At 44.3% G+C, this 144,179-nt stretch overlaps 5 protein-coding genes and 1 long non-coding RNA gene across 7 annotated transcripts in view; 2 read left to right on the top strand and 4 right to left on the bottom strand.

Moving 5' to 3' along the window:
• Window positions 1-737, top strand: part of ndufab1b (NADH:ubiquinone oxidoreductase subunit AB1b) — a 3,142-nt gene extending 2,405 nt beyond the window's left edge. The window contains exons 3-5 of the mRNA NM_001310901.1: window positions 1-13; window positions 123-243; window positions 548-737. The exon at window positions 1-13 is cut by the window's left edge and continues 75 nt beyond it. Of these exons, the coding sequence (NP_001297830.1) occupies window positions 1-13; window positions 123-214 (105 nt within the window). The 3' untranslated portion in view covers window positions 215-243; window positions 548-737. The remainder of the gene's footprint in view (window positions 14-122; window positions 244-547) is intronic.
• Window positions 738-1,222: 485 nt separating this feature from the next.
• Window positions 1,223-27,151, bottom strand: LOC105030722 (trinucleotide repeat containing adaptor 6A). Its single transcript, XM_034295289.1, has 17 exons — window positions 25,801-27,151; window positions 22,072-22,284; window positions 18,385-18,593; window positions 15,924-15,998; window positions 15,118-15,294; window positions 14,125-14,256; window positions 13,741-13,875; window positions 13,386-13,466; window positions 13,101-13,287; window positions 12,848-12,985; window positions 12,119-12,295; window positions 11,417-11,554; window positions 9,678-9,785; window positions 8,890-9,099; window positions 8,482-8,558; window positions 7,886-8,025; window positions 1,223-7,047 (listed from the first exon to the last, which is right to left on the bottom strand). The coding sequence occupies exons 1-17, from the start codon at window positions 27,122-27,124 to the stop codon at window positions 6,687-6,689; spliced, it is 3,882 nt and encodes a 1,293-aa protein (XP_034151180.1). The 5' UTR covers window positions 27,125-27,151; the 3' UTR covers window positions 1,223-6,686.
• Window positions 27,152-27,703: 552 nt separating this feature from the next.
• LOC117595256 (trinucleotide repeat-containing gene 6A protein-like) lies at window positions 27,704-44,516 on the bottom strand. The gene is made up of 7 exons (XM_034295290.1): window positions 44,307-44,516; window positions 40,344-40,394; window positions 36,137-36,203; window positions 31,389-31,775; window positions 30,653-30,700; window positions 28,354-28,448; window positions 27,704-28,253 (listed from the first exon to the last, which is right to left on the bottom strand). Exons 5-7 carry the CDS (start codon window positions 30,696-30,698, stop codon window positions 27,729-27,731), a joined length of 666 nt encoding a protein of 221 aa, XP_034151181.1. The 5' UTR covers window positions 30,699-30,700; window positions 31,389-31,775; window positions 36,137-36,203; window positions 40,344-40,394; window positions 44,307-44,516; the 3' UTR covers window positions 27,704-27,728.
• A 13,610-nt stretch (window positions 44,517-58,126) lies between these two features.
• On the bottom strand, window positions 58,127-89,801 carry LOC105030724 (E3 ubiquitin-protein ligase RBBP6). The gene is given in 22 exon segments (XM_034295160.1): window positions 58,127-59,811; window positions 60,176-61,663; window positions 61,744-61,885; window positions 63,648-66,022; window positions 66,024-66,987; window positions 69,594-69,713; window positions 70,657-71,171; window positions 71,483-71,536; window positions 72,176-72,324; window positions 72,508-72,580; window positions 72,697-72,790; window positions 73,914-74,018; window positions 74,099-74,328; window positions 75,339-75,442; window positions 75,526-75,698; window positions 76,741-76,883; window positions 77,015-77,111; window positions 77,691-77,779; window positions 80,044-80,085; window positions 81,946-81,985; window positions 86,191-86,290; window positions 88,820-89,801. Coding segments are annotated over 22 exon segments (7,785 nt in total). The 5' UTR covers window positions 88,986-89,801; the 3' UTR covers window positions 58,127-59,289.
• Window positions 89,802-100,005: 10,204 nt separating this feature from the next.
• On the top strand, window positions 100,006-102,592 carry LOC114840325. The gene is made up of 2 exons (XR_003782522.2): window positions 100,006-100,080; window positions 102,049-102,592. It is a non-coding gene; the product is annotated as an uncharacterized LOC114840325 (long non-coding RNA).
• A 3,414-nt stretch (window positions 102,593-106,006) lies between these two features.
• Window positions 106,007-141,800, bottom strand: cacng3b (calcium channel, voltage-dependent, gamma subunit 3b). Of its 2 annotated transcripts, XM_029123348.2 has the most exons (5): window positions 140,704-141,800; window positions 139,721-140,301; window positions 118,641-118,724; window positions 114,944-115,084; window positions 106,007-113,710 (listed from the first exon to the last, which is right to left on the bottom strand). In XM_029123348.2, exons 2-5 carry the CDS (start codon window positions 139,935-139,937, stop codon window positions 113,211-113,213), a joined length of 942 nt encoding a protein of 313 aa, XP_028979181.1. In that variant the 5' UTR covers window positions 139,938-140,301; window positions 140,704-141,800; the 3' UTR covers window positions 106,007-113,210. The 2 variants fall into 2 exon arrangements, with proteins under 2 accessions (XP_028979181.1, XP_019906520.1); XM_020050961.3 differs by lacking the exon at window positions 140,704-141,800 and having other exon boundaries at window positions 139,721-140,478.
• Window positions 141,801-144,179: the final 2,379 nt, after the last annotated feature.

Here is a 144,179-nt window from a genome sequence, read left to right as displayed (position 1 = left end):
GAGGATGAGTTCGGTGAGTCTTGAGTCATTCAGTTTAAGTTTGTGAAGAACCATCCCTCCAGCAGTCTATATACACATGCGTCACACACAGCATGCGCCGTAACATCTGTCTCCTACCGTAGGGTTTGAGATCCCAGACGGGGAGGCGGAGAAGCTGATGTCTCCTCAGGAGATCGTCCACTACATCGCTGACAAGAACGACGTGTATGAATAGAAGCACAGCGGATGGCCAACGCGCTGACGGTGAGCGGCCACGCGGCCTGGGTCATTTGTAGCTGTAACAGACCTGAGAGTTTACGTCTGTGCGACAGCGGAAAGCAGTTCCTCACAAAGTTGCACAACTGTAGCAGGAACCGTTGGTCTGAGCACTTCACCATGTCAGCTTGGAATGAACCTCCAGTCCTGAAGGGCTTTAAGGGAAGGTCAATGAGGAAGGGCTGGGTCATCATGAGTATCAAATGTTTTATTGACAAAGACATGAGGAGACTCAAGAAATTAAAATGGTGTGGTTCCATAATTTTCTTCTCTTCCTGTTTCTGCTCCTCAGATAGGTGTGCCAGTGTGACCTCACAGGAAGTCCTGATGATGTCGGACTAGTTGGGCCACCGCCTCCTCAGTTCTACTCTTCCCTCCCCTCTGTTCCCTCTGTGGCATGGTGTCAGATCGCCTGTCTTTTGTTCCAATGTATTTAATAAAAATGTATTTTCTCTGAAGCTTGGCAATTAAAAAATGCCTGCTAACTTCGTTTGGACTTGTTTTACTGCTCCACCTTGTGGTGTGTATGTGTATTTACTGTTGTAGATCAGATTCTTACCTTTTGACAATCGTTTTGATAAACAGGATTTAACCTTTCAGAAGAAAAAAACTAATCATTCTTAGTACACCTGAAACCACACTTTCCTGTGATCTACAATAATTAGGAAATTGAATTCTAGCTTTTCTAGCCCCCGCTGTCTTCAGATATGAATTGTCTGACGAAAAAAAATAAACCATGAAGTTGAAATAACTCAACCTCATGATTGTGTCAAGGCATAGTTCTGGGCCATGTTAAAATAAAGTCCTAAAGCTCAACATTAACCTATCCAGTCCAAAACAGGAAGTATAAACCTGCTGATTCTACGTAACTACCTTAGATGAACAGCCGGTCAACTCCTGTTTCTCAAAGGATCAGGCAACCGCTCGCGTGACATCCACACAGTGAAGAGAAATAAGACAACCCGGACAGAGGTAAAGCACTGTTAGTTTTATTGAGGGTTGTACCCAAGTCATACAGCTTTGTGTTCCAGCCCAACGGCCAGAAGGTTACAAACAGTTATCAGTCTGTCTGGTTGGTAGGTCGGCTGGTTGGATGGCTCAGCTCTGAAGACTGTCTACCGTACCACCCACCAACCCAACAACTCTACACCTTAGTACACATTCTCATAAGAGCACTAAAATCAGAAAGGAAAATAAACAACAAAGAAAAAAAAAGAATAAAACAATGACAATGGAAAAGCATAATCGCTGTGGTGACAACAGGAGACATGTGAGTGGGAGGAGCTTCTACCTTTAATCACGTTACATCAGGCCTCATCGTAACCAAATAAGGGTTGTCCTTCAGAAAGTGCGCTTGCCCAAGAAGACAATACTAAGACCCTAAAACCTCCCCTGCCAGGAAGACGAGACAGCCGTTTAAAACACCTCCCTGTCCCTTTCAATTGGTAACTTAAAAAGATTTTATTATTAGCAATATTAAAGACATTGGTTGGTTCTCTATACATAGTTTCAACAGTGTCCCAAAGCAATGTGCACATGAGGTTTACAGGTCAGCGGACTAAACTAGTGAGTCTCAATGTTTGATAGACATTTTGAATTTCTCAGTGATAGAATCTCTGTTGAAGGAAGTGTAGATGAGTAGCTCCACCAATCCTGAGTCTGCTCAAAAGGAACTAGTGGAAACAACTTTGAGTCAAACCTCCCCTTGCTACAGCTGGAACGGTTGGTTTGCTACAAGTTATAAAGGTTTCAAGAATGGCACATTTTTTTTTTTTTAATACTGCAACCTTGGCAGCACTGTCGCCAGCCGAGGGCCAACTGTCACGCTAGGCCTCTGGCTAGCAGTAGGGCATTAAACAGGGATTGGGAGGAGGGACTGGATTGGGCTGTACAGAAACACCCCCAGGATGGACACAGGAAAGCCCGCTCTGCATAGTCCGAGCAACCCCCCCCAACCTAAACTACCCCGACCCCACCCTCCTCTGGTCTTTGTGCTGGTATAAACTAAAGCTTTTCAGGGTTTTGCGTGTGAGAATTAGCATCATAACAGTACGTTCTAGTCAATGTAAATAACAAGGAGAAAGCCGCACCACTCACAGTTTGGTAGAAAAGCCCCGGAGCCACGTATCAAACCAGGGCCAGATACAAGACTCCGCTCACAGGATCATAAGTCAAAGAAGAACGACAACATTTTAAATAGAAAAGTAGTATATATCTGGCTGGGGCCCCTCCCCTCCAGATCACGTGGTGTTTAACACTGCTAGGCAGCTAAGGGGATTGTACATTGCTCATGGTTTTAGTTTCTTTATAAGTTCCTCACAACATCCTTTTGCAAAAAGTTCCAGCTCAAACATTCGTCAAAGCTTTCGCAGCTGAAATAACCCGTCCCCTTTCCCTCTTCCTGGATTTGGCATGACGGTGAGTACACACAGCTTCCTGATTGGACAGCTCACAGCTAGACAGTAGTGCCTAAGAACTAACAACCAGGAGACAGCGAGAGAGAGATAGATAAGATAGGATGGAGGGGGAGATGGGGGAGTGAGGGAGGAGAGTGAGGACTGAAAAACAAACAGAAGTGAAGAGTAGAGCAGATGGATGCCGTCACCTCACAGCAGCCTTCCCTCCATCGATCATTATCCAAACAGCACAGTAGTAGATGAACTATTCATCATCATCCTCATCTAAACAACAGCACAGTAATATATGAACTATCAGTCAACATCCTCTAAACAACAGCACAGTAATATATGAACTACCAATCATCATCCTCTAAACAACATGGCTGATCTGAGGGCTTCTGGAAACAACACACTTCCAGTCTCTAGGTTATGTGGCCCTGCTCAGCCTAACACTGCTCTAAGGTCAGTTCTGTCATTTAACCCCTCCCTGATTAAGGGTTAGGATGCAAGGAGGGTGAGCTGATCCCAGAACTGCGTGAGGGCAGACTTGTTCCCAAAGCCTGTTTTTCCTGAACAGCCTGGAAGAACCAAACCCAACGATGTCAAACAGCTGTCCATCCTGGAAGAACCAATCCCAAACCTGTCAAACAGCTGTCCATCCTGGAAGAACCAATCCCAAACCTGTCAAACAGCTGTCCATCCTGGAAGAACCAATCATACACGCTTTACCATGTCAGAGCATAACACACAGTCATGCACACAAACACACTCTACCCTGTCAGAAAAACACACTAAGAAACATTGAAAAGCTAAATTACACCATACAGAAACAGACAGCCCACCTAGAGCATGTTATGTCAATCATTAAATACTCCATCCAGAGCCGGACAGTCCAACTAGACCCAGTCCTGACCAACTAGACCCAGTCCAATCCCACTTTACCCGGCCCTGTCCATCTTTAAATACTCCCAAGTGCAAAGCAAAGGTCCCTCAGTTCTGCTTGTCAGTAAAGTTTATATTATTCACACACACACACACACACACACACAAACTGGTTCCGATGTTCCACGCAACAATTAGTTAAATGAAAGTGAAATAAGCAAGATCTGGAATTAAGTAAACAAATCTTTCTGATTGAATTATATTTGGTAGAGCGGTTGTTAAATGGTTTGATACGGGCATGCCACATTTGCGGGTTCCAGCAGGATGACACTGAAGTCACTCAAAACACTGAACTCAAATTAAAAACACAACTAGCAACTTCTACATGTCAAATAAAACTACCGGTGGGGGGGGGGGGGGGGGGGGGGGTGCAGTTTTGAAAGACACTAGATAAATGAAAGTAAAGAAATGAAGGTCCATGGCTTTGCCTAATGCTGACATCTCCCCCCTCCGAAGCTTTCACACATTGTGCATTATTGTCGTTGTAACTAAACAATCAATATTGTAAATAGTCTGTAAATCTATGTACATTATTCAAATGCTGTTTTATTTTTTTATTTTTTTTTTATTTTTTTTACCTCCACTGATAGGTTACATTCACCCCTGACCACGCCCCCCACCCCCGTGCCATCTGAAGGTATGAAGCAGCCAACGTCCCGATTCCTCGGATCCGGCCCTTAAGATGGCTGCCTGCTCCCTACACACTACGCCCTAGTAGGCTCTGGCCTCTGTAGTGCCCTCAAGGGGAGCGTTCCGTTTTGGACGCGGCCCAGCGAGTAGGTTCAGTTAGACATTACAATCATGTTCCACTGTAAACACGCAGACAGTAAAAGACACTTGACTAGTTGTATTTCCTCTTCAGGACACAAGTAGAATCAAGGCAATGAAATGTGGACGACTTCTGCACTGTTAAAATATTCTCAAGCAAAATACAACTGAATTTTTTTTTTTTTTTTTTTTTTTTTTCTTCTTCAACACCATCTGTGGCAATGAGAGAGATTGAAACACGATAATTTTAATAACCATCATCGCATTATTAATTATATGGAAACATTTTAAAACATCTTAACTTTGTGACATGGACAGAACATGTCTGTCTGTAGACCGGACTGGCTACAATATGCATAGATACACTTCAACTACATGGTTCAGTCACACACAGTTCCAATGACCTCTCTCACACACACACACACACACACAAACACGCACGCACGCACGCACACACCACTTGGAGGACAAAGGATGCATACTCAGATTTTGCAGCCTCCCTACATCACTCCCTAGCTCTATCCCTCCATTTAAAGACAGCATATTGGAAAGCAGTTTACTGTGGAGCTACTCCAGCTTTAAGCAGGTATTTGGCAGAGAAAAACTTACTCACACAGCTTGAAGTAGTTTCAGTGCTAAAAGTTGGATGTTTCCTACAAGGGGAGTAGAGGACCTAGGGTGGAAAACAGACTTCCTGAGAACCATAGCTGGTTATTTAGCAGACGAGAGGGAATGGGTCCAATAACCAATACTACGGCCAGGCCACGCCCAAACACAGATCGACCAACCCCAGACTAAGCCAAAACACTGAGTGACCCACACCAAAACACAGGTCCACTCACGTCAGGCAATGCCAAAACACTGAGTGACCCACATCAAAACACAGGTCCACCCAAGTCAGGATATGCCAAAACACTTATTGACCCACGTCAGGCTATGCCAAAACACTTATTGACCCACACCAAAACACAGATCGACCAATTGACCCAGACTAAGCCAAAACACAGATCAACCCATGCCAGGCTACGCCAAAACACGGACTGACCCACACCAAAACAGATCGACCCATGCCAGGCTACGCCAAAACACAGATCAACCCATGCCAGGCCACGCCAAAGTACAGACCGACCCATGCCAGGCCAGGCCATGCCCAAACACTGATCGATCCACACTGCCCGGCCAAAACATTGTTCCCATGTTCCCAGAGTTTCAAAGCATCGTCTTAATCCTCTACAGACTTTTTTTTGTTCAATAATTTTTCTTACATTTTGTGTTTTTTTTTGGTACGTTTTTTTTAAATATTTTTTGTTTGTAAAATGAAGGAAGATGACCACTCAACCATCGCCCTCCTAAGGCCTGTAAACAAGAGTCTGTCTCCATAACAACTGGAGGCAGTCTCTATAACAACCGTAGGCCGTCTCCATAACAACATTGAAACCAGAAGGCTGCAAATAACAACATGCTCACCCTCTGCTGTCAGGGTGCTGTTCTGATCTGTCCGGCATAGAGACGTCTAGTGACAGCTGTGGGAGGCCACAGTCCTTCGCACTGCAGGCCTCACGTTCTTTAGTTTTAAAACACAACATTGGTGCAATACTTCTGTCTTTAATATCAAATAATCCTAAGTCAGCATTTATATATGTTGATCTGGTTCTCCACAATACCACCGTAAGGTACTTGTGCCAAGGCAGAGAGGAGAGCGCACACTCGCGCACGCACACATGCACACACGCACACACGCACACACTTACACACACTCCGTAAGAACCTCCTTGAGTAAACTGCTACAGCGGAACAGGCAGCTCCCTCTATATTGCAGATTATATACTGAGAAAAAACCACATTCAGTGCAAAGTTAAAAAAAGCTCATACTCCAACAATGTCAGCAAACAAATGCAAATAATAAAAATAAAATTAAAATAACTGGAATTCAAATAAACATCATGATGATTAGACAAAAATAAGCTCGGTCGAAGCTTCTTTTTTTTTTTCGGTCAAAAGAGCACTACCTGGTTTAGAATCCTTTCACATTATAGAATTGGCCTGCATGATTCAAGTATACCAACTGATATGTTTTTGGGCGAAAACAAAGTGGACATATGTGCAGAGAAGAACGTAAGGTATTTTCCACAGGGTGAAACCTTCGTCCTCTATCTGTAAGTGAGAAAGAGTCCAACTAGTGCCATTGCGTTTTCTACCTATTCATTATTATTTTTTTGGTCTTTTTCCTTTTCTTCTGCGTTTTTGAGACTGTGGTGATAATGATTCTAGAACTACACTGTCCGTCGCCACGGTCACCAGCGTTTCGCCTGACAGGCGGCTTTACATGGAGTCACCGCCCCCTGTCAGGTGATCCACGGGAAGGAAGGAGCTGATTGGAGAAGGACTGCTGATCCTCCCACCCTCGCCGGGGCTAGGATTCCCCCATAGGCTAGTGGAATAGTTGGGCCCGCCCCAAAGGGAAGAGCTGTGGAGATCACTGCCGTTCCATTGGCTGGGCTCGGGCGCACGGCTGGGGAAGGGGTGAGATCCCTCCATGGCTCCGCCCATTCGGCTCTGAGAGGAGCCAATGGCCTGCCAGCCTGGGGAGGCAGCAGCCAATGATTGACCTTGTGCAAAGAAACGGTTGATTTCTTCCTCACTGGCAAACTCAGCCAGAATAGTAGTGTTCCCTAGTACGCACCTGGAGAGATGGGGGTTCAGGGGAGAGAGGGGGAGGAGAGATGGGGGTTCAGGGGAGAGAGAGGGAGGAGAGATGGGGGTTCAGGGGAGAGAGAGATGGGGGTTCAGGAGGGAGAGAGGAAGACAGAGTCTCAGACATGCCAACTTTAAAATATTTTCTAGAGTAGCCCATCAGGACATACAAGCAGACCCACTGCTCACTTCTAATCTGTCCAAGTAATAATGACGGGCAAAAGGCCTCAGGAGGAACTAGCCGCTGTGGTTCAGATTGTCATGGCTCCTTGGTAAAGGTCTTCACCACAACTCACGTGAAAAAGGCTTTATGGTAAAATATGCCTATCCCTTGTTGTGAAAGCTAGACTTAAATCATGTCCCTATTCACACTATAATGGTTAGTCAGTTTAGCACAACGCTTAATGTTGACCAGCCAAATGTTCTAACTTGGCGGGATTTTAATGAGCAACAAAGTATGGCTATATAGTGAACTAGATCCATCCTCAATTCTTCCTTAAACATTTTCATTCATTCATGCATTTGTGTTGTTAGTGAACAGACTACTAGGCTATTACCACACTGTCAGAGCCCCCCAGGAGGAGAGCAAGTGAAGGCATTTCTGTGGGACTGTATCATGCGTCTGCAGCGTACATGCTTTTCGTATGTATGTAAATGAGATAAATGGTTAAAAGTCTGTTTTCTGTAGTATTACTGGAATCATTCTCTTGTCTCCATGGTGACCAACACACAGCAATCTGCTTTTGTTGTTGATATCAATGTCCCACACGAGACTGTGTGTACATAAACCCAGTGTGTGTTTGTATTAGAGTGTGTGTGTGTCTTACATGTGCAGACTCTTCTGTGCCTTGACGGCCTCATCCTTGGAGCTGTAGCAGACTACAGCGTTGCCATGTGGCAGGTTCAGGTGGAATGTGATCAGGGGGCCGTGCTGCATGCAGAGAGTCCTCAGAGTACAGCCGTCAATCTGGAGGAGAGGACACCGCTCAGTAACAGCCCTGAACCAGCCTGCCACACCCCCATAAACCGGCCTGCCGCGCCGCCCCCCAAAACACCCCCGCTCCTTCCCAAACCGGCCTGCAGTGCCCCAACTATGGACGGAACATTATTAAAACTTTCGTTTTTAATACAGTTTTTGCCAACTAGCTTACTGAAAGAACATTGCATTTAGTTTTAGGCTTTTAGTAGATTAGCTTTTCGTTTGTATGGCTGGCTTAGGTTAGACTACATGTAATGGACAAGTTTGTTTACATTATTACATGTCTAAAGCATCACTTTGGAACCTCAGTAAATTCAAAAGATAAATAATTTACTCAGTAAGGTCAATCTCAAGATTGCTGTGGGTTGCTGTGCTCACATGTGCTGTTCCCACTAGCCCGGGGGAGGAGTTACCTGATGTCAGGTACGCCGGGGGAGGAGTTACCTGAGGTGTGAGATTGTTGAGAACGAGCCAGTTGGTTCTCCCTGAGCTGCTGCTGCTGCTGTCGCCCCAACTAGAACCTGAGTAAAACAACAGACACCACCGCGTTAAATACAGCCAGAACAACAGACACCACATTTCCCATAGAACAGCATTCTCAGTTTTCCAGGGTTAGTCCCAGACGTCACCTCTGAGACCCCCCCCCCCCCCCGATTAATTCATAATCATAGTAATAATAATAGTTAATTAAAATAATGTTAATAATAATAATCTTCATAATATTCAGTCATGTGAGCAGGGCAATAACGAAATACGGAGTCACCTGGGTCCCCCAAAGAAGAGAAGAGGTTTAAGACCCACTGATGTACATGGCAGGGCCAACCCTAACACACAGTCAATGGGCTGTCTTACCAGGTGTGTATCTCGTGTCCGTCCCCCAGCCCCCCATGCGAAGCGGAGGGTCCCCCCAGGATGAGGAGGGTTTCTGGGGGTGGCTGGTAAGGCCGGGAGGGGGGCGAGAGGGAGCCGACAGACCTTTAGGAGCCAGAGGGACCTTCCACAGCTCATGGGCCAGAGAGGAGTTAGAGCCACCTGGAGACCATTTAGACTCACTAGACCTGGCTGGAAGGGGGAGATAGGGAGGCAGAGGGGAGTCAGAACGGGGGAGGTGTTGAGAGAAAGGTTGATATGATCAAGATGAAAAATGGATAATAAAACACAGGCGTGAACCTCAAGTGCTGGTTGCTGTGCTGTTGAGCGTCAGAGGTCATGCCTACCAGGAGAGCTTTGTATTGAGCTGGTAAGGATCAGAGGTCATGCCTACCAGGAGAGCTTTGTATTGAGCTGGTAAGGATCAGAGGTCATGCCTACCAGGAGAGCTTTGTATTGAGCTGGTAAGGATCAGAGGTCATGCCTACCAGGAGAGCTTTGTATTGAGCTGGTAAGGATCAGAGGTCATGCCTACCAGGAGAGCTTTGTATTGAGCTGGTAAGGATCAGAGGTCATGCCTACCAGGAGAGCTTTGTATTGAGCTGGTAAGGATCAGAGGTCATGCCTACCAGGAGAGCTTTGTATTGAGCTGGTAAGGATCAGAGGTCATGCCTACCAGGAGAGCTTTGTATTGAGCTGGTAAGGATCAGAGGTCATGCCTACAAGGAGAGCTTTGTATTGAGCTGGTAAGGATCAGAGGTCATGCCTACCTGAAGTGCTTTGTGCTGTACTGGTGAGAGAACCACTGTGGCTGGAGGCACGGATAGATGACCAGGCACTGTTAGAAGGCATCGTGGTGTTCAGTGATGAGGATGACCCTGGATGGAGGGGATCAGTTATAGTTAATTTACGCAGCATTCAGAATGCATGAGAAAGGACGTCATTCAACAGCACTTGTGCAAATTGTTGTACTTGGTTATCTTAAGGTTTTGGCTGTGAATCTAGTAGACTTACTCATCCTCCAGATAGTGGCTTTAAATAATCTGTTTGTTCTCATGTTAACACAGTGGACTCCAAAGGTAAATGCAAAGCCTAGAATCAAGACTAAACATGGACAGCTCTCTCACGCCTTGACACATGACATCTGGGAATGTCCCCAACTCTCCAGAAACACCGGTCAGGCCACTGTCCCAAAACGTTTGTAGTGTGAAACCAATATGTACACAAACAACCCTACAAAATATAACCTGGGAACCTACAGTGAGGGAAAGCAGTATTTGATCCCCTGCTGATTTTGTACATTCGCCCGCTGACAAACAAATTATCAGTCTACAATTTAGTTTATTTGAACAGTGAGAGGCAGAACAACAAAATCCAGAAAAACGCATGTCAGAAATGCTATACATTGAGTTGCATTTTAATGAGTGAAAATAAGTATTCAACCCCTTCTCTGAGTCATTAAGGTTTTGAGGCTGATGTTTGGCAACACGACCCTTCAACTCCCTCCACACATTTACTATGGGATTAAGGTCTGAAGACTGACTAGGCCACTCCAGGACCATTATTCGCTTCTTATTGAGCCACTCCTTTGTTGCCGTGTGTTTTGGGTCATTGTCTTGCTGGAAGACCCGTCCACGACCCGTTTTCAAAGCCCCGGCTGAGAGGAGGTTGTTCTCACCCAAGATTTGACAGTCCACGGCGTAGTGGGTTACCAACTGTTTTCTTGGTGACTGTGGTCCCAGCTGTCTTGAGATCATTGACAAGATCCTCCCGTGTAGTTCTGGGCCGATTCCTCACCGTTCTCATGATCATTGCAACTCCACGAGGTGAGATCTTGCATGGAGCCCCAGACTGAGGGAGACTGACAGGTCTTTTTTGTGTTTCTTCCATTTGCGAAGAAACGCACCAACTGTTGTCACATCCGCACCAAGCTGCTTGGCGGTGGTCTTGTAGTCCATTCCAGCCTTGTGTAGGTCTACAATCTTGTCCCTGACATCCTTGGACAGCTCTTTGGTCTTGGCCATGGTGGAGAGTTTGGAATCAGATTTATTGCTTCTGTGGACAGGTGTCTTTTATTCAGGTAACAAGCTGAGATTAGGAGCAATCCCTTTAAGAGTGTTACCAGGGAGAGAGTGTGCTCCTAATCTCAGCTCGTTACCTGTATAAATGACACCTGGGAGCCAGAAATCTCTCTGATTGAGAGGGGATCAAACGCTTACTTCACTAATTAAAATGCAAATCAATTTATAACATTGACATGCGCTTTTCTGTTTTTTTTTGTTGTTATTCTGTCTCTCACTTTTCAAATAAACCTACCATTAAAATTATAGACTGATCATTTCTTTGTCAGGAGGCAAACGTACAAATCAGCAGGGAATCAAACACTTCTCCCCTCACTGTACAGGCACACAATGTCTTGTACATGTATGTTTAGCGCGTCGTGTCTGTGTGTTTAGTGCGTATTCAGTGCGTACCGTGTGCATGTGTGCGTTCGGCGTGCGTGTTGTACCTGTGCGGTCCCTGAGGTGGTCGACATCGCGGACGGTGTTAATGGAGAGGTTGTTAATGACACTACCAGGGGTCACGAAGGGGTCAGTCTCAGGGTCGATGTTGGGGTAACCTTTCCACGGCTCTCCGGGCCGGAACTCTGCACGCGCACACACACACACACACACACACACACAGGGACGGACCAGGGTGAGTGTGCACGCTTGCATACGTGCTGGGTGTGTGTTCATACTATTACTGCTATCAAAGTGAGCACCAGTATGTGAGGACATTGGGGGAAAGTGCTGCCATCACATCACATCACACTGTTCAGTCTCGGGGTTAAAGACAGACTCTTAATCAGTTATGTCTGTTCGTTGTTTAATTATAAAAACCAGCGGAATGTGTTTGCGTCAGAGTTACACAGCGAGGTTATATTTGAAACACTGTTCTTGTGACAACAGCTACCTGTGAACCATATCTTGCTCCTAGTAAGCCAACCCTTCCTGGCTAGCTAGCTCGCTATATGACGCTAAGGATGTTACTGACAACACTAGCTATTGACGAGACTATCTACTTAGCAAGCCAACTTCACACTGAAAATATTTCCTGGATATCCAGCATGGTGAAGTCAAAAGCACAGAACACATCTGTATTTGAGTTCTATGGGTTCATATTCTTTATTTGATAAAATCCAAAGGGTTTGGGGCATGTCTGTGTTTACCTGGGGGCCAGGTTACATTGGTGTTTCCATGGGGGGATTTGGCACGAGGGGGCCAGCCGTCTCCCACCGAGCCCATTGATTGGCCGGGAGGGCTAAGGGGGGCGGAGCCAGCAGACAGGAAGTCATAGTGACTCCCAAAGGGAGAATCCTCCAGATGCAGCCCAGACGACATAGCACCTAGACACACACCGTTAAAAACGCACCTCATTACACACACACACACCGTTAAAAACGCACCTCATTACACACACACACCGTTAAAAACGCACCTCATTACACACACACCGTTAAAACGCACCTCATTACACACACACCGTTAAAAAACGCACCTCATTACATACAAACCGTTAAAAACGCACCTCATTACACACACACACCGTTAAAAACGCACCTCATTACACACACACACCGTTAAAAACGCACCTCATTACACACACACAGTTAAAAACGCACCTCATTACACACACACACACCATTAAAAACGCACCTCATTACACACACACACCGTTAAAAACGCACCTCATTACACACACACCGTTAAAAACGCACCTCATTACACACACACCGTTAAAAACGCACCTCATTACACACACACAGTTAAAAACGCACCTCATTACACACACACCGTTAAAAACGCACCTCATTACACACACCACAAGCCAGCCGACATAACGCCTGGAGACAGACACCAACGCACGCACGCACGCACGCACCCACACCCACACCCACCAGATTTGCTGGGGTTGTGCTCCAGAGGAGAGTTGACAGACATGTCCATAGCCGTCCACTTTTTCAGACGAGACTGGGGCTCCTTGTACCCCATACTGCCACCCATGTCCATGCTTACATTCAAGTTAGAGTTCAAGCCTAAAGGAGGGAGGGTGGGAGGGAGGGAGGGGCAAGAAAGTTTAGTATACCAGTTGAGGGGCAGCTAAGCTATAAGGGTCAGGATTATTTTCCATCAGGCATTGTAAAGGCCTACCTAAAGGGAAGTTAGTGAAAGTGCCCATGGAACTAGAGTCCTTCTGCAGCTCAGATGCATTCTGGGGCATGTAGTTGTCCAAATAGGACTTGAGGGGCTGGTGGGCGGAGTTCTGCTTTAACAGGGAGGGGTCAAGGTGACGCGGAGGCTGCATCATCGACTGGGATGATGAACCAATAGGACGGCCCTGCAGACAGAGAGGGGAGAGGTTAAATGACCGGACAGGTGGGGCGAAACAAGAGAGGCGGGTGATGACGACAGGAGAGGCGGGGGGGGACAGGTTACCTGCTGGTCTTGTTGCCGCCCGACAGGCATGGTTCTCTGACTCTGCAACTGAGCCTTCTGTTGTTGCTGGAGGAGGAGACGCTACACAGACAGACAGAATAAGAGACAGAGAGAATAAGAGAGAACGGGAGAGAGAGAGAATGGAAAAGAAAGAGATTAATGACAGTTAAGAGACAAGTCAGTGAGGTAACTGGAGAAGCTAAAACCCCAACCACCAACCATCAACCCCCAACAACCCCAACCTCAACAACCAACCTCCAACCCGTTACTGCCATGGTGACCCGGCTAGTCTTCCTGTCAGTGAACAGGATAACTGAATCACCTGGAGGGCTTCAGAGAAGGTATGTTATGTTACCTGTAACTGGTTGATCTGGTTTAACTGCGACAGCTGGTTGAGCTGCGACAGCTGGTTGAGAACGGCCACCTGCTGAGGGCCAAACAGGTTCATACCTCCATTACCAGGAGAATACTTCAACAGGGAGGGAGGGACCTGAGACACAGACGCACACACATTGAAAATCAAGGCTGTTATCCTCCTTCTCAGTTTTAAAATGTCAGTTTCATTGAAACTTGGGAAAACCCTGGAACTCCTGAAACATCTCAGACCTGGGATGGGTTCCTTAGAAGTCAGTACGAGTAGAGGACAGTGTTCCAGGATCATCAGGAAGTTCCTCTGGATGTCAATTTCATCCATTGCCATTTGTCACATGCATTAAAAAGTGTGTGTGTTTGTGCATACCTGAGAGGACATGATTGGTGGAGGCACTTGGTTGCGGAGACTGGACTGAGCAGAGTTCAGGGGTTGTGTTGGAGTCTGGGGGCCGTTGCGACCTTGTGCTAAACCGCTGGCCCCATACATGGAGGTTACATTCTGCAACACACAAATACCAGGAAGACTGTCACATATACACACACACGACATGTCAGGGAGAATATAACAAACACACACACATGACAGATACACACGGGAGACTGTCACACACACACACGGGAGACTGTCACACACACACACACACACACACGGGAGACTGTCACACACACACACACACACACACACACACACAGGACAGATACACACGGGAGACTGTCACACACACACACACACAGGACAGATATCAGGGAGTCCATCTCAAATACAACACTACTGCCACCAGAGGTTCTGTTGTAAAACAGACTGACTGAAGAAGGGGCGGAGCCTTGTCACTCACCTGCCTACCAGTGGGAGGGGCCTGCTCTAAGCAGAGAGAGAGGATAGGCTGAGCAGACAGGGAGGAGGATAAGCTCATGCTGTGATTGGAGGAGAGCTCATCAGAAGCAGAGCAATCATAAACAGACAGCTGCAGAGGCCAAGACATATGGACATAAAGGTGGACACAAGAATGGACAGAAGAAAGAGGGATATGGTGAGGACAGCACAGAAATGAGTAAATGAAAACAGAGGATGACAAGGGGAAGAAAGTGAAGGATGAAAGGAGGAAGAAAGAGAGGAGCCGTGTTAAAGAAAAGCGTCAGGAGAAAGACAGTTAAGCCATAAAGCAGACTAACAGACAAAAACAATACTCATGATAATACCCTCCAGTAACACCAGGAGGCAGTGGTCTATGATAATACCCTCCAGCAACACCAGGGGGCAGTGGTCTATGATAATTCCCTCCAGCAACACCAGGGGGCAGTGGCCTATGATAATACCCTCCAGCAACACCAGGGGTTGTGAGCAGCATCATCAACACACCTTGTCGTAGTACGGGCTTCTGTCCATGGGAGGTTCTTTGTGGATCTGGTGGCGGGAGCTGGAGCTTTTCCCCATCCCACTGTTGTACTCCATGTTCACATCCATACGCTTATCAGACATCATCCCCCCTCCCATCTCCATCTTGTTACTCTTTATTGAGTCTTCAGGAGTCTCTCTCTGTGGGATGAAAGGAAAGAACGAGACAGGAGAGAATTAGACAGAAGGAAATGGAGAGAGAGGTTACAGCGGGCCGTCAACGGCAAACTGTTACAGCGGGCCGTCAAAGCCAAACTGTTACAGCGGGCCGTCAAAGCCAAACTGTTACAGCGGGCCGTCAACGCCAAACTGTTACAGCGGGCCGTCAACGCCAAACTGTTACAGCGGGCCGTCAACGCCAAACTGTTACAGCGGGCCGTCAACGGCAAACTGTTACAGCGGGCCGTCAACGGCAAACTGTTACAGCGGGCCGTCAACGGCAAACTGTTACAGCGGGCCGTCAACGGCAAACTGTTACAGCGGGCCGTCAACGGCAAACTGTTACAGCGGGCCGTCAACGGCAAACTGTTACAGCGGGCCGTCAACGGCAAACTGTTACAGCGGGCCGTCAACGGCAAACTGTTACAGCGGGCCGTCAAAGCCAAACTGTAACAGCGGGCCGTCAAAGCCAAACTGTAACAGCGGGCCGTCAAAGCCAAACTGTTACAGCGGGCCGTCAAAGCCAAACTGTTACAGCGGGCCGTCAAAGCCAAACTGTTACAGCGGGCCGTCAAAGCCAAACTGTTACAGCGGATCGTGAATGTACTCACTGGGAAATTCATGTTGTTAAACTGCTTGACGAACTGGTTCATCCAAGGATCCTCCTGCTTCACTGGCTTGTTCATCTGAAGCACACAGAGAGACGTCAACAGAGACGCGGCGTAAACAACACGACAGACGGTTGACAACACACGTAAAAACAGACACTGGGCTGTAGTTTTGGGAATAATAAGACCAGTAGCAAGATAATGGGTTCATTATTTGGAAAAAGGCCAAGTAGCGTAATTCTTCACCTCCCAGAGTAAGAGGTCGCGAATGGAAACAACGTGAGCAAGGTGACCACAGAGCATTCCACTGACAAAACTAGATGGTTTTTTAATTATTTTTTGCAGGTTATGATGAGTCACTCCGTATAATGTCTTCCTTTCAAAATTCACCCCATGTCCATATACAGACAAACAAAATGTTACCTCCTAAGCCCTATTTTCGGACATCATTATGTAATGTACACTCACCTAAAGGATTATTAGGAACACCATACTAATACTGTGTTTGACCCCCTTTTGCCTTCAGAACTGCCTGAATTCTACATGGCATTGATTCAACAAGGTGCTGAAAGCATTCTTTAGAAATGTTGGCCCATATTGATAGGATAGCCTCTTGCAGTTGATGGAGATTTGTGGGATGCACATCCAGGGCACAAAGCTCGCGTTCCACCACATCCCAAAGATGCTCTATTGGGTTGAGATCTGGTGACTGTGGGGGCCATTTCAGTACAGTGAACTCATTGTCATGTTCAAGAAACCAATTTGAAATGATTCAAGCTTTGTGACATGGTGCATTATCCTGCTGGAAGTAGCCATCAGAGGATGGGTACATGGTGGTCATAAAGGGATGAACATGGTCAGAAACAATGCTCAGGTAGGCCGTGGCATTTAAACAATGCCCAATTGGCACTAAGGGGCCTAAAGTGTGCCAAGAAAACATCCCCCACACCATTACACCACCACCACCCTGCACAGTGGTAACAAGGCATGATGGATCCATGTTCTCATTCTGTTTACGCCAAATTCTGACTCTACCATCTGAATGTCTCAACAGAAATCGAGACTCATCAGACCAGGCAACATTCTTCCAGTCTTCAACTGTCCAATTTTGGTGAGCTCATGCAAATTGTAGTCTCTTTTTCCTATTTGTAGTGATGAGTGGTACCCGGTGGGGTCTTCTGCTGTTGTAGCCCATCCGCCTCAAGGTTGTGCGTGTTGTGGCTTCACAAATGCTTTGCTGCATACCTCGGTTGTAACGAGTGGTTATTTCAGTCAAAGTTGCTCTTCTATCAGCTTGAATCAGTCGGCCCATTCTCCTCTGACCTCTAGCTTCAACAAGGCATTTTCGCCCCCACAGGACTGCCGCATACTGCATGTTTTTCCCTTTTCACACCATTCTTTGTAAACCCTAGAAATGTTGTGCGTGAAAATCCCAGTAACTGAGCAGATTGTGAAATACTCAGACCGGCCCGTCTGGCACCAACAACCATGCCACGCTCAAAATTGCTTAAATCACCTTTCTTTCCCATTCTGACATTCAGTTTGGAGTTTAGGAGATTGTCTTGACCAGGACCACACCCCTAAATGCATTGAAGCAACTGTCATGTGATTGGTTGATTAGATAATTGCATTAATGAGAAATTGAACAGGTGTTCCTAATAAACCTTTAGGTGAGTGCATATCACCTGATCAAATTGACATATAATTTTTTTTAAATGAGCATATTTCAAACCTATGCTTGAAGTAATCTTATCTATTTATTTAGGTTCAAGTGAGTGTCTAAATAACTGTCTAAATGTAAATTATTTCATAGGACATAGTGTCATTTGGCTGTCGGGCTATCCTCAGAACATTGTGTTGTAAAAATAATGACAGAATTAAACGCTGAATCTGTATGCAATGATTGCAGGGCTATTGTTCTCAACTTCATGGGACATTTTGTAGAATTTCCGAAAATGTAGAATTAAGACATTTTAAATATTATGAATATTAAAAAAATATAACGATGTGGGATGAGGGGGACAACATCGCCTATTGCTATGCACCTAGCTACACCCCCTGACCCCCTGGACCACGCCCACCACCTAAGCCCCCTTTTGTTCTAGAAAAAACCCTGTTCAGAAGGGTCGGGGGACTAGGTCATGCGTTATGAAGTCTACATTAGAAGGGTCGGGGGGCTAGGTCATGCGTTATGAAGTCTACATTAGAAGGGTCGGGGGGCTAGGTCATGCGTTATGAAGTCTACATTAGAAGGGTCGGGGGGCTAGGTCATGCGTTATGAAGTCTACATTAGAAGGGTCAGGGCGCTAGGTCATGCGTTATGAAGTCTTCATTAGAAGGGTCGGGGGGCTAGGTCATGCGTTATGAAGTCTACATTAGAAGGGTCGGGGGACTAGGTCATGTGTTATGAAGTCTACTTTAAAAGGGTCAGGGATATGTCATGTGTTATTGGAGGGACAATTACCTTTGGAGGGACCTTCTTCATGTAGTTCCAGCTGTTGCATTGCTGCGATGGTTCATTGTTCCTGTGGTCCTGACCATCCCTCTCCCGGTTACTGGGAGTGTTGCTCCACATGCCAATTTCCACCTCCTCCTCGGCCTCCCAGCTGGGCTGGCTGGACACCTCCTCCCGACACCAGTTAGGGTTTTCCTGCTGCTGCACAGGCTTGGGACCTGGAGGGGAGATGGGGACGAGAAAGGGGGAGAGAAGAGTGAGTTATGTTGCGGTAGTGGCCAGGTGTGCACATCGTGTTGAGGAAGGTGTGTAAGACTTCTCTAGCCTTAATGAGGTCATGAAAACATCAACAGTGAAGAGGTAACTCTGGGATGTTGGACTTCTTGGCAGAGGTCTTCATGTGTCCAGTGCCGGTGTTATTTTGCCCATCTTAATGTTTTTTTTTTTTATTGGCCAGTCTGAGATAAGGCATCCTGGAGTCGCCCCTTCACTGTTCATGTTGAGACTGGTGTTTTGTGGGTACTATTTAATAAAGCTGCCAGTTGAGGACCTGTGGAGCGTCTGTTTCTCAAATCACTAATGTATTTGTCCTGTTGCTCAGTTGTGCACAGGGACCTCCCCTCTTTTATGGTAAGAGGCAGTTTGCGCTGTTCTTTGTATGGAGTGTTATACAGCACTGTACAAGACCTTCAGTTTCTAGGCAATTTCTTGCATGGAATAGCCTTAATTTCTTTAGAAGAACAGACTGATGAGATTCAGATCAAAGTTCTTTGTTTCGAGCCTGTAATCTAACCCACAAATGCCAAAGAAGATACAGAAATAGTCTACAGAAGGCCAGTTATACTGCTTCTTTAACCAGCACAACAGTTTTCAGCAGTGCTAACATAACTGCAAAAAGGTTTTTCTAAAGATCAATTAGCCTTTCAAAATGATAAACTTGGATGAGAAAACAACGGGCCATTGGAACACAGGACTGATTGTTGATGATAATGTGCCTCCGTATGCCTGTGTAGATATCAAGGATGTGCATTGGACCAGATTTTACTAGCTGAATAGTATGTGTTGTTATTCGAATAGTATTTGGTTAACCGAAACGTTTTTAAAAACGGCCGATACCACACGAGCGCTACTACATAATGTGCAAAGGACAGGGTGTTCTCATGTAACATCGGCTCAATGACTGTTCTTGTGACAAAAAAGCGACTGCGTGCAAGCCGTGTGGTTGGCACGCAAAAGTAATATTGTCTTCCAGTTCTGTAATCAACACACAACAGAGATTATTGGATGCAAGTCTAGAGAAGCTAGTTAACTAAGCTAGCCAGTTTTGTGCAGTTTGCTTAACTCACCATTTTCTGCACTCTCAACTGCATTTCGATCCCATGGCTGAACTTCACGTAGCGTTTTGTGGGCAAATATTTTTTCTGGAGGTAACATTAATTCAGTAAATATATTCCATATTCCCTTGAATTAGTTGACTTTCATCCTCTTTTAACAGTAGGCTAAACATGTAAACATTTTAGATTGGAAGTACAAACCAGATTCCAAAAAAGTTGTGACACTGTACAATTGTGAATAAATACAGAATGTAATGATGTGGAAGTTTCAAATTTCTATATTTTATTCAGAATACAACATAGATGACATATCAAATGTTTAAACTGATCAGACGGAGAAACTCCTTTCTGATGTTGCTCCACTATTTTTCGCCACAGCATTGGGGGAACTGGTGATCCTCTGCCCGTCTTGACTTCTGAGAGAAACTGCCACTCTTAGAGGCTCTTTTTATACCCAATCATGTTGCCAATTGACATAAGTTGCAAATTGGTCCTCCAGCTGTTCCTTATCTGTACATTTAGCTTTTCCTGCCGCTTATTGCTACCTGTCCCAACTTTTTTGGAATGTGTGGCTCTCATGAAATCCAAAATGAGCCAATATTTGGCATGACATTACAAAATGTCTCACTTTCAACATTCGATATGTTATCTATATTATATTGTGAATTAAATATAAGTTGTATTTGTAAATTATTCCATTCCTTTTTTTACTCACAATTTGTACAGTGTCCCAACTTATTTGGAATCGAGTTTGTATTTCGAAAAATAACAATCAAGTCTATTTATTTCAACCAAAAAAAGACATATGTAAAAAAAGGGGGGTTAATTGAATACACACCCAAGTATTTGAATACTAAATACATTTTCTAATATTTGACTAACCGTGGCCATCCCTAGTAGATATTACATTGAAAAACGTTAACGTCTGAGATTAATTATGAATACTTAATGCCGTAAAAAAAAAAATGTCACCGGCAACACATCATTTCTGAGCCTCAGAACCATCTATAGTTAGATTAACACTTTAGCAGGAGCTGATAGGATCACACTACTAGCACGCACTTTATTGGCGGTTGACTTGACCTGAGTGCTTCACAGGCCGGACCGCGTAAGCAGAGCCAGCCAAGAAGAGCGAATGTGACCGACCGACCATGCAGACCGTCAGTTTCGGGATCTGTTTAAGCAGCAACCAAAGGCACCCAAATGCGGTTCCAAGAGGTGTATTGTCTTCACTGACCTTAAATCTCACGTTTGAGAAGAGCCCACAAATTCTCAATAGATTTAAGTCAGGTGAGGAAGGGGGCCAGGTCATTATTCTGGCATCTTTGTGGCCCTTGCTTGCTAGCCAACAGTGGAGTACTTGGATGCATGTGATGGAGCAGTGTCCTGCTTAAAGAACACAGTCTTCTTGAATGCTGAGGACCTCTTCCGTTACCACAAGAAAGTATCTTCCAGAAACGGGCAGTAGTTATGGGAGTTGAGTTTCAGTCCATCTTCAACCTGTGAAAGGTCCAACTACCTCATCCTTAATGATAGCAGCCCATACCAGTACCCCTCCTCCAACTAGCGGGCGCTTGACTCAAAGTGGTGCCCTGTGTCCATTAGTGATCCACCCACGGGCCCATTAATCTGGTCCATCAAGAGTCACTCATTTCATCTGTCCATAAAACCTTTGAAAAGTCTGTCTTCAGGTCTTGCTCAGTCTATACAATACATTTCAAATCCTATTCAGTGGTGGTCATGTTTCAGCCTTCTTGACCTTGGCCATGTCTCTGAGAACTTGACACTTTGTACTTCTGGACACGCCAAGTAGGTTGTATTTGTGGAATATGGTGTCACTTGGAATAATGGGTTCCTTGTAGCTTCACGTTTAATTCTTCTTAAATCTTTTGCAAATAATTTGTCTCTCTTCTTCTCCATGCATTTTTTGCTCCCCAGTTGACTATTCACAACAAAACGTTTGATTGGTCGGTGGTCACGCCTCAATAGTTTAGCTATTTCAAGAGTGTTGCATCTGTCCGAAAGATATTTTACAATGAATGACTATTCAATGTAATTTAAATCTCTTTTTTGGCCCGTTTTTCCTGAGTTCATGAAGCTGCCTAATAATTATGCACACCTTGATATAAGGAGTTATTCACTGTTGCCACACCCTCCCTTAATACACAAATACATGTCACCTGAAAATGATTCAATCCAATGAGCATTCAAGTCTATATGGTTTGGAGTCACTCACTTGCCTAATAATTGTGCACAGTGCAGAGACAGATGGACAGACAGATGTGTGTCAGACTGAGTGAGTGTGTCAAAAGAGGGGCCCACAGTGACCCCGTACTTGACATTTGAATGCTGTGTGTCTCACCAGGCTTATGGTGGTTCTGAGATCCAGTCAATCCTCCCCAGCCTCCTCTGCCAGCAGGGGCCCTGGTGTCCCGCGGGTCTTCCCAGGTGGAGCTGGTGTCCATAGGTTTCCCCCAGGCGGACGTCCCGTTGTCCACGGAGACTGGGGGGCCCGCTGACTCGCCCCACGTTCCAGACTCCATCTTCTGGGGAGCCCCGTACTGATCACCCCAACCTGAAGACAGATGAGAGGGCCAGGAAGGGGGACGGGAGAGGGACAGAGTGGTGGACGGGAGAGGGACAGAGTGGGGGACGGGAGAGGGACAGAGTGGGGTGGTGTGTTAGACTGTGCCTCTATAAAGCCCAATGAAGAACAGATTCCTGACATTCCGCTGACAGTGGAACAACAACAACAACAACAACAACAAGTTAATCCAACAGAAACTTGTTTTAGATGCAACATGTTCCAACAAATTATATCGTATAGAGCTGCAACGAAATACTATTTTGATAATTGATTATTCTTTCGATTACGACTGATTAATCTGATAGAAAAATAATACATCAATTCCAGAATGAACTGCAAGTGTTTCATTTTGAGTGTTATTCTTGTCCTTTTACAATGCCTTCATTAAAGCCTGTTATCGAAAAACTATTTTTAAGACTGTTGGAAAAGCATTCCAGAGTATCTTGCAGCCGGTCCACAGACATGACTGAGACTGCAAAAGTTCATGGAAATTAAAACGCATTGAAATGAATGCTTAGCTAGCCAGGGCTGCGCAACTACACAAAAACTCAACATGCTCAAGTAGATCACCAGTTTGATGGTGAAAAACCTGATGTTAACATCAACTCAGCCACACATTCAAGATGAACAATTTCTCAATTGAAAACATAACTCCATGATTACAAATGACAATTAATGACGAATTTGTATTATATTAACTTGCCATGCTGAGCACTATTCTTCGGTTATATGCGACATATTTCCAGTATAGCCCCTCAGCCTCCACCATCTCCACCCCCTGCATCTCTTGCAGACCCAACTAACTGATAATGACATTCGTTACCAACAATTTTTATTACTGATGATATCAATTAGTCGTTGCAGCCCTAATATATTATGCAAGCAATGGGGCACTGGGGATGTGGTATATGGTCAATATACCAGGGCTAAGAGCTGTTCTTAGGTATGACGCATTGTGGAGTACCTGGAAACTCTACTTAGCCGTGGAATACTGACCATATAACACACCCCTCGTGCCATATCGCTTACACATGCCACATCTATAAGCCAATCGGCAATAAGGACTCAACCACCCAGTTTATAAATATATACTTAACCAGCCAAGTTTGGACACACCCACTCATTCAAAAGGCATTTCTTTAGTTTTACCATTTTCCACATTGGAGAATAGTAGTGAAGATATTAAATGTATGAAATAACAAGGAATTATGTAGTAACCAAAAGAAGTGTTGAACAGTTTCTTCAAAGTAGCCACCCTTTGCCTTGATGATATCTTTGCATACTAGAATACCTGGAGGGCATTTCAATTAACGGGTGAGGCTACTCAAAAGTTAATTTGTAGAATTTACTTCCATCTTAATGTGTTTGGGCCAATCAGTTGTGTTGTGAAATGGTAGGGTGGGTGTACAGAAGACCATGTCTGTACTGTAGCAGCCCATATTATGGTAAGAACAGGTTGAATAGGCAAAGACAACAGTCCAAAAATACTTTAAGACATCAGTCAATCAATCCGGAACATCAAGAACTTGACAAGTTTCATAAAGAAAACATCAAACGCAGTGATCGAAATGGTTCTCAAGAGAACTTAACCTCTGCTGCAGTAGTTAAGTTCATTAGAGTTACACGCCTCAGAAATCAGCCATTAACTGCACCTCAGATGACAGGCTAAATAAATGCTTCACAGAGTTCAAGTAGCAGAAACATCTCAACTCAACATCAGCTGTTCAGAGGAGATTGTGGGAATTGAATTTCTGCAAAGAAACAACTACTGAAGGACACCAATAACAAGAGACTCGGTCCAAAAACATGAGGAATGGACCGGTGGAAATTTGTCCTTTGGTCTGTTGAGTCCACATTTTTGGTACCAACTACCATGTCTTTTGAGACACCGTGGGTAGCAAGCAAGCACCGTGAAGCATAGAGGAGGTGTGACCGTGTGGGGGTGCTTTGCTGGTGACAAAGCGATTTATAAAGAATTCATAGCACATTCAACCAGCATGGCTACCACAGCATTCTGCAGAGATTAACAATCTGATACGATTGGTGCTTAGTGGGGCTATCATTTGATTTTCAACAATGCCCAAAACAGACATCCTATATTAAGAACTACTTCACCAAAGAATTAAAGTGATAGCGCTGCATCAGATGACCTGGCCTCTACAATCACCCAATCCTAACCCCAATGAGAGGTTTTAGGATGAGTGGGACTGCAAAGTGAAGGAAAAGCAGCCAACAAGTGCAGAGCATATATGGAAACTCCTTCAAGGCTGTTGCAAAAGCCTTCAAGGTGCCTACCTCCTATAGCTGGTTGAGAGAATGCCAAGAGTGCACAAAGCTGACATCAGGGCGAAGGTTGGCATCTTAGAAAACACTAAAATACGAACGTATTTTGGTTTTTTTGGTTACTACGTGAATCCATGTTTTGGTTTCATCCTTTTGATACCGTCACTATTATAAAATGTGAAAAATATACAAAATAAAGAAATACCCTTGAAAGAGCCAAAACTGTTTACTGGTACCAGTACTCAATTGCTTCCATGGGTTTTCATCAAAACGTCAGACCTAAACACAAGGCTGATGTCAGCTGGTCCCATTCCGATCTCACATTTCAGACCTGGTCCTAAAGCAACGGGTTTCCTAAATGATAGGTCATGTTCCTCAGCCAGTCCGCCCTGTAAAGCGCTGCTCTGTTCACAGATCCCTGCCCAGGCCCCAGAGGGATACTGTATCAACAAGCTTTGTGTACTCTACTGCCGACTCCCCACCCACCCTGGAGAACTCCTCAATATAAATAGAATGTGGATCGTTACTGCTCCACTGTCCCCATGTGACACACACACCAAGTTACTATTAAAGTGAGGACCGGCAATTTATTACCATTAAAAATAACTTGACCTTTACGCCTAAACTGAACGCTGATTCTAAACTGAACCCAAAGTCTAAATGTTTATTTTACCAAGTGAGGACTGGACAAATGTCCTTAATTTGATGATTTTCCAAGTTTTAGTGTGGACACACACACACACACACACACTGAGGTGGACTTCTGACCGGCTGAGGCCTGTGCTCTCCGCCACTCCCCCTTGTCCCTCAACCCTCCTCTCTCTCCCCCCTTCTCGCCCCCCCCCCCCCCCCGCCCATCCCTCCCCCCTCAGCCGTCGCTCAATCCTTCTCGCCCCCCCCCCCCCCCCCCCCCCCTTCAGCCCGTCCCTCCTCTCCCCCCCAGCCCCTGTTCCTCTCTCCCTTCCCCCTCCCGCCCATCCCTCCCCCTGCCACCACCCTCTTTCTCTGGAACTCTGGCGTTTCAGGCCAAACAAAGGTCTGTGCTTTCACTCAGCGCCTCACAGAGAAAATCAATGCCTAGAACATTCCGGAAGGATGACGCAACCTGATAGCACAGCCCGGAACACATGAGGAGAAAGAGGTGTGTGTGTGTGTGTGCGCGCGCTGCATCCATCTCTATGTGTGACTAGTTTTCAGGCCTGTTTGACTCCCTCTACTTACCCGGGCTGTTGTCCTTGCTGGTGGTGGTGTTCTGGGGTGGGGGGTGTGGCGGCGGCTGCATAGGCTGGGGGTGTGGCGGCTGGGGGGGCGCGGCCATGACCACAGCCTCCGGCTCTGATTGGTTGGTCTTGTTCCACATGTTGACTCCACTAGAGTTGTACTTGCTGGGGTCCCCCCAGGCCGCTGTCCCATCGTCAACCTCCATCCTCCGCCTCACAGACTCTGGGCTGGGCTCCTCCCATCCCGTGGCCTCCTCCGCCTTCTGGGAGGAGCCAGCGGGGACCGGCCCGCCCATCCACCCGCTTGGTTTGGGGCCCCCAGGGACTGACGGCGGAGGGCCTCTAGGACCGGAATTGGACTCGGGGCCATTCCCCCATCCGGAGGGGCCCGATTCTGCCCAGCTCTGCTGCTTCAGTGCAGGCTCGCCCCACCCTCCCTGGTGGCTCTGGGACCTGGACCTGGGGGGCTCGCCCCAGCCAGGGCTGTTGCTGTGGGCCGGGACTGGGGCGCTGGAGCCCCAGGTGTTGCTGCTGTTACTATTAGGGGCAGAGTTGGCATCGCCGCGAGCCGGTTCACCCCACCCCCCGGAACCAGAGCGGTCGCCATCACTTTCCCAACCCGCAGAACCGTTGGTCTTCTGGGGCTCGCCCCAGTGGTTGCTGCCCCCACTACCTCCACTCGGGGCACCCCAGCCCTGCTTCTGGGGCTTCGGGGCATTGGTCCAGGTGTTGGAGCGGTCCTCCTTCTGGCTGTGCCCCCAGGAAGAAGCAGAGGACGAGTGGTTGTTGTTGTTTTTGTTGTAGGCGTTCCCATCATCCCAGTTGCCAGTGCTGCTCGTGTCCCGATCACCCCAGCCGGACCCACCTGGCTCCGGGGCGGCACTGACCGGCCCGGCGCCCCATCCTCCAGAGCTGGAGGTGTGAGACGGGGCTGTGTGGCCCGACGACCCCCAGCCGGGGCCCCCGTTGCTGGGCTTCTTGTCATCTGGTCTCGGGGTGGGAGCGGTGACGTCCCAGGCAGTGTTCTGGCGTACAGGGGTCTGGCCCCAGCCTGTGTTGCAGAGGACACGGGGGTCCACGTCTGACCGGGAGAGGAGGACAGGAGTCGGCCCAGGGAGGGGGGCCGCGTCTCCGGGGACCATTCCTCTGGGCGTCCCTGTCTGAACTACGGCCTCCAGAGCTCTCCCCACTCCCCTCGCTGCCCCCGGACCGCGCCCAGCCCCCGCTTGGCGCTCCCTGCCCCCCTCCTCTTTCTCCTGCCATTCCGAGGGCGTCGTCTTCGAGGCTTTTCCAGCCATTGGCTCCGCCTCCTGGCTTCCTGCCATCGCTGGAATGCTGAGTGTTGTTGCCGGGCAACGAGCTCCACTCTCCGTTTGAGGGCTGCTTGTTGGAGGACGAGCCAGAGGAGGAGGAGGAGGAAGAGGAGGAGCTGCCCCATGGCCGGGGGATCCCGGCAGTACCCGCTCCGTTCCCGTGGACCGTCCCCGCCCCGCCCCAGGCCAGAGGGTGAGGGGGGGAGTCCCATCTCCCTCCAGGAGTCACCTTAGGATCATTACTCTGGTAAGCAGCAGGGGGCGGCTTGCCCAGCCCATTCACAGTGTCTCCAGGACCCGGGGCCCCCCAGGACAGACCCTCGCTGTGTGAGTGCTGGGAGGTAGCCAGGGCCCCGTTGGAGAGTTGACCACCAGGGTCTGACCCCGCCACCCCCAGGGCACGCACCCCTGGGCCGGGCTCGCCGGTTGGCACAGAGCCGGTGGAGTTTGGTAAACTAGAGGTGTTGGCGGTGTTGTTAGTAGTGTGGTTTGGTTCCGGTTTTCAGCCTTGCCAGCGGCGCTGTTCAGGAGGTCCAGTTTCTGTTCAACCAGGGCCTGAGGCAGGCTGTCTGGCTGCATCCCTCCCCAGCCCAGGGGGCCTCCCTGAAGGCTTGATTTACCGCCCCCGGACCCCTGGGGGGCTGACCAGGAGCTGTGGTTGCCGTTTGGGTGCAAAGTGCCAGGGGTCACCCCCCCCTCCATTGGTCGACGTCCAGGGACCCAGCTTAGTGCGCGGCTTCCATCGGACGGGGTGGCGTCGTTGGGGGGCGGAGCTGTGAGCCACACCCCCCCAGGGGCCCTTCATCGCCCGGTTACACGTCGTGACGTTACTGCTGCCGCCTTTACCGAGAGGGGCGTTGCCGTTCGACTGGCTCCCTCCTGGCTGCCGGTTCCCGTTATTGTCTCCGTTGACATTAGCGCCAGGTACCGAGGACGTCCCGGGGGCCGCCGCCATCACGGCGGAGGGCAGGTTCTTCTCGGAGCCCGAGCTAGAGTCCGCCTCCATGCATTCTGAAGTGAGCTCAGGGTCGCTGCCGGTGCTGGAGCTGCTGCCGGCTGCAGAGTTGGAGCTGGAGGAGGGCCAAGTCGAGGACGAGGCCAGGGGGGAAGGCTTGTCGCTGCAGACAGAGTCTACCAGCACCTAGGCAGACAAACAGGAAACCGGGTGGAACTTTAAAAAAAAAAAAAAAGATATATATACCACGCCGAAGAAAACAAGAAAGGCAGTTTTCTACACTTACCTTGCCCCAGTTACTGTTGCTGTCACTGCTGCATGGAGCGCCGGAGGACCAGGGAGAACTCTCATACTGTGAGTCCAGGCCAGGGTGGTCCAGACCTGGGGGAACAGAGGGAAGGTTACCTTACAATGGGATGGGAACACAGTTAGGCCCCAAAAACAGATTATCCATCTTTGGATGTCACCCGAAACCAGTAGAAACACATTGACTAGTCCTAGATATTTACTCCTTAACACTCTGAAGGAGGAACGTGTATCCTTCACATTTTGAAGGAGGAACGTGTAATCCAGTCAGGAAAGCAGAAAAGACATGGGACAAAAAACAGGGCTTTTTGCTAAGCCATCATTCCAAACAACAACAGGCTCTTCAAATGTTTATTTTCAGTTAAAAATGTAAACTGTTAAATCACACACTTAAATTAGGGCATCCCTTCTACCAGTCTCTCCAAACCCAGCGCAGCATGAGGTGAATGAACAGAAAATGTGTGTCTGTCTACGAAGGTGGCCCCAGATGCAGACGCCATTTTGGCCCCAGAAGCGGACGCCATTTTGGTTCAGCAGCCTGACGCTATAGCCCGCCAGGTGACCAGATTGTGGAAGGTATGGGAGGGAAAAGGGGAACGTCACTGGTAAATTCCTCACGGCTCCTTCCCAAAACCCACTGCAGAAGGTCAGAATGGAGAGACCCCTAGCTTTCTGGGCCAGTGGGTTTTGAAAAGACCAGTAAAGGAGGATGTAATTGAGCAGTTTCCTAAGAGGAGGCGGTGATGAGTTTTCCTGGCCAGCTTCCCAACATCATTTCCTTGTTAGACTCTCCCACAGTGCTAACACAGTCCTTTCATTCCTTCTGTTCATTCTCAGTGACCATCCTGCTCTTGATTTTAAATGTCAAACACTCTGTAGTTGCTACAGCTTCTTCCTGGATGTTGTCTTGTCTTCCTGCCAACAGTGATTGTTCCCTCCCTATGTTTCTCTCGTCATTTGGCCTGACCAATAGATTTCTGTCTCTCTCCCTCTTTCCCCACTGGCAGTATCTTGTACTAATTAGTTCTGTCTGGCTATAGGAAAGAAAACCATTGCATATATACTGACTGCCAGACAGATTACCTGGCAAACAGACCTACAGACAGCCTACCTCCGAGTCAAACAGACCTACAGACAGCCTACCTCCGAGTCAAACAGACCTACAGACAGACTACCTCCGAGTCAAACAGACCTACAGACAGACTACCTCCGAGTCAAACAGACCTACACCTCCGAGTCAAACAGACCTACACCTCCGAGTCAAACAGACCTACACCTCCGAGTCAAACAGACCTACACCTCCGAGTCAAACAGACCTACACCTCCGAGTCAAACAGACCTACACCTCCGAGTCAAACAGACCTACACCTCCGAGTCAAACAGACCTACACCTCCGAGTCAAACAGACCTACAGACAGACTACCTCCGAGTCAAACAGACTTACAGACAGACTACCTCCGAGTCAAACAGACCTACAGACAGACTACCTCCGAGTCAAACAGACCTACAGACAGACTACCTCCGAGTCAAACAGACCTACACCTCTGAGTCAAACAGGGGTCACCGGACCCCCCCGTCTCAGTTCCAAGGTGTTACGCTGCTATATTATTGTGCTGGGGGACATGAGGGATGTACTACTAATTTTTCTCAGTTTCCTCCAGTTTTACATTTTAGAAGGAGATGAGGTCCTGGTCCACACCTGCGGATTACCTGGTTTGGGGGGCCCGTTGCTGTCCCTGTCCTTGTCCACCTGGTCATACTTCTGACCTAGTCTAAAATCAAATAGACTCTGGATTTAGCCCAGAGAAATGTATTTATTATTCCAATTGGACTCTTAATATCTCACCCGGCACAGCCAGAAGAGGACTGGTCACCCCTCTGAGCCTGGGTCCTCTCTAGGTTTCTTCCTAAAATTCAACTGTAGGGAGTTTTTCCTAGCCACTGAAATTCAACACTACTGTTCTTTGCTCCTTGGGGTTTAAGGCCGGGTGTCTCTGTAAAGCACTTTGTGACAACTGCTGTTGTAAAAAGGGCTTTATAAATAAATTTGATTGATTTGATTGACCTACAGACAGACTACCTCCGAGTCAAACAGACCTACAGACAGACTACCTCCGAGTCAAACAGACAGACACACAACCTGGCAGACATCCTGACTGACTGGTATGGTGACAACATCAGACTGGCAGACTGCATTGTACGGGTAAGGCTGCAGTGCAGAGACAGATCCTGAAGCAGCGAAGGGTGGAATGGTTTAAGGTCAAGAGTTGTGTAGTCACCTGTTTGGTTAGGGGAGTGGCTGACCGAGTCCCGAATAGGAGCCATGCCTAGGAAACAAGAAGGGAAAGAATGAGAGACCGGGAGAGCAGAACACTAAGAGCAGGAGGAAGAAGCAAGATTTTAAAGGAATAAAGGGCTGGGGAGGACCTTACCATCTGTTTCAGCTGGTCCTAGTCTAGTTAACCTTACCATCTGTTTCAGCTGGTCCTAGTCTAGTTAACCTTACCATCTGTTTCAGCTGGTCCTAGTCTAGTTAACCTTACCATCTGTTTCAGCTGGTCCTAGTCCAGTTAACCTTACCATCTGTTTCAGCTGGTCCTAGTCCAGTTAACCTTACCATCTGTTTCAGCTGGTCCTAGTCCAGTTAACCTTACCATCTGATTCAGCTGGTCCTAGTCTAGTTAACCTTACCATCTGTTTCAGCTGAGAGGTTGTTGTTCAGATTGGCAGGCAAATCTGTTTCAGTTGGTCCTAGTCTAGCTAAATTTACCATCTGATTCAGCTGGTCCTTAACTAAAAAAAAAAAAACAGTGCGAAAAAACTCACTGCTGTGGAATTCAGCGTCCTGCTAAATGAGATGTAAAGGCCTCTACAAGACGCTACATGAACAGTAGGATATATTTCTAAACCCTGTGGGAAGTGAAGCCACAACAGAGAACTGGTGCAAAGCCTGGACTCGTGGTCCAAATGGCACCCTACACACTGAATGGGTACCGGCCAGGTGAAGGCGTGTACCTGTGAGTATTGCTGCCGGTCCGCTGGCAGTCAGGGTGAGGGCGCCCCCTGGCTGTGTGGAGGTCGTCTGCTCTGGATCTCCCAGAGTCACAGGGTCAGGTAGAGGTTAAAAGTCAGAGTTCAGGGCTGGGTGCGCAGGGGGAGGACGCAAGAGGGGCTAGCAGCTGGCTCAAACCCCGATGGCATTGCTGGAGACGTTTGGAGCAGAGAGAGAGAGAGAGAGAGAGAGAGGGGGGGGAGGGAGAGAGAGGGAGAGAGAGAGAGAGAGAGAGAGAGAGAGAGAGAGAGAGAGAGAGAGAGAGAGAGAGAGAGGGTGTGTGTGTGTAATGGAGAGGTTGTTGTTCAGATTGGCAGGCAAATGATCAGGACCCAGTCTGGACTTGATATCTGGGATTGGAGGGAAAGGGAGGGGAAGAATGAGAGAGGAGGAGGGACAAGGAAAAGAAACAGAGGTCAGATATTTGCATGTTAACTGTGACATCACCATTAGACAGTTCCTGTATTACTGATCATAACACGGGTAACCATGTCAATCTGTTCCTGATCATAACACGGGTAACCATGTCAATCTGTTCCTGATCATAACACGGGTAACCATGTCAATCTGTTCCTGTATTCCTGATCATAACACGGGTAACCATGTCAATCTGTTCCTGTATTACTGATCATAACACAGGTAACCATGTCAATCAGGTCCTATGACAATGTTACTGGTTTTGATCACGAAATGTATCATTAAAGGAATATACAAGAACAACTGCCTATGATATCAGAAAGCCCAGCATCCCAGTTTGTTCGTGGCACCCTTCCAGCATGATGAGCAAAAAAAATAAGACTGGAATAAGAAATGGAATCCAAGGAATTGAACCGCAGCGGCTCCCCTCTAGGCTGAAAACAGGAAACCCTGTTTTCATAACAACAGGCCTTCAGCAACACCTGCCTGTCCACGCCAACAAAATCCCTAGAGTCAAAGAATGTTTCACTACATTTGAACTTGACTAGCACCGCCTGGATCAGCAAACGAGCGCAGAGCGGTGAACGACAAACCGAATAACATGTCAAATGGTCAATTCTCCTACTTCCCTAGTTACAAGAGAGTCCACACCCCTCACGTCCACAAACATACAGTATATGTAGGTAGAATTTTAACCTGATGGAAGAAAAAGATTGTAGAAAAGAGTGAAAGCGGAATACACCATGCAAGCAAGTTTATTTTACACAGCGCAATTCATACATAGAAGCAATTTAATGTGCTTTACCAAGAAAACAAATTTAAAAATATATATATTTTTAAAAATACTAAAACACAAAATAGGCAATTAAATGGTCTTTATATAGAATAAAATAAACAGAAAAACCCTAAACTCAATAAAAATGTTTACTAAACTGGTAGATTCCATAGTAGATTCCATGAGGAAGCTAAGTAACTGTAAAAGCTATAAGGCTAAACGATGTGGTTAAGCGTTCAGTCAAAGGCACGTGAAAAGAAGTAACCAGGATTTGAAAACGGATACACCTGGTAGTTTATTCCAGTTGTGTGCAGCATAACTGCAGAATGCAGCCATGCCATGTTTAGTTTGGATTCTGGGCTCTACTAGCTGACCTGAGTTCATGCATCTAAGTGCCCTATTCTGTTTATAATTTTTAAACATATCAGAAATGTATTTGGGTCCTAAACCATTCAGAGATTTAAAAACTAAACGCACCACTTTGAAATCTATTCTGTAACTGACTGGAAGCCAATGCAAAGATTTAAGAACCGGAGTGATGTGCTCTGTTCTCTTGGTCCTGGTTAACATTCTAGCTGCAGCATTCTGCATGAGCTGCAGCTGTTTTACAGCCTTTTTTGGGGAACCCAGTTAAGAGGCCATTACAGTAGTCAACCCTACTAGAGATAAAAGCATGGATGAGATTCTCTTGGTCTTTTTGAGACACTAAGCCCTTGATTCTGGCTATAGAAAATATATTCTGGCTGTAGAAAATGATGGTTCATCCAGGTATTAATGTGCTCTATACAGTGACACAGAGTCCACTGAGCTGTTGTCATATGGTTCAAGAGCCATATATATTTGAGTATCATCTGCATAGTTGCATCTGTAGAATTTAGCCCATATAGAATGTAGCATATAGAGATTGCCGTACAACACACAATGAACCCCAGGCTTTGGTATATGGAGTTGTATTAAATGTAGCCACGGGTTTATTAACATCTTTGAACTGTGCTACAGTCCAGCCTCCCGGGTCATGTTGGGTTGTCACAAACAACTTTTAGTACAGACCCAAGAAAAATACTGTATCTTTATGACAAAGGCAATTTAATTATATAAATGACTGCCATTTGTGTCATATTTAAAACTTGTCTTTCAGCAATTGGCTTCGTTCAAGTTTGAACAAAGCCCATTTTGGAAGGAAGCCAAGTTTGGAATTACAGATAACCCTGAGAACTAACGCTTCTTTTGTACTTTTCTCTGGCTAATGTGGGAGATAAAGCTCTGGAAAAAATTAAGAGACCACTGCACCTTTTTCTTTCTTTTCCAAAAAAGTTGAAAAGGAAAGTTTTGAGTGAGGAACAGAAGTGTTCAATTTCCAGTGGTCTCTTAATTTTAACCCTTCTGTTCCTCACTGAAAACCTTACTTTTTTTGATAGTATAGAAAAAGGTGCAGTGGTCTCAATTCTTTCTGGAGCTGTATATTAGCAGCTTACTACCAATTTTAGGTAGCTACTTGTAGATTAAATAGCTCACCCATTATATGATAATTCTGTGTTTGTAAGGGGGACATATTCAAAATGGAAGTTCCATTACAATACCATAAATGTAATTATTTTTTAAAAAGGTACAGCAGGCAAATATTTCAATAATTTGTAAATACCTCATTACACTGAATCAAACAAACCCATGTAATTTATTACCGGCATCTGAAAACAGTACTGAAAAGAAGTTCATGAAAATACTTGTGCGCATGATGACCTTTGCATGAGCAGGTCATTGGTGTTAGCCGAGCTCCCTCAGTACAGACAAGCCTATTAATAGCCTCTCAATCCGTCTGAAGAGCAGAACTGAGAACAACAAGGCAACAGTATGCGTCATTCTCCACTAACGATGCGCCAAACGCAAACGGTACAGTCGGGTTGGACACAAGTAGTCCGAAGGAGTTCTGACGGTGGTTACAGGGCCTGACCGAAACCCTGCAGCCCGGTGACTCAGACTGGAGAGAGTTGGCAACTTGTCAATTGTTTCCGCGCCGGAAACGGACCATCCGTTTCATACGTGCAGAAGTACACACTCCTTCCCTAAAGAACGGGAAGCTAAATTTAAACTCCTCCAAGGAAGGAGGTGCTAGGCTCAGTGACCCAGTGCTAAAACAAACAGGCAATTACAAGACAGGAAATGAGATCGATACGTACATACTGTTTGGGTCTATTCTGAGTAGGGGCTTTAGTGCATGTGCATCAGCCTGACCGCCGCGGGCCGGCGGACCCAACGCCGCGGGGCGGCGGACGCTAAGGCCTCACTTCTCCATAACGTTAATAAGCCAATGCTTGAATACTATTATTACCAAGCAAGGAAATTCTTCCCAAATGTAAAAGCAATTGCTGACCGTACCCATTATAAAAAACTCAAAGTCACGGGCGGAATGGTCAAACGAGAAGTACCCTGGCAGCCACGCATTATTTATTAGCATATTTTGCTCAATAAGCAAAATATGCATATTTTGTTGTGAATTTGTGCCATTTCAGTTCCTAGGATTTTTAAACTGTAAAAAAGTGTGAGTGATTGAAGTAACAGCGGAACCGTCCTTATAAGTGCTCAGTAAAGAAGCAATAACCGTCCTTATAAACGCTCAGAGAAGGATCGATGACCGGCCCGATAAGCCCTCGGTGAAGGATCGATGACCGGCCCGATAAGCCCTCGGTGAAGGATCGATGACCGGCCCGATAAGCCCTCGGTGAAGGATCGATGACCGGCCCGATAAGCCCTCGGAGAAGGATCGATAAGCGGCCCGATAAGCCCTCGGAGAAGGATCGATAAGCGGCCCGATAAGCCCTCGGAGAAGGATCGATGACCGGCCCGATAAGCCCTCGGTGAAGGATCGATAAGCGGCCCGATAAGCCCTCGGTGAAGGATCGATGACCGGCCCGATAAGCCCTCGGTGAAGGATCGATGACCGGCCCGATAAGCCCTCGGTGAAGGATCGATGACCGGCCCGATAAGCCCTCGGTGAAGGATCGATGACCGGCCCGATAAGCCCTCGGTGAAGGATCGATGACCGGCCCGATAAGCCCTCGGTGAAGGATCGATGACCGGCCCGATAAGCCCTCGGTGAAGGATCGATGACCGGCCCGATAAGCCCTCAGTGAAGGATCGATGACCGGCCCGATAAGCCCTCGGTGAAGGATCGATGACCGGCCCGATAAGCCCTCGGTGAAGGATCGATGACCGGCCCGATAAGCCCTCGGTGAAGGATCGATGACCAGCCCGGTAAGCCCTCAGTGAAGGATCAATAACCGGCCCGGTAAGCCCTCAGTGAAGGATCAATAACCGGCCCGGTAAGCTCTCAGTGAAGGATCAGTAACACATTGGTAAGGTATTGGCTTTAGCAGAACTTGAAACATTTGAGGAAAACTTCCAGGTTTTCAGAATATATATCTGAATACTTGAACTGTGACAAACGGATACAATTATGGATACGAGTATGATAAGCGCTGCACTCTAGTAATATTGACATCATGCATCCCAGTTTCCTACCTGTGGAGGGTGTCTTACTCAATGTCTTGCTCATTCACTGCCCTTCCTCCTTCTGTGGGCAGTTTCCCTGTAGAGACAAAATACATTGCATTATGGAAGGTTTTGCTGCATTTTAACAAAATTAAAACAATTGATAAAAGAAATTCAGATGCATTTGGATAAACCTATTGACTTCAAAGGCCACCACTACCCATTTAAAATTGAGGATATATCCGTAACCTGGAGATGGTCCAAATCCCTACGGTGTCTAGCAGAGCTTTGCCCAGCCAAACCTCACAGATGGACTTTAGAGTTCAATGTTTATTCACAGAGGATAAAATTGGTGAAGTGCTTGTAAAGGTGAATGCAAACGTATTATCAACTATGGAATGGCGAAAAACTATCTAGTACAGAAGGTATGCAATAAAAACTATTAGTAAATATGAATAGATAAATTATTTTTCCGTTTGAATATGCATTTTTCTTGTATTTGACTATCATTCAAAATTACTGGACAGGTCTATCTTGACCGGCATGTCCATGGTAAATAAAAACATTTCGGGACGGATGTCCTTTACATGTCTGGCAGTTCCAAATGTCATTAACTTAATTATCGGGCATCCTACCTGTTGGACTGACATCCTACCACTATTATGTAGCAGGGATGGACAGGATAGTCGAATACCTGAAATGTATTTAGTATCGAATACTTGGGTGTGTATTCAATTAACCCACATTTTTTTTACGTGTCTTTTTTTGTTTGAAATAAATATACTTTAATGTTATTTTTCTAAATACTTCCAATCTAAAATCTTTACATAAGACGATATACCATGACATTTCAAAAAATGTATACCGTTTTAAGTCGTTTTTATAACATGTGCTCCTTGCACGTGTTTGTTGTTTACGTTCCTAGCAAGCGTGCCGCACAAGCCCTGAAAAGTGAAGCCAAAACGTCTCGATCGCCCCCTGGTGAGTGGTCCCAGTATAGGTCATAAACCCCGCCCTCCCCATGTTATTCAATGGGACGCGAGACCAACTAAACAATTAAATTACCCTTCAATTATCTTTTTTCCGAAGCTGGTTTCTGTCATTTACTGTAGTTTGTATCACGCTAATGTAAATTCAAGTTTGTTTTTAAAATAAGTTGGTTTTTAGTTAGTTATTTAATGCTCTAAAAACGGTGGTGTGACGTTGTGATTCACAGCTTTGATTGACAGCTATCTGAGCCAAGGAGCCACTGAAGCTCCATCCTCCTTCGGAGGACTGAGGAGATTGGAGCTTAACATTTAATCTCTAAATTTCTATAATTGCTATAATTTCACACGGATATAATGGGTTGTTCTGCAGTACATTGTGCTTACCGATCTGGCATTTCCAAGCGATCTTTGAATTTTTCGGTAAGTTAAAGTTATACGCTATTTAATTAGTAAATAAATGTAATGGGCTAGCTAACGTTAGCTAAAAGACAACAAGCCTCGTTAATAGCTAGCAGGTGATCGTTAGCTAGAAGTTACCAATTATTTTTGTATTAGGCCTATTCTAAATTAAGGTTAAACATGATGTAAGTTAGGCTATAACATATCGTCTAGGTTTAACAAGCAAAGGTTGTACTGTACTTGGACTTGCGATTGATTACGGTATGCGCATTCTGCGAGGGAGAGTGAGGGCGGGGCACAGGGGTGGGGCCGTTGATTTCGCGGCTTTACGGCTTTACTTCCTGCTCGCTACTGCGCAGAACTGGTCCCAAGATCGCTATCTGCGCAGACGCAAGTCCAAGATGTCAGCGCCGTATCGGGTCACTGGTGGCTTCAGTTTTCACCAATGGAAAAGAGCGAAAGGGCGTCGTCCATTTTTTTTACAGTCTATGGTTCCTAGTGTGGTCGGACCAGTCAGTCAGAATGAAGCAATATATACTTCTTAGCCTACTGTTAGAAGAGGATGAAAGTCAACTAATTCAAGGGAATATGGAATATATTTACTGAATTAATGTTACCTCCAGAAAAAATATATTTGCCCACAAGAGAAGCTAGTTAGAAGCTAGTTAACTAGCTTCTCTAGACTTGCATCCAATAATCTCTGTGTTGTGTGTTGATTAATATTGTCTTCCATTTCTGTACTTTTGCGTGCCAACCACACGGCTTGCACGCGGTTGCTTTTTTGTCACAAAAACGGTCATTGAGCCGATGTTACATGAGAACACCCTGTCCTTTGCGCGTTATGTAGTAGCGCTCATGTGGTATCGGTCATTTTTCAAAACATGTATTTCGGTTAACCGAATACTATTCGAGTAACAACACATACTATTCGGAGAGTAAAATATGATCCAATGCACATCCTATTACGTAGCTGTACTAGCTAGCTAAGCTACCGGAGCTAGTAAAAGTGAACTACTGGCATTGATAACCACAACAAAGTGTCCACGCCCACAAGCGGCTAGCAATGAGCATTTAGACTAACTCTCTGGCTAGCAACCAGGAACCCTAAGCTAATGTTAGCAAGGCTAAGAATAATATTGAACTCAGATTTAGCGCTATATTTTGGAACGTGTAATTATATTCCTCCGATTATTATTCTGAATTTCATTATCGGACTGGTGAGTAACTGCAAAATGCTGGTATAGTATTTTATTTTTTTAAACTAAATCCTACCTAGTGCATGCTTTAACTAGTGGCACTCGGCAAAGTTAATAACTTGATAATAAATTAAAAGAAATGTTCTGTTTTGCAAGTCTTTTTCCACTGTACCAAAATCATACCAAACTGTGACTTGACATTTTTGGTAAGTAGCAACCCCTGACTTTTGCGTACTGTTACACCCCAACTGACCACACATGCCTCTAATCCATTCACTGTGCACCCCGCTAATTGGAACAGGGCATCCCAATACCAAGTGATAAAAAAGCCGCAAATCTGAACGACATTACCGCTGTGCGGACAGTGACAAAAAAACGCTAGCTTTGTTTTAATTACAGAGTAGCATGAAACAGCCTCCTAGATGTAGTTTGGTATAAATAAACAGTAAAATTCATTAGCATTTTAGCTATAGTTTTTGGACACTCATGCATGATATAAGTTCACACACAAATGTTCAGCATGAACAAGGATTCATATACAGCTTATATTCACCGGCTCTTCATGGATGACAACAAACACGCCCCAACCACAAACAATCATAACCAGCCACGGGCAGAGGTAGTATCTTCCTAGCTGAGATAAGCTTATCTGATCAGCCTTAGAGTAATCACATGGATTTACCTGAATAGGGACACACATTCTATTCACAGGTAACAAGGACTTTCAAAGCCATTTGTCACCTGTTCATAAGCTGTATATTTAAAGAGTGAACTTGGGGAACAGTTTTCAGATGCATTATCTATAGTCCTTTAGCTTGAACCTGGAATTATCGTGGAGCTATGGAGGTAGAGTTGGGTATGATAGCGGCACGGCCGGATTCGGGGGTGGGACGTCGGCACGGCTGGAGTGGGGGGGGGTGGTGGGTGGCGGCACGGCCAGGGTGGAAACGGGGGTGGCTGGGAGGCCACAGGCCCTTTGTCCCTCTGTGTGCTGTGTGACTACAAAGAGCTACACAAACAGCTTTCAACAACAAAACTGACAGAAGTTTTCGTTTGGCCTTTTAAAAACGTCCCTGCTTACTCAGCATTGGGGGCCGGTGGGGTGGGAGGGGGTGCCCTGGGCTGGGCCAATCGCCCCAAAACGTTACAGCAGAGCTACATATGCTTAGACCAGCAGCAGTTGCTGTCAGTCGAAAAGCGTAGAGTGGAGCACACGCACATTAACAACTCTATGTACACACAAGCACACGCACATTAACAACTCTATGTACACACAAGCACACGCACATTAACAACTCTATGTACACACAAGCACACGCACATTAACAACTCTATGTACACACAAGCGCACGCACATTAACAACTCTATGTACACACAAGCACACGCACATTAACAACTCTATGTACACACAAGCACACGCACATTAACAACTCCATGTACACACAAGCGCACGCACATTAACAACTCTATGTACACACAAGCGCACGCACTGTGTTAGAAGAGTTCTACCCATTACAACATGCAAACACAAGCTGTACCATTTAACGCTAAAGAAACGCAAAAAATATTCGGGCGGCGTTTGGAAAGGCACTGGGCATTCTGCAAAACACCAAACTGCCAACAGGAGAGAGAGTGTATGTGTGGGGTCTCACCTGTTTGACTCTTCAGTTTCTTTGGTGGCAACAGCTTCCAATTCCAAATCTCTAAAACATGAATAAACAAATGACAGGTCAATTAATTTATTCCACACACTAATAAGTTGTCCATTCTGACAGACCACAGGTTTTAATGTTGAACATCATTTCTTGTTTGTTTTGAATTGGATCTACAGGTATTTCTACCTGAGCTCTTTCTAGCAGCTTTGTCCCAGATTTAGCTAGTACCAACTAATTCAAATTATACATTTACTATGAATTCACAATTTCTACCTGGGCAGTGGTTTAACTATAGAGCATGAATCAAACACCTGTGTAATTAACAGACGCCTCACAGGTCCTCAACTGGTAACTTCATTAAATAATACACGCAAAACACCAGTCTCAATGTTAACAGTGAAGAGGCAACTCTGCAGTGAGTCTTCTAGGCAGAGACAATAGAGACAGTAGAGCAGTGATAGTCTTCTAGGCAGAGACAGTAAAGACAGCAGAGACAGTAGAGCAGTGAGTCTTCTAGGCAGAGACAGTAAAGACAGCAGAGACAGTAGAGCAGTGAGTCTTCTAGGCAGAGACAGTAGAGACAGTAGAGCAGTGATAGTCTTCTAGGCAGAGACAGTAGAGACAGTAGAGCAGTGATAGTCATCTAGGCAGAGACAGTAAAGACAGCAGAGACAGTAGAGCAGTGAATCTTCTAGTCAGAGACAGTAGAGCAGTGATAGTCTTCTAGGCAGAGACAGTAGAGCAGTGATAGTCTTCTAGGCAGAGACAGTAGAGCAGTGATAGTCTTCTAGGCAGAGACAGTAAAGACAGCAGAGCAGTGAGTCTTCTAGTCAGAGACAGTAGAGCAGTGATAGTCTTCTAGGCAGAGACAGTAGAGCAGTGATAGTCTTCTAGGCAGAGACAGTAAAGACAGCAGAGACAGTAGAGCAGTGATAGTCTTCTAGGCAGAGACAGTAAAGACAGCAGAGACAGTAGAGCAGTGATAGTCTTCTAGGCAGAGACAGTAGAGACTGTAGAGACAGTAGAGACCGTAGAGTAGTACACATTGTTTTTTTTGCCCCATGTCATTATTGTGTGTGGATGGAAATTTTTTATCTATCCATCGTTTTTCCACTTGGTTACAACACCCAGTACAGAACTAGTAGTTTTGGCCAACCAGATCATCTATATTACCAAAGATCCAAACTAGTTGGAGACAGCTGGCGTAGCCTGTCAATAAGGTTTGTATGTTATGAGAAATGATTCCACTAATGTCTCGCAGCTTTATGAGACAAAATGTTTTATAAAAGGCCCATGTTTCCCTGTAGCCTGTTTATAACATGCCATTATCCTATAAGAAGCTCCTCTACATCAAACAGCATGCAATGATTGATAACACCCCACCTTGGAACACAGATGTAGCACACGACCCCCTCCCAATTCAACCACTGCCTGTAACTACGAATGTATTTATTCTTAAAGAATTAACAGTGCAATGTTCTCATTTGTTATGTTGATTTCATGGTGTAATTGGCCAGTAAAATAAATGTAAATTGGCTGATGAAACCACATTCACTCAACACAAATAAAAATGTAAACCTCAAAATTAATCTTGGCTTATACGCTGTACAATCAAATCGGTGTCAAAAAGGTCACCAGAAGCAACTGTCTGACAGCTGTTCCACACAAAAAAACATTTTCCCCCCCCAGACACTTTTTAGAACAACAAATTATCCTGCAACCAACACGAAATTCATAAGAAAACACACCATTCCACAATGCCATAACTTGGCCCATCCACTAACAGGGCTCCAGTGCATGGGTCCGCCGATTCCATTACCTCACATACAAACTCAATCCTACTCTGATAAACATTAATACCGAAAACACCTAAACTTCCTGATGACATCTTCCTGTCCATTGCTTTCTCACATAGGGTTCAATTGAATGTTTATAAACAATAGACTATTTTAATTAGTGTAATTTGCACAGTGCTAATTATTTACAAAAACCAACTGTTTCACATGGTTAGGTTATCCCAGCTTAAAATTCTTACGTTTATCGGCCATTAAAGTATCTTAAAATGGTAAAGCTAGAGAGATGAAACCAACTTTGTCCCCGATGTTTAGGCAATTCCAAATTATTCAATGTTTATGACTATGGTCATGTTAATTGGCATCGTTTTCTAAAACTCAGATAACTTAAACTGGTAATTTATCTTCTTTGATTGATTGATTATGATTGTTAGATACTGTTTTAGGGCCCATCATTGTTGATGAAGCCTAAAACAGTATCTCTTGAAAAGTTCAAACTAGAAATCATATTAACTTAATTTCACATTATATAGGCTGTTGCAACTAAACCAGTAAACATACATAGAATGGCTATATAAGCATAATTAGGGGTAACTAACCCTGAAACAGTATCTGGGTATTAAACCATCTAAGCTATAGAGACCAAAACAACCTTTCCCACACGTCTCCATTATACCAATCTAAAAATCGCAAACGTTTTTAAATTAAATATGATTTTTTGTCATTTGCATACATTACATACAATCTCTAATGGCACCCGTTGAAGAGTCAAGCTAGAGAATCTATGCATGTTTTTACTAAAATCCTGCAGGCAAATGCACCACATATATTTCTGTAAATGACTATTCTAGTTGAAGTTGGACAGTAAACTCAGTGCATAATATCGTAGAAAAGCCAATGTTATTAAAATGTTAGCTCAAAAGAATTACAAAACAAATGTGATACTATCCATAAGTGCCCAACTGAGCAGCAGTCGATTGAATCCCTGGACAGCTAATGTTTACAGCAGGGTTAATCACTATGAAGAAAGTGGTCTAAAAGGGAAAATGGAGGGTTAAAAGCTTGGTGTTGATCGGCCATTAGCTGTCTGGCTACTAACTAGACATGGCCATCAACTTGCTCGCCGGAGTTTATTCGAGCGGGGTAACTGCTAACGTTAGTTAAGTAGTAGCTACAAAATCTCCAATGCCTGAGATGGATGTTTTACATTTGAAAGCCATTGCTTTTGCACTCGGTATCGTGCAAATGCAACATACTAGCTATGCTACGACTATGCACAAAAGCCCGGTTGCTAGTTAGCAGATGACATATCGAAAAAATCAAATGCAAAAGCGGGACAGTCGTATTTAACTACTAGTTAGCAGAGTATCCTCAATTGACACCAAAAATGTAACAGTATTTATTATTTCGCTACCTAAACTGAGTGGTTAGCTACATTGAGGACGTCTTGCATTTTTTCAGATTCTGCGCCTGCGTACCAACGACAACTTGGTTGATCTATGCAAGCTTACTAGCAGTTAGCCCGACCAGTAAACTAATGTTCTCATCAAATAGGTAACTGATATTCGATCAAACAGAAATCGGAACATTTGTTAGTATCATTCATTAATGTATTGTAACTAATTTAGTTAACTAACTAGTTCCTAATTCAAACCCAGCGAATATGACGCCCTTGAATTTTACACCATCACCGCCTGCAGGACATTATTGCTAGTACAGTACAAGCAGACTTTGCAAAGTTGACTTCAACTAGCGTAAGCAACAACATTCAACTACTGTGGTCAGCTAGCTAGCATTAGTTAGCCAATATGACCAAGTTACTGACCGGTTAATACATACGTAATGAATTACAGTAACAACACAACTATGACATTGTGGCGATAGCCTTTCAATCTACATTTTGATGGTGTTTTAAGCTAGTAGTTTGGCCCTTTCTTTTAATGAGAACTCTGTTACGTAGCCAGCTAGCAAGCTAACATGCCAAACAAGTGAGCTCAACAGTAAAAATGTTAGCTAACATTAGCTATGTAGGTAGCTAGCTAGCACAACAGCGGACGAACTGAACTACGACAAGCTTTCCAAGCTGCCCGGTGAGCTGCGTAACGCAACATTCAAGACCAAACGCACGGTTCTCCAATCTAGAAAATACGCAAAAAAAGATCCTTACCTCATGAAATGTAAAGTGCAACAGAGTGGAAATGAAAGCCGGCTGTAAGGCTATAGAAATTCAACACATTTGCAGCTTCTACCAGGGGAGGCATTCGTCCTGCATGGCCGCCATTTTCTTAACTCGCCAACCTTCTTTGCTTTCCTTTCCGCTGCTCTCGCTGTGTGCATTCAGTTAGTGGGGGGACGGCTCTGCAGGAAACTAGCTAAGCTAGCTCACCACTTCCTCTCAGACAGACGCGCGCGCACACATACACATACATACACGTATATACACACACACACACACACTACTACACACTGACCCAAAATGGTCGCATTCGTTCTCTGGAATTACCACGGTTTTACTCGGTTTTACTCGCTAGGCTTATAATAATGAAAAGATGTAAGGTGTAGCATAATGTAGTAAATTGTTTGTTTGTAACCATATTAGTAAATGATTTGTTTGCAGTTCCAAGTATTTTACTGTAACATAACAAGTTACAATGATTAGGTTGCTAAGAGTTAATTTCTGAATAATGACAAGGAAAAGATAACACACTCGTTTGGTTTATTTTTATCTATTTCATATTTAGTTTCCTCTTTAGATAAACTATACATTCCAGATCACCTGGGGGGGGGAAGGGGGGGTCTACTTTGGTATGAGCCAATGCAGCAAAAATGTAGAACTGGCCAGTGGATCTGTGCCGGGTCTATACCCACACACGCACACACATATGAATGTCCACTCCATGTTCCAGTACTTCTACATTGAGTGCCCCTTTCGACAGGCCTTTGGATCATGCTTGTTCCATTATGGGAGAGCTCTAAACAAGTAGAACAGAGTGTAAACACTAACGCAGCGCATGAGCCCGGTGCCAGGAATCTGCAGCGTTCTCCCCCCAGGAACAAAGCAGCAGGGCCGACAGAGACCATTGACCTGCCTGCCATAAAATCCACACTTTACCGTGTCTCCCTGGCTCTCCACTACAGTGTGTGTCTATGTCAGAGCGAGAGAGTGACATACTGTTTTCTTAACAACTAACATTAAAGCCCAAATGAAATGTTTAAACTATACAATTGATCAATGCACTCCTAATATTTGTCATAGATTGTATAAGCTTATTATCCATAGCCATTTAGTAGCCTATGATCTCAGTGTGCCTAAGACTAGCAAGGACAGCTAGATAATCCTTTTGGAACCTTTCTGAGTGCCTCTGGTAGAACAGAAAATACCAGAAGACATGAGAGGGGTTTCTGTATGTGTTCGGGCAGGACAATGTACCCAGAACAGGGACTGTAACAGTTCAGTTACATATTCACAAACACACACACACACACACACACACACACTGCTCACACACTCACACAAACTCAGGACACACGTGTGCATGTTTACCGGTCATCCCAGTCTACTACTATTGATTGGAGGAGATGAGTTAGACATATTAGAGTATTAAAATTCATGATTGTCAGAAGCTACACATTCACCTCCCTCCCCCTAGGTTATAAGAGACCAAAGCAGTCAAGAACAGATCTGACCAGACCAGACCAGTTCAGACTAGACCCAGGCCAGAGCAGGTCCGCCTACACAAATGCATGTGTGTCGGTGTGCATATATATGTGTGTGTATAGTATAGTATATACACACATTTATATAATGTGTGTTTCCTGCAGCTGTTACTATGTAATAATTCACACACCTGGATTGTACTGTACATTTTCAATAATTTAACAAATCACAAAAATGTCGATTTACCGGTCAATCTACGTTCCTACTCTCACCTATGGTCATGAGCTTTGGGTCATGACCGAAAGGACAAGATCCCGGATAAAGGTGGCCAAAATGAGCTTTCTCTGCAGGGTGGCCGGGCGATCACTTAGAGATAGGGTGAGAAGCTCGGTCACCCGGGAGGAGCTCAGAGTAGAGCCGCTGCTCCTCCACATCGAGAGGGGTCAGCTGAGGTGGCTTGGGCATCTCTTTCGGATGCCTCCGGAACGCCTTCCTGGGAAGGTGTTCCGGTCCCGTCCCACCGGGAGGAGACCCCGGGGAAGACCTAGGACACGCTGGAGGGACTATGTCTCCCGGCTGGCCTGGGAACGCCTCGGTGTCCCCCGGGAAGAGCTAGAGGAAGTGTCTAGGGAGAGGGAAGTCTGGGCATCTCTGCTTAGACTGCTGCCCCCGCGACCCGGCCCCAGATAAGCGGAAGAAGATGAATGAATGAATGAAAATATCAACTGAATTGAAATGTGCAGTTTGTTGGCACCCCAACATACTACAGAATTTGAGACACATTATCATGACGGATAATCACTTAAAAACATCTAAATTTGCTGTTCTCTCGCATCTCCTAATTTTGCTGTTGTTCACAGCACACTATTTCATCGAGAAAGGCCTGAGGCACTCTCATTCTATTATATCACCAACATTTCTGAAAGAAAGCTGCCAACATAGACTACCGTTTAAATGTTTAGGGTCACTTAGAAATATGCTTGTTTTCCATGAAAACATACATGAAATCAGTGTGAATAGGAAATATAGAAAAATGAATAGGAAATATAGTCATTGACAAGGTTACAAATAATGATTTTTAATTGAAATAATAGCCTAGAAAGCCAGCATTCCAGAGTTGCCTCTTGACTGTTGACGTTGAGACTGGTGTTTTGTGGGTGCAATTTAATGAACCTGCCAGTTCAGGACCTGTGAGGTGTCTGTTTCTCAAACTAGACAATCTAATGTATTTGTCCTCTTGCTCAGTTGTGCACTGGGACCTCCCACTCATCTTTCTATTCTGGTTAGAGCTAGGTTGCGTTGTTCTGTGAAGGTATTAGTACACATTGTTGTACGATATTTTCAGTTTCTTGGCAATTTCTCGCATGGAATAGCCTTCATTTCTCAGAACAAGAATAAACTGATGTGTTTCAGAAGAATCTTCTTTGTTTCTGGACATTCCGAGCCTGTAATGGAACCTGATGCACCAGATACTGAACTAGTCTACAGAAGGCCAGTTTTATTTTATTTTAGTCAGCACAAAAGTTTTCAGCACTGCTAACATAATTGTATGCCTACGTAGATATTCCATTCCTAAGTTTCCAGCTACAATAGTCGTTTCCAACATTAACAATGTCTACACAGTATTTCTGATCAATTTGGTGTTATTTTAACGGACAAAAAAATTGGGAAAAAAATGTATGTTTCTATGTGACCCCAACCTTTTTAAATGGTAGTCTAGATCACATCACAACATTTCTTAAATAAAGGTGCTAGCAGCCTTTCTAAAACCTGGCCAAACGTTCTATATCTATAGCACAGACACGCACAGGCAGACAGACAGACACTGACAGCTCCAAGGGGTGTCTCTAAGAATTGTAATGCGTCTGCCATTATCTACACAAACTCACACTCACAGACTCCGACACCAACACTCAGACAAACACACACACGCACACACACAGTTGTCAGTGTGGTGTGAAGGGGCTGACCTCTCATTGTAATGGAGCCAGAGGTCTTTTGTGTTTGACTAGACTGTGAAGCAGTACAGGGCTTTGTCAAGGTTGTCCACTGCAGGGCTCCCACCCCTCACATGCTGTGTGTCTGTGCGTGGAGGGGTGTGTTTCTCTGTATGTGTGTGTGGAGGGGTGTGTGTCTGTGTGTGTGGGTGGGTGTGAATGACAAAGAGGAGGCCGACAGAGTGCCTGCAGAGAGAGTGAAATAGATGAGAGTGGGCATGAAATGGCTATTGGTGCTCTGAGCTGGTTGGTAAGCAGCAGAAAGGACTAGAAAATCATATCTTTAATAATTCTACTACTATTACCTCAACATGTCTAGTATAATACTACTACTATTACCTCAACATGTCTAGTATAATACTACTACTATTACCTCAACATGTCTAGTGTAATACTACTATTACCACAACATGTCTAGCATAATACTACTATAACCTCAACATGTCTAGCGTAATACTACTATAACCTAAAAATATCTAGTATAATACTACTATTACCTCAACATGTCTAGTGTAATACTACTATTACCTCAACATGTCTAGTGTAATACTACTATACCCTCAACATGTTTAATAAAATGCTACTATTACCTCAACATGTCTAGTATAATACTACGATAACCTCAACATGTCTAGTGTAATACTACTATAACCTCAAAATCTCTAGTATAATACTACTATTAACTCAACATGTCTAGTATAACACTACAACTATTACCTCAACATGTCTAGTATAATACTACGATAACCTCAACATGTCTAGTGTAATACTACTATAACCTCAACATGTTTAATAAAATACTACTATAACCTCAACATGTCTAGTATAATACTACTATTACATCAACATGTCTAGTATAATACTACTATTACATCAACATGTCTAGTATAATACTATTATTACTGCAACACAGAAGGAATAAACGCATTATTAAATAGAGCATTAGAGAACTGGAGCTTGGAGAGGCTTTGAGAGAGTAAAACAATCTGTCTAGAATCAACTAACAAAAGAACCTCCCCTTCCTGATCTATCTCACTCCTCGTCCTACTCCCCACACACTTCACCTGGAAGGGCTGGTCGTGGGGTTGGGGCGGTGCATGTGTGTGCAGTAAGGTTATTCTAGTGTAGGGGTGTATTGTTGTGTTTTTAGAGTACTTTGTAGAGACTGTCTTGGCATTCTGCCAATCCTTCATTGATGTGTGTGGTTGTGTTTTTGTGTGCATGTTTGTGTCTGTGTGTGTGTGTGTGTGCATGTGCGTAGCTACGTGCAGTGCAGCATGTCTGTGTGATGCGCGTTACCGTAGCAACGCTGGAGTATGTTCCAGATGCATCACATTTCTGGGAGAGATGTGGTAGTCAGGGATGTTGGTGTGTGTATGTCTGTTGGTGTGCGTATGTATGTTAGTGTGTGTATGTATGTTGGTGTGTGTATGTGTGTTAGTGTGTGTATGTCTGTTGGTGTGTGTATGTCTGTTAGTGTGTGTATGTCTGTTGGTGTGTGTATGTCTGTTAGTGTGTGTATGTCTGTTAGTGTGTGTATGTCTGTTGGTGTGTGTATGTCTGTTGGTGTGTGTATGTCTGTTAGTGTGTGTATGTCTGTTAGTGTGTGTATGTCTGTTGGTGTGTGTATGTCTGTTGGTGTGTGTATGTCTGTTGGTGTGTGTATGTCTGTTGGTGTGTGTATGTCTGTTAGTGTCTGTATGTCTGTTGGTGTGTGTATGTCTGTTGGTGTGTGTATGTCTGTTGGTGTGTGTATGTCTGTTAGTGTCTGTATGTCTGTTGGTGTGTGTATGTCTGTTGGTGTGTGTATGTCTGTTAGTGGGTGTATGTCTGTTAGTGTGTGTATGTCTGTTGGTGTGTGTTTGTCTGTTGGTGTGTGTATGTCTGTTAGTGTCTGTATGTCTGTTGGTGTGTGTATGTCTGTTGGTGTGTGTATGTGCCTGTTTGAAATAGATTGGTGTGAGAAACATGTTGCCCCCGCTTTCCCACTCCTCCCATATTTTCTCTCTTCTCTTAATATCATCTGCTAAATAACTAATATGTAAATGTTCATTGTGTTGCTTGTGCTCCACTGGTTTCCCATTCCTCATGACAATAGGTCACAAATATTGTAGGTGTGATTGCACATTGTAATATGTCACCTGACGGATGTATGTTTTTATCACTATTTGGTTATTTTTAAAATTGTTTAAGGGTCATAGGAATGTGTCTCTGATGAATGTGTAAATGTGTCTCCAATGTGTTTGCATGTGTGGCAGGAGAGTAAAAAGTACAGTTCTGTTTCCATTGCATTTGTGGGGTGCCAGTCATTGTAAATGTAGCAAAGATCAGTTCACTACCAGTGTAATGAGCTTCAGACAGCACGGCGTCAATTTCCACTGCTACACAAACAGAATACAGGTATACATTAAAACCACATCTGCTCCGACAACCCTGTCAACTGTCTGGATGAGGTCAAATGTTATGGGAAGAACAACCAAGTAAAAATTTTGACACACCTACTCATTCAAGGGTATTTCTTCAGTTTTAATGTTTTCCGCATTGTAGAATAAGAGTGAAGATATCAAAACTATGAAAGAACATAAATGGAATGATGTAATAACCAAAAACAACCAGCTTCATGAGGTAGTTACCCTGGAATGGATTTTAATTTACAGGTGTGCCTTGTTAAAAGTGAATTTGTGAGATTTCATTCCATCTTAACGCATTTAGGCTAATCAGTTGTTTGTGACAAGGTAAGGTTGGTGTAGAGAAGACCATCATTATGACTGTACAGTTGTATTCCATATTATTTCAAGAAAAGCTCAAATAAGCAAAGTGAAACAGCAGTCCATCATTACTAAGAAAAGGTCAGTCAACCCGGAACATTTCAAGAACTTTGAAAGTTTCTTTAAGAGCAGCCACAAAAAACATGATGAAACTGGCTCTAATGAGGACCGGCTCAGGAAAGGAAGACCCATAGTCTCCTCTGCACCAGAAGATAAGTTGTTCTGAGTTATCAGACTCAGACATTTGCAGTCTACTACTAAATAAATGCACATAGTCAAAGTAACAGGCACATCTCAACATCAACTGTTCAGAGGAGACTGTGTAAATCAGGCCTTTTTAGGGTCAAATTGCTGCAAAGAAACCGCTACTGAAGGACACCAATAATAAGAGATTTGCTTGGGCCAAGAAATACAAGTCCAAATCCAAATTACATCACTTTGCCTCCATAATCACTCGACCACATTTAGATGGTTTGGGATGAGTTGGACCGCAGAGTGAAGGAAAAGCAGCCAACAAGCACTCAGCATATGAACTCTTTCATGTTCCAGCTGACTGCCTTATGAAGCTGGTTTAGAGAATGCCAAGAGTGTGCAAAAATAGTCATCAAGACAGAAGGGTGGCTACTTTGAAGAATCTAAAATATCTATATATTTTGATTTGTTTAACACTTTTTGGTAACTACATGATTCCATGTGTTGTTTTTACACATTTTTATTTTACTATTACTATTTAAAAAACAATTTTAGCTGCAAGTCTCAGAAATCATGATAATCTAAATAATTATAGTGTAAAAACAACCTCAGGGTGGGGTGTCAAATGTAACATTAAAACAAATAGAGTACGGACAGAAAAACAGACCATATTTGGCTAAACTTCCAAAAAATTAACTTAAGCATTACCTCCATGGTTCTGACATAGGAACACAGACACAATGGAAACGTCTTTCTCAACCTTGAAAGAAAACAACTTCCTTGATAAGATTCTGTAGTTTCTTATGAAGATTTAATTAATTTCAAAACCGGCTGCATAATGTCCTTGTATTCCATGATAACAGTCAGAGAAGATCAATGTCCATTTGAGCTGAAAACAAAACAGTTTAAAGGTAGGATCCTGACTCTAATGTTTACAAGAAGGAATTATAAACAATTAAATGACTTGCTCCCTCCTCTCTTAAAGAATGAGACCAGAATAGTATTAACTAGATCCCGGGTGGTTTAGGGGGAATAGTATTAACTAGATCCAGGCTGGTTTAGGGGGAATAGTATTAACTAGATCCAGGGTGGTTTAGGGGGAATAGTATTAACTAGATCCAGGCTGGTTTAGGGGGAATAGTATTAACTAGATCCAGGGTGGTTTAGGGGGAATAGTATTAACTAGATCCAGGCTGGTTTAGGGGGAATAGTATTAACTAGATCCAGGGTGGTTTAGGGGGAATAGTATTAACTAGATCCAGGCTGGTTTAGGGGGAATAGTATTAACTAGATCCAGGGTGGTTTAGGGGGAATAGTATTAACTAGATCCAGGCTGGTTTAGTGGGGGGGAATATTATTAACTACATCAGAACAGAGGCACATTCATAAACTGTATGTCGAGCTTGATAAATCCTTGTGTTCTATTGCTATATGTTCATTGCATATATATATGACCCCCATTTATTACACCCATTTATGTAAGCCTTCATTACTGGCAACAGAAGCACCAAACTCTTAAAATGACTGATAACCTTCTTGGGCTGACATCCCACAGGATCACCTTAACACAGTGTTTTGATATGGACCCACATTTATAGCCTTCAAAGACATGAGAAGTCCATATAATTCCTTGCAATGATGTTGTGAAGAACTAGCACATAGCTGCTAATTTGAGTCTTTTGTGTAGGGGTTATAAAAATAACAATAGCCCCCCCATCCCTGGCTTTCATCTATTTAGTTTGGCTATTTGTAGATTGCTAGTTATAGCTATGCTAGTAGCAGGTTGTTGCTAGATGCAACAAGGCTAGCTATTAGCTAGCTGCCAAATGCTTCAGCAAAAATGTCAAACCAAAATCATTTTTGTAGTTCAGTTCTTCAAAGTAGACGAGGCATTCATTTCTGTAGTTTAGTTCTTGAAATGCGTTCATATGAATAGTTCAGTACTTCAAAGTTTCATTATTTCAATTCAAAATGTAGGCAATTGGTAGCTTGAAAAAAACGGTACAGTAATTCTGGTTTGATTTAAGTTACCTGGAGGATTTAGTATTTTGTTACAAATAGACCATGAAAGGGTATTTTAATTTGTAATAAATGTTCCACAGTTTTCTTTTCAACTTTTTGATTTCTTGCTAGAGACTGAAATGGAATATAACTAATTGACTTTACTCCATTCAAATAAGATTAATTAATATTATTACATGATCACAACACACACACACACACACACAGCCCCCCACTCCCCACATCCCACACACACACACACACACAGCCCCCACCCCCCCCCCCACACACACACACACACACACGCCCACACACACACACACCTCTGGTCCCACAGTCTGTCTATCTCCATATGAATGGTGTTAGGACAATCAGCCTCCCAGTTCACACGCTGAGATTATCTAAAGGCTGTAGCACTCCTCCTTATGCACTCACTCACTCTCTCTCTTTCCCTCTCTGACAATAAATACACACTATAACAGTCATTTCTTTCAGAGATTAACAAGAGATTATGACACTTCTTCACTCTAAATTTTCGATAAGAGTTTTATTGGTATGGACCAAGTGAAAAATAAAATAAATAAATACAATAATAGAAAACAAAGGTGATAGAAAACACAAAATATTTGAAAGGGTAATGCTGTCTTTATAATTAACTACAGGCTGTAGCGCTCCTTACTCTGTCTGTTGCTCATATCCCACAAATAATACTTTGTTGAAAACATGTTTTACATGGATTACAGTAGTAAATCTGTTTGAGGCGGTGGGGGGGGGGGCTGATAGTACACACAAACTTACATTGTGATTTTACCCTGCGTGCAGAAATGAAGACTTACAGCTCTGGAAGCTGTATATACAAATTTCCAGAGCTGTATACACAAGTCAATATCTGTAATTGGATCAAAAACCCAGGGGCCCAAAAACTCTGCTTTAAGCCCCGGAAGCCCACACATAAAGCTGCTACTGGACTGGACCACTGAAGATTTCCATTTTACAAGCCAGTATTTTGTTGCTTTGGCTTTATGCATTGGATCATTGTTGCATTGAAAGGTCAAATTCATTGTTAACTTCAGTTTTATGGTGGAGGGCAGCAAGATTGGTGCCAAAATATTTTGATACTTAGAGCCATTAATTGTCCCCTATATCCTGACCAGAGCGCCGGACCCTGATGAGGAGAACCAGCCTCTTAGCAAGATGCTGCTGCCACCATGCTTGACAGTACTGTGTTCTTTGGTGAAAGCATTTCAACCTTGGTCTTATTTGACCATAATACAATGTTTTTGTTACATTCAATGTGTCTTCTTGCTAAATGCATATTGGCCTGGAAGTTACTCTTTGTGAGAAATGTCTTCTGTCCCAACAGGAGAAGTGCAATGCTGGTAATATGAATGCCCAGTTACTTCCAGAAATTCTTGCTGATCAGCCTGTCTGACCTATTGTCTGTCTGACCAAATATCTGTTTGGCCAAACTTTCTGATCTACTGTCTGTGTACTACCACTATAAGTGTGTATGATCAGAGGATGAGATGGCACGCTGATTTGCATATACCCCCTTCTTGCATGCTAATGAGTTAGATGCACCAAGGCCACGCTAATAAAACAGCAGAACACCCAGAAACCCCAGTACCCTATCTGCTGATCTCAATAACTTGCTAAACTTAACCTAGCCCTAAAGTCTAGCACTCAGTCACTCTGAACCTGACCCGTAATGCATACATCTAAATGTAACCCCACATTCTAACATAATGCCGGACATTTGTTTTTCTGTATCTGTGAAGTATAATTGTTATGTATGATTTGTATGCTGTTAATCTGTCAGACACGCTCACTGAAATGTACACACTGTTTGTATTACGTTAACTGTGAGGACAAACATAATAATGAAAATAAATTCTCAACAACTAACCTTAAACCTTTACCCTGACCCCAGATACCCTCATCCCAACTATAAATCTAAACCTAACCCCTGATTAAGCAGCATGTTCCATAGTTAATATACTTCTGATAGCATAGTTTGATGTTTTTAATCAAGGTGGGAAAAATATCTTTATTTGACTTGAAAACCGACCAATTGGATCACTGATGACCTCGGTTACATTTAAATAGACTGGGGGCTCGCTGGAGCACTTGTGTTGGATTGTGGCTGTTCATTCACAAACAACCCATCACTAGCCACTGGCTTGCCTGATGTGATTCATGAGCCTTGGATTTTAAACCATGGTGTGAAAGATTATTTGAATTAATGTATAATATCTATTTACTGTATGTGTAGAAGGTGAATTTATTTAGCAAGTTTCAGGGTTGGGAATTATTAAGGGCTCTTTCACTAACAAACACACTCATAGGTGGGAATCCCTCATGTATGCTGGGATATATGCAAATAAGACTATACATATAAAACATGAAAGTGAATTGAATTAATGCAGGTTAAGCCAAATTGATCAATTTACTTTGATCAAACCTAAAAAAATTATGTTTGAAGCATTTAATTTAGTAAATTAAATAAATCATTACCAAAGAAAATGTAACATAAAAATTACAAAAACAGTTTCCACTAAGTAAAGTTATAAATGTCATTTATTTTAATAATTTTTCAATTGTGACCTAATTCAGTAACTTGCAACCAGTTGAAGTAATTTTTTCTGGTAATTGTTTTCATTGATGCCTTTAATTTAACCAGTGTGAGTAAACACCCATCCTCAGCCTCATGAGTTCAACTGCAACTAGGCTTGGCTGTGTGGGTTTCATCTAACAGTGAGTCTCCATCCCCAGATTGTTCTCAGGTCAAATGATCAAAGCCGCAGTACAGACAGCCTCATAGACTCCCAGACACGCAAACTGCGCAGAATGCTCATTGTTATTCTGCTCACAGATATGGTCACAGACAGGACCAGCAAGCAGAGAAATGCCACACACACGCGCACACATACACAAACACACACATGCACATTGTGTTTAGAAGTAGGGAGTAGTTCTATTCCAAAACAGTGACAATCCTCTGCACTACCTCTCTACCACCACCAGAGGCCTCGGTCTGCACTTCATCTCCACAGCCACCAGAGGCCTCTGTCTGCATTACCTCTCCATAGCCACCAGAGGCCTCGGTCTGCACTACCTCTCACAGCCACCAGAGGCCTCGGTCTGCACTGGCCCTCTACCACCACCAGAGGCCTCGGTCTGCACTACCTCTCCACAGCCACCAGAGGCCTCGGTCTGCACTACCTCTCCACAGCCACCAGAGGCCTCGGTCTGCACTACCTCTCACAGCCACCAGAGGCCTCGGTCTGCACTAGCCCTCTACCACCACCAGAGGACTCGGTCTGCACTACCTCTCCACAGCCACCAGAGGCCTCGGTCTGCACTACCTCTCCACAGCCACCAGAGGCCTCGGTCTGCACTACCTCTCCAGAGCCCTCGGTCTGCACTACCTCTCCACAGCCACCAGAGGCCTCTGTCTGCACTACCTCTCCAGAGCCACCAGAGGCCTCGGTCTGCACTACCTCTCCACAGCCACCAGAGGCCTCGGTCTGCACTACCTCTCCACAGCCATCAGAGGCCCTCAATAAGCTGTGTACCAAATAGTTCTCCCTTTATTCTCTGGCCTCTTGTAAAACACTTACACTTCGCATCCGTTCTCCTCTGAGAGAAGAGCAACGAGACAAGAAAGAACACAAGGAGTATGTATTTGAAAGTAGGTACATTGAAAGTAGGTACATCTCCATGCCTCTTTGGCACCTTGTGCCCTCTCCCCCGCCTCCTTGGAGTGGCACGATGAAGCGGAAGAACTCTCGAACCAAATCAAACAAGTGTTGACAGCTGCTACTGACCCAAACAAGCAAATGTGCATTTGAAAACACACAGTTTTGTTTCACACCTGGCACTAAGCCAGAAGGACACGCCGTGGCGCAGAGGGAAAGCAGAGGAATGACAGATAAATGCAAAGTCATACCGATTTTACAGACCTGCAGGCGCAGAGAGGTTTGAAAATTTCCCAAAGATACACTGCAAGATTTCCGTATGTCCGTTTGCTGTTTAGTGTGAGCAGAAGGCAGCATTCCAACTGGCTCGGACAGACTGGACCCGGCTTCAGGAGGAAGAAATGTCTGGGCTGAGATAATCTAATAGCCAGACACATGCTAGATGAGTGCCTGTAGTGGGTGAGGAGGACGAGGGAACCCCTGTCACAACAATGCATGATGTCTCTCAACCGTCAAACCTGCTGAAATCAATATACTATTAACACCTATAGGGAATGGAGGGAAGGAGAGAGCCAGTTATAAACAAAGTAGGAAAATATCAAATGTCAAAAACAAAGCTAAGATTATTTAGGCTTCGTTTATACTGAAAGTCTAATTCTGATACACATACAGTATCTCACAAAAGTGAGTACACCCCTCACATTTTTGTAAAAATTTGAGTATATCTTTTCATGTGACAACACTGAAGAAATGACACTTTGCTGCAATGTAAAGTAGTGAGTGTACAGCTTGTATAACAGTGTACATTTGCTGTCCCCTCAAAATAACACAACACACAGCCATGAATGTCTAAACTGCTGGCAACAAAAGTGGGCCCAATTAGACATTTTCCCTCCTCTGTGTCATGTGACTCTTTAGTGTTACCAGGTCTCAGGTGTGAATGGGGAGCAGGTGTGTTTAATTTGGTGTCATCGCTCTCACACTCCCTCATACTGGTCACTGGAAGTTACTGCCTGTTTCAGATCCTATCAATCAGAAATCTATCAGTTTTTATGTATGGAGGGTGTGGTCTAGGGTTCATGCGTTTCACTGGGAGGACTGCCCTGCAACCCAAACACCTCCCAGCTTCTACACCACCCTCCAGCAACAGGTCATGTGGCGGGGGACTAGGGTCAGTCAGGATTCTATGTTGAAGTATTATTTTGAATCCAAGGACTGCTCCCTCTAATTTCTCGGGTGTCCTGTTGAATTTGAGGACCTAATTTCTTGGACCACACACTATGACTAACAGGCTGGCCTGTCCAAAGTCCACCTGATCATCCCTTTCCTTGTCTGGCTGAACAGCTGATGTGGTTTCCACCTGAAGACTCCATAGATAGACTCTGTATGTATTGACCTGCTGGACAATTGAACATGCAAATTATTTTATATGGGGGTCAAACAACCTCTTAATCTTTACTTGGCACAGCCAGAGGGGGGACTGGCCAACCCTTTGTCTGGCTCCACCAGGTTTCTCCCCAACTGGGGTGTTTCTCATAACCACAGTTCACCAAATTCATGCCGTTGCTCGCTCTTAGCGGATTCTAGGCAGGATGTGTGTACAAGCTCTTAGTGATTTAAAAAGGGCTTCCTAAAAAGCATTTGATTTATATAAAAGGGAGAGACAGCTCCACATTTTGCTGAAATGTTTTTATTTTTTATTATTTTCAAAACAAGAGAAACAGTTCCCCTCTGGTATTTATTCAGCTGGTATCTAAATTAAACAGCGGTATATGCAAAACAAAAACAGAAAATGGTATAGATAGATGGACTTTCACAGTGCATAAGCATGTACCATTCAGACCAACAGACCCTACACTCTCCAGTGCGTCTCTACCAAGTCCAGCTCTAATAGCAACAATATTCACATATTGTCATAATTGTATAAATAAAATTAATTCAGGTGCTGTAAGATATGGGACACAAATTACAACTAGGGCTGCAAAACAATTTCTCAAAATTCCAAGGTTTTACAGAAATCCTGTTAGGAAGATTCAGTAAGGAAAAAAATGGAAATCTGGAAACTACCGACTGGGATTTCTGGGAAGTCTGTATTTTGGTAAAGGTACAATGATTTTGCAATCCTCCTGCCCACACTAGGGCCTTCAGTACCTTGGTCTGATCACAGCAGGGTGACATTCATTTGCATATCTCTGTAAAGTGCTCTACTTCTTCCTTACAGGTTTTCACTAAAGAATGCATATTATGATTTGGTATTTGGTACAAAGGTCTTTTATCAGTGTCCCAAATCGGCCCTGTTTCAGCCTTGGTGAACAAATCGGGAACACGGGAGCATTTGGGACACACACCTCAGGACTTTGTGGTGGAAAAAAACAGATCAATTAGATATTTATTTTTAAACACAAAAAAGTTCCAACCATCATTCAAGTAAACCCAGTTGCCCCAAGCAGCGTCCTTAGTCAGCAGTCAAAAATAACATTTTGTACATCAGCACTAAATTACTTTAAATTAATTCAAATCCTCAGCAAACCTAAATCTCTATATCTGAAGTGAACAACTCGCTGAGCTGAGTGAGTCTTCCACTATCGCTGGTCTGCAAACAGCACCCCAGTTCCCTAGAAAGGTCCCCACTGTGGAACAGGAGTCATTGGCTTGGGGTGCACTTCAAAGGGAACACTGTGCCATTTGGACCGCAGACGGGCCGACCCTCTGAGACTAGTTTACTGACAGAGGTCGGGAACCTCCCAAATTGACCCCTACTCCTCATCTGGTGTCCTGCAGGGTCCTGACACTAGACCGGGAACAGGTTGTCTGAGACAGACTTCATATTGACGTCTTACAAGGCCAGGCTAGCCATTTGGTCTTCTCTCTGCTCCTCCTCATGGGACTCATCTTTCTCTCCATTGTTCTCCTCTTTCCCTGTCTCCCAGTCTTTCTCCTTGTTTTTCTTGCCTTTCTTCTTCTTGTGTTTGTGTTTCAGTGCTTGGATCTCTCCCTCATCTGACTCCAGGTTCACCTGTTTCTTCTGCTTTTTGTGTTTCTTGTGCTTCTTGTGTTTTTTCCTCTCCTTTTTGTCTTTCTTCTTCTTGTCTTTCCTGGTTCCTGGGCTGCCGGCGGAGCTGGCACTACTGCTGCGACTCCTGCTGCTCCCCCCTTCCACTACTCGCTCTCCCTCTACTCTTGCTCCTACTCTCTCCTCCGCCCCTTCGGAGATCTCTCCCTCGCTGTAGTCTGGCTCAAAGGCTGCTTCATCAGTCTCTGGGATCAGATCAGGAGGTCTGGAAGAAGGGATGGATGGAGGGGGTATGACCGGAGGGTGCTCCCTCTCTGTCTCTTTCTTCCTTTCTTTCTCCTCCTTCTCTCCCCCCCCCCCCCCCTTTCTCCTCCCTCTCTCCTTTCTTCCCCCTTCTCCCCTCCCTCTCTCCTTCTTTATTCCCCCCTCTCTCCTCCCTCTCTTTCTTCCCCCATCTGTCCTCCCCCTGTCTCTCCTCCCTCTCACCTTTCTTCCCCCATCTGTCCTCCCCCTGTCTCTCCTCCCTCTCTCCTTTCTTCCCCCATCTGTCCTCCCCCTGTCTCACCTCCCTCTCTCCTTTCTTCCCCCATATGTCCTCCCCCTGTCTCTCCTCCCTCTCTCCTTTCTTCCCCCATATGTCCTCCCCCTGTCTCTCCTCCCTCTCTCCTCTCTCCTCCCTTTCTCCTTTCTTCACCCCTCTCTCCTCCCTCTCTCCTTTCTTCACCTCTCTCTCCTCCCTCTCTCTTTTCTTCCCCCCTCTCTCCTCCCTCTCGTTCTCCCTCTCACCACCAGTCCTCCCACCAATCTCCTCCACAGCCCACTCCATCTTCTGTCTCGCCTTCTCCACCTCCCGCTCTCTCTCCTTCTTTCTTTCTCTCTCCCTGACGGCTCGGGGTACCCCGGCTCTGTTGTCAGTCTTAAGGGGCAGTGGGAGAATTTGTGGTGGTGTGGTAAGTGGGGTCTGTGTTAGAATCAGGGCAGGTAGGGGTTGTGCAGGTAGGAGTGTCTGGTTGTCTGAGTCAGGTTGTAAGATAATCTTTCCACTTTGGTCTGGCTCTCTGGCTCCCAGGCTGGTCTGGTGGCTCTCTCTCCCTGCCGATGAGCCCTCTTGGTCTCTGGGCTCCTCCACTTCTCCCTCCCTAAGTTGGCTCTCCATGGATCTGGGTACCGGAGGAGTGGCATGTCTGTCCTGCCTGGTGTCCCAGCCAGGGCTGGTCTCTCTGGGCCTTGCCGGCTCAGACCTTCCCTGGGCTCTCCGGGTGCTGGAGGTAGATGGTTCCGATGGGTATCTCTTGGAGGGTGGAGAGTCTTTACCGGTCTCTCTGCTGTCGAGTGGTCTGCTGTGAGCATCAGTGGTGTTGCGGTCTTTATGGTCTCTGCGTTTGTAGTCAGGGTGGTCTTTGTAGTCTCTCTGCCTGGTGTCCGGACAGTCTTTCTGTTCTCTGTTGTTCTCTCGGTCATTAGGTGGTCTGCGGTCAGTGGAGTCCTTGTGTTTAGGGAGGAGGTGGTCTCTCTGTCTGCGGTCCGTTGTGGTGGGGTTGTGGTGAAAGTGGTCTTTATGGTCTCTCTGCTTGTGATCTTGATGGTCTCTGGCGGTGTGGTCTGGCTGTCTGCGGTCAGAGGAAGAGGTTGCACTGTGGTCCCTGGAGAAGGTGGAGGGTTTTCGGTCACGTGAGGAAGAGTGTGAGGAGGAAGAGGAGCTCTTCACACTGCTGTGGTCACTCCCTCTCTCCCCAGCCCTCTCCCGTTCCCTCTCTCTTCTCTGAGAGGAAGAGGGAGGAAGCTTTCTCAGTCTGTCCATCTCTTTGTCACGACTCTGTTCCCTCTCCCTTTCTCTGAACTTCTCTCTGTCCCGTTCTTTAAACCTCTCCCTTTCCCGTTCCTTCTCCTTAAGACGCTCCCTCTCTCTCTCCTTCTCTCTCTCCCTTAATCTTTCCACCTCCTTGTCTTTCTCAGGTGTGTGGCAGTCTTCTCGGTCTGTGCCACTAGAAGGTGTAGGGGTTCTCTCTGATTTGGGCGAGTCCTTCTCTTTAGCTCTCACCCGGTCTCTTCCCACTGTGCTCTCAGTCGTCACGGTGATTTGTGGTGCCGGAGGGAACGGGAGAGGGGGTGTGAGCAAGGGCCGGAGTGGAACCCTGACCCCTCCCTCTTCTTCCTCCGATTGGTAGTCCTCGTCCTCCCACTTAGAGCGAGGGACCTGGGGGAGGAGAATAGATCTGTTGATCTTGATCTTTCTATTTGTCAGAATGGTGTCTGAAGCATATTGTGGGCGTGTACCTGAATGAGAACGATCTGGTCTTCAGCGGGAGCAGAGCTGTCGTTGGTGTATTCCTCCAGGGTTTTAACCACAGTCTTCTTCTCGGTTCTGTCCACTCCCGTTCTCCCACGTGCAGGACTACTGCTTCCTGGGGAACTGGTGCTGCAACACAACAACAACACCACCACCAGTTACAGTTTACAGGATCAACCATCTGAAATCTCCTTCCACCTTACAAGCCCTGACCCCCATCACCCTCAGCCTCTACGCCCTGACCCCTACACCCTCAACGCCCTGAACCCATCACCCTCAGCCTCTACGCCCTGACCCCTACACCCTCAACGCCCTGAACCCATCACCCTCAGCCTCTACGCCCTGACCCCTACACCCTCAACGCCCTGAACCCATCACCCGCAGCCTCTACGCCCTGACCCCTACACCCTCAGCCTCTACGCCCTGACCCCCATCACCCTCACCCTCAACGCCCTGACCCCCATCACCCTCAGCCTCTACGCCCTGACCCCCATCACCCTCAGCCTCTACGCCCTGACCCCCATCACCCTCACCCTCAACGCCCTGACCCCCATCACCCTCAGCCTGTACGCCCTGACCCCTACACCCTCAGCCTGTACGCCCTGACCCCATCACCCTCAGCCTCAACGCCCTGACCCCATCACCCTCAGCCTGTACGCCCTGACCCCATCACCCTCAGCCTCTACGCCCTGACCCCATCACCCTCAGCCTCTACGCCCTGACCCCATCACCCTCAGCCTGTACGCCCTGACCCCCTCAGCCTCTACGCCCTGACCCCATCACCCTCAGCCTGTACGCCCTGACCCCATCACCCTCAGCCTGTACGCCCTGACCCCATCACCCTCAGCCTCTACGCCCTGACCCCATCACCCTCAGCCTCTACGCCCTGACCCCATCACCCTCAGCCTGTACACCCTGACCCCTACACCCTCAACGCCCTGACCCCATCACCCTCAGCCTGTACGCCCTGACCCCATCACCCTCAGCCTCTACGCAATGACCCCATCACCCTCAGCCTGTACACCCTGACCCCTACACCCTCAGCCTCTACGCCCTGACCCCTACACCCTCAGCCTGTACGCAATGACCCCATCACCCTCAGCCTGTACACCCTGACCCCATCACCCTCAGCCTCTACGCCCTGACCCCATCACCCTCAGCCTCTACGCCCTGACCCCATCACCCTCAGCCTGTACGCCCTGACCCCATCACCCTCAGCCTCTACACCCTGACCCCTACACCCTCAGCCTCTACGCCCTGACCCCTACGCCCTGACCCCTACACCCTCGGCCTCTGTGCCCTGACCCCATCACCCTCAGCCTCTAAGCCCTGACCCCATCACCCTCAGCCTGTACACCCTGACCCCTACACCCTCAACGCCCTGACCCCTACACCCTCAACGCCCTGACCCCTACACCCTCAACGCCCTGACCCCATCACCCTCAACGCCCTGACCCCATCACCCTCAACGCCCTGACCCCATCACCCTCAGCCTCTACGCCCTGACCCCTGCACCCTCAACGCCCTGACCCCATCACCCTCAACGCCCTGACCCCATCACCCTCAACGCCCTGACCCCTACACCCTCAACGCCCTGACCCCATCACCCTCAACGCCCTAACCCCCATCACCCTCAACGCCCTGACCCCATCACCCTCAACGCCCTGACCCCTGCACCCTCAACACCCTGACCCCTACACCCTCAGCCTGTACGGCCTGACCCCCATCACCCTCAGCTTCTACACCCTGACACCATCACCCTCAGCTACGTCCTGAGCCCCTAGAACACCTACACACTACGTCTGTATTTTCTTAATTTGGGCAGGTACTTGATAGCATGCGTTACTGTAAGACATGGCCAAAAGGTATTGGACCAGGGAACATGACTCACCTCATGTAGTCCACTGTGACTCTTGGTATGTCGGCTGTTAACACCTTCCGGCTTCTCTTCGCTTTGCTCCTCTCTGCTCTTCCCTTCAAAGAACTGCTCTGATTGGCTGTCTTAGATCCGGCCACACCCACAATCATGCATGCTCCAGCCCTCTTGCCTCCTTCTCCCTTCATCTCCCTCTCCACCAGAGGCCTTGTGGGAGCCCTCTCCTTCTCTCTCTGCTTCTCTTTCTCTGTGTCCGTGTCGGGGTCACAGGGTTTGGGGTCACAGGGTTTGGGGGTGTCAGGGAGCTCCACTCTGGGAGATTTATTTTGAGACGTATCCATCTCCTTATCAGACTGGCTCCTCTCCTCTTTTCTCTCCTTCCTCCTCCTCTTCTCATGCTTTGTGTCTAGAGCTTTCACCTCATCTCTCCTGGGCTTGTCCTCCCTTCCCGAGCCCCTGTCTTGCCCAACCCCTGCATCTCTCTTCCCTACCTGGTCAACCTTGGCTGATTTAATCAAGTCGGGGTCCGTTTGGACCGGCTCAAACTGGTCAAGGTCAGTTCGGATTGGTTTGAAGTGGTCTGGCTTAAACTCGTCTGGGTCAGTTCTGCCAAGCTTAAACTCGTCTGGGTCAGTTCTGCCACGCTTAAACTCGTCTGGGTCAGTTCTGCCACGCTTAAACTCGTCTGGGTCAGTTCTGACGCGCTGTAACTCGTCCGGGTCAGTTCTGACCCGTTTCAACTCGTCTGGGTTGGTTCTGACACGCTTAAACTCGAATGCGTCAGGTCTGACACGCTTAAACTCGTCTGGGTCAGGTCTGACACGTTTAAACTCGTCTGGGTCAGGTCTGACACGCTTAAACTCGTCTGGGTCAGGTCTGACACGCTTAAACTCGTCTGGGTCAGGTCTGACGCCCTTTAACTCGTCTGGGTCAGGTCTTACGCCCTTTAACTCGTCTGGGTCAGGTCTGATGCGCTTAAACTCGTCTGGGTCAGGTCTGACGCCCTTTAACTCGTCTGGGTCAGATCTTACGCCCTTTAACTCATCTGGGTCAGGTCTTACGCCCTTTAACTCGTCTGGCTCAGTTCTGGCGCGCTTAAACTCGTCTGGCTCAGTTCTGGCACGCTTAAACTCGTCTGGCTCAGTTCTGACGCGTTTAAACTCATCTGGCTCAGTTCTGACGCGTTTAAACTCGTCTGGGTCAGTTCTGACGCGCTTAAACTCGTCTGGGTCAGTTCTGACGCGCTTAAACTCGTCTGGGTCAGTTCTGACGCGTTTAAACTCGTCTGGGTCAGTTTTGACATGTTTAAACTCGTCTGGCTCAGTTCTGACGCGTTTAAACTGGTCTGGGTCAGTTCTTACTGGTTTAAACTGGACTGAGTCAGTTCTGACTGGTTTAAACTGGTCTGATTTACAATAAGCTTGTCTTGGATCTATAGATGGGGATGCCGGGGACTGGGATTGCATCTGTCTCTGAGGTGAGCTGGGGCTGGACGAGTTTGACTCATCTTTTGCCTGTTTGAATAATGGCTCATTTAAAGAGATCTTGTCTCGGTCAGTTCTGGCTGGGGCGGTCTTGTCTCGGTCAGTTCCGGCTGGGGTGGTCTTGTTTCGGTCAGTTCCGGCTGGGGTGGTCTTGTCTCGGTCAGTTCCGGCTGGGGCGGTCTTGTCTCGGTCACTTCTGGCTGGGGCGGTCTTGTCTCGGTCCGTTCTGGCTGGGGCGGTCTTGTCTCGGTCAGTTCCGGCTGGGGTGGTCTTGTTTCGGTCAGTTCCGGCTGGGGATGTCTTGTCTCGGTCACTTCCGGCTGGGGCGGTCTTGTCTCGGTCACTTCTGGCTGGGGCGGTCTTGTCTCGGTCCGTTCTGGCTGGGGTGCTCTTGTCTCGGTCCGTTCTGGCTGGGGTGCTCTTGTCTCGGTCAGTTCTGGCTGGGGTGCTCTTGTCTCGGTCAGTTCTGGCTGGGGCGGTCTTGTCTCGGTCAGTTCTGGCTGGGGTGCTCTTGTCTCGGTCAGTTCTGGCTGGGGTGCTCTTGTCTCGGTCAGTTCTGGCTGGGGTGCTCTTGTCTCGGTCAGTTCTGGCTGGGGTGCTCTTGTCTCGGTCAATTTCTGAGTCTCTCTCTCTGGCACCTTTAAAGCTCTTTGACAATGGGTCTATCTTGGCAGTGCTGGAGTTTGGTCTGCGTTTGGACACTCTTTCCCTGTTCTCATTCCTTTCCGAGGTCCACCTATCAGCCTTGTCAGATCTGTGTGAAGATGGAACTAATGCGTCACTGTCCATTGGCTCATCTCGTACTGGGGTGGAGTCGTTGTGGCTTGACGAGCCAACGGGAGCACTCCTTGTCCTCTTCTCCTTGCGGGCGTCATCCGCAGAGTCAGATGCACTTACAGATGATGACTCTCCTTCCCCCCCCCCCCCCCTCATTCTTCCCTCCTCTCTTCTCAGTCTTCCTCCTCTTCTTCTGCTTGCCATGCTTTTGCACCTTTAGGTCGGAGGTTACCGTGAGACTGGCCGTGGTAGCGGTGACCACTGGATCCCGGTCACCTTTATCCATCTTTGGTGACGTCTGAGGATCCTGACTGGCTGGCCAAACCGGCGGTAGGTGCCCAAACTGCTCGGCACACTTCTCCTGGTATGTCATTGGCTGATTTCTGCCCCTGGGGGAGGGGTGTGCGGGGGAAGGGAGGTATTCCTCCCCTCGTCTCCCTCCTCGACTGTAGGGGGAGGAGTTTCGGTGTCTGTGGTGTCGGGGGTAGCGGTCTGAGGGGGGAGCGGGGCTGTAGTGGTCTCGTCCAGCTGAGTGGGGAACAGGAAGGGGGGCAGGTTGTCCCCGGTAAGGAGGGGGGGTAGCAGGAGGAGGGTTATGGGAGCCGTAGGTTTTGCCAAAGTATTTGTCATACCATTCCCTGTATTCCCTCTCCCACTCGAGGTACCGGTCCCTCTCATACGGGTCACTGTTGTCCGGGTCCCGCCCACAGGCAGCCGGTTTACTCTCCCAATCCCACGCCCGACCCGGGTATTTTCTCTCTCCCTCTGGAGGCGGCCCGGTAGGAGCTGGTTTCTTTGAGCTGGGTACTGGAGGGGTGTGTGTCCTGTAGCCCCCCGGGCCTGGTGATCTAGAGCGGGACCGGTACCCTCCTCTCCCCCGTTCATCTCGGCCCCGGTAGGGGGGAGGCGAGCGCGACCGGCGGTAGCCGCGGGAACGGGAGCGGTAGCTTCGAGGGCGTCCGGAGCGGCGGGAGTAAGACCTGGGACGAGATCTAGAACGGGAGGGGGAGCGACTGGAAGAGCGGGAGTAGGAACGAGAGCGGGATTTGGAGTAGGAGGAGCTGCTATAGGATGACCTGGACCGCGATCTGGACCTGGAAAGACAGGAGGAGGAGGGGAGGAAAAGAGAGAAGAGATTAAACTAAAATTGTAACAGCATTGTGTTACCACTGGTTGAGTATTATGTGACTGTTGTATTAGTCGTATTGTACAACCGCATTTCCAAAAAAGTTGGGACGTTGCATAAAATGCAAATAAAAACAGAATGCAATGATGTGCAAATCATTTATCCCTATTTGAATTGAAAATAGTAAAAAGACAACATATAAACATACCAAGAAATATTATTGTTTATGGAAAAATACATTTTGAATTTGATGCCAGCAACACGTTTCAAAAAGGTTGGGACAGGGGCATGTTTACCATTGTGTTGCATCACCTCTTCTTTTAACAGTACTCTGTAAGCGTTTGGGAACTGAGGAGACCAATTCCTGTAGTTTTGAAAATGAAATGTTCTCCCATTCTTGCTTGATACAGGATTGCAGCTGCAGTATGTGGTTTGGCTCTGTCTTGCTGAAATAAGCAAGGCCTTCCCAAAAGACGTTGTCTGGATGGCAGCATATGTTGCTCCAAAACCAGAATATATTGTTCAGAATTATTGGTGTGTTCACAGATGTGCAAGTCACCCATGCCATGTGCACTAATGCACCCCCATACCATGACGGATGCTGAGTTTGGAACTGTGTGCAGATAACAAGCCGGATGGTCCCTCTCCTCTTTAGTCCGAGGGACACAGCGTCCATGATTCCCAAAATAATTTCACAGTTTGATTCATCAGACCACAGGACAGTTTTAAACTTCACCTCAGTCCATCTTAAATGAACCTTTGAATTGGTTTTAACTTGCATTTGTGGATGAAGTGATTTCCACTACAGAATCCTGTCAGTTTTTAATGCAGAGCCGCCTGAGAGCCCGAAGATCACGAAACGTGTTGCTGTCATTAAATTCAAAGTGGGCATATATTTTTCAAGAAACTATAACGTTTCAACATTTTATGTTGTCTTTATAATATTTTCTATTGAATATAGGGTTTAAATTATCAGTGCATTCTGTTTTTATTACCATTTTATGTAGCACCCCAACCTTTTGATAACAGTTTAATAAGGTGTTATATTATGTGTGTATGGTGACTACTCTAAGTTTTATTGTGTGTGGAATGTGACTATTGCAGGAGTGTTATATTATGAAACTTATGACTACGGAAAGAGTGCTATATTGTGTGCCTATTGTGACTATTGCAGGAGTGTTAATTGTGTGTGTAATGTGACTATTGCATGTTTTATGACTATTGCAGGTTATAGATATTTTATGACATGCAGGAGTTCTTTTAATGTCTGTCTGTCGGGACTACTGAAGTGCTACATTATCTGTGTATTATGTGATAATTGTGATTAACGAAGGAGTTTATTTTGACTACTGAAGGAGTGTTATGTGTTAATTGAAACTATTGCAGGTGTGTTATATTTTGTGTGTATTGTAACAATTGCAGGTGTGTTGTGTATATCGTGACTATTGCATGTGTTATATTTTGTGTATATTGTGACTATTGCAGGTGTGTTATAGGTGTATATTGTGACTTGCAGGTGTGTTATATTATGGGTATATTGTGACTATTGCAGTTGTGTTATATTATGGGTATATTGTAACTATTACAGGAGTCTTATGTTATGGGTCTTTTATTACTATTGCAGGTGTGTTATATTATATGTATTATGTGTATATTGTGACTATTGCACGTGTGTATATTATTTGTGTATTGTAACTATTGCAGGAGTGATATATTGTGTGTATTGTAACTATTACAGGTGTGTTATGTGTGTGTATTGTGACTTGCAGGTGTGTTATATTATGGGTATATTGTGACTATTGCAGTTGTGTTATATTATGAGTATATTGTAACTATTAAAGGAGTCTTATATTATGGTTTTTTTATTACTATTGCAGGTGTATTATATTATATGTATATTGTGACTATTGCAGGTATGTTCTATTATATGTATTATGTGATAATAGTGATTAACGAAGGAGTGTATTTTGACAACTGAAGAAGTGTTATGTGTTAATTGAAACTATTGCAGGTGTGTTATATTTTGTGTGTATTGTAACTATTGCAGTGGTGTTATGTTGTGTATATTGTGATTGTTGTAGGTGTTATATTATGGGTATATTGTGACTATTGCATGTGTGTATATTATGAGTGTATTGTAACTATTGCAGGAGTGTTATATTGTGTATTTTAACTATTGCAGGAGTGTTGTGTGTATTGTGACTATTGCAGGATTTTTAAATTGTGTGTAATGTAACTATTGCAGGTGTGTTATATTATGGGTATCATCATCATCATCATCTTCTTCCGCTTATCCGGGGCCGGGTCGCGGGGGCAGCAGTCTAAGCAAGACTGCTTAGACTATTATGGGTATATTGTGACTATTGCAGTTGTGTTCTATAATGTGTCTTTTATTACTATTGCAGGTGTGTTATATTATGGGTATATTGTGACTATTGCAGATATTTTATATTATATGTATTATGTGTATATTGTGACAATTGCATGTGTGTATATTATGAGTCTTTTATGACTATGGCAAGAGTGTTGTATTATGTGAGCATTGAAATCTTGCTGTTGCAGTATTTAACTGACCTTGAGTAGGAGCGCCGTCGTTCCTTCTGGATCTTCCGGTATTCCAGTAACTCCTTGGCAAAGTCGTTAGTGAACTCATCCAGCTTTGACTTCTCTCGGTTAACAAAGCGTCCGTGGGAACTTAAGGAAGAGGGAAGGAAAGGATGGTTAAAAAATAACTTGTAGATAAGTAGAACAGTGAGAGAAGACAATGAAATACTGGCATATTAGTTGGCTTATTATTCTTTCATAATTAAAAAGGTAAACTAGATTGATTTTAGCAGAGGTGGTTGTCTTTCAAAAGTTATCTATGAATTAATTCACCTATTGGATAGTCTTAAATGCATAGAAATACAATGAGGACCATAGTCAATGATTTATCCATTTATCCAGTCAAGCACATAATCCTCCCCAGAGAGGCTAAAAACGTTTAGACACTGTGCCCCCAGAGGGCTTGCTGAGAAAGAGGCTTCAATTCAGGGGGTCAAGAGTCACAGGTTCCAATACAGAGTCACTCACGAACTAAACCAAAGGGGGAAAGACCAAACAAAAAATACCTTTGCTGTGCCCATTAGAACTAGGGTGGTAAAATTTCCATACATTTCCAATTTTAAAATTCTTGGACAATTCACCGATTTCATGAAAAATACATTGTATTTCCTGTAATCTACCAGTACACCAACTTTTGGGAAAGTTACAGGTATTCTTCCCAATAAGTAATAAGTAAAGGGAATAAATATTTGGGCAGTGATTAATGTTTCTGTTTTGTATTCCAGGACTTAGTATATGAAATAATACAATGAATATCAGATTAAAGTGCAGACTGTCAAGCTTTAATTTGAGGGTGTTTGCATCCACAGCCGATGATCCATATAGAAAACCTTTTGGACGTCACAGGGTAATTAACATAATGTACAATAAAGTTGTACAACAGTTACATCATGAATGAACTGACCCCAGTCCATTGGAAGCCTTACCTACCCGAAATCCATTGTATCATCTACATCTAAAGTTGTGGAATAAAAAAACAACTAAACATTTGTCACTATCCAAATACTGTCAGTGAAGCAGTAAGAAGACTCACTCATCCTTCAGCCTTCTCTGTTGTTTGTAGAACTCATCTTTGGAAAGGAAGGAGGAGGACAGGGAGGGGATGGGGTTACCAGTGAGTGGGGGCTGGGTGTTAGGAGGCGCCCAGGGGGGGTTGTTGACTCCTGGGGTGGGCAGGTAGCCAGGAGGGGGCAGATGGTAGCTGGTGGGAGGCTGTTGCCCAGGGGGGTATTGAGGAGAAGGGTACTGGGGAGTGCGGACACCAGGGGGCTGGGGGTGGGGGGACGCAAAAAGGGAGGGAGGTGTGAAAAGAGGGGGAGGCACAGAGGAGGGAGGGGGCTGGGAGGGAGGTGGTTGGGAGGGAGGGGGCTGGGAAGGAGGGGGACAGTTGTGGTTCCTGCCATGACTTGGGAGAGACAGGAGAAGAGGACATGACATCATTAGTGAGGTGTGAATACAGCACATATATTCAATCTGACAGGCAGGCAGGCATGGAAACAGGACAAACACACTTACAGACAGACACAGACACACGCGCGCACACACCTGCAGACGCGCACACGCGCGCACACACCTGCAGACGCGCACACGCGCGCACACACCTGCAGACGCGCACACGCGCGCACACACCTGCAGACGCGCGCACACCTGCAGACGCGCGCACACCTGCAGACGCGCGCACCCCTGCAGACACACACGCACCCCTGCAGACACACACGCACCCCTGCAGACACACACGCACCCCTGCAGACACACACGCACCCCTGCAGACACACACGCACACACACACGCACACAGACCTGTAGAGCCAGACTGACACACATTGACCCACATTGACCTGTAGAGCCACAGACACAGACCTGTGGAGCCAGACTGACACACATAGACCTGTAGACCCACAGACACACATAGATCTGTAGACACACAGACACACATAGACCTGTAGACCCACAGACACACATAGACCTGTAGACCCACAGACACACATAGACCTGTAGACCCACAGACACACATAGACCTGTAGACCCACAGACACACATAGACCTGTAGACCCACAGACACACATAGACCTGTAGACCCATAGACCCACAGAAACACATAGACCTGTAGACCCACAGACACACATAGACCTGTAGACCCACAGAGACACATAGACCTGTAGACCCACAGAAACACATAGACCCACAGACACACATAGACCTGTAGACCCACAGACACACATAGACCCACAGACACACATAGACCTGTAGACCCACAGACACACATAGACCCACAGACACACATAGACCTGTAGACCCACAGACACACATAGACCCACAGACACACATAGACCCACAGACACACATAGACCCACAGACACACATAGACCTGTAGACCCACAGACACACATAGACCCACAGACACACATAGACCTGTAGACCCACAGACACACATAGACCCACAGACACACATAGACCTGTAGACCCACAGACACACATAGACCCACAGACACACATAGACCTGTAGACCCACAGACACACATAGACCCACAGACACACATAGACCTGTAGACCCACAGACACACATAGACCCACAGACACACATAGACCTGTAGACCCACAGACACACACAGCCTTATAGAGCCAGACTGATACACACCTATCCCAGTGGAGGTGGCTGTCAGACATTCTGGGGGGCGGAGGACCAGGAGGGGGACCTGTTGCTTAGGAACATTTCAATGTTAGTAATTCAGCCCACACTTATCCAGAGGGACAGTAGATTTGTGTAAAAGGAGCTTCTTGGTCTTAGTAGGTAAAATTTGGAACAAGGTTTTAAAGCAGCATTTAGAAAACTGTTTGAAAGACCACAATTTCATACTTTTTTGTGTTAAGCACAATAACTTTACCTGTCCTCTGCAGGGAGTGACTAAGAGGCTGGGGCTGGAGCTTGGGTTGGGCCAACACTGGAACATGGTAGCCCTACAGACAACACACACAAGCACATGAACTAGGCAGACTCATTCACTCGTCATCATTTGTGAATTTATAGTGTAAGTGCATGCAGATAGAGCCGCCACCCTCTAGTTGGTGTTTACCTTGGCCATGAGGGCAGAGGGTGGAGGGGCAGTGGGTGGGGCGGTGTCAGGAGGGCCCACCATGGACTGAGCACCCATCATAGCCTGTGGCTCTCTGTGGAACCAACATGCATCATCATAAGTCCTCACTGACATTACATTGGGGGTGTGGACAGAGACAACATCATAATGAGTTAATATTCTCACCAACGATACATTGGGATTGTGGACCAACAATTTGGCAATAAGCCCAACACATGCATACTCAGCAACCAACCTAAAATATAAATTCACATCTCTGAGCACTTGTTTGCATCATTAGAAATTGCAGCAAGTTGGCTTAGGAAGTAATATTTTACATATAGGTCAGGTGTTCTGAGGACTCATGGGCAGCATTTCTGAAGTTGGCAGACATTATTTGCTAGTTACTTTAAGATTAGCTAGCTAGGTAACGTCATGTGAGCTATTTAACACCTGCTAAGTAAGCTCAATTCAGTTGAGCTAACTAACATCTGCTAAGCTAGCTAACGTCAGTTGAGTTAGCGAATATCTGCTAAGCTAGCTAACACCAGTTTAGCTAGCGAACATCTGCTAAGCTAGCTAAAGTCAGTTGAGCTAGCTAACATCTGCTAAACTGGCTAATGTCAGTTGAGTTGGCTAATATCAGCTAAGCTGGCTAACGTCAGTTGAGCTAGCTAACATCTGCTAAGCTGGCTAAAGTCAGTTGAGCTAGCTAACATCTGTTAGCAAGTTTTCAAAAACAAGTACGTTTTCAAAAAAAACATTTGCCTCCTGCCATTGCTCAATTTGAACGGCTGACCAAAAACTGCTGATCAACTGACTTAAGCAAATCAATATAATCTTAATTTTACATGTGTCAAAAAATATTTGAGAATTGAATTGTTATCATACCCAAGAATTGGCTAGCTATCATATCTAACTACTTAGCTCACATATTTAATGTTATTAGCTTGTTTATACATGGGGCCGGAAGTGTTCTGTGAATTCTGAACCTTAACCTCATACTTTACCACTCAACTGACAACAACACACATTTGAGCGCTGCATGGCATTCACAAAAGTTATCACTGGATGGTATGTCCGCAACATAACACACACAAATTGACATTTGGACAAGTTCAAATTATAAAGAAAATCTATTGCTGATGCAAATGCTGTATTCATCTCAATGAAGCTCTCAGGCCCTTTGACAAAGTGGGAAAGTGTCAAGGTTTTACTTTGGCATCAGGATGTCGTTGTGATTGGTTGGATTCTGTGAGGGGAGGGCAGCTGAGTATGATGGGCCACCAGCCAAGTGGGAGGAGTAACCATGCTCCCCTGTCCTGTGGGACACAAACATTTATTTAAAATATATTTAGTTGTAACCATCAATAAATAAGATCCCACTTTTAATTTTTGTTACCTGGGGGACGTGCCATCCTGTTGCTTCTGAGACAATGGCTCCATGTCTGAGGCTTGAGGGCGGGGCATGAGAGGGTCCTGTTGGTTCCTGATAGGCTGCAGCGGTCGCTGAGGGCGGGACTTAAGCTGAGGAGGGGGAGTGGGGATAGGGCTGGGAGCAGTGGGGGGCGGGGCTGATCCCTTCTTCATGCGTTTCGTATAACCAGTCTCATTCTTAAAGTTGTTCACCGCCTGGGTGAGGTGACAGGATGGGAAGACAGAGGGGCATTGGAGGATGGGGGGGAGGAGTGACAGGAAGGGAATGGAGAGACATAACCAATATTAAGCCCTGACAAGGACAATGGCACAGAGCTTTCACATTTCTGATATGATACCATGTGTTTCTGACACTAACTGGAGAACCAGGTGGTTCTGACACTTCCCCTCACCTAACTGATGAACCAGGTGGTTCTGACACTTCCCCTCACCTAACTGATGAACCAGGTGGTTCTGACACTTCCCCTCACCTAACTGATGAACCAGGTGGTTCTGACACTTCCCCTCACCTAACTGATGAACCAGGTGGTTCTGACACTTCCCCTCACCTAACTGATGAACCAGGTGGTTCTGACACTTCACCTCACCTAACTGATGAACCAGGTGGATCTGACACTTCCCCTCACCTAACTGATGAACCAGGTGGTTCTGACACTTCACCTCACCTAACTGATGAACCAGGTGGTTCTGACACTTCCCCTCACCTAACTGATGAACCAGGTGGTTCTGACACTTCCCCTCACCTAACTGATGAACCAGGTGGTTCTGACACTTCCCCTCACTGGAAAACCAGATGGTTCTGACACTTCACCTCGCCAAATTGGAGAACCAGATGGCTTTGACACTTTTCCCCTCACCTAACTGAAGAACCAGGTGGTTCTGACACTTCACCTCACCGGATATCCAGATGGTTCTACCATGTAGACATTTCACCTAACTAGAGAACCAGACTGTTTTGACACTTCACCGGATATTCAGATGTTTATGCCATATAGACACGCCTGCTTACTGAAAAAGGCCAGGGTTTATAAGGCACACTTGAGACAGTCATACTGACTGGGTAAAACAACAGTTAAACTAACAATTTCTTAATTATAGCAACACCCTTGGAGGAATTTGGGTAACTGCCTTGCTCAAGGACAGGACGACAGATTTCCCACCTTGCTGGCTCAGGGATGTAAACCAGCGACCTCTAGTCTACGTACCTGCCGCAGGAACTTGTTTGCTATGAGGGCGTCAGGCGAGACGTCTGATTGGCTACAGGTGGGACACACATGTTCCTCAGATTCCAGCAGAGATGTACGGATACCTAAGGAGGGGAGGCACCTGTCATAACACCCATTGATCTTCACAGGAGCGTGTGTGTGTGTGTGTGTGTGTGTGTGTGCCTACAGTCGTCGCAGTACGAGTTGCCACAGCAGGGGATGACCACGGCATCAGCCATCAGGTCCTTGCAGAGTAGGCAGAGCAGCTCGTCAGGAATGGGATCATCCTCCTCCTCAGAGCTGGACTTATCTTTGGGGACAAACGGAGGCTTCTCCTTCTTGCCGATAGCGTACGCCTCACTAGGGAGGACACGAGACACACACAGACAGACAGCTTAGTTAGGGAATGGAGGGGTTATTCTTGAGTCTATAGTAGGGACATTATAGAGACAGGGTTAGGGGTCAGTCATCTGCCAATAGTATAGAGGCATGGGTTAGTCATGTGCCTCAATTAACCACAATTATGTCTGGTATTACCTTAAACTTGAAACAGCCACTAGTAACACTAGACGTTGCAAATTTTACCAAGCAAGTGTTTCAAGGGGTGATAGTAAAGGGGCTTAGGCTTACTAGCTAACGCTAGCTAAGTTGGCTGGTGCCACTGAAGATCACTTAACTGTGCAATTTCTGATCTCGAAATCCATTCAGATTCACAGCATAATAGCAAGCCTACCTGTTTGGTGTTGTACAGCCTTTCCGATTAGTTTCATTTTCAATCGATTAGCCAGAGAGGCTGTCTCCTAAAGAGCCTAAAGTTAGACTAGCTCCATTTTGATCAAGTTGTGATTTGACAACAACAAACTAAATGAGACAATTCACAAGGAATTAATGATTTTAACCAAACACATAAGAAAATGCCTATATAAAAAAGTTAAGGAAAATTGTCAGTTTGTCACATTGCTACAGAATTTCCACAAATGCTTATTCTACCTTACCTGGAGTGTCTTTCAACATATTTTAATAAGATTTGATTTTGTTAAAATAGTATTAAGTTTCAATCTTAAATAGTGCTAAAGTTCTGAATAAAAATTGTATGACATACAATTCAGTCGTGTACAAAATTATGGCAATCATAGCACGTAAACAAAATAAAAATGTCAGTATCAATATTCAGTTTTTGCAGATACTCTAAGTTCAACATTCAGAACTAGTATCGACAATGAACAAGGTTTCAGTGCACCCCTATCTGGGACATCCCACAAGTATGAGGTTTTAGGGATTATATGAGGTCAGGGATTATTGTAGGGATGTTACAGGCGCAGGGGTTTGGGGTCAGGGGTCACGCACGTGTCTATGGTAGGGATGTTAGAGACGCAGGGGTTTGGGGTCAGGGGTCACTCACGCGTCTATGGTAGGGACGGCATAGCGTCCAGTGCTGGTCAGCATGGCACCCTTGATTGATGGGTCATCCACCTCCATCATGAAGGAACGGGGGATCCCAGTACTCTTCTTTATCCTCTGGGCTGGCTCAAAGCCTTTGTCCTTCTAACACACACACACACACACACACACACACACACACACACACACACACACACACAATCGACAGGGTGGTCATTTACAGGGTCTCTGGAACATGCTTCCATACACAGCTGAGCAAGGACATGTTGTCTCACCCCGTTGGTAGGACAGTTACGGATGTGGTGTCCGTTCTTGCCACAGCGATAACAGGTGTAGTTGGCTGGAGGAGGACCCGTCAGCTTCTTTATGTAACTATTACAACAGAACATGAGCACAAGATGATAAATCAAAATCTGTAAAAGTCCAAGAGGGAGAATACTTTTTAAATGCATACAGAGGCATTGAGAAAAAAAGCTGTGCTAATAAAGAGCTATATAGTCTAGAAGTTCTGCAGAGACATTACATATTCACAATACGTAATGAAAGCAATAATACCGTCTCTAAGAAACTGTAGATAACAGGGAAGAATTGTTAACACAATGCCTGCTTATACCCATTCAGTCAGAACACCTACAGAACACTGCATTCTACTACACCCATTCAGTCAGAACACCTACAGAACGCTGCATTCTACTACACCCATTCAGTCAGAACACCTACAGAAGGCTGCATTCTACTACACCCATTCAGTCAGAACACCTACAGAACGCTGCATTCTACTACACCCATTCAGTCAGAACACCTACAGAACGCTGCATTCTACTACACCCATTCAGTCAGAACACCTACAGAACGCTGCATTCTACTACACCCATTCAGTCAGAACACCTACAGAAGGCTGCATTCTACTACACCCATTCAGTCAGAACACCTACAGAAGGTTGTACTCACTGTATGGGGTCGTATTCGTGATTCGACTGTGACATCATGGCTCTGATCTTGTCGTCCTCGGATGCATTGGCCTCGGCAAGGTTGGCAGTCTGTCGCCGGGGAGGGGCACCAGGTTATGGGATGGTTAGATAGTCATGGGTGAGAGGCCTGACACCTCACACACACACACACACACAGACGTAGAACATTCCGATAGAAATGTATCATATTGAACAGGTATGCCTCTCTGCTATGTAGATAAAGGCATAATGGAAGCTCTATCAGTAGTATTTTTAGGAGTAATGTTCCCCACACACCCTGCTGAATACAGATCTGTTCCTGTTAAGAGTTAGCCTGTCTGGTCCTGACAGGAGCACCACACCAAAACGGCAAAATCTGTCAGATCTCTCCCAAGCCCATCTAGCAAACAGGCCACAGATCTTGCCAAAATCTTTAAAACTTCTAGTGATTGGACACAATTGCTGCGCCAAACCCATAACTAAAAAGAAAAATCAGCTTCCAAAAATGTGGAATAAACTGTAGAATCAAATCAGCATGGTTTTCAAGCAGATGCTTTCCATTATGAAGAAGCCCTGATCCACAGAGAATTTGGATCTGACAGAAACTAGGCCCCATTGGGACGGGGTCGGCCCGGCTCATACTCGCTCCGCCAAGTCAGAACACACAACTTGGTAAATATGAAACTTGGTTAATACTCTTGAGAAAAAAAAAACACTTTTATACAAGTTGGTGTCTTCAAAGATAATGTAAATACACTGGGAACAATAACTGCTGTTTTCAGTAACACAAATATAGCCAGAGGGCTGGAAGACGTTCGCTTTTATTGACCCAAATATTCAAGAACACAACAGAAACATTTATACTTAACAGTCCAGTCTCTTTACTTACTACAACACGTCTTTATTAGGTCAGCCATACAGACAGACTTGGGAATGTTTTTTTCCATTAACAATAAGGAAACTCTCCTAACCTTCAGGTATTTCATTACATAAAAATCTGTACCATTTACAATACAATGAGTCAGAAAATAAAGCAAGTATTAAAGCACTTCATATCTGCACTGCCATTTCAGGATATATTTAACCCCCACCCCTCGGCTCCATATGTAGTCCACAGACAACCGTTAACTACCAGAATGTGTTCACAGGTGGTGACATCAGGGGTAGACAATGTTGGTGGATCAGTGTTAGGTTGCACAATACAACAAATACAAATGTACAGTCTGTCAACAGGGTTGGAATCAGCAGCAGAAATGTAAAGGCAGCATTACTGAGGGCCGATAAAATAAATACGATACGTTGGTGAAATGGCAGGGCTTCACACTTCAAGGCCACACTGAGCTACGGCCCGAATAAGAGTGAGCACGCGTGTGCACGCGCGCATGAGTGTTGAGTGCGTACGACGGTTTGTGTACACGTGAGCTCGTGTGTATGGCTTGAGGCTGAGCAGCGGCAGATGTTAAGGGAAGGTAGATCCTTCAGACTCAGACAGAGCTAACTCTTCAGAGGAGCACATCATCATCAACATCTTCAGACTCAGACAAAGCGAACTCTTCAGAGGAGCACATCATCATCATCATCATCATCAACATCATCAGCATCAACATCAGTTAGATAGAAATACTATAAAATCAACAATAAACTGTCTACAAAGTTAACACTGGCTCACCCAATACTCTGATAATGACAAGTACAATAAGCCTTGAGAGGTCAAATGATTGAATTCATCATCCTGTATTTACAATCAGGTTCAAATTTAATTAAGGACAGGCACCATATCTGTAGTTCTTTTTAAGACGGATAAGATCAACTCAAATGTAAATACATCTATGAAAACCCACACAGACATTTACAGGGGGAAGATATAACAAACATTTAAAAACAAACCAACCAGGTGAAAGTAATTGTCCTGATAGTAGAATTTGAAAAACGGTTCAAAATAAATCAACTGTGACAGAAGAGGAAGGGAGATGGTATAGTATACCTTAGAGAGAAGGGAGGGAGATGGTATAGTATACCTTAGAGAGGAGGGAGGGAGATGGTATAGTATACCTTAGAGAGGAGGGAGGGAGACGGTATAGTATACCTTAGAGAGGAGGGAGGGAGACGGTATAGTATACCTTAGAGAGGAGGGAGGGAGACGGTATAGTATACCTTAGAGAGAAGGGAGGGAGACGGTATAGTATACCTTAGAGAGAAGGGAGGGAGACGGTATATTATACCTTAGAGAGAAGGGAGGGAGACGGTATAGTATACCTTAGAGAGGAGGGAGATGGTATAGTATACCTTAGAGAGAGGGGAGGGAGATAGTATAGTATACCTTAGAGAGGAGGGAGGGAGATAGTATAGTATACCTTAGAGAGCTGGGCCAGTGATATAGAAGAATGATCATCAATCTGTTTGAATTAAACACAACATCATTACTGCTCCCATAGAGATACACAGACACACTTCAGTTTGTAAAGAGCAACATAAGCTGTCAACAGTGTTTATGCTATTAAAACCAGCCAGTTTAAATTCTGAAACAGGAGTTTACTAAATACATGCTTAATATCAGCAGTTCTGAATCTCTACCCACTTGACAGGATTTCGCTTAGAGATAATTAAACAGCCTATAATTTAAAAAACATTCAGAACCAGTCAGTGATTTACATTTCTAACATTTCATTAAGTTATTTAGTGAAATTCAATTATTTTAATCTTTTCAAAGTCATCTGGAGTTATTTGACTGTAACTCTATTTAAATGTGATTCTGCTGAAAGAGCAAAAGAGAAGGTTTGCAAAAGAAAATTCAACATATTGTTTATCTGCCAATTAAGGCAAGTGATTTTTGGAAATCTGTGATGTGGAAACTTCTAACAGAGTTTAACAATATAAATTATGTATTGAAGTTAGTGGGGAACATGTTGAAAAATACATGAATAGGACGCATCAGTGACTTAACATTTCCTGCACCTCTCTGAAGAGAAAACCAAATGATGCTAATGAAAACTGTCCTGCTCTGGTAGATACCAGCTTCCACAAAAACTCAAAATACTTTTAAATACCAAGGAGCCTATACATTCTGGAAGAATAATATCCTGACTACTTCAGTCCCTGTAGTAGCCGGGGTATATGTTACGGTCTAGTGTCAGAGATACAGAAACATGGCCAAGACAAAGACCCAAATGTTTCAGAATTGTCCAAGATTTAAGTTTTTAATGTATTTACAAAATACTGTGAACACTACTGTTGTTCAGTATGAATCATAGGGAGTGGTCAAACATTTCCCAACATCTAGGAGTATCTCAGAGACAAGCTGATGTGATGGTCAGACCCCCCCCCCCCCCCCCCCACCATGTGTGCAAATGTCAGAATGTAGCTACCTGAATCTAACAGTAATTCACCAAAGTACCATGACATGTCAACATTGTTGAATTCCCAAATGAGTCATCTACTACTCAAGTCCTCTCGTTCGGACCCTTCCTCACCCAGAACTAGTACTCCCAAAACCCTTCCTCACCCAAAAACGAATCCTCTCGTTCGGACCCTTCCTCACCCAGAACTAGTACTCCCAAAACCCTTCCTCACCCAAAAACGAATCCTCTCGTTCTGACCCTTCCTCACCCAGAACTAGTACTCCCAAAACCCTTCCTCACCCAAAAACGAGTCCTCCCAAACCATTTCCTAAACCAAAACGAGTCCTCGCCTAACCCTTCCTCACCCAAAAACTAATCCTGTGCCTTCTGACAGCCAGTATGAGTCTCTAAAAGCAAACCGCTCTGTCACAGAAGTTCCATTATCTGCTTCTAACCATTCAGCTTCTAACCCTTGGTGTACCACAGATAATGCCTGGCCTACAGTTATTACAGTTCTCACTCATGAACGCACGCACACACGCACGCGCACAGAAATTAAAGCCATAACTCAAACGTTTTTATTGAGTAAAAACAACAAGAGCACAACATCAATCAACAGATGCATTCAAGACAGACAGACTACTGTTAAGCCAACCTGATCACAACCATTCATCATATTAATAAATTAATCATAGGTCTATACAACCCAATGACTCATTGTCCAGGATAGTTTGAACAGGAAACCAAACAACAAAAATAAATGCTGTCTTGTGTTTTTTCTTAAACATAACGTAGTAACTTTTAGAAATAAAATTTTTACATCAGGCTTCCACGATCATATGATTTAAAATAGGATGAATCTGAATGTTATGATAGGAGAACACAAGTGAGGAGTGTGTGTGTGTGTTTGTTACATACTGCTCTGGAGGTTCCGAAGGGATAGTCTGAAGATCGGTCACTGGAGGGAGAGAGAACATGTATTAGACCATATCTTAAAAGGAAAAAAATAATCACTATAAAGCTTGGCCTCTGCAGACACCAAAATACAACAATACTTTTCATTTTTTAATGTTTGTGTTTTTTTGTTATACATCTCTAATGAGCTTTCAGAAAGAGAAACTGAGAGGTTCTGAATACTATGTTTTTTGGTGTAAAGGATTACATTTCCATTAGTTTTTATCAATCCACACACACACACACACACACACACACACACACACACACACACACACACACACACACACACACACACACACACACACACACACACACACACACACACACACACACACACACACACACACACACACACACACACACACACACACACACACACACACACACACACACACACACACACACACCACACACACACACACACACACACACACACACACACACACACACACACACACACACACACACACACAAGAAATGTATGCTAATTTTTTAAAAGCATTCAGACACTTTTTTCAGTGAAGTTTAATGTCTTTGGCAGCGATCTCAGCAAGTCTTCCTCTACCAGCTCTACACATCTGTGTTTTGGCCAGTTTCTCCCATCGTTCCTAGTAGATCCTCTAAAGCTCTGTCAGATTGGATGGGGGTGTTGAACTGCAATATCCCACCAGATGTTCAATGGGGGGCACTTCCGGGCTTCAGCCACTACATGACAGTCACAGACCTGTCCTGAAGCCACTCCAGTATTGTCTTGGCGGTACGCTTGGGGTCATTGTCAGGCATCGGTTCCTGCGTCTCTGTCCTGTATGCTCTGGGTCAGGTTTTCTTCAACGACCTCATCCTTCCCTCAATCCTGACCAGTTTCCCAGTACTTGCCACTGAGAAGCATCCCCACAGCATGATGCTCCCACCGGCATATTTCACCATATGGATGGTGCCAACTACGTGATGAGCGGTAGCTCGTTTTCACCAGACGTAGTGGTCGACATTCTGGTCTAAAAGGGAACTTGTGGTCTCATCAGACCAAATTATTTTACCTCATGCTCTCAGAGTCCTTCAGAAAGCATGTGATGTGCTTTTCAATCTGGAGTGAGTTTCATCTAAAGGCCTGGTTGAAGTGCAGCAGGTTCACTAATCTCTGCAAAGAAACTCTGAAGGTCTGTTAAACATTTTACAGTTTTCTGATCTCAAGTGACTTGTAAGTGCAAATATCTTCAGAGGCCCCACTATGGGAATCAAACCCCTTACCCTGGCATAGCAAACACCATGCTGTGTCAACCTTTAACAGAAATTAGTTGAGAAATGCAAAGCATTTGGTGGAAGTCCTGCTAAAGCTGTAAAAACAGGAAGTGAATGCATTTTTACAAAAAGCATGTGGACAACTAAGCTGAGAAATGAAGACCTACTAAAAAACTAAACATTTTAGTTATTTCTGTAAGCACACTTGTGCACCTAAATAAGATTCAGGTCACACAAATTTAGGCACGTATGCAAGTAAACGGATGCACGGTAGCGTCCTGATAGAGTAGACCAGGTGGCAGGATGCACTGAGAAGCCAGCAGGTGGCTACAAGCAGAGTCGTGATGAACCCAATCAGACAGGCACATTCTCTTCTCAGGGGCGCTGGCATCTCATCACAACCCACAAACGATTCCAGATTAACCACTGCTTCCTCTACGACTTCCTGCCCTAAATGTACAACAGGAAGTGCGAGTAATACCACTAACTGATAGATTTTGTAAACATGTACAGGCCTCCAGTGACCTAATGAAAACAGAATCTATGGACCTACCCGTCACACCACAGACGTCATCAACTTAGGCTTTCGTGGTGCCTGGATCAACACCAAGACAGCACTCACAAGTCATTACCAATGTGAAATTCCACATGACCAACAACTGACGATCATATCCCATTTTGCACTCTGTACCTGAACGGTACTGATGCATTGGCCGTAAACAAGACGCTAACGGCCCAGCCCGCTACCGGCCAGGTCACGCCAACATAAATGGAAATGACCTTAAACACTGAATGATTTACATTCAATTATCTGAATGAGGATAACCAATGATTTCAACAGAGATTTAAATATACAGTGGGGAGAACAAGTATTTCATACACTGCCGATTTTACAGGTTTTCCTACTTAGAAAACATGTAGAGGTCTGTCATTTTTATCATAGGTACACTTCAATTGTGAGAGACGGAATCTAGAAAATCACATTGTATGATTTTTAAATAATTAATTTGCATTTTATTGCATGACATAAGTATTTGATCACCTACCAATCAGTAAGAATTCCGGCTCTCACAGACCTGTTAGTTTTTATTTGAGAAGCCCTCCTGTTCTCCATTCATAACCTGTATTAACTGCACCTGTTTGAACTTGTTACCTGTATAAAAGACACCTGTCCACACACTCAATCAAACAGACTCCAACCTCTCCACAATGGCCAAGATCAGATGGCTGTGTAAGGACATCAGGGACAAAATTGTAGACCTGCACAAAGCTGGGATGGGCTACAGGACAATAGGCAAGCAGCTTGGTGAGAAGCCAACATCTGTTGGCGCAATTATTAGAAAATGGAAGAAGTTCAAGATGATGGTCTATGTCCCTCGGTCTGGGGCTCCATGCAAGATCTCACCTCATGGGGCATCAATGATCATGAGGAAGGTGAGGGATCAGCCCAGAACTACATGGCAGGACCTGGTCAATGCCCTGAAGAGAGCTGGGACTACAGTCTCAAAGAAAACCATTAGTAACACACTATGCCGTCATGGATTAAAATCCTGCAGCGCATGCAAGTTCCCCCTGCTCAAGCCAGCGCATGTCCAGGGCCGTCTGAAGTTTGCCAATGACCATCTGGATGATCCAGAGGAGGAATGGGAGAAGGTAATGTGGTCTGAGGAGACAAATAGAGCATTTAGGTCTAAACTCCACTTGCCGTGTTTGGAGGAAGAAGGAGGATAAGTACAACCCCAAGAACACCATCCCAACCGTGAAGCATGGAGGTGGAAACATCATTCTTTGGGGATGCTTTTCTGCAAAGGGGACATGACGACTGCACCGTATTGAGGGGAGGATGGATGGGGCCATGTATTGAGAGATCTTGGCCAACAACTTCCTTCCCTCAGTGAGAGCATTGAAGACGGGTCGTGGCTGGGTCTTCCAGCATGACAACGACCCGAAACACCCAGCCAGGGCAACTAAGGAGTGGCTCCGTAAGAAGCATCTCAAGGTCCTAGCCAGTCTCCAGACCTGAACCCAATAGAAAATCTTTGGAGGGAACTGAAAGTCTGTATTGCCCAGCGACAGCCCCAAAACCTGAAGGATCTGGAGAAGGTCTGTATGGAGTGGGCCAAAATCCCTGCTGCAGTGTGTCAAGAACTACAGAAAACATATGATCTCTGTAATTGCAAACAAAGGTTTCTGTACCAAATATTAAGTTCTGCTTTTCTGATGAATCAAATACTTATGTCATGCAATAAAATGCGAATTAAGTACTTAAAAATCATACAATGTGATTTTCTGGATTTTTGTTCTTCTACAAGTGGGAAAACCAGCAAAATCGGCAGTGCATCAAATACTTGTTCTCCCCACTGTATTTCAGCGCTGACTGTATGATATGCCTACTGTTATGCTATGCCTCAATAGTCTATGCTCCTAAGACCCTCTCCATGGGTCTGGATGATTACGAACTTCTGCAGCTGGATCACAGATGGTGCTGGCCAACAGGGCAAGATTTTAATAATGATGAGGCTGACATTACCTTAAGCCAGTGGTTGACTATGGCTTTTCCCTCAGGGGCCTGCATTCGTGACACTGGAACCTCTCACTTCAGTGGTATTTGGTCTAAATTAGTTTACAGATTTAAAGGTTTTGCTGGAAAAACAGGGAACCACCATTTACAATATCTAGAGAAGCAGTTTAGGACTGTGATGTTACTATTGATCCCATTTACAGACATCACTTGTTTTTGATGTTTGGGCAACTGTTTGTTCCCAAATAAATTGCTGGGTGGTTGCATCCAGATTTCTAACAAAATGTCCCCCAATTCGATCAGCGTCCTTTCAGTTACTGGTCAGATGCTCAGAACGCTAGGATCCCTGACATCCCAATATGTCCTCGTAGAAGCAGGGCCCACAGAATGTACTCACATGTTATACGTTTTGTCTCGTAGAGGCAGGGCCCACAGAATGTACTCACATGTTATACGTTTTGCTTGTCATCTTGACTCCTCCAATGGGTATTCTTCTAATGATAACCGAAGAGTTCTTAGGGATGAGGGCCTCATCATCTGTGTATTCTACAAACAGGTGAAACAACAGACATAGCTCATTCAATTTGAACTTATTGTCAATGGAACAATAACAGCTACTGCTTTTCCATCAGCCGGAGATGCATTTTGGGCTGGGATTTCCAAAAATGTGTTTTGGCCCAAACTTTTAGAAAGCAGCATGAGGTTTTCCATTTGCCTAAGCCTGTTCACTGACAGATTAATAACAGAATTCTGTAGTGGAAATCACTGCATGGCCTCAGGAACACTTCCGAAAACCATTGTCTATGAACAATGGTTAAAATGCTACCATGCAAAGAAACCACATATAAACAAAATTAAGAAACACCGCCGCCTTCTCTAGGCCCGAGCTCATTTAAGATGGACTGAGGTGAAGTGGAAACTGTCCTGAGGTCTGACCAATCAAGATTTGAAATTATTTTGGGGAATCATGGACGCTGTGTCTTTCGGACTAAAGGGACATCCTAGCTTGTTTTCAGCGCACAGTTCAAAAGCCAGCATCCGTTATGGTATGGGGGTGCATTAGTGCACATGGCATGTGTGACTTGTACATCTGTGAAGGCACCATTAATGCTACACAATATATACAGGTTTTAGAGCAACATATGCTGCAATCCAGATGACAATTTTCCAGGAAGGCCTTCCTTATTTCAGAAAGACAATCCCAAACCACATTCTGCATATATTACAACAGCATGGCTCCGTAGTAAAATAGTCTGGGTGCTAAACTGGCCTGCCTGCAGTCCAGACCTGTCATCCATTGAAAACATTTGGCACATTATGAAACAAATAAAAATGGGCATGTGTTTTTCCAAAAACAATAAAATTTATAATTTTCAACATTTGATATATTGTCTTTGTAATATTTTTTTAAAATTAAATATAGGATTAAATGATTTGCACATCATTGCATTCTGTTTTTATTAGCATTTTATGCAGCTGCCCAACTTTTTGGGGAATTGAGAGTTCATTTGTAAACAATCACACATCTCCACCAGTGGGTCACCTGTTGCAAGTTTATCACTACAGCTGCTAAAGTCCCCATTTTACATAGGCAATGAAAAAGTGTATATATCTCAAACTATATATGTAGACCTTGTGAAGCTGAGATGATATTGCTCAGCCTGTGTGTTGTTTGTGGCGTTCATTAAGAATGCAAGTCCAAAACCGGTGGGCACCTCATTTCATTCACACTGGGTAGTGTACAACTGTTAGAAACCAGTGGGCACCTCATTTCATTCACACTGGGTAGTGTACAACTGTTAGAAACCAGTGGGCACCTCATTTCATTTACACTGGGTAGTGTACAACTTAGAAGTAGCATCCCAACCTCATTCTACTTAATTGACAAACAGCGGCATTGGCACATATTGCTCTCTCCACAGAAATGGCTGTTCTCTGGTTTATTATTTTCTGTCATTGGAGGTAATATGGGAATTTCATAGATTACAGTGACATGACCATCCCCTGGATTAACACATGTAGAAATCTACAACAGCAAACAACAGACCCCCCCCCCCCCCATTATCCCCACGTCCCCATTGCGGAATAGGCAAGTATATCTGCACGTGCACATTGATTAACTCATAACCAATAATGCTTTTTATCAAGATACATTACGCTCAAAAAAGTTAGATGCATCACCAAAGTAACTACTTGAATATGCAGAAAAGTTGTTTGTAGACAAAGGTACGGTCGAAACAGACATCATGGGAACTGTAGTTCATGTGTGTAGTTCTAATGAAGTCTGGTACCGTTGCGGCTTCACGCTCTGCTCTGTAGAAACTTTACGCTGACCGACCTCGTACCCACTCACTATTGCCAAACACCTACATTGAATTTGGAATTTTGAAGTTAAGACAGAAGTTAAGGAGTTCAATTAAATACCCAACAAATATCAAAATCAAACTTCTCAAACCAATTCACCATAGTTGTAAATAAAGTATTGGTTTATAAGTTCCCACAGTAGTTGTTAGGCAGTTTGACTTCTTCCTTAAAAATGGATTCCGACATGTATTAATCACTTTAGAAAACACCGTTAGCGCTCTCGAACAGGGAATCACGTGCAGCCGGCCTAGAGCTTCACAAAAGCATCCGGTAACCCACCCGCGAGACATAAGCTACACCTAACAATCTGTCCCAAAATACCATGTTGCATTGTGGTTAGCAAGGAAGTAACTAGCTACTTATTTAGCAATCCGCTAGCTACCGCAATCTAGAACACACGTGTCTGGTTCAGGAGTGAGGACTACAGTAAACTTAAAACGACGAAAAACGATGAGTATAGTGACAATCGCACATAACTTGTTGACCAATATTGGATGGTCTGACTATAGCGGCTTGCTGTCACCTGCAAATAAATGTTTGTAGGAACAAACTAGCTTGCTAGTTAGCAAAGTTATGCAACTGTCTACTATCCAAACGAACAACCGGTTGCTGTTACGCCAGCGGCAATAACTGTCGCTGGCACATCGACAGCTCATTCGTGAGCTTCACATAGAGGTCTTCTTGGACCCGAGATCATAAAGTACTTCTTACCTTCTTTCGTTTGTGCGTTGGTTATTTGCAGTCCGCAGTCGGCTGCTTTGAGTCTCTCCCGCCCCATGATCTGCTGTTTCAGATCAGCTAGAGTGATGTTCAGGCCATCGAAAGTGACCGTGTCGTATTTGAGTTTAGATGAGAACTTATAATGCACACAAGACATGGCGGAAAGGCACAACTGGAAGCTAAACGTTCCTGACACAAATCTGGTGATATGGGGTCGCGGACAAGCCCTGATAAGTACGCTATGAAACGCTGCAAAGCAAGTGAATTAAAGCGGACTCTTACTGTAGCCCTTGCTTTCTGTTAAACATCACCCTTTACATACTACGACGAAGGTAAACAAATGATATTCAAAACATCGAGACCAGCTGGCGATGTTTGTGAACCTGTGGTTGACTCAAATCACTTCTTTTCAGAGTACCGATTGGCCCGCAGCAACACGCCGCCTCCACAAGCATGGTCAGATGTAAAATATCCACTATTATATGTCCCCTTTCCTTTGACAGCTAGTACATATAATACTTGACATAAAAAAAGAAAATCAGATGTACGAAGCCAAGTTAAGTTACATCAAGCCTGACGTTACTTATGTTATTTTCCAAAATAAATAAGGAATATCACTCATCAAAAAGTAGGTAGCTAACTAGTTATTGCAACACGTACAAAGAAAAAAAAACAAGCAAGTCTTGGCCTTCTCGTAAACTAACGAAGCTAACGGTTAGCCAGCTTGCTAGGGCTAGGCTAACGTCGTTAGCTAGCTTAAAACAAAAAGCTAGCTAAACCACTGTCAACCCTAATTACATGAAGGCATTACAATCACACTAGAACAAAAACCGCAAAATTCAAGAACATATATTGTCACTCAATTATATGCGATTATCTAGAGTATTGTTTATTCCTTCCCATTTTGTAGTTGCTAGGCCGGTTGAGTTCGTTGACAGAAATCACCAGCTGTGTCGATTTCTACAACGACGGGCAGAGGGAGCGTGATGCCAATTGGTTAGGCTTTCTACGCATGTGCAAAGGAATGGCCACGTTCCGAACATCAGTCGCTTTGCTTTTGCGCAGTCCAGTGATGATGCAATCCAAACAAATATATTTTAATAGTTTTCCTTGGACGTCTCGGACAAATGTTGGATATGTAGATATTTGGAAGGGAGACATTTCATGATGATATATCCTTTGCTATAACATCGATAAGTACCTCTGCCGCTCTGCCACTCAAACATTCTCACATTAGAGTTGAAGTATGTTGATACCTATAGTTAAAGTTTCAAGTTTTATTTGGCAAATGCACAGAACAACACAGCGTCATCCTGCCTAATTAAATTATTGCGACATGGGACCCGACAACTACGCAGTGAAAATTACGAGAAAAATATACAAGCAAAAAAATATATAGCCAAAAAAAATTATAAAGCTAAAATATACACAACACAGTACACTAGCAGATGTTTAAAAGGAGTACTGTAAACTGGCAGCAATCTGGGAAGTAGGATTGAACATTATAGATATGGCAAGTATGGCAATAATATACATAATATAATTTGGTAGAATTACTGAATATTATAGATAAAGTAAGCAATAATATACATAACTCTATACACTAGCAGCAGTTTAAAAGCGTACTGTAAACTAGCAGCAATATTGGTAGTTGTATTGAATATTATAGATAACAACCATTTTTGAAAGAGTATGATGGGGAGTATGAACAGGATGGTAAAAGCATTGAATATTATAGATACTTATGAGTGTAATATGCTTATGAATGGTACATGCAAAGGAATATTCTAATATACATGAAAGGACATCAGAGCATCTGGAATGTTTGTGTGACTAGTATGATCATGGATCAGTGTTACTGGTTGAATCAGTATGATCATGGATCAGTTGTATTGGTTGAATCAGTATGATCATGGATCAGTGTTACTGGTTGAATCAGTATGATCATGGATCAGTTGTACTGGTTGAATCAGTATGATCATGGATCAGTTGTACTGGTTGAATCAGTATGATCATGGATCAGTTGTATTGGTTGAATCAGTATGATCATGGATCAGTGTTACTGGTTGAATCAGTATGATCATGGATCAGTTGTACTGGTTGAATCAGTATGATCATGGATCAGTTGTACTGGTTGAATCAGTATGATCATGGATCAGTTGTACTGGTTGAATCAGTATGATCATGGATCAGTTGTATTGGTTGAATCAGTATGATCATGGATCAGTGTTACTGGTTGAATCAGTATGATCATGGATCAGTTGTACTGGTTGAATCAGTATGATCATGGATCAGTTGTACAGGTTGAATCAGTATGATCATGGATCAGTGTTGCTGGTTGAGGAGCCTTATGGCCAGAGGGGAAAAAACTGTTTGTGCGTCTGGAAAGGTGTGCCCCCGATGCTCCGGTAATGTCTACCACGCGGCAGCAGTGTGAACTGACCATAGTCTCAGACCATAGCCTGGGTGTGATGTTTGATGATGTTCTGTTCTTTCTTCCTTCAGGCATCGTGTATGGTAGATGCCTTGCACGGAGGGAGGATGGTAGCTGATTACACGCTCCGCAGACTTTACCGCCTGTACCAGGCTGTAATGCAGCCTGAGAGGATACTTACAATGGTGCACCTGTAGAAGTTGGTGAGAGTTTTTACAGACAAACCAAATTCCTTGTGTCTCCTTAGGAAGTATGGTAACTTTTTGGGCAGTTTTCACTGCCCTTCGGGTATCTATATAAGATACCCATGTTTCCTATGTAGGCTACTTAGAACGTTATACTCCCTTAACAGACCCACTTTAGCCACCCAATCTGTCTAAGATCAAATCCAGAAATTGCATCTAATTTCACAACAAAGCATCGTTTAAGCACGCTCCAAAACATGCTTTTGTGAAAATGACCATCCTGCCAATTCTGGACTTTAGTTATGCAATTCACAGGCTTGTGTCTTCTTCATTGGTCTTCAATAGTGTTTGGCATCCAACTTCAATGGTGCATTACCGCCACCTACTGTACTGGAGTGTGGGTCAGAGACAGGACAGACCTATATACAACGAACTAACCTCGTAGCCCTCAAATAAATAAACAATATGCTAAAACTAGGGCTGGGAATTGCGAGGGTCCTTACGATATATTATCACAATGCTTAGGTGCCAATAAAATGTTTTGCGATTTTCATGATTCTCGTGATCATATGTAATTGCGATTCAATATTGCAATTTTATTATTATGTTTTCATTTATCCAATTGCAAACAATTCAATAATACAGTAAAACCATGAGTCTGTCAATTAAATTTTCTCAGAACTTTCCAAGATTTATTTTTGAACAATACAGTCTGTATGCTGAAGTGCATTGTGCCTAGGTTTAATGGTTTGTTATATACACTCACCTAAAGGATTATTAGGAACACCATACTAATACTGTGTTTGACCCCCGTTCGCCTTCAGAACTGCCTTAATTCTACATGGCATTGATTCAACAAGGTGCTGAAAGCCTTCTTTAGAAATGTTGGCCCATATTGTGGGATGCACATCCAGGGCATGAAGCTCCCGTTCCACCACATCCCAAAGATGCTCTATTGGGTTGAGATCTGGTGACTGTGGGGGCCATTTCAGTACAGTGAACTCATTGTCATGTTCAAGAAACCAATTTGAAATGATTCGAGCTTTGTGACATGGTGCATTATCCTGCTGGAAGTAGCCATCAGAGGATGGGTACATGGTGGTCATAAAGGGATGGACATGGTCAGAAACAATGCTCAGGTAGGCCGTGGCATTTAAACAATGCCCAATTGGCACTAAGGGGCCTAAAGTGTGCCAAGAAAACATACCCCACACCATTACACCACCACCACCAGCCTGCACAGTGGTAACAAGTCATGATGGATCCATGTTCTCATTCTGTTTACGCCAAATTCTGACTCTACCATCTGAATGTCTCAACAGAAATCGAGACTCATCAGACCAGGCAACATTCTTCCAGTCTTCAACTGTCCAATTTTGGTGAGCTCGTGCAAATTGTAGCCTCTTTTTCCTATTTGTAGTGATGAGTGGTACCCGGTGGGGTCTTCTGCTGTTGTAGCCCATCCGCCTCAAGGTTGTGCGTGTTGTGGCTTCACAAATGCTTTGCTGCATACCTCGGTTGTAACGAGTGGTTATTTCAGTCAAAGTTGCTCTTCTATCAGCTTGAATCAGTCGGCCCATTCTCCTCTGACCTTTAGCATCATCAAGGCATTTTCGCCCACAGGACTGCCGCATACTGGATGTTTTTCCCTTTTCACACCATTCTTTGTAAACCCTAGAAATGGTTGTGCGTGAAAATCCCAGTAACTGAGCAGATTGTGAAATACTCAGACCGGCCCGTCTGGCACCAACAACCATGCCATGCTCAAAATAGCTTTCCCATTCTGACATTCAGTTTGGAGTTCAGGGGATTGTCTTGACCAGGACCCCTAAATGCATTGAAGCAACTGCCATGTGATTGGTTGATTAGATAATTGCATTAATGAGAAATTGAACAGGTGTTCCTAATAATCCTTTAGGTGAGTGTATATATATACACCGATCAGCCATAACGTTATGACCACCTGCCTAATATTGTGTAGTTCCCCTTTTTGCCGCCAAAACAGCGCTAACCCGTCGAGGCATGGACTCCACTAGACCTCTGAAGGTGTGCTGTGGTATCTGGTACCAAGAGGTTAGCAGCAGATCCTTTAAGTCCTGTAAGTTGCGAGGTGGGGCCTCTATGGATCGGACTTGTTTGTCCAGCACATCCCACAAATGCTCGATTGGATTGAGATCTGGAGAATTTGGAGGCCAAGTCAACACCTTGAACTCATTGTTGTATTCCTCAAACCATTCCGGAACCATTTTTGCTTTGTGGCAGGGCGCATTATCCTGCTGAAAGAGACCAATGCCATCAAGGAATACCATTGCCATGAAAGAGACCAATGCCATCAAGGAATACCATTGCCATGAAAGGGTGTACATGGATTGCAATAATACTTAGGTAGGTGGTATGTGTCAAAGTAACATCCACATGAATGGCAGGATCCAAGGTTTCCCAGCAGAACATTGCCCAAAGCATCACACTGCCTCCGCCGGCTTGCCTTCTTCCCATAGTGCATCCTGGTGCCATGTGTTCTCCAGGTAAGCGACTCACACGCACCCAGCCATCAACGTGATATAAAAGGAAACGTGTTTCATCAGACCAGGCCACCTTCTTCCATTGCTCCGTGGTCCAGTTCTGATGCTCACGTGCCCATTTTAGGCAGTGTCGGCAGTGGACAGGGGTCAGCATTGGCACCCTGACTGGTCTGCGGCTACGCCACCCCATACACAACAAACTGCAATGCACTGTATGTTCTGACACCTTTCTATCAGTACCAGCATTAACTTTTTCATAAATTTGAGCTACAGTAGCTCGTCTGTTGGATCGGACCACACAGGCCAGCCTTCCCTCCCCACGTGCATCAATGAGCCTTGGCCGCCCATGACTCTGTCGCCGGTTCACCGCTTTTCCTTCCTTGGACCACTTTTGATAGGTACTGACCACTGCAGGCCGGGAACACCCCACAAGGGCTGCAGTGTTGGAGATGCTCTGACCCAGTCGTCTAGCCATCACAATTTGGCCCTTGTTAAAGTCGCTTGCCCATTTTTCCTGCTTCTAACACATCAACTTGAGGAGTTGAGTAGAGAATGTTCACTTGCTGCCTAATAAATCCCACCCACTGACAGGTTTCATTATAACGAGATTATCAATATTATTCACTTCACCTGTCAGTGGTCATAATGTTACAGCTAATCGGCGTATATGCCACTGTATTTAGCCAGTTGAAAAATCTAAATATAATTATATATAAAGTTACATTTATATGGAAGTTGCTAACTTTGGCTGTTATGAAACAACAGAAAAAATGCTGATTCGTTTATTTTTTCTACGACACTGTATTTAAGTCTTTGCATATGAAGTAGGTGACTGATTGTGTGATTTGCGTTGCCTGTTTGGAATTGTGGGGTAGTCTTTAGTGATGGGAAGTTCGACTCACTTTACTGGACTGGATCTTTCGAATCGTTCAGTAAAAAGAACAAATCTTTCGACTCATTTAGTTCATTTGACTCAGTCCCTCTCTGCCTCCTGGGGAAGTATAGCACTCCCTTAAACAAGTCGCTACACTTGTTAAATGGGAACAGTAAATGCTACACCATATCCTGCTTGATTAGATTTAAAAATGTGTTATTGTACAAAAACCGCACAAGATGCATCTCATTGTCCAGATTCTCAGTGAAATTGTCATACTCATCACAACTTCTAAACATTCTTTCATCGTTTGAGCCATCTCATGCTAAATGATCCATTCAATTAGAAAGATCTGTCAGACATCAATGCATATTCCATAAATATAAATGACATGTAATGGTTGTGATCTCTGCTCAATCGACAGACTACCTGTCAGGTGACATAGTAATGAAATAGGAATCACCAGGAGATCTTTTTCCTGGTGCATCCCAAGGGAAAACATCAGATGTGAAGTTGATGAAAATCAACAAGTGTGACAGGATGTCCACCCAGAGGTTGGGAACTTGTAGTGTTATGTACCGTGAGGAGGTGCAATTCATTGTTATTTACAGAACTACCGCAGGATTTTTCATTATAGAATTTAGTTGTTTTCAGGGATGTCATTTTGTGGCGAATTTTCAGCTCACTGTATATGGCTTTATATGTAAGAAATATGTAAAAGTTGACATGCAAATGTGAATTTTCTTTTTACATGTAACATATTGCTACATTTACTGTATAAATACAAATATGCATATCCTTTTTCTGTGTACTACAGAATTGTACAGTATTCACTTTTCCCAGTAAACTTTTACCACTGTTGGAACTTGTATTTAAAATGCTCAGTGTGATACACACCAGCATTAAGCTAGTCAGAAAATAGAACAAAACTGAAATGTATACATAACAAATATTTCCAGGGATGACTGCCATGGTGAAAAAACATCTAACCATTTTGACCAGTATGGCTCACAGGATGAGAAAAAAACTTTCATTTTGCTGACACTTCCCACATTTCCCATACTCACCGTCCTCTCCACACCTGGCACACCTCTTCCACGTTGTTGCCACATGCCCAAACCTCTGACAGTTAAAGCACATACGCCCTTACAAAAATCACGGACTGGCTGTCAACACTCCATCCTTCTGTGTCTGCAGCCTTATCACATTCCCTAGCGCTCCCCCTCAATATTATCAATCATTTCCTTATCTGTCACACACACCGACACCTCTGTGATCACCCCTTTTGACCACTGTTCTCTTTGTAGCCCAACCACTCTGCCCCACTCCACCCTAAACTTCCGTAACTGATTCACTATTCCTACTTTAAATTCTTCCCCAGCTCGAAGTCTCGTTTCTCCACACCACTACCCCCATCTACCCGCGGCGTAGCTCTCTCCGTTTCTCCCCACCACGACCCCCATCTACCCGCCGTGTAGCTCTCTCCGTTTCTCCCCACCACGACCCCCATCAACCCGCGGTGTAGCTCTCTCCGTTTCTCCTCGCGGTGTAGCTCTCTCCGTTTCTCCCCACCACGACCCCCATCAACCCGCGGTGTAGCTCTCTCCGTTTCTCCCCGCGGTGTAGCTCTCTCCGTTTCTCCCCACCACTACCAATCTCCGGGCAGCTGCTACTACCGGACGCCACACTAATGGTTTGCAGCTTCTTTTTTCTTCCTCCTGCCCACTACTATCTCTGGTAAATATGCTACCACCACTACCCCATGTCTTACCTCCACTGTGCCCCATGCCATCTTCGCTAACCCCGTGGCTGTCCTCTTCCCTCTCTGTCTGATTTTAATCCATGTTCATAAAGCAGCGTTGAAAAAACTATTTTAATTTGTCGTCATTTTTTGTGCTTTGGTTAAGTTAAGAGGGAGAAATCCATTTTGTAGTCCACTTATAAGGTCTCAGTTATACCCACCAGGTGGCGATCTAAACTGTTTTATAATACATTTTCTAAACTGGGCATATAGACAGCTGAAGACTTGTGTGAAGCATAAGTCCTCCATATGACAGAAATGTGTATTATTTTTATTTAACCTTTTCACAAGATTACCTGCGCCTTTAGAACTCACACACCCCCAAAACATCAGTGAGCCACCACCATGCTTCATAGTGGGGATGGTATTCTTTTCACAAAGGCCTTGTTGACTCCTCTTCAAACATTACGCTTATGGATGTGACCATAAAGCTCTATTTTAGTCTCTTCACCCCAAATTACAATGAGCCAGAAGTTGTGAGGCGTGTCAAGTTGTTGTCGGGCATATTGTAACCAGTCTTTTTTGTGGCATTGGCACAGTAAATGCTTCTTTCTGGCAACACGACCATGCAGCTAATTTTGGTAGACTGTTATTATAGATACTGTATATGTGGTGTATATGTGGTAGACTGTAATAATAGATACTACTGTATATATGGTGTATATGTGGTAGACTGTAATAATAGATACTGTATATATGGTGTATATGTGGTAGACTGTAATAATAGATACTGTATATGTGGTGTATATGTGGTAGACTGTAATAATAGATGCTACTGTATATATGGTGTATATGTGGTAGACTGTAATATTAGATACTGTATATGTGGTGTATATGTAGTAGAGTGGCTACTTCTGGTATCAGTGTGGACTGGTACTTCATGTATCAGTGTGGACTGGTACTTCATGTATCAGTGTGGACTGGTACTTCATGTATCAGTGTGGACTGGTACTTCAGGTATCAGTGTGGACTGGTACTTCAGGTATCAGTGTGGACTGGTACTTCATGTATCAGTGTGGACTGGTACTTCATGTATCAGTGTGGACTGGTACTTCATGTATCAGTGTGGACTGGTACTTCATGTATCAGTGTGGACTGGTACTTCATGTATCAGTGTGGACTGGTACTTCATGTATCAGTGTGGACTGGTACTTCTGGTATCAGTGTGGACTGGTACTTCTGGTATCAGTGTGGACTGGTACTTCATGTATCAGTGTGGACTGGTACTTCTGGTATCAGTGTGGACTGGTACTTCATGTATCAGTGTGGACTGGTACTTCTGGTATCAGTGTGGACTGGTACTTCAGGTATCAGTGTGGACTGGTACTTCATGTATCAGTGTGGACTGGTACTTCTGGTATCAGTGTGGACTGGTACTTCTGGTATCAGTGTGGACTGGTACTTCATGTATCAGTGTGGACTGGTACTTCTGGTATCAGTGTGGACTGGTACTTCAGGTATCAGTGTGGACTGGTACTTCATGTATCAGTGTGGACTGGTACTTCTGGTATCAGTGTGGACTGGTACTTCTGGTATCAGTGTGGACTGGTACTTCATGTATCAGTGTGGACTGGTACTTCATGTATCAGTGTGGACTGGTACTTCATGTATCAGCGTGGACTGGTACTTCATGTATCAGCGTGGACTGGTACTTCTGGTATCAGAGTGGACTGGTACTTCATGTATCAGTGTGGACTGGTACTTCATGTATCAGTGTGGACTGGTACTTCTGGTATCAGTGTGGACTGGTACTTCTGGTATCAGTGTGGACTGGTACTTCATGTATCAGTGTGGACTGGTACTTCTGGTATCAGTGTGGACTGGTACTTCATGTATCAGTGTGGACTGGTACTTCTGGTATCAGTGTGGACTGGTACTTCAGGTATCAGTGTGGACTGGTACTTCATGTATCAGTGTGGACTGGTACTTCAGGTATAAACGTTGACTTGTACTTCAGGTATAAACGTTGACTTGTACTTCAGGTATAAACGTTGACTTGTACTTCAGGTATAAACATTGACTTGTACTTCAGGTGCTAACAGGCATGACCTCAAGATGACAGGTCATCATAAATCCCAGACAAATCAACTTGCAACGGTATAGCTCAATGTCTGAGGTCAGAGGCAGTCTGGCGTTTTGTAGATGGCACTTCTCTGGATCAGAGGTCAGGTGCAGCCAATTGTTCAGTTGTTGGTTAATTTGTTCTGGGGAAAGAATGAGAGAAGGTAAACATAAGTGAGCTTGCTAAACATTTTGCTTACAAAATGGGGTCACCACCCGAAACACTTCTGTTGATTTGTAGGAGTTGAGTCGGAGGGACCTCTCAAGGGGCTAGAGCTGAGTTGACGGTCCTGGCTTAGAAAGGTCAACGGTGGAAAACTGTCTTGTGGACTGACGAATCCAAATGTTAAATTATTTTTGGGAATCATGGACGCCGCGTCCTCCAGAATATAGAGGAGAGGGACCATCCACTGTTCAAAAGCAAGCATCCATGGTGGTATGGGGGTGCATTAGTGCACATGGTATGGATGGGTGACTTGCACTTCAGTGAAAGGCACCATTAATCCTGAACAATACAGTGCCCTCCACAATTATTGCTACCCCTAGTAAAGATGAATAAAAAAGGGTTATAAAACCTATTTGTTAATTAGCTTAATGTCACATTGAAAGAAATGAGAAACATCCAACCCTTAATTGAAGTACATTTATTAAGGGAAAAAAAATATAAAAAAATATTTATTTCTAACAAAATCTCATTTGCAACAACTATTGGTACCCTGTGATGGTAATTCCATCGATACGAACTCTTAATGGAAGTAAGTACAGAGATACAATTCTCTTGGCACAATTAGCAGTTTATTAATATTTGCAAATAGTGAGAAGCACCAAAAGCCTACAAAATAAACCTGTGAAGCATCTCCCAAGTAACACAGAACGAGCATCAGTACTTATACAGGTAAAAGGGGTATGGTAAGATACTGCACAGCTTCCCTTTGTTCAATCTATATCTAGGTTTTAACCAAGGGGCAGGATGTCCCCCTACATTAAACCAAGGACCTAAGGACACTGTAGGTAACCTTTTCAACTTCAGAATGGACACACATCATTTGGGCAAACTGATGGTTTTGACAGATCGATGGAGGACCCAATGATCTACTGATACCATTCAAATGGTCTCAGATCTCCAACAGGTGTCACTCAGCTTTCATCCAACCAAACAGATCTCCAACAGGTGTCACCCAGCTTTCATCCAGCAAAACAGATCTCCAACAGGTGTTGCCCATCTTCCTGACGGTCCTCCCAGCTCCGCCCATACTCTCCTAGAAGGAAACAACGGACAGCCACAGGCTAAACAGGAGGGCTGTCACAGAGCTCATCAATGAGTTTCCCATGAAGAATCCCCCAGTTTGCTGGATCTAATTCCCAAGCAGACAAGGTGAGAAACTCTTAGTAAGACAGTTAGACTAAATTGCTCACAGTTCCTTGGTGTAAAAATAATGTGTTGTTAGCCTACTTAACGGCAAAAAAAGCTAATTATATATTTGTGTATTTACTAGTTTTGTGATTGGTTAAACAGTAAGAAAATGTCAGAATTAGTCTGTCTCTGCAGACTAAGCTTGTGTGTACAGTGAGGGATCTTTTTTGGGATCCCCTGCTGATTTTGTACGTTTGCCCACTGACAAAGAAATGATCAGTCTATAATTTTAATGGTAGGTTTATTTGAACAGTGAGAGACAGAAAAACAACAAAAAGAATCCAGAAAAAGGCATGTCAAAAATGCTATAAATTGATTCGCATTTTAATTAGTGAAATAAGTATTAGACCCCTCTGCAAAACATGAGTACTTGGTGGCAAAACCCTTGTTGGCAATCACAGTGGTCAGATGTTCCTTGTAGTTGGCCACCAGGTTTGCACTCATCTCAGGAGGGTTTTTGTCCCACTCCTCTTTGCAGATCCTCTCCAAGTCATTAAGGTTTCGAGGCTGATGTTTGGTAACTCGACCCTTCAGCTCCCTCCACAGATATTCTATGGGATTAAGGTCTGAAGACTGACTAGGCCACTCCAGGACCTTAATGTGCTTCTTCTTGAGTCACTCCTTTGTTGCCTTGGCCGTGTGTTTTGGGTCATTGTCATGCTGGAAGACCCGTCCGCGACCCATTTTCGGTGCCCTGGCTGAGAGGAGGAGGTTCTCACCCAAGATTTATGACCCGATGCGGTGAAGCAGTGTTTGTGTGTGAAAAACACCCCCAAAGCATAATGTTTCCTCCTCCATGTTTGACGGTGGGTGTTATGTCTGCATCAATATGCCAGTATAACATTGATTATATCTACTTGCTCTTAGGAACAAATGTATCGCACGGTGAATAGAGGAGGATCAACTAGTTTTTATTTCTTTGTTTATTACTTGACAGCTTCTGCACACAACAACAATCAGCCGGGAGCGCCCTCTAGTAACAACAGGCACTATTGAATTAACCCAAAAACATCACAGTGGGGATGGTGTTCTTGGGGTCATAGGCAGCATTCCTCCTCCTCCAAACACAGTGAGTTGAGTTGATGCCAAAGAGCTCGATTTTGGTCTTATCTGACCACCACACTTTCACCCAGTTCTCCTCAGAATCATTCAGATGTTCATTGGCAAACTTCAGACGGGACTGTACATGTGCTTTCTTGAGCAGGGGGACCTTGCAGGCGCTGCAGGATTTCAGTCCTTCACGGCGTAGTGTGTTACCAATTGTTTTCTTGGTAACTATGGTCCCAGCTGCCTTGAGATCATTGTGAAGATCCTCCTGTGTAGTTCTGGGCTGATTGATCAGTGCAACTCCACAAGGAGTTGGCATGGAGCCCCAGACCAAGGGAGATTGATGGTTCTTTTGTGTTATTCCATTTGTGAATAATCGCACCAACTGTTGTCACCTTCTCACCAAGCTGCTTAGTGATGGTCTTGTAGCCCATTCCAGCCTTGTGTAGGTCTACAGTCTTGTCCCTGACATCCTTGGACAGCTCTTTGGTCTTGGCCATGGTGGAGAGTTAGGAATCTGATTGATTGCTTCTGTGGACGGGTGTCTTTTATCCTTTTAAGAGTGTGCTCCTAATCTCAGCTCCTTACCTGTATAAAACACACCTGGGAGCCAGAAATCTTTCTGATTGAGAGGGGATCAAATACGTATTTCACTCATTAAAATGCAAATCAATTTATAAAATATCTGACTTGTTTTTCTGGATGTTTTAGTTGTTATTCTGTCTCTAACTGTTCAAATAAACCTACCATTAAAATTATAGACTGATTATTTCTTTGTCAGTGGGCAAACAGACAAAATCAGCAGGGAATCAAATAATTATTTCTCTCACTGTATATGTCATTGTAACCAAAAGCCAGATGTGTCTCTGATGTGTTTCATAGGAAATGGCCCTAATGTTGAACTCTGATTCCATCCTTCCACACCTGTTCTAATGGGATCAGCTACATAACTCTCATGGGATAAGCTACACAACACACCTGTTCTAATGGGATCAGCAAGACAATACACCTATTCTCAAGGGATCAGCTACACAACACACCTGTTCTAATGGGATCAGCTAGACAATACACCTATTCTCAAGGGATCAGCTACACAACACACCTATTCTCATGGGATCAGCTACACAACACACCTGTTCTCATGGAATCAGCCACACAACACACCTGTTCTCATGGAATCAGCTAGACAACACACCTGTTCTAATGGGATCAGCTAGACAACACACCTGTTCTAATGGGATCAGCTAGACAACACACCTGTTCTAATGGGATCAGCTAGACAACACACCTGTTCTAATGGGATCAGCTAGACAACACACCTTTTCTAATGGGATTTAATTTAGAACTGACAAAGCAATGGAGTGATTACTGTACCTGGGAACATCCCTGCCAACTAAATCAAAATAAATAAAATATGAGAGTAAAATGTAAATTGTCTGTGTGTGTTTGCGCTCACCAGACAGTACAGATATGTCACAGTGGAAGATCCACAGCCAGCTCTCTGATGCTATAGGCTTTCACTGGCACAGCCATGAACACACAACCAGACACACTGAACACAAACACACACAACCAGACACACTGAACACACACACACACAACCAGACAAACAGACACACTGAACACAAACACACACAACCAGACACACTGAACACAAACACACACAACCAGACACACTGAACACACACACACACACACACACACAACCAGACAACCAGACACACTGAACACACACACACACACAACCAGACACACTGGACACACACACAGCCAGACATATTGAAAACACACACCCCGCGGGTAATGGCGAAGGGAATTCACGTGGCAGTGCCAAGCCCAGAGGCGACCTATTCTCACTAAGACACATGCACACATGCTAACAAACACACACTAACAAATACACAGTGCCAAGCCCAGAGGCGACCTATTCTCCGCCAGCTGATTCACTACCGCAGGTGTGTTCAGACACGCACACACACACACACACTAATACACACACTAAAACACACACTAACAAACCCACTTTCCAGAACCCCAGAGGGAGCCAACCCTTGGAGAGGAAGCTGGGTTGGGGACATTCACATCATGGGTCAACTGTTTGACCTCAGCCTTTTTGCTACAGCCAAACCCCACTTCCAGACATGGTCATTTATTCTTCAAAAGGAGTCATGATCTGTGTACTTCCTGGGTCACAGAACTAGTGTGTGTATGTGTGTGTTTGTGTGTGTTCAGTGTGTGTATGTGTGTAGGTGTGTGTTTGGGTGTGTTCAGTGTGTGTATGGGTGTGTTTGGATGTGTTCAGTGTGTGTAGGTGTGTTTGGGTGTGTTCAGTGTGTGTAGGTGTGTGTTTGTGTGCGTTCAGTGTGTGTATGTGTGTAGGTGTGTGTTTGGGTGTGTTCAGTGTGTGTATGTGTGTAGGTGTGTGTTTGGGTGTGTTCAGTGTGTGTACGTGTGTATGTGTGTGTTCAGTGTGTGTATGTGTGTAGGTGTGTGTTTGTGTGTGTTCAGTGTGTGTGTGTGTGTGTAGGTGTGTGTTTGGGTGTGTTCAGTGTGTGTGTGTATGTGTGTGCATTGAGGTGTGTGTTTTTGTGTGGATGTGTATGTGGGATGCAGGCAGAAGGCAACAGTCATGCAAACGGGAAGGGACAGATGTAGCAGGAAACATCACAACATGGAGAAATTATCTATATCACACACACACCAGGGATAAGGGTAGGTCACTATTAACTTAAGCATATTTAATTCTGCTCTGAGTTGAATAAATGTAATTAAAGAGGACAGGACAGATGTTATACACCTGTCTCGGAATATGCTCACACACGCACACGCTCCCACACGCACACACGCCACACACACACACACACACAAACACACGATGGGACGGAAGGAGATTGAACATGCAGAAATGAAGACCAACTGAATTCTTTTAAAATGTGTTTTATTTCTTGTATTATAGTATTATACTGTGTGTATATATATATATATATATATATATATATATATATATATATATATATATATATATATATATATATTTCTTCTCTATATATTCTATATTTAGTGTTTGTAAGGTCAAAGATGTGCTTTATCACAGCATAATGCTGGCTCACTCTTGCTGGCTGGAAGGGTGTGTGTATGAGTGTGTTGTGTGTCTAGTGTTATTTGTGTGTGTGAACATATATATACGTAGATAGACAACACATCTCTCTGTAGGTTCCATTACGGTGTCATAGATGTAGATAGACAACACATCTCTCTATGTTCCATTACGGTTTCATAGATGTAGATAGTCAACACATCTCTCTCTATGTTCCATTACGGTTTCATAGATGTAGATAGACAACACTTCTCTCTATGTTCCATTATAGCGTCATAGATGTAGATAGACAACACATCTCTCTCTATGTTCCATTACGGTTTCATAGATGTAGATAGACAACACATCTCTCTCTTTGTACCATTACGGTGTCATAGATGTAGATAGACAATACATCTCCCTTTGTTCCATTATGGCGTCATAGATGTAGATAGACAACACTTCTCTGCAGCTGTCGCATTATGGCACCTGGGAGAAAGCATTGGGCAGCGGCATTGAGGCCGTTTTCAGTTTGAAGTAGTCAGTGTTCTTCCTCTACTTCTTTGACTCTGGAATCAAACTAAAGGGATGGGGTGCATACTGCCTGTTGCAGCTATGAATGTTTTTCCCAGAAGTGATTAAATGGGTGATCCCTAAGGACATAATTGTTCTCCAGATGACCTGAATGGAATCATTCTCCCAGTTAACTGAATGGAATCATGCTGCCTGTCACCTGAACTACATAATTCTCCTTACAACCTGGATGGAATTATTCTCCTGATGATCTGGATGGAATCATTCTCCTGATGATCTGGATGGAATTATTCTCCTGATGATCTGGATGGAATTATTCTCCTGATGACCTGAATGGAATTATTCTCCTTTTGATCTGGATGGAATCATTCTCCTGATGATCTGGATGGAATCATTCTCCTGATGAACTGAATGGAATTATTCTCCTGATGATCTGGATGGAATCATTCTCCTGATGAACTGAATGGAATTATTCTCCTGATGATCTGGATAGAATCATTCTCCTGATGATCTGGATGGAATTATTCTCCTGTTGATCTGAATGGAATTATTCTCCTGATGATCTGGGTGGAATCATTCTCCTGATGACCTGAATGGAATAATTCTCCTGATGATCTGGATAAAATCATTTTCATAATGACCTGGATGGAATAATTCTCCCAATGACTTGGTTAGAATGAGTCTCCTGACGACTTAGATGGAATCATGTTGTCCATGCATAATTCATAATCACCTAGTTGACTACTTTAAAGTGGTGAACATCCTTAATAAATCCAACACTCAAGAGGTTGTCTACCCACCTCTGTGGTGGTCCCCTGCAGGGTGTTAATTCTGCCAACAAAAAAAAAGTTTTGAAAACCAGACTTTCTATTGCACACATTCAGGTACATCCCTCACCGTTTTGTTACTTTTGGTTCTGTTTGGCAAAAGGTTAACGGCAGCATTTGGTTTGGTTGATATATCACAACCCTGGTTAATATTTTGTTGGAGTAATAACAGTCCTCAGATCATGCCTGTCAATATTACTGGGGACATCTTGCAAATTTGGAGACTGAAAGACATTGGAGAGAATTGGCTGATTAATGTTAATTATGTAGTGTATTCATTTAAACCATATTAAACACATTTCCAACCACTATAATGCTTCATAGAGTACCAAGTGAAATGTTTTGTCCTACAATTAGCCAAGATGATAAGCTAGCCCGTTAGCCAAGATGATAAGATAGCTTGTTAACCAAGATGATAAGCTAGCCCGTTAGCCAAGATGATAAGATAGCTTGTTAACCAAGATGATAAGCTAGCCTGGTAGCCAAAAAGATTAGCTAGCCAGTTAGCCAAAATGTGCAAACCAGCTTAAAATGATCTACAGATAGCAAACAATTGCTACTACAATATTTTACTAGCTACAGTAGGAAAGTTGTTTCAGTAAACTCCAAAAAGTACAAGTGTCACCAGTTTTGTTCATATTTCACTGTTTCGAGGAACTTTCCAGATTTTTTGAGCTCATCCATCCTGTCTTCTTTGAAACCCCATTCACTGATCCAGGTGTGTGTAGGAGGGTGTGTGTGTGTAGGAGTGTGTGTGTGTGTGTAGGAGTGTGTGTGTTCACACCTTCATGCAGGTGCGTTTTTGTGTGTGTGTGTGGGGGGGGTCTTCTGTTTCTGGGAGGGTTGTGTTCGGCAGTCAGTGAGTTCTACAGGCATTACAACATCATCCTCAGTGCAGGCATCTTTGTCATCTCAGGTCAGTGTCTGTGTGTGTTTCCTATAGGGAGAAGGCAGGAGAGGCAGGCACTCGATAGATAGGAGAGGAGCCACTGACCACACACACACACACACACACACACACACACACATATTATTAACTGTGTGTGTGTGTTTGTAGGTCTTCTGTTTCTGGGAGGGTTGTGTGTGACAGCCAGTGAGTTCTACAGGCATTACCACGTCATTCTCAGTGCAGGCATCTTCTTTGTCACCTCAGGTCAGTTTGTATCTTGGTGTTTGTGTGTGTGCGTGTGTGTGTGTGTACATGTACATGAATGTGTGTGTGGCAGTAGTAAATCAAATTCCATTCCAAATTACGTTAGTATCAAAGTCTTTCTGTGGCCCACCAGCTAACTCATTCTTCCAGAAGTCCCAGTGGCTTTACGAATGCAAAAACACACACACACGCACACACATGCACACACGCACACACACACACACACACACACACACACAATGTCTATTAACACTAAATCTGAAGACATATTACAATGATTCCGGAACTTGCACAGTGTTTTGACACTCCTCGCCTTTTTCCTCTCTCCTCCTCTCTCCTCTTCTCTTAATGGACTCAGAGCGGGAGAGAGAGTTGATGTCCAGACCAAGGTGTTCTGCTAAGTCGAGGTTCCGTCCGTCTGTACGCTGATCCATACCTTAATCCGTCTCTCGATCAACAGAACACAGTGGTTCCAGTGAGGTTGTAGGGAAGCAATTGTGATGTCCTCGTAAATATTCAGACCCCCTCCCCCGGCAGACCCACCCCCACTTCCATGTCCATCACCTCCTCTTCTCCCTGCTACGTTGTCCCGGGGGAGGGAATGTCATTATCACTACTAATCATAAACAACACAACTCACAAACCACACAGTAGAAAATAAATAGAATATTATTATAATAAATAACCCCCCCCTCCCCCCTTTTCAAACCCATTCCAACTTAGAACTACTTGGAGTGTTTTGACACTCTTTAAAATGGCACCTTCAGGATATTTACTATATATACTGTATATCTGGTATGGGAAAGCAGATGGAAGACACTGCCTCAAATGGTATCCTATTCCCTGTGTTGTACCCTATTGCCTTGAGTACCAAAGTAGTGTACCAAAGAAAGGGGCTAAAGTACAGCACTTTTACATAGAGTGCCAGGGTGCCATCTGAGATGTGACAGGATGTGATGTCAGTGTTGGAAGCCAATGACGTCACTGATGCATGCTGGGAGGCTGATGTATGACTCATGGATGGCAGTTTGATGTTTGACCCTAACCCATGACACCTGACCTCTGAGAGAGGTTACCAAAGGTCCCATGGTCTAGACAGGCTGATAACTGTGGAGATGTATGCCGTAGTCATTTATAGAGGAGTATAAACGAGTAACTAACTAGATTGCCAGCTAGATAACTAAATAACAAAACCTAAGTTTACAGGAATTTAAGCATTAGCAAGGCTATATAGTGACGCTAGATAAGAGTAGTAAGCTTAAATAGAGTTAGCCTAGCTTTGTGTTTGTTTTCTAGCCTAGCTACACAGTAGGATCACATTAAAGAGAGTTAACATAGCTTTGCGTATGTTAGCCTAGACTAGCTACACAGTCAGATCACATTAGAGAGGGTTAGTCTAGCTTATTGCATGTTAGCCTAACCTACTTACCAGTGAGATCACATTAGATAGGGTTAGCCTAGCTATTAAGGGTGTGTCAAACTAGTCATACACATACGTGTGATCATATACATTTTATCCCACTTGATACTTGTTACTTAATAGGATTTACTTGTGATTAGAAAACCAAGAAGGGTTAAATGCTTGTAAAGCACTTCGCGATTCACAGCCCATCTCAATAGTCTCTTCATGCATTCCCACATTGTTCAAAGCCAAGACAGGAACCAGAAAGCTTTTAGTCTTATTCAAATATAAACACATATAATTATCAAAATAATGCTGCTCACGTTAATGTGTATAATATGTAGTATAGTGTTTCAAAAACAATGTAAGTTTTGCCATTTATGTGTGTGTGTGTGTGGGGGGGGGGTTTATAGAGAAGTAAGGTGGGGGAATTGCACTTGTTCTAATCCAACTGATTCAGCACGCTCCATTTCTTTACTGGCAGCCAAACTAGCCAATAAGATTTTATACGGACATGTGAAAATATTTGTTTTCCAATCACAGAAAATATCAAAAATTGCTGTATCATAATGGTTTTAGGAAAGGTCTCACTATCTGTTATGATACTTGTCTTGGCACACTCATAATAGCTACACTGAGCTAGTTACACTTAGCTGAGAGTATGTTAGCTTAGCCTAAATAACAGTGAGATCACATCAGAGATGATTAGCCCAGCTACACTGCGCTAATTACATTTAGCCCAGTGTATGTTGGTCCAGCCTAACTACACAGTACGATCACATCAGAGAGGGTTAACTTAGCTACAATGAGCTAGCTACACAGCCTAGCCTAGGGTTCGTTAACCTAGTCTAAAAGTGAAATCCCTGTCTACTGTATAACAGTATTGTAGCATCAAGTACCATTTCTGTTGTTGTCCAGCTGGATACCTAACTGGAGCTGTTATATATATTACCAGCATCGTGCTTCAGGAGCCACCTCATCTAAAGTAGGTTAGCCTAGTCAAGCATTAGAAGCCCTTGTATACTCATCATGTGGATTAAAAATGAAAGCCCTTGGAAAAACAAGTCATGTATTGTTTTCACCTAACCTTGGCTTTAGTCTTCGTGGCGTAGCCTAGCATAACATAGCATAGCCTGGCATAAGTTAGCCTAGCCTAGCGTAGGTTAGCTTACCGTATGTAATTTTAGCTTCATGGCTTGCCTATCTACTATTTACATTAGGAGGCTGTCATAGATGGCTGTTCCAGAGGTTCTAGTAAATATGGGCAGTAGTGTGGGGTAGATGTTGCTAACACAGCTTTTCCAGCTAACACTAATAATGCTAATTTTGTGTAATAAGTATGTAGGCTAGCAAAGCTTATGTGCCACATATGTATGATAACCATGCTAATTGCTAATTTAAGTTTAGTTTATTTGTGTTCATGTAACTCTGTGGCTTAAATTAGCTTCATTAGCATTAGCGCTTATCACCTGGATCTTTCACTACTTTCACTACTTCCCTGGTCATCTGACATAAAGTATACAGCACAGCATGATCACCTCAACAGTTTATAGACTTTGAAACAACTTTATTATTAATTTATTTATCATGATAGAAGTGTGCTATTGTAGCGTCAGCTTAGCGTGGTTCTTCATGTTTCATTACTCTATAAAACAGTGTCAAGGTTTAGGTGGAGGAGAATAAACACATTATGTGGGAGATTCCTGCTTTACAAAAGAAACCCTGAATGATCCCGAAGGACCTGAACGACCTCACAGCATGCTACTTTCTGTAGTTAGGCATATGCCTACTGCAAAAATGTCCAACTCAACCTTCCTATCTCCTTCTCTCGCACTTTAGCTTTTCTATTTGTCCATTTCCCTTTCTTCCCTCGCTTTCCGTCCCTCTGGCCTTTTGTCGATAGTGTTCTGGGATTTAAGTGCTGGTTGAACAACTTTGTGTCTTTCTACTTGTATGACGTCACAAACGTGACCTCACATAAAATCTTCTTTCTGAACAGACAACATGACGGGTGAATATGTGAGGGATTTAGAGTGTGACACGTGTGCAGTTTCATACACGCAGGACCAATGACACAGCTGTTTTACATGTATGATGAGTTAGGCGTGGCTAACATGTTGCATGTATGACTGATATCACATTTCTTTCTAAGGCTGTGTTTACTCCTTGCACAAACATGTGATTGTCCTCATCCAATCAAGATGATCTGGTAACTATGTCATGGAGATTGTTGCATCTAAATATTAATAAAATGTGTCTGTTTTCTGCCCAATGGGTCTGCATTATGACCAGATTTCCTGATCCAAACTATATAAATCTTGTATAAAAGCTTTATTGGACATTACAAAAAGGTATCCTATAACTCATTAGCTTGCAATAAACTGCACATCAGCTTTTTTCCGTCCCGCTCCTGCCAGAGTCCTTAGCCTTTCTACTCCACGTTTTTGGATCTGGGAAGGAGTAGAATCCATTTTCTCTCATTTGGAGCTAAATCTCTTCCTTCATTTGTTTATTTCTATATGCGTTATCTGAAGTGGATGGTACTGTGGCATCTCACTACCGTGCCAGTGAAGGCACTTGATTTAGGATGAAGACCATCTTATTGGGAATGGTAGATAGCCTTTTGTTGTCAATAATTCACAGTTCAAAACGTGTCTTTTGATTGTCTACACCTGTCAAACAAATGTGGATGAAATGTGAATGTGGACCAGATCAGGACAACAAATACATGTTAGAACCAGGGGCAAACAGAGCTCAGAAGAACTGTAGGGGCTATGATTGTCTGGGCCTGGGAAGAGAAGACCTGGCAGTGTGGGGGGGCCGGGGGGGCTGGGTGGTTGAAAGGTTGTTTCAGCTAAGAAAATTAATCAGTAGCTCCATTAGAAACACATCTTTCTTACCCATCGGACCCATTACAATATTTTACTAATAAATCTTTCCGAGCCCTATTCCAGTACTTTACAATATTTTACTTATAATTCTTTCCAAGCCCTATTCCAGTACAAATATACCCTACTCTCCGGGTCTTCAGTCTTCTTTTTGAGCCAACAAAATACGTTTATGTTACATTATATAACACACAGCATTTTAAACACTTCCAGACATTTTGTTCTACTCTACAGGTGAAAGTGTTTAGACAAGCAAATCTGTGAAGTGGTAAAATAGGGTGAGGAGAGTTGAGGCGGGTTGAGGAAAGTAAAGGTTGGGTGAGGAGAGTTGAGGCGGGTTGAGGAAAGTAAAGTTGGGATGAGGAGAGTTGAGGCGGGTTGAGGAAAGTAAAGTTGGGGTGAGGAGAGTTGAGGCAGGTTGAGGAAAGTAGAGGCGGGTGAGGAGAGTTGAGGCGGGTTGAGGAAAGTAGAGGGGGGTGAGAAGAGTTGAGGCGGGTTGAGGAGAGATGAGACGGGAGTGAAGGAGAGGTGTGGTGGGATGTGGGTGAGTGGGAAAAGGATTGGGTTGTGGATGAGGTTAGGGATGAGGGTGTAGCTGAGGTCAGGGGACGTGGGTGTGGATGAGGTCAGGCACCATGTCTTTTCTTAACAGTTTAAGGTGAAAAAAAAAGTATGGCCGGCAGACTGGTGTAGAGGAGTAAAAAGGTAAAGGAAGCACCAAGGATAATCACCAAGGATAATCACCAAGGATAATCAACCAACCAAGAGTTAAATATAGTCCAGGTCATAATCAACCTCCCCACCACAAATCTAGGATCTAACATCAACCATTTAAGAGTCAACTAAACCCCAGGTAGTAGTTAACGCTGTAACCACCAGTCAAAGATCAAGACCTGCATTCATAAACAGTCCTAAGATTTGATTATGAATTGACTAGATTAGGTCCCAGTGTCAATTCACTGTTCATTATGAATCAAAACAAATCTTCATGTAAGTGTTGATTCCACCCGTACTCATCTATCTCACATCTCGTAAAGGCTGATGGCACCAGAGACAAGAGTCTTCTGATGTAAGACAATGATATCAGGACATTTTGAAACGTGATTATGGGTTAACGTCGCCACTAGGGGGAGAATACAGATCAGATCCTGATATTACTCTCACCACTAGGGGGAGAATACAGATCAGATCCTGATATTACTCTCACCACTAGGGGGAGAATACAGAACAGATCCTGATATTACTCTCACCACTAAGGGGAGAATACGGACCAGATCCTGATATTACTCTCACCACTAAGGGGAGAATACAAATACAATCCTGATATTACTCTCACCACTAGGGGGAGAATACAGATCAGATCCTGATATTACTCTCACCACTAGGGGGAGAATACAGATCAGATCCTGATATTACTCTCACCACTAGGGGGAGAATACAGATCAGATCCTGATATTATTCTCACCACTAGGGGGAGAATACAGATCAGATCCTAGACCAGGGCTGTGGGTGGTTAAGCTCTACCTGTTTTGTTAAATATAACTGGTAGGGTTACAACAATAAATTTTTCCCAAATTCACAGTTTTCCAGAAATTCTAGTTGGGAGACTACAGGAAGAGGAAATAAGAAGCAAATTCTGAGTCCTCCCACCAGAATCTGTGGAGGACCACATTTTGGGAAAGGAATTCTGCAACCCTAACATCTGGTCCAGAAACAGCGGAACAGTGGAAGCTGTCTGTGTCCCCTCCCCCTCCCTGCATGGGAGAGGTTAAAGTTCACAGTTCAAAGTTCAGAGGTCAAACAGGTCTGTTCTGTCTCCCTACTTGGAGTAGGTAGTTGCTGCTCTTAACCACTGTTCTATTGACATGTTGGTTTTTCTCAATCAATAATTTTAACAATGAATACATCAATAATAATTGATGGATTCACCTTTACCCGTTCAACTGTTGAGGTTGAAGGGTTAAATGTTGAGCAATCTGATCCAAGATCTGTGGTTAGGAACAACTCCTACCTTTGACCCTTTACTACTAGAACAAAAAGGGCAAAGAGAGGTCAAAGTTCAATGTTTAGAAGCCTCTTCTCCCTTCCTCGTTCTCCCTCCCCTACTGTCTCTTTTCATCATCCTCAAATCTCTCATCCAATCATCTCCTAGATCCCGCCTCCTTCAGACGGGCGTGGTTCTCCTATTGGCCGCGTCCTTGCCGTAGTCCTTGCCCAGGGTTCCTCCCTGTAGGAACTCCCTTTCTGAGTTGAGCAGCGCCCCCATGGCGGCCTTGGTGCCCACATCGCGGGGGGTCAGCGTGTACATTGGGAGGTCAGAGGCCGCTGGGCCCGTGTAACCACCCTTTCCGATCGGAGAAGCATCTCGGCTGGGCGCCTCGGAGGAACGGACGCTGGAGCGGCGCCGGAAGCGATAGCGGTAGGACGGGATCCGGCTGAAGGCCGACTTCTTGATGAGTTCGGTGCGGGACTTGGCGCGCTGCTTGCGGTGCTTCTCGATGAACATGTGAACGGCCAGAACGCCCACCATCTCTGCCATGATGAAGGACAACGCGCCAAAGTAGAAGGACCAGCCGTAGGAGTAGCTCTTCTTACTGTCACTCTGGCCGGGGTCGCCGGAGTTGGCCGAGATGTAGACGATGATGCCGATGATGTTGCTGAGACCTGGGGGAGGTGGGGAGAGAGGGATTCAAGGAAAGCACTGGTCCCTGGAAATGACTGAAAGAGAGAGGAGAGAGAGACAGAGCGAGAAAGAGTGGTATGGAGAAAGAGAAAGAAGGGAGAGAAAAGGAAAGGGAGGAAATGGGAGGGAGGAGGCGGGTGGGAGGAGGCGGGAGGGAGGAGGCGGGTGGTGCCTCCCATCTGGACTCTCCCACCTGTCATTCCATATCTCACAGAATGTACCACCCTCACTGTTTCTCAAAACCAAAACAATATCTTAACAATATAAAATACTTGTAAAAATGGAAAATAATTGCCACATAATATGTTTTACATGTTCACAAAAAATAAAAGGGATTTAAATTAAAAAAACTATATTTGTGAGTGTGTGACACACAGGTTTATTACATACAGTACCCATGGCTATGTGTTGATTAATGGGGTGCCCTGTCACACTCCACAACTAGTGTTTATTCAGATCGGCACGTTTGTATGCTTTATACGCCTAATGGGGTCCTTCAGCAAATATCACAGCTGATCACCCATCTGTTTGACATGTGCTTCCCTGGCAAACACACACACACACACACACACATCTACACGTACAAACACACACACACACGCACACACACACACACACACACATCTACACTTTCACACACACACAAACACACACATACACACCCACAAAAACACACACACACACACACACATCTACACGTATAAACACACACACACACGCACACACACATCTACACGTACAAACACACACACACACGCACACACACACACACACACACACATCTACACTTTCACACACACACAAACACACACATACACATCTACACGTACACACACATACACAAACACACACACATACACACACACAAACAAACACACACACATCTACACAAACACACACACAATGCAGTGGTGTCCAGAACCGTACTGAGTCAACAGTCCGGCATGATGTTTGTGTGTTTGGAAGATCTGGAGGCAGCCAATCAGGAGGTTGAATGCCCCAGGGACTCATGAGGTTGTTGTCAGAGCCAGCCATTCAGATCGCTGCACTGCTCTTTAGATACTGTATATGGGCCAGCTATATTTGTGTGTTTGTGTTCTGCTATTTAGTTAAATGGTCCAGGTTATTTTCAGGGTCACTAGCTGTTCGAATACATTCTAGAGAGCACTGGGTCACACACACACACACACACACGCACACACACACACACAAACCTGAGGCGACGAAGAAGATGCCTGCACTGAGGATGACGTTGTGACGGCTCCTGTAGAACTCACTGGCAGCCACACACAACCCTCCCAGAAACAGAAGACCTACACTCATTATGGGGAATAAACTGGAGGCTCGGACTGCTCCTGGAAACACACACACACAGAATAGATTTTCACTGTTAGATGTTGTCAATCAATCAAAAATATTTATTTTATAAAGCCTTTTTCACATCAGCAGTTGTCACAAAGTGCTTTTACAGACAACCAGCTTGAGAAACCCCAAAGAGCAAGCAACAAGATTTAATGCACAGTGGCTAGGAAAAACTCCCTTGTAGGGTCCAACATTAAGAAGAAACCAAGAGAGGAACCAGACCTCTCAGTCTATCATCATCAAGTATGAGTGAGTATGTGTGTGTAGACTTAGTGGGTTCTTTGGCAACCCACACAGGGACCTGAGTGATTGACTGAGTGTGAATACTGTAAATGTTAAAAAACCACGAGAGAGGGCAAGTGAGAAAGAACCTGAAGAGGGAGAGAGAAAAGGAGTTGGGGAGAGAGGGAAGGAGCATAGGGAGAGAGGGAAGGAGCAGAGGGAGAGAGGGGAGTTGGGGAGAGAGGGAAGGAGCAGAGGGAGAGAGAGAAGGAGTTGGGGAGAGAGTAGGTGATAGCAGTGTCTTTTTGGGAGATCATTTATGTTTTTAATGTCCACTCATCTGGCCTGCTGGAGGTTTCTGTGTGTGTGTGTGTGGATAACAGTGTCAGAAGAAATATATGTGTGTGTTTCTTTTGATATCTAAAGTGTATGTATGTAACAGGGTCTGTAAATATCTGTGTGTACTTTAAATCTCAAGTCGTTTACTGTTTTTTCCAATTGCTAAAACACAATTTTGCAAACTAGGATGGTTTTATCAAAATACTTAACATAATTCACAAAACCACACACCCAAACTGCAAAATACCTCATATATTCTGCAAAATGAAGCACTGCAACCAAAACTAAATATAGCATTATCAAAATCAAACTTTTGCACGAAATGGCACACACTTCAGTCATATTACCAGGTGTTTGTCTAACCAACTACACACTGTTGGGCATAATGAAAAGCACTCTTATCATTAGCATGCTTTGCCATAATAATAAAATAGTTCAAATTGTAGAAAATTCTTCAGATTGTTCACATGCACAGAAATATTTGCAGATACACATATGCTGTTGAACATTTTTATTTTTTATCTTTCGCCAAACAAGTCAGTGCAACATATACACAGCAGATATATTTACATTGGACTGAACAAAAATATGCTCACAAAAATCTGTAAACTTAAAAAGAAAATTGCCAGCCTCTCGCATTGTCCGCCCATGGTTGATGACATGATCAACTAAGGTTGCTTTGATTTCATTTGAAAGTTGTCGTCTTCTTTGGCCATGAAGTCCTCTACCAGCTCTACCCCTACCTCTCAGTCTTCATCCCCCTCTCATTCTCCCCCTCCCTCTTCCTCTTCATCTCCCTCTTCCTCTTCCTCTCTCTGCAACGTCTTCCATTGTTGTTGTAAAGAAAAAGGTGCTATCCTGTGGTCTTTTCATAGTGCTTACTTCCTGATTGAAGTGGTAACAATGAACCATTGAGGTGTTTGGCCAGGTGGCACATGTATTGGCCAATTAGCTCAGGTAGTGTCATTTTGAATGGCAGTGTTTTGAAATGGCAAACATGTGACTTTATGTGAGATTGTAGTGTCTTATGCAGAGAACCGTGTTCAGTGCATTTAAAAAGTGACATTTTGAATTGCAAAAATGTGTGCAAAGTAGAACGGGTGTTTAGACTTTTGGAGACTTGAGAAGAGGTTTTGCTCTCTGTGTGTCAGTTTAAATAAGTGTGCTGTGCATGTCATTATAGTGTGTTAGCATTTGGAAACAAACGTAAGTACGGCTGCATCATTGACTTCCTGATCTCCTGTGTTTGACAGACAGCTGCCATGGCCAGTGCTGTCAGAGGTCTGTGTGTTTAGTCCCGCCCCGTGGCCCATACCCCAGGGCACTATGACATGCCGGTCAGTGGGCCCCCTCACTCTATTGGTTGCTGCTCTCCCTGTCCATGCTGTCTGATTGGCTGCCTCTGGGATTGTGCGGCGGTTGCCTGGCGCTTAGTAAAAGCATTTCTGTATGTCTCTTTTATCTCTCCATGCTCATTCTTCAGAGCAGAATCCACATGCACATGCTTAAATGGAGCGTCCATTCCAGTTTCATTATCTTTTCTCCTACATACTCATACATACTGTGACCTTGAACTGGGAGCTTGAACCAGCTCTTTGTTCGGGGTGGTATGTCCATAGATACACAATATTCTGACCATAATTCTGCCTTCACATGTGAACAATATCTGCCCTAACACCATCCATTCCTAACACCTAACAAGCATATCAACGCATCAACTTTCCCACAGTGCTATGAAATGTGCCGTTATATAGCATTTACATTTCCTTTGAGCGGATGACTCTTGACACAAGCCAATGCTTTTCAAAACCCTGTGGTAGGATTGGCATTGTGGTACTCAGGAAGATTTTACTCAGACTCTGTGTGTGTGTGTGTATGTGTGGTGTGTGTGTGTATAGTGTGTGTGTGTGTGTATAGTGTGTGTGTATGTTTAGTGTGTGTGTGTGTATAGTGTGTATAGTGTGTGTGTGTGTGTATAGTGTGTATAGTGTGTGTGTGTGTGTATAGTGTGTGTGTGTGTGTGTGTGTGTGTAGTATGTTTGTGTGCATGTGTCTGTGTGTGTGTGTGTGTATAGTGTGTGTCTGTGTGTATAGTGTGTGTGTGTGTGTGTGGTGTGTGTGCATGTGTCTGTGTGGTGTGTATGTGTGTGTGTGTGTGGTGTGTGTGTGTGTGTGTGTGGTGTGTGTGTGTGTAGTGTATGGTGTGTGTACAGTGTGTGTGTGTGGTATGTTTGTGTGTGTGTGTGTGTGTGGTGTGTGTGTGTGTGTGGTGTGTGTGCATGTGTGTGTGGTGTGTATGTGTGTGTGTGTGTGTGTGTGGTGTGTGTATAGTGTGTATGGTGTGTGTCTGTGTGTGGTGTGTGTGTGTATAGTGTGTGTGTGTGTATAGTGTGTGTGTGTGTGTATAGTGTGTATAGTGTGTGTGTGTGTATAGTGTGTGTGTGTGGTATGTTTGTGTGCGTGTGTCTGTGTGTGTGTGTGTATAGTGTGTGTCTGTGTGTATAGTGTGTGTGTGTGTGTGTGTGTGTGGTGTGTGTGCATGTGTCTGTGTGGTGTGTATGTGTGTGTCTGTGTGGTGTGTATGTGTGTGTGTGTGTGGTGTGTGTAATGTATGGTGTGTGTACAGTGTGTGTGTGTGGTATGTTTGTGTGTGTGTGTGTGTGTGTGGTGTGTGTGTGTGTGGTGTGTGTGCATGTGTGTGTGGTGTGTATGTGTGTGTGTGTGTGTGGTGTGTGTATAGTGTGTATGGTGTGTGTCTGTGTGTGGTGTGTGTGTGTATAGTGTGTGTCTGTGTGTATAGTGTGTGTGTGTGTGTGTATAGTGTGTGTGTGTGCGTGTGTGTGCGCATGTGTGTGTGTGTGGTATGTGTGTGTGTGTCTGTGTGTGGTGTGTCTGTGTGTGTGTGTGTGTCTGTGTGTGGTGTGTCTGTGTGTGTGTGTCTGTGTGTGTGGTGTGTCTGTGTGTGTGTGGTGTGTGTTTGTGACTTACGGAGGAGGTATTCCGCTGCATCTGCCTCATAATCTGTAGCCTCTGGGAAGTGATCAATCTTCTTACACACTCCTCGGAACGATCCTGTAACACATCAACACATACACACTTGAGTCTGAGTACACACCCACACACACACACACACACACACACACACACACAGAGCCCTGGCTAAGCTGTATGTGTTAGATGCCAAATGATCAGACAGAGCTGTTGCCCCCCACGGCTGTGTGTGGGAAACGGCAATGAATAGTCTTATCTTACCCAACACACACACACATTCAGCGCACACGCCAATGTGTGTACATATTGACAGTGTGTGTACGAGTGTTTGTATGAGTGTGTGTGTACATATTGACAGTGTGTGTACGAGTGTTTGTACGAGTGTGTGTGTACATATTGACAGTGTGTGTACGAGTGTTTGTATGAGTGTGTGTGTACATATTGACAGTGTGTGTACGAGTGTTTGTATGAGTGTGTGTGTACATATTGACAGTGTGTGTACGAGTGTTTGTACGAGTGTGTTTATTGAATAAACGGTGATCAGCCCAGGTAGTGAGTCATTCTAATTCCTGTTAGAAGACTGTCACAGTCCCAGAGCCATTCACACACTGCCTAGTCTGAACCAAAAGTAGGAGATGAAGATGAGTGGAGACAGAGATAAACAGAGACTTAAAACAGAGGAATGGAGAGATAGAGGTACAGGGAGAGATGGAGAGATAGAGGTACAGGGAGAGATGGAGAGATAGAGGTACAGGGAGAGATGGAGAGATAGAGGTACAGGGAGAGATGGAGAGATAGAGGTACAGGGAGAGATGGAGAGATAGAGGTACAGGGAGAGATGGAAAGATAGAGGTACAGGGAGAGATGGAGAGATAGAGGTACAGGGAGAGATGGAGAGATAGAGGTACAGGGAGAGATGGAGAGATAGAGGTACAGGGAGAGATGGAGAGATAGAGGTACAGGGAGAGATGGAGAGATAGAGGTACAGGGAGAGATGGAGAGATAGAGGTACAGGGAGAGATGGAGAGATAGAGGTACAGGGAGAGATGGAGAGATAGAGGTACAGGGAGAGATGGAGAGATAGAGGTACAGGGAGAGATGGAGAGATAGAGGTACAGGGAGAGATGGAGAGATAGAGGTACAGGGAGAGATGGAGAGATAGAGGTACAGGGAGAGATGGAGAGATAGAGGTACAGGGAGAGATGGAGAGATAGAGGTACAGGGAGAGATGGAGAGATAGAGGTACAGGGAGAGATGGAGAGATAGAGGTACAGGGAGAGATGGAGAGATAGAGGTACAGGGAGAGATGGAAAGATAGAGGTACAGGGAGAGATGGAGAGATAGAGGTACAGGGAGAGATGGAGAGATAGAGGTACAGGGAGAGATGGAGAGATAGAGGTACAGGGAGAGATGGAGAGATAGAGGTACAGGGAGAGATGGAAAGATAGAGGTACAGGGAGAGATGGAGAGATAGAGGTACAGGGAGAGATGGAGAGATAGAGGTACAGGGAGAGATGGAGAGATAGAGGTACAGGGAGAGATGGAGAGATAGAGGTACAGGGAGAGATGGAGAGATAGAGGTACAGGGAGAGATGGAGAGATAGAGGTACTGGGAGAGATAGAGGTACAGGGAGAGATAGAGAGATAGAGGTACAGGGAGAGATGGAGAGATAGAGGTACAGGGAGAGATAGAGGTACAGGGAGAGATGGAGAGATAGAGGTACAGGGAGAGATAGACAGATTACTGGGAGACTTTCACAAACTGACATTAATTAATTTATTTTCACCTCTTTCATTCGTTACTTCCCTCCTTTGACCTCACTCTTTCTGCTCACGTTTCAATTCGCTTGACCTTATATTTACCAGATTCTGTTGATAAATATCACCCTCCACCCCTACCCTCCAACCCTACCCTCCACCCCTACCCTCCACCCCCGACCCTCCACCCCTACCCTCCACCCCCTACCCTCCACCCGTACCCTCCACCCGTACCCTCCACCCCTACCCTCCACCCCTACCCTCCACCCCGACCCTCCACCCCTACCCTCCACCCCTACCCTCCACCCCCGACCTTCCACCCCTACCCTCCACCCGTACCCTACCCTCCACCCCTACCCTCCACCCCCTACCCTCCACCCCCTACCCTCCACCCGTACCCTCCACCCCTACCCTCCACCCCCGACCCTCCACCCCTACCCTCCACCCGTACCCTCCACCCGTACCCTCCACCCCCTACCCTCCACCCGTACCCTCCACCCCTACCCTCCACCCGTACCCTCCACCCCTACCCTCCACCCCGACCCTCCACCCCTACCCTCCACCACTACCCTCCACCCGTACCCTCCAACCCTACCCTCCACCCCTACCCTCCACCCCGACCCTCCACCCCTACCCTCCACCCCTACCCTCCACCCGTACCCGACCCTCCACCCCTACCCTCCACCCCTACCCTCCACCCCGACCCTCCACACCTACCCTCCACCCCTACCCTCCACCCCGACCCTCCACCCCTACCCTCCACCCGTACCCTCCAACCCGACCCTCCACCCGTACCACCTAGATGTCTTCAGATGTTCTTACTACTACTGGTCTGAGTGGTTGTTCCACCTAGATGTCTTCAGATGTTCTTACTACTACTGGTCTGAGTGGTTGTTCCACCTAGATGTCTTCAGATGTTCTTACTACTACTGGTCTGAGTGGTTGTTCCACCTAGATGTCTTCAGATGTTCTTACTACTACTGGTCTGGGTGGTTGTTCCACCTAGATGTCTTCAGATGTTCTTACTACTACTGGTCTGGGTGGTTGTTCCACCTAGATGTCTTCAGATGTTCTTACTACTACTGGTCTGGGTGGTTGTTCCACCTAGATGTCTTCAGATGTTCTTACTACTACTGGTCTGGGTGGTTGTTCCACCTAGATGTCTTCAGATGTTCTTACTACTACTGGTCTGGGTGGTTGTTCCACCTAGATGTCTTCAGATGTTCTCACTACTACTGGTCTGGGTGGTTGTTCCACCTAGATGTCTTCAGATGTTCTTACTACTACTGGTCTGGGTGGTTGTTCCACCTAGATGTCTTCAGATGTTCTTACTACTACTGGTCTGGGTGGTTGTTCCACCTAGATGTCTTCAGATGTTCTTACTACTACTGGTCTGGGTGGTTGTTCCACCTAGATGTCTTCAGATGTTCTTACTACTACTGGTCTGGGTGGTTGTTCCACCTAGATGTCTTCAGATGTTCTTACTACTACTGGTCTGGGTGGTTGTTCCACCTAGATGTCTTCAGATGTTCTTACTACTACTGGTCTGGGTGGTTGTTCCACCTAGATGTACTAACTGGAAGTGACTCAAAGTGACTTAGTGACTCAAATGTAAAATGCAAATGTAGCTCATCCACAAAATATGTTAATGATGAAGAAGACATGCTTGTTATTAAAATCACAAAAGATTCCAGAATGAATTTAAATAGACAATTAGAAAGAAAACTGACAGGATTCTGCAACCATGGAAAGGAAAATACCTTTATTTTTATGGGAAATTACACATATGAACTAATTAGTCTCATAACTGTTTACTCATTCATTTGTGTCACTACTAACTCCTACTGAATTGTATTTTAAATCATATTAGAAAAATATACTTTGATTAATCTGGGATGCTAAGCCTGACAAGATAAACCATTCATATGTATGTATGAAATAGATTATTAAGTAAAATACAACCCAGTTGAAATGAAGCTGTGAAAACCTTGGTGGCCGATGTTTCTTATCAACATTTCAGCTGGTGATGTCAGCTCACAAAACAAGCCAAAATCTTCGTCTTATTTGGGAATTGGACCAAAAGACTCATCCCTAAACATAAACTGATGGAGTTCTCCAGTGTGTCCCTAAACTAATCCCATAAATGGCCTGTTTGCTTTTATTCAGGTTTCTACAGTCCAGTTAATTGACAATGAAATCTAGAAATGACTATCATTGTCTTTATTGTAACGGAAATGAGAAGATTGTGTTGTTTTTAAAGTGTATTGTAAATTGCATTGGTTGAGTAATTTCCCACAAAAAGTGGGAAGGTTTGTTCAACAGATTACAGACCGGTAACAGAAACACAGGATGGCCATGGAAGCTGGAGGCAGCACAGATCTGGCCTGTCAGCTGGGTATGAAGGGTCACAACTAGCAGGAAGAAAATAGAACTTCATGGACTGTATCTTGGCTTCATCTGACAAACAGGGTGACAGCTGGGCCATGATGATAGGAAAATAGCTGCAAAGAGATATTTGATGTACCGTTGGCATACTGAGAAGGAGCTGAAGACTGAGACGACTCAAGATGCAACGCTTCAAGGGTTTAGTCTCAGCCAACCACAGTTTAAAATATGCGTCTGAGAATCATCTCAACTCTGCAGATTTCGCTGCGAGGATACTAAATCTTCAGATCATTTGTTTTGATGGCACACTAAGGTTGCCTGCTTTTGATCTCAGGTTTGGGATTGGCTACACCTACACAACACTAACCATAGAAACAGCAGCACTGTGGAATTCTGGGTAATCAATTGGTGATAAACAGAACCTCAGCAGAAACATCTTTACCTTAACATCTTTTGATTCTGTTCTATTAGATAGATTCATGTTTTATGTTAAACATCATAATAGTTTTGATAGGTAGGTATAAGGAATGAAGAGGCTGTGATAGGCGGGAGGGACTAAGGGGATGTGGGGGAGGGTATTAGAGATAGGTGGGAGGGACTAAGGGGATGTGGGGGAGGGTATAAGAGACAGGTGGGAGGGACTAAGGGGATGTGGGGGAGGGTCTTAGAGATACTAATGGGAGCTAAGGGGAGCAGGGGGGTTACAATGTGAGTGTAGTGACGAGTGGGTGATGTTTGCTGAGAGTTCGCATGAAGGTCACATACATACAAATCAAATATATTCTTAGGCTGAAGGGGACACCGAAAATAGCGAATACCAATTTCCTTGAAGATGCCATTCAACACGCAAAACACGGAAAAAACCCAGACACGCATACACGCACAAACAAACGCATGTTGTCTTTACTGAGTTGCTTTTGTTGCTTCTCTTCTCTTGTTTATTTTGTTTTCCCTAGTTCTATTGTTGTTTTCCAGTGTTCCTGTCTTTGATTTTCCCTTTGTTTGTTGTCTGCCACATGGGACTGCGGTTTATTGGTTGTGGCAGTTTTGTGGCATAGTTGTGGCAGTTTTTGCAGTATTGTTCTGGTGTTGTGGCAGTGTAGACTCTACAGTACCTCACTATGTATTAATACACTGCAGTCTACAGTACCTCACTATGTATTAATACACTGTAGTCTACAGTACCTCACTGTATTAATACACTGCAGTCTGCAGTACCTCACTGTGTATTAATACACTGTAGTCTACAGTACCTCGCTGTATTAATACACTGCAGTCAACAGTACCTCACTATGTATTAATACACTGCACTCTACACTACATCACTATGTATTAAAACTCTGCAGTCTACAGTACCTCACTATGTATTAATACATTGCAGTCTACAGTACCTCACTGTATTAATACACTGCAGTCTACAGCACCTCATTATGTATTAATACACTGCAGTCAAAAGTACCTCACTCTATTAATACACTGCAGTCTGCAGTACCTCACTATGTTTTAATACATTGCAACTATAGTACCTCACTATGTATTCGTACACTGAAGTCTGCAATACCTCACTACGTATTTATACACTGCAGTCTGCAGAACCTCACTATGTATTAGAACACTGCAGTCTGCAGTACCTCACTATGTTTTAATACACTGTAGTCTATAGTACCTCACTATGTATTAGTACACTTCAGTCTGCAGTACCTCACTATGTATTAATACACTGCAGTCTGTAGTACCTTACTATGTATTAATACACTGCTGTCTGCAGTACCTCACTATGTATTAATACACTGTAGTCTACAGTACCTCACTGTATTAATACACTGTAGTCTACAGTACCTCACTGTATTAATACACTGAAGTCAACAGTACCTCACTATGTATTAATACACTGCACTCTACACTACATCACTATGTGTTAATACTCTGCAGTCTACAGTACCTCACTATGTATTAATACATTGCAGTCTACAGTACCTCACTATGTATTCATACACTGCAGTCTGCAGAACCTCACTATGTATTAAAACACTGCAAGCTACAGCACCTCATTATGTATTAATACATTGCAGTCAAAAGTACCTCACTGTATTAAACATAGTGAGGTACTGCAGACCTCACTACTATGTATTCGTACACTGAAGTCTACAGTACCTCACTGTGTATTAGAACACTGCTGTCTGCAGTAACTCACTATGTTTTAATACATTGCAAACTATAGTACCTCACTATGTATTCATACACTGAAGTCTGCAGTACCTCACTATGTATTTATACACTGCAGAACCTTACTATGTATTAGAAGATTGCAGTCTGCAGTACCTCACTATGTTTTAATACACTGCAGTCTATAGTACCTCACTATGTATTCATACACTGAAGTCTGCAGTACCTCACTATGTATTTATACACTGCAGTCTGCAGAACCTCACTATGTATTAGGAGATTGCAGTCTGCAGTACCTCACTATGTATTAATACACTGCAGTCTATAGTACCCCACTATGTATTCGTACACTGAAGTCTGCAGTACCTCACTATGTATTAATATATTGCAGTCTGCAGTACCTAACTATGTATTCATACACTGCAGTCTGCAGAACCTCACTATGTATTAAAACACTGCAGTCTACAGTACCTCACTATGTTTAATACATTGCAATCTATAGTACCTCACTATGTATTTGTACACTGAAGTCTGCAGTACCTCATTATGTATTAGAACACTGCAGTCTGCAGTACCTCACTATATTTTAATACACTGCAGTCAAAAGTACCTCACTATGTATTAGAACACTGAAGTCTGCAGTACCTCACTATGTATTTGAAGATTGCAGTCTGCAGTTCCTCACTATGTTTTAATACACTGCAGTCTATAGTACCTCACTATGTATCGTACACTGAAGTCTGCAGTACCTCACTATGTATTAATATATTGCAGTCTGCAGTACCTCACTATGTATTCATACACTGCAGTCTGCAGAACCTCACTATGTATTAAAACACTGCAGTCTACAGCACCTCATTATGTATTAATACATTGCAGTCAAAAGTACCTCACTGTATTAAACATAGTGAGGTACTGCAGACCTCACTACTATGTATTCGTACACTGAAGTCTACAGTACCTCACTATGTATTAGAACACTGCAGTCTTCAGTACCTCACAATGTTTTAATACTCTGCAGTCTACAGTACCTCACTATGTATTAATACACTGCAGTCTACAGTACCTCACTATGCATAAATACACTGCAGTCTACAGTACCTCAATATGTATTAACACAATGCAGTCAAAAGTACCTCACTATGTATTAATACACTGCAGTCTACAGTACCTCACAATGTTTTAATACACTGCAGTCTACAGTACCTCACTATGTATTAATAAAATGCAGTCAAAAGTACCTCACTATGTATTAGAACACTGAAGTCTGCAGTACCTCACTATGTATTTATACACTGCAGTCTACAGTACCTCGCTATGTATTAGTACACTGCAGTCTACAGTACCTCACTATGTATTAGTACACTTCAGTCTGCAGTACCTCACTATGTATTAGTACACTTCAGTCTGCAGTACCTTACTTTGTATTAATACACTACAGTCTGCAGTACCTCGCTATGTATTAGAACGCTACAGTATATAGTACCTCACTGTGTATTAGTACAATGCAGTCTGCAGTACCTCACTGTATTAATACACTGCAGTCTACAGTACTTCACTATGTATAAGAACGCTGCAGTCTATAGTACCTCACTATGTATTAGTACACTACTGTCCACAGTACCTCATTATGTATTAATACACTGGAGTCCACAGTACCTCCTTATGTATTAGTACACTACAGTCTACAGTACCTCACTATGTATTAGTATGCTGCAGTCTAGAGTACTTCACTATGTATTAGTATGCTGCAGTCTACAGTACCTCACTGTGTATTAGTACAATAAAGTCTACTGCCTTTTGTGAAATCGGGAAACTCACATTCCTTTGGTCACAAATTAGTGATCTAATCTCTGATTTTCTGCATAGATATTCTTCTGCCTCTCAATATTCCTCTCTCCCTTCTTCTCTCTCTTCCTGCTTCTTTCCCTCTCCCCTCTCCCTCCCAACCACACATTGTGGACCGGGTCGTTCATGGTCTCCAACATTGGCATCAATAGTTCCCACTTGTTGCAACTAAAGCATTAAGTTTCGGTTGGCATTAGATTGCATGATCCACAAGTACACCACCTTCCTCAGGACATTCTGGGCAAGGGTTGGGGATTAACTGGTTCACCATCGACCGCTCCTCAGCTGCTGTCCAAGCCTCTAGTTCGGTCAATTCATCCTCTGTGTATTTTGGTTCGAACAAGTAAGGCTCTATCCCCGAAAAATGTATTCTTCCTGGTAGCAAGGTAGCTAGTTGATTTTAGCTGACATTAAGATATATATGTATTATCCTTTCTCTCCTAGGTGAATATCTATGACGAAATAAGAAACATACTTTCTAGCTAGCGAATGCTAACCTTGTTTACTGTGACATATACACCTCCTCTGCTTGAAAGAACCCGTGGATTTATACGGAATACAACATTGTCGGGTTCTTTGAGGTAAACAACACCAATTGTCTTAGTTTGGAGTGTTTTAGTGTAGTTTTCCATTTGCAATGAAGCTTTTGTAAAGCGGGACGCACCATATCCGTTCATGAATTTAGACGAGTCATATTTGCTTTGAAAAATTACTCTATGTGCCTTCAGGAACAACTCAGGGTAAGTGGACATTTACCCAAATATGAATCTTGCATGAACTATCCCTTTAAGGAATTTAAAGCTGCGTTTCAGGGCTCTTATTGACTTTGACGGCTTGTTTCAATGTTGTCATGACTGACTATTAACCCTTTTTTCATTGCCGTTACATAGTACTATCAAGCCTTGTTTCAATGTTGTTCTGACTCTCTGTTAAGCCTTGTTTCAATGCTGTTATAAAATGTAAAACAACACACATTACATTTTAATTTAAAAAAAATGCATTGTTAGAAACAAGTTTTTCAGGTACAGTACCAACTACTCTGTCCTACAGAAGCCTGTGCTGTGATTTCATATTGCCTTTGGGCGAGAGCTGCACCAATGAAATACTAGGGACTCAACTCATGACTTTTGCATTAAAGTGTTTATGGTTCAGTTTTGGAATTGAACCACAAGGCCTTTGTGGACATGTTCTTTCACTCAATTGTGTTCTTTCTAGAGCGTTTAGCAAGTTCTTTTAGCGTACTTGGTATGTCTGGAAAACAAAGCAGGCATAAGAACCTAATTGTCAGGTACTTTGTTCTCAGTACTCATTCTGACTATGACCAAATATCTTCATGAGTTGCTCTCATCGCCAATCATTACTGATATTGTGAACGTCAGATGTAGCTTTTTTTATGTGCATTATAATTTTCATGGCAGAGGTGTAGATTTTGTAGACGCGTTGATGACTGTACCTAATATATGAGAGCAAGGTAGCTAGCTGACGTCATTGTCAGGTAACTTATTTTTTGCTGTTACATTTAGCTGACATTAGGTTTAATTTCTGTAGTGTTAGGCCACCTCTGTTTACTAACATTTGCTAAAAGTTGCTAACAAAGTTAATTCAGACATTGGTTGTCTCAGACCGAGAGGGACATTAATAAAAGCCTAATTTGCTGGCAAGGGCAAAATGAGAAGCTCTTCACTGGGAAGGAAAACACTGCCAAGTCTGCTTGATCTTGGGGTAATTACATCAACAAAAGTGTGTTTCAAATGTAATGGTTTTTAAGCGCTCTGTATTGTCACATGGGTGTCCTTAGAAGATCACACTTACCAGAATGGGAGAACGCAGACCTCTGGCTAAACCCATGCTCCTGCCATTATTTAGAATTGCCCTGCATGTTAATAGCGCAAAAGATTGTACTTGCTGTACATTTTAATTGCTTTTGAGGAATAACTGATTGCTTTAAAGGTGTGACATTAAATAATTGGTATAGATTTCTTTATGTAGTTTTGCTGATAATAGAAATATATCTGAATGGATATTGACATTTTATAAAAAAAATTAAAATGCTAAAAAAGACTTGTTCGAGGCATGACTTCTGCCTGTGTTTCTATTTGGAAGATGGCGTTGTCACGCCTATGATGTCACAAAGCACTATATCACAATGCCATGCTGTCTCTGCATTCACTCTATGTTCACCAACCACACACAGAGACACACTTATATACACACATGCATGTGCACACACAAGAAACACACATCCCCAGACACACACACACAGAGACACACTTATAAACACACTTATATACACACATGTATGCGTACACACAAGAAACACACATCCCCAGACACAGACACACACACACACACACACAGAAACACACACACTCACACAGCAGCATCCATCAGGAGTTATTTGCCTCACAAAGGTCAGAGTGGCCTGGGGACTGGAGCAACTACACCCAACGCAATGACTTATGGGCCACAGTGGGGGAGGGGGGGCATGGGTGAGGGGGGGCATGGGTGAGTCACTCTCATTGTATACTTCATCTTGATAGGACTACTGGTTGTCTCAAACACCAATACGAATGTGCACACGCTCACACACACACGCACACGAATGCAAGCACGCACACACAGACACACCCACCCACACGCACACACACAATAATCATTGGGTTCTATTGGAACAGTCAACTGTCTAATTGTTGGGTTCTATTGGAAGAGTCAACTGTCTAATCATTGGGTTCTATTGGAACAGTCAACTGTCTATTTGTTGGGTTCTATTGGAACAGTCAACTGTCTAATCATTGGGTTCTATTGGCACAATCAACAATCTAATTGTTGTGTTCTATTAGAATAGTCAACAATCTAATTGTTGTGTTCTATTAGAATAGTCAACAGTCTAATTGTTGGGTTCTATTGGAACAGTCAACTGTCTAATTTTGGGGTTCTATTGGAATAGTCAACAGTGTACTTGTTGGGTTCTATTGGAACTGTCAACAATCTAATCGTTGGGTTCTATTGGAACTGTCAACAATCTAATCGTTGGATTCTATTGGAATAGTCAACTGTCTAATTGTTGGGTTTTATTGGAACAGTCAACTGTCTAATCATTGGGTTCTATTGGAATAGTCAAAATTCTAAATGCTGGGTTCTATTGGAACAGTCAACTGTCTAATCATTGGGTTCTATTGGAACAGTCAACTGTCTAATTGTTGGGTTCTATTGGAACAGTCAACTGTCTAATCATTGTGTTCTATTGGAACAGTCAACAATCTAATCATTGGGTTCTAATGAAATAGTCAACAGTCTAATCATTGGGTACTATTAGAACAGTCAACTGTTTCTTGCCAGGTATATTGGAACAGTCAACTGTCTAATCGTTGGGTTCTATTGGAACAGTCAACTGTTTCTTGCCAGGTATATTGGAACAGTCAACTGTCTAATCGTTGGGTTCTATTGGAACAGTCAACAATCTAATCGTTGGGTTCTATTGGAATCGTCAACAGTCTAATCGTTGGGTTCTATTGAAATAGTCAACAGTCTAATCGTTGGGTACTATTAGAACAGTCCACTGTCTAATTGCCAGGTATATTGGAACAGTCAACTGTCTAATCCTTAGGTTTTATTGGAACCGACAAACAGTTGGGTTGTTGGGTTCTGTTGAAACAGATAAACAGTCACTTGTCTAGCTTTTGTGTTCTACTGAAACAGAGACATTGAAGTGTTTAATCTTTGAGTTCAACAGATACTAAGACAGTAATGTGTGTAAACGCTGAGTTCTACTGACAGACAGTAGTGTGTGTAATTGTTGGGTTCCAATGAAAGTCAGTCGTGTGTGTAATCGTTGGGTTCTAATGAAAGACAGTAGTATGTGAAATCATTAGGTTCTAATGAAAGTCAGTAGTGTGTGTAATCGTTGGGTTCTAATGAAAGAATGTAGTGTGTGTAATCGTTGGATTCTAATGAAAGTCAGTAGTGTGTAATCGTTGGGTTTTAATGAAAGACAGTAGTGTGTAATTGTTGGGTTCTAATGAAAATCAGTAGTGTGTGTAATCGTTGGGTTCTAATGAAAGTCAGTAGTGTGTGTAATCGTTGGGTTCTAATGAAAGACAGTAGTGTGTAATCGCTGGGTTCTAATGAAAGTCAGTAGAGTGTGTAATCGTTGGGTTCTAATGAAAGACAGTAGTGTGTGTAATCGTTGGATTCTAATGAAAGTCAGTAGTGTGTAATCGTTGGGTTTTAATGAAAGACAGTAGTGTGTAATTGTTGGGTTCTAATGAAAATCAGTAGTGTGTGTAATCGTTGGGTTCTAATGAAAGTCAGTAGTGTGTGTAATCGTTGGGTTCTAATGAAAGACAGTAGTGTGTAATCGCTGGGTTCTAATGAAAGTCAGTAGAGTGTGTAATCGTTGGGTTCTAATGAAAGTCAGTAGAGTGTGTAATCGTTGGGTTCTAATGAAAGTCAGTAGTGTGTGTAATCATTGTGGTAAAGGCGTAACTAGCTGACTGAACTAAAGGACTAATGTAGAAGGACCAATGCTAAAAACATGTTAATTATTCAAATTCCTGCTGCTGCACTAGAAACAACCACTTCTGTTCTGTTTACCAGCTCGTTCTATCTCCCTGTCTCTCTCCCTGTCTCCCTCCCTGTCTCTCTCCCTGTCTCTCTCCCTGTCTCTCTCCCTGTCTCTCTCCCTCTCTCCCTCTCTCTCTCCCTCTCTCTCTCTCTCTCTCTGTCCCTGCCTCTCTCCCTGTCTCCCTCCCTGTCTCTCTCCCTGTCTCCCTCCCTGTCTCTCTCCCTGTCTCTCTCCCTGTCTCTCTCCCTCTCTCCCTCTCTCTCTCCGTCTCTCTCCCTGTCTCTCTCTCTCTCTCTGTCTCTCTCTCTCTCTGTCCCTGTCTCTCTCCCTGTCTCTCTCCCTGTCTCTCTCCCTGTCTCTCTCTCTGTCTCTCTCTCTGTCTCTCTCCCTGTCTCTCTCCCTGTCTCTCTCTCTCTTTCTCTCTCTCTCTGTCCCTGCCTCTCCCTCACTGTCTCTAACTCTAATCCCAAAACACACAAACTAACCTTAACGCCAAAACACACACACACTAATCCCAACACACACACACAAACCTCAAAACACACAAACACACATCTTCCTATGGTAACTTTCCTAAAATAAAATGTTTCCTTGTTGGCAAAATGTCCCCCCCACAAGGTCAAATTTTCCTTTATTAACAATCATTTAGGTAATTTTTGGTCCTTACAAATAAAGTGGACACACAAATACATACACTGCAATTTCTTATTCTCCTTGTTCAGTCATGTATTCTACAAATGTCCTCCCCCCCCTAGAAGAAAAAACAAAACACAGAAGGGAGGAGTGGAGGAGGCAGAGGGGAAGAGGGAGAGAGTGGAGGAGGGGAAGAGGGAGTGGGAGTAGAGGACGAGGAGGAAAAAAAGACGAGGCAAGAAGATGTGGAGGAGAGGAGGAGAGGAGGAGAGGAGGGGAGCGGAGGAGAGGAGGGTTGGAAAAGCACAGCAAATTGGACCGCTTGTTTCTTCTGAGCGCTTCTGACAGCTTAGAGTGCTGCATTCCTCCTCGCTCTCCCTCTCTCTCCCTCTCGCTCCCTCTGTCCCTCCCTTCCTCCCTCTTTCTCTCCATCGCTATCGCTCCCATTATCTCTCTACCTCCATATCTCTAATCTCAACGTCTTTCCTGCAAGGTAACGCAAAAGAAAGAGATAGTGTTGGAATGAGAGAAAGAGGGAGATAGAGAGGGGCAGACAAGGAGAGATAGAGAAGTAAAGAGTGATGGAGAGGGAGGGAGTCCTGTCCTCCATCTAACCCTTTTCTTTATACTTTCTGTCAACCTCACTCTTCTTTCTACCTTAATTTCTCCTCCTTTCCATCCCTCCCTCCCTCCCTCCCTCCCTCCATCCCTCCTTCCATTCTGTCCCTCTCTCACTCCCTCTCTATCACTCCTTTTCACTCCCCGTTCTCTCCTTGACCCTCCCCCATCTCTACATAATAGATGGATATCTGGTTAATAACTTTTACTCAGCACTGGATGATATTGAATATAAATTGTGTGATTTCAACAAATGATTTGGTCCTTGGACCTGTCACTGGGGAAATATAACCAAGGCACCAGAACAAACGGGGCTTTGAGTAAATGTGAACATAATTTCAGATGAAGGGACAGCAGAGTATCAGTTCCTTGTAATTTTACTGGTCTGGACTGTGGGTTGGCATATCCTACTGAATAAATACCTATAAAATATACAGTGGTTCTCAAAAGTATGTACCCTCCCCTCAGACATTGATACCTCATGATTCCAGAAGCCACTCTGCTGACCATTCCGCCCCCATGAGCCCCTCCTCACCCTTGATTGTCCGTGTCCTTGTCCATCTGGTCATGCTTCTGACCTGGATACTATATTTTTATAGACTCTGGACACAACCCACATGCATTAATTAATTATTACAATTTGTACTCTTATAATGTTCACCGAGCTAGACTGGTCACCCCTCCAGCCTGGTTCCTCTCTAGGTTTCTTCCTAAATTTCGCCCCCTCTTAGGGAGTTTTTCCTAGCCACTGTGCTTCAACACTGTTGTCGCTTGCTCCTTGGGGTTTCAGGCTGGGTGTTTTGTAAAAGCCCTTTGCTTTATGAAATAATTTTATTGATTGATTGATGTGGAATATGTAACAAATAAGGTACGAGGGCATGTGGTTTAAGGCCATTATATCATGGCTATGAGTTGCTTAGTCAGGGCTAATTGCAGAGTTATTACTAAAATATCACAAACCCCCAAAATGCCTTATTGCTCTTATGAACCAGTTGATGATTCCATTAGAGCAGTATGTGATGTCATACCCGTGGCATACAGTCTAATATACCACGGCTATCAGCCAATCAGCATTCTTGATTGAATCCACCCGGTTCATAAGAGACTGCCTCCCACAAGAATGACATCACAACATCATGTGACATACTGCTCAAATTACACGGCTAACCAGTTTATAATGCCCCAATATACCATGGCAAAGTGCTGTGTTCGTTGTGTCTAAGAACAGCTCTTTACCATGGTATACTGGTCATATATCTCAACCACTCATGCCTTACTGCTTCAGTTGTCTTTGGCTTCAGTCTTAACCAAAGTGGCATGCAGAAGGATTGTCTCTGAATCAAAGTGGATGCAGAAGGATTGTCTCTGAATCAAAGTGGATGCAGAAGGATTGTCTCTGAATCAAAGTGGATGCAGAAGGATTGTCTCTGAATCAAAGTGGATGCAGAAGGATTGTCTCTGAATCAAAGTGGATGCAGAAGGATTGTCTCTGAATCAAAGTGGATGCAGAAGGATTGTCTCTGAATCAAAGTGGATGCAGAAGGATTGTCTCTGAATCAAAGTGGATGCAGAAGGATTGTCTCTGAATCAAAGTGGATGCAGAAGGATTGTCTCTGAATCAAAGTGGATGCAGAAGGATTGTCTCTGAATCAAAGTGGATGCAGAAGGATTGTCTCTGAATCAAAGTGGATGCAGAAGGATTGTCTCTGAATCAAAGTGGATGCAGAAGGATTGTCTCTGAATCAAAGTGGATGCAGAAGGATTGTCTCTGAATCAAAGTGGATGCAGAAGGATTGTCTCTGAATCAAAGTGGATGCAGAAGGATTGTCTCTGAATCAAAGTGGATGCAGAAGGATTGTCTCTGAATCAAAGTGGATGCAGAAGGATTGTCTCTGAATCAAAGTGGATGCAGGCAAAAGTGGGTCCCACCCAATAGTAGACAGGCTGAGTCGTTTTGTAAAAGCAATTTGAGACAACTCCTGATGTAAAAAGGGCTTTATAAAATAAACTTGATTGATTGCGATAGGTGTACGTAATAAAGTGTGCACTGAACTGTAGTATCTATTGTATATCTTCAATGTACCCAATATAAATATACCTATTTCTTCAATACTCCCAAAAATGAAAATATCTATATCTTCAACATACCCAATATGAATACACCTATATCTTTAATATATCCCAAATATATATACCTATATCTTCTATATACCCCAAATAGATATACCTATATCTTCTATATACCCCAAATAGATATACCTATATCTTCAATATACCCAATATAAATATACCTTTATCAATATACACTACTGTTCAAATGTTTGGGGTCAAGTTTCTGTCCATTAAAATAACCTTGGCCTTGTTTGTGCTGTTCTGTGAAGGGAGTAGGACACAACTTTGTACAAGACCTCTGTTCCTCCCTCTGTCTCCCTCTGTCTCCCTCTGTCTCTCTCTGTCTCCCTCTGTCTCTCTCTGTCTCTCTCTGTCTCCCTCTGTCTCTCTCTGTCTCCCTCTGTCTCTCTCTGTCTCCCTCTGTCTCTCTCTGTCTCTCTCTGTCTCCCTCTGTCTCTCTCTGTCTCTCTCTGTCTCCCTCTGTCTCTCTCTGTCTCCCTCTGTTTCCCTCTGTCTCTCCATCTGTTAACCCCTCTGTCATTCCTCTGTCTGTCCCTCATATTCAGGGGAGGGAGGGGGGTGTAGGGAGGCAGAGTGTTGGGGGTTGGGGGAGATAGGGTGCAGATGAGGAGTGAGGTGGTAACTTCCAGAGAGACTCTGTGATTGCCCAAAGAGAAACGGTCCTTCTCATTCCAAGACATTTTCTGTTGCAAATTGTTTTGCTTTGATGCACTAATCAATACAGCCCTGGTTCCATAGACCATGCCTAAAACCCCTATAGAAAAAGATATGTGTGTGTGTGTGTGTGTTTGTGGTACCTGTTTTACTGGACCATGTACAGGACCATGGCATTTTGGTTATCGCTAGGAAAAAGGCGATTTCAGACTATTTCAACAGGCTAATTTAGGGTTACGCATTAGAGTTAGGGTTAGGTTTAGGGTTAGGTTTGGGGTTAGGTTTAGGGTTATCTAAGTTTAGGCATATATTTTCACAGACAGATAGATGTAGCCCTGGATCACAGACGCACACACGCACTCGAATCAAACACTCTCTCTCTCACACACACAGAGCTGGATCACAGACACAAACCCATTGGTTTTTCTATTAAAGTGAGGACTGGGCATTCAGTACCTATAACATTATTTTCTCTAACCCTAAACCCTAACCCTAAACCCTTACCCTAACCCTAACCCTAAACCCTTAACCCTAATTCAAAGCCTAACCCCAACACTAAATCTACCCTTATCCCTAAACTTAACCCAAGTCAGACTGTAATTTAGCATGATTTTCCTTATTTTACTATTATAATGAGGTACGAGAGTAAATGATAGTTCACAAAGATAGTTCTCTTTGTGGAGGAGTTAAGAGGTGGGGGAGTTAAGACGTCGGGGATTAAAGACGTGGAGGAGTTAAGAGGTGGGGGAGTTAAGACGTGGGTGAGTTAAGATGTCGGGGAGTTAAGACATGTGGGAGTTAAGATGTAGGGGTGTTAAGATACAATGGGGGAGAACAAGTATTTGATACACTGCCGATTATGCAGGTTTTCCTACTTACAAAGCATGTAGAAGTCTGTAATTTTTATCATAGGTACTCTTCAACTGTGAGTGACGGAATCTAAAAAAACATAGTATGATTTTTTTATAATTAATTAGCATTTTATTGCGTGACATAAGTATTTGATACATCAGAAAACGTAATATTTGGTACATAAACCTTTGCTTGCAATTACAGAGATCATACGTAAGAGATCACACTGCAGCAGGGATTTTGGCCCACTCCTCCATACAGACCTTCTCCAGATCCTTCAGGTTTCGGGGCTGTCGCTGGGCAATACGAACTTTCAGCTCCCTCCAAAGATTTTTTATTGGGTTCAGGTCTGGAGACTGGCTAGGACCTTGAGATGCTTCTTACGGAGCCACTCCTTAGTTGCCCTGGCTGGGTGTTTTGGGTTGTTGTCATGCTGGAAGACCCAGCCACGACCCATCTTCAATGCTCTTACTGAGGGAAGGAGGTTGTTGGCCAAGATCTCTCAATACATGGCCCCATCCATCCTCCCCTCAATACGGTGTAGTCATCCTGTCCCCTTTGCAGAAAAGCATCCCCAAAGAATGATGTTTCCACCTCCATGCTTTACGGTTGGGATGGTGTTCTTGGGGTTGTACTCATCCTTCTTCTTCCTCCAAACACGGCGAGTGGAGTTTAGACCATAAAGCTCTATTTTTGTCTAATCAGACCACATGACCTTCTCCCATTCCTCCTCTGGATCATCCAGATGGTCAATGGCAAACTTCAGACGGCCCTGGAAATGCGCTGACTTGAGCAGGGGGACCTTGCGTGCGCTACAGGATTTTAATCCATGACGGCGTAGTGTGCTACTAATGGTTTTCTTTGAGACTGTGGTCCAAGCTCTCTTCAGGTCATTGACCAGGTCCTGCCGTGTAGTTCTGGGCTGATCCCTCACCTTCCTCATGATCGTTGATGACCCACGAGGTGAAATCTTGCATGGAGCCCCAGACCGAGCGAGATTGACCGTCATCTTGAACTTCTTCCATTTTCTAATAATTGCGCCAACAGTTGTTGCCTTCTCACCAAGCTGCTTGCCTTTTGCCCTGTAGCCCATCCCAGCCTTGTGCAGGTCTACAATTTTATCCCTGATGTACTTACACAGCTCTCTGGTCTTGGCCATTGTGGAGAGGTTGGAGTCTGTTTGATTGAGTGTGTGGACATGTGTCTTTTATACAGGTAACAAGTTCGAACAGGTGCAGTTAATACAGATTATGAATGGAGAACAGGAGGGCTTCTTAAAGAAAAACTAACAGGCCTGAATTCTGAGAGCCAGAATTCTTACTGGTTGGTAGGTGATCAAATATTTATGTCATGCAATAAAATGCAAATTAATTATTTGAAAATCATGCAATGAGATTTTCTGGATTTTTGTTTTAGATTCCGTCTCTCACAGTTGAAGTGTACCTATGATAAAAATTACAGACCTCTACATGCTTTGTAAGTAGGAAAACCTGCAAAATCGGCAGTGTATCAAATACTTGTTCTCCCCACTGTATGGGGGAATTAAGACGTGGGGGAGATAAGATGTGGGGGAGTTAAGATGTGGAGGAGTTAAGATGTAGAGGAGTTAAGATGTGGAGGAGTTAAGATGTAGAGGAGTTAAGATGTAGAGGAGTTAAGATGTGGGGGAGTTAAGATGTGGGGGAGTTAAGATGTGGGGGAGTTAAGATGTGGGGGAGTTAAGATGTCGGGAGTTAAGATGTGGATGAGTTAAGATGTGGAGGAGATAAGATTTTGGAGGAGTTAAGATGTGGAGGAGTTAAGATGTGGAGGAGATAAGGTTTTGGAGGAGTTAAGATGTGGAGGTAAGATATGAAGTGAAGATATGGAGTAAATGGGGACTGACTTACTGGATAACTGACTGACTGTCCTGGATTACTGACTGATTGACAGGATGACTGACTGGCTGAGTAACTTACTGACATGATGACTAACTTGATGACTGACACACTGCCTGAATGATTAACTGGATGACTGACTGGATTACTGACTGGCTGATTTGCTGGCGGACCGAATTACTGACAGATTGGCTTACTGACTGATAAGGTTACTGACTGACTGACTGGATGATTTACTGGATTACTCACTGACTGTTTGGCTGACTGGCTGAATGATTGACTGACTGATTGTACTCATTAGTATGTGTGTCTGTGTGTCTGTTTGTCTGTATGTCTGCTTGTCTGTATGTCTGCTTGTCTGTGTGTCTGTTTATCTGTATGTCTGTTTATCTGTGTGTCTGTTTGTCTGTATGTCTGTTTATCTGTGTGTGTTTGTGTCTGTTTGTCTGTTTATCTGTGTGTCTGTGTGTCTGTGTGTCTGTGGGTCTGTGTGGATCTATGTGTGCTACTGCATCCAGTCAGCAGAGGTGTTTACATGTCAATCATTCTCCTCAGCCTATCACATCCGTCCCCTTAGATCAGACATCCCCTCTCTGGGTGGCTGGAGGGAAGGAGATGGGTCGTCATGGAGACAGCTGTAGATGACTGTGTAATAGGCTGGATTAACTACCCTCATGTGACAGAACCCCCTCATGTAGAAACAGCAGAACCACAGAACAGCAGCACCGCAGAAACACAGAACAGCAGAAACACAGAACAGCAAAACCACAGAACAGCAGAAACAGAGAACAGAAGAACCAGAGAACAGCAGAACCACAGAACAGAAGAACCAGAGAACCACAGAACAGCAAAAGCAGAGAACAGTTGATCCACAGAAACACAGAACAGCAGAACCACAGGACAGAAGAACCAGAGAACCACAGAACAGCAAAAGCATAGAACAGCAGAACCACAGAAATACAGAACAGTAGAACCAATGAACCCACAGAAAGGAGAGGAGAGAAGAGAGAAGATGACAGGAGAGAAGAGACGAGGAGAGACCTGAGGAGAGGAAAAGAGAAGATGATAGAAGAGGACAGAAGATAAGAGGAGAGAAGAGGGGAGAAGGTGAGAAGATCCACTCTGGTCTTCAGGGTTCTGATGGGAGTTACTCTACCCCTCTCCACTACAGCCAACCCAGCTGATTAAAGTAATTGCGTAATTAACTCATCTTCATGAGTTAATTATTGAAGTCAGGTGTGTTGACTGTAGCTCAGGTGGAACCCTGAGGACTGAACCACCCCCTCCCTGCCTAGATCTATAGCTCATAGAACAGACATCATCTCCTTCAAGTTTCTGACCTCCTAGTATAGAGCCAAAACTCATAGAACAGTCTAATACAGGATCCTGCCTTCCCCGTGTCTATCTCTGTAAGACAGGCCTGTCACCATCTTATAGTGTGTGTGTGATCAGTATGCTGACACAAGATCTCCCAGTGTTGACTCCACATTCACATCATGTACACACAAACACACACGCACACACACTCACACTCTTTGAGACCACAAAACCCACAATTCACCCCGCCCCTCACCCCTGCAGCCTCTTACCCTCCAGACAGCAGGTTCTCCACAGACCAGAATGCGTCATCACCTCCTCGTTCTTGCGGCTGGTGTCGTTGTCGTTGTTGCTCTTGATTTTGCACGTCCCCCGCGAGTACAGCCAGTAGTCCGTTCCCACGGCGATGGTCATGAGGCTGAAGGCGGCGAAAGCCCCGACCGTGGTCACCAGCATCTGAATGCCCCGATCACACATCAGCATCTTCATCGAGGTTCCAGGGTCTTCTCACGTCTCCAGACTCACAAGGAAACAGCTGCTGTCACTCAAACGTTGCCGGGGGGGGGGCAAGTTATGGGGGGGGGGGCGAGAGACGAGAAGAGGGAGAGAGTAGGCTTGCGGCTTCACCGATCAAACCGTTTTAACGACCACCGGTCGGCGACTCCACCACGAGCAGGCGGCAGCGGTGACGCCACATAGCTTTCTCTTCTTCTTCTGATCTCCCGTGGAAATCCAGGGCTGGGCTGCCGTCAGCCAACCCAAGCGCCTCGGTACCTTCCGTCGCCTCGCTTCTCCGCCCGGACCAAGCACCCGTTAACGTCCACGGCAGCAGAATGACTCCATCTTTGTCAGACTGAAAACAACCAAAACAACAATGGTGTCTTAGAATTCTGAAGGATTTTGAAGGAGCACAAGGAAAACAGGAGAAAATAAGGACTGGCATTTTTAGTACAATATGAATAATATTACTCTCTGTTGCTATGTCACACACACATACACGCACATGCACACACACACACCTACACACATACACACACACACACATTCACACACACACACACACACACACACACACACACACACACACACACACACACACATTCACACACACACACACACACACACATTCACACACACACACACACACACACACACACACACACACACACACACACACACATACACACACACATACACACACACACACATTCACACACACAAGCACAACCTTCTGAAAGCAGTAAATTCCACTTACCGATAGAATCCTTGACAGCTGTGGACTGAAGCTCTCCCCTCCGCCAAAGATTTCATTCACGTAAGCCGGCCAGACCGACAGGCAGGCAAACAGACTGGCAGACAGACAGGCAGGCAAACAGACTGGCAGACAGACAGGCAGGCAGACACACCGGCAAACCGACAGTCTGGAGAGAGTTCTTAGCTATTCCTCCTATCTGCTGCCGTGGGAGAAGCGTCCAACACACATCCAACCAACCTTCCTCTCTTGTTGTTGACTTGCTGACATTTTTCTTGGCTATGCCCTCCAGCCCAGAGCGAATACACTCCACACACACGCGCGCACACACACTCATACACACCTCGACACTCAGACACAGAGACGCAGCCCGCTACACACGAATGAGCTTTAGCCTACAACAGACAGCAAGGACGGCACCGGCACCACAAAACAGCAGCTCTCATCTCCCTCTCCGTCTCTCTCACTGACTTAACCTCCTCCCTCTCTTTCACTTGCTGGCGTTCTCTCTTTCTCTCGCTCACTCACTCACACGCGCACACCGAGTGGCACTGCTAATGAAATGTAACATGTCGTTTTCCAAACCCGTTTATTCTACCCTAAACCTCCAACCTCTCGTCCGGTCTGACGACTGGAGACCAACTGCTGTGCTCGGTAGACGGTAGTGCTTAATTCTTCTTATTTTTCATCACCGCTCCTCCGGTGAAGTGTGCCTGTTAAAGATGACAGCCCATGTCCACGCTACACATCCATCCGCTGACGAGTCTCGAACGCCGCCCACGGATCACTCGGCGGGGATTTTGCCGCGTTGCCGTGCTGTTGCCGCGCTGTTGCCGCGTTCTATTAGATGAGAGCTGTCGTCGCGGCGTTCTGCCTGGCTGCTGTCGGCCGTGCCGAATTCTCCCAGAATGCCTGCTCTGCACCCACAGCTCCCTACTGTGTGGCTCAGCCTAGGAGCTCAAACACAGTGTAATAATGTGTGCATGCATGTGTATTTTTGTGCGCGCGCGTGTATGTATGTGATACCATGTCTCTCTGTGTTGGTCTCTACAGAGGTTCTCAGTCGCTCATTTTCACAGAAGGAGACAGAGAGGAATTTAAATTGACGGAGAGAGAGAAAGACAGATAGTTAAACAGAGAAAAAGAGTGGTAGACACAGAAAAAAGAAAGAAGAAGAGAGATGGACAGAGGCGGAGAGAGATGGACAGACTGCCATAGAGACGGGTAGCTCCAGGAAAACCTGGCTCCCTGTAGAGGAAAGGCTGTGAAATCACTACATGGATGAGACAGAGCTTTTCCTGGCAAAGTGTTAGAACAATAAAACATTTGGAAAGAGTAATTTCTCCAACTTTGGCACCATCCTTCAATGTTTTACAGACCTCTCTAATGACAAAATGCTACCCATTATTTTGGGTGAGGATTGACACTGTGTGGTGTCAGCACAGCGTGCTTTTGTCTGACAATATGAAGAATGGTGTCTGACAGACCTGTTTTCTGACAAAGTGATTTATCATTATTATTGTTTTGTGGTTGTTGTGTTTTTCTCTTGGCTGTTCTCTGCTGTTCTAAGGATTTTCTTTATTGTTTTATTTTGCTTTGATGTGGTGCTATTGGGAATTAATTTATGTTTTTCCAAGTACACTTTGGCAAACATGTACATCGTTACATCATGCCAGTTAGGCATTTTGAGAAAGTGATATCTAGAGAGAAAAGAGACTGAGAGGTGAACAAATACAGAAAGAGTTGGACAGAAAGATAGAAAGAGACCCAACCACCTCTTAACCTCGTGTCACATGTATGACCACATAAGAAACATGTATTTCCCTCAGGTCAGACATACCCACAAAGAATTTGAAACCAAATCAAACCTGGATAAACTCTTAGATCTGTTAGGCAAAATACTGCAATGTCCAATCACAGCAGTATGTGTAACCAGCTGCTATGAGAAAGGGGCAAACAGTGGAGATCAAACATTATAACACCATAAACACCACATAACACCATAAACACCACATAACACCATAAACACCATATAACATCATATAACACCATATAACACCATAAACACCATAAACACCATATAACACCATAAACACCATATAACACCATAAACACCATAAACACCATAAACACCATATAACACCATATAACACCATAAACACCTTATAACACCATAAACACCATAAAACACCATAAAACACCACATAACACCATAAACACCATAAACACCATATAACACCATAAACACCATATAACACCATATAACACCATAAACACCATATAACACCATATAACACCATAAACACCACATAACACCATAAACACCACATAACACCATAAACACCATATAACACCATAAACACCATATAACATCATATAACACCATATAACACCATAAACACCATAAACACCATAAACACCACATAACACCATAAACACCATATAACACCATAAACACCATAAACACCATAAACACCATATAACACCATAAACACCATAAACACCTTATAACACCATATAACACCATAAACACCATAAACACCTTATAACACCATAAACACCATAAAACACCATAAAACACCACATAACACCATAAACACCATAAACACCATATAACACCATAAACACCATATAACACCATATAACACCACATAACACCATAAACACCATATAACACCATAAACACCATATAACACCATAAACACCATATAACACCATATAACACCATAAAACACCACATAACACCATAAACACCATATAACACCATATAACACCATAATCACTATATAACACCATAATCACCATATAACACCATAAACACGATAAACACCATATAACACCATATAACACCATAAACACCATATAACACCATAAACACCATATAACACCATAAACACCATAAACACCATAAACACCATATAACACCATATAACACCATAAACACCATATAACACCATAATCACCATACAACACCACAAACACCATAAACACCATTTAACACCATAAACGCCACATAACGCCATAAACACCATATAACACCATAAACACCATATAACACCATAATCACCATATAACACCATAAACACCATATAACACCATAAACACCATATAACGCCATAAACACCATATAACACCATAAACACCATATACCACCATATAACACCATAATCACCATATAACACCATAAACATGAACTATAATCCCTTTATTTGCTGTATTTGCCCTACTTTTACTATTTACACATTGTAACGACACTGTACATTACCAATAGTATAACATTTGAAATGTCTTAATCCTTCTGAAAGTTTTGCGTGGGAAATGTTTAATTAGAATTCAAGAGACAGCTTGAGACTGAGACAGGACATAAACAAAGAGCAGTAGAGACAAATAAGAAAAGAGAGACAGACACAAAGAGAGAGAAACTGACAGAGACAGACAGACAGCAAGAGAGACAGAGAGAGAGAGAAACTGACAGAAAG

This window comes from Esox lucius, chromosome 11 (assembly GCF_011004845.1).
Source record: "Esox lucius isolate fEsoLuc1 chromosome 11, fEsoLuc1.pri, whole genome shotgun sequence".
NCBI lineage: Eukaryota > Metazoa > Chordata > Actinopteri > Esociformes > Esocidae > Esox > Esox lucius.
This window is presented reverse-complemented; position numbering and strand designations above follow the sequence as displayed.

Coding starts and splice junctions, on each gene's coding strand:
- LOC105030722 (XM_034295289.1), bottom strand. CDS start 27,124: ATGGCAGGAAGCCAGGAGGCGGAGCCAATGGCTGGAAAAGCCTCGAAG. Junction 13,876..14,124: donor CACCAATCATGTCCTCTCAG/GTATGCACAAAC, acceptor TCTGTGTCTCAG/GTCCCTCCCTCCCTGTTGAA. Junction 12,296..12,847: donor GCACAACCCCAGCAAATCTG/GTGGGTGTGGGT, acceptor GTGTGTGTCTAG/GTGCTATGTCGTCTGGGCTG.
- LOC117595256 (XM_034295290.1), bottom strand. CDS start 30,698: ATGGCTCCTATTCGGGACTCGGTCAGCCACTCCCCTAACCAAACAG. Junction 28,449..30,652: donor CCACTCCCCTAACCAAACAG/GTGACTACACAA, acceptor CTGTTCCCCCAG/GTCTGGACCACCCTGGCCTG. Junction 28,254..28,353: donor GCAACAGTAACTGGGGCAAG/GTAAGTGTAGAA, acceptor TTGTCTGCCTAG/GTGCTGGTAGACTCTGTCTG.
- cacng3b (XM_029123348.2), bottom strand. CDS start 139,937: ATGAAGATGCTGATGTGTGATCGGGGCATTCAGATGCTGGTGACCACG. Junction 118,725..139,720: donor GAGAACCTGCTGTCTGGAGG/GTAAGAGGCTGC, acceptor GATGTGTTACAG/GATCGTTCCGAGGAGTGTGT. Junction 113,711..114,943: donor CATCTTCTTCGTCGCCTCAG/GTTTGTGTGTGT, acceptor CACCTCCCCCAG/GTCTCAGCAACATCATCGGC.